This window comes from Balaenoptera musculus, chromosome 11, assembly GCF_009873245.2.
Source record: "Balaenoptera musculus isolate JJ_BM4_2016_0621 chromosome 11, mBalMus1.pri.v3, whole genome shotgun sequence".
Lineage (NCBI taxonomy): Eukaryota > Metazoa > Chordata > Mammalia > Artiodactyla > Balaenopteridae > Balaenoptera > Balaenoptera musculus.
Genome location: NC_045795.1, coordinates 37,954,291 through 38,098,469, shown reverse-complemented (window position 1 = coordinate 38,098,469; position 144,179 = coordinate 37,954,291). Strand labels below are relative to the sequence as shown.

Below are 144,179 nucleotides of genomic sequence, written 5' to 3'. Positions count from 1 at the left end.
TGAATAGACATTTCTCCAAAGAGTTACACAGCTGACAAATAAGCACATGAAAAGATGCACAACATTAACCATCAGGGAAGTGCAAATCAAACCCACAGTGAGATTCTACTTCACACCCACTAGGCTGACTATAATCAAAAAGACAGTTAACAATAAATTTTGACAAGAATGTGGAGAAACAGGAACCCTTGTACCCTGCTGGTGGGCCACAATGTAAATAGTGCAGCCACTTTGGAAAATGGTCTGGAAGTTCCTCAAAAAGTTAAATATAAAATTGTCATATGACTCAGCAATTCCACTCCTAGGTATGTACTCAAAAGAACTGAAAACATGCCTACACAAAAACTTCTACACAAATGTTCATAGCATCATTATTTATAATAGTCAAAAAGTGGAAACAACCCAAACGTTCATCAAGTGATGAATGGATAAACAAAATGTGATATATACATACAAAAGAATATTATTCAGCAATAAAAAGAGATGAAGTACTGATTCATGCTACAACATGGATGAACCTTGAAAAAAATATTGTGTTAAGTGAAAGAAGCCAAACGTAAAGACAACATATTATATTAGTCCCCTTATGTGAAATTCCAGAATAGGCAAATCCAGAGAGACAGAACATAGATTGGTGGGGCTAGGGGGGAAAATGGGAGGAAATGAGAAGGGACTACTATTGGATTTGAGGTGTCTTTCTGGAGTGATGAAAATGTTCTAAAATTGATTGTGATGACTGGCTGTACAACTCTATGAATATACTACAAACCATTTATTATATTGTTGAAATGGGTGAATTGTATGTTATGTGAATTTTATTTCTCAATAAAGTTATTATTTTTTTAAAAAAGAAAGAAAAGTGTCAATTTATTAAGCTGCAGAGGTAAATTTAAAACATAAGTAAATTACAACTTAAAAGGTAAGGGGAAAAAATCATTACCAAAAAAAAAAAAAAAAAAAGGGTAAGGGAGAGAAAGAAAAGAAAAATGGAAGAATGGAAGAGGTGGTTACATGGAGAAGTGACTTCCTGATTGGGTTGAGGTAAACTTAGAAAATAGGTGGTTGTGATTTTTCCTACTCTGTTCTCCTCTTCAGAGAAAAAATTAGAAGGAACCAGGAGTATTCAGAGTGTTAGCTAATAAAGAAGCAGAAAAGTTGAACTAAGGACTTGCCCAGAATTCATAAAGCACGGTCATCAGTGAAAACTATAGAGGAAGCTGGAGCATGGAAGGGAGGTGGAGAGTATCATGAGTGCCCTGTAATAAATGATACACAGCAAAGAAGTGTTCAACTCCAAATAGTGAAAGGGCAAAGGCCAAAAACAAATTAATTTTTTGGCTTCAGTAACATCTATTGATCATTTTCTGTGGGTCAGTCTCTATTCCAAGTGATTTACATAGATTATCTCTCTTAATGTTCACAACAGCCTACTCTCTGCACCACGCAGCCAGGCTTCATTCTAAACGTAAATCAGCACATGGCACTCTCCTGCTCTCCCTCCCCAGAAGCTTCCTTTATACTTGGCGCAAAACCCAACCTTACCCCTGCCTCTAGGACGGAGGCCAACTCCTGGACTTCAGCACCCCCGACTCCAGCCAATCTGGCCTCCTTGTTGTTCCTATCCCAAGGGCTTTGCCCTCCCAGTTTCCTCTGTCTGGAACACTTTCCCCCCAGGTATTCCCATGGCTCACTCCCTCACTTCCAGTCTCTGCTCAAATATCGCCTCCCCAGAGAGGCCTTCCCTGATGGCCCATCCAAAGTCACTCTCCATCACTCAGTATCCCCTAGAGTCTAGTCATCTGCTTTACTGTTTGTCTCTCCTACATTATGAGTCCTATGACAGCAGGCTCATCTTCCATTCCTGCTCTCTGCCTGGAATTGAGTCTGGCACATAGTAGGAACTCAATAAATGTTTGTTGAGTGAAATTGGTCTATCAGTGCCTGGAACTGAGTCTGGCACATAATAGGCACTCAATAAATATTTGTTTGAGTGAAATTGATCTATCAGTATTTTATTTGTGTTTGTTTCCTTCTTACTTTCAGTAACATTATTGTTGGGACCTTCCATTCTTGTTTTGTCTCAGGGAATGTTTTATTTGAGGGCATGGCTGAGTGCTGCCACGTTTGGACCAGAGCATAGAAGAGGGCCTGACACTCCCTGAAGTCAGCATGATGGCGGCAGCAGTGATAAACAAGAAATCACCACAGGCACCTGTCCTGTGATGCGTTTAAGGGGAGGAAGTTGGGCTCTGAGGGGCAGCCAGCCCCCTACCACAGAGCCCCACGTGATCATTCTCTAGCTGCTGCCAACTACAGGTTGTTCTGGAGGAAAACTAAGTGGGCTGTGGATTTCATCACCCCTAAGATTTGAAACAGTAATCATTATTCTTTCCTGTTTCCCTTATATCTCGTACAATAATCAGGAGAAACAAAGAAATCAGGGGGAGTTGGGCTTAGATCATAACCTGGTTTGGTTCAAGGAGGATAACCACCATCTAAGGCAAAGGTTCTCCTCCCTGACGGAGTGTTAGATTCACCTGGACTAATCTCTCAAGGTGGGGCCCAGCATCTGTAATTCTTAAAACTTCACAGGTGAATCTAATCCTAGTTTGAGGGTATGGAGCAAAGTTTCTCACACTCTAATGTGCACTCAAATCCCCTAGGGTGTGTGTAAAACGGTAAATTCTGATTCCAGAGTTGTGGGCTGGGGCCCGAGATTTTGCACAGCTGACCAGCTGCCAAATGATGCTGACGCTGCTGGTCCGTGGACCACACAGTTTGAGTAGCAAGTGTGAGATCTAATACTGGCTTTGACCCAGGTTCACAATTTTCAGATCTAATGCTTGGCAATCCAGTCATCATTAATCTATGTGTTCTGCTAATTCCTGGGCATCCCAGCCACTTGACAGCCATTGTTCTGTTTGTTCTTTCCTCCTCCCTGACAGGCCCTTACTGGGGAAACTGAATTCTCACCTCTTGAACCATTCTATGATCGATGCTGTCCCCGATGTTTCTCAGCTGCCTGGCCAACTTGTGGATTGTTTCCTCCTGGTGATGGTTCTGGCCAATGCTATTCTCCTTGGGCTGAGAAGGTGGGTTGTGATCTGCATAAGAATTCAAAGAGAAAACTCCATTGACTCTGTAAATCACTCACCACTAGTCACTTAAAACTGTCTTAGACAAGGAGAGGGATGAAATCCCAGCATCATAATGACTATTGAAAAGCAAAGCCTTGCCCTGGAATAGATCAACTCTGTCCAGTAGAAATATAATTCAAGCTACATATGAATTTTAAATGTTCTACTGGTAAAATCAGGTAAAAATAATTTTAGTAATATATTTTACTTAGGACAATATATCCAAAGTATTATCACTATAACGCAAAATCAATATAAAATTATTAACGATATGTGTTACACTCTTTTTATTATATTTAAGTTTTCAAAATCCAGTGTTTATTTTATACTTAGAGCACATCTCAATCCAGATATCAACTAATTTCATTGGAAAACCTTGTATTTTATTTCATGAAGTTTACAGTTAAAAAGTAAATTCGTATATCCAAGTTGTTCCAAACATACCTAAAACTTCTCCAACAATTAAGTATCAGTTTTTTAAACTTAAATTAATTAAAATTAAATAAAACTTAAAATTCAGTTCCTCAATTGCACTGGCCACATTTCAAGTGCTCTATTATTTTCCAAGTATTGAATTTTTAATATCCAGAAGGAAAAAGTATCTTACTTTATGCTGAAAAGTTCTGAAAATAAAATTGTAGTCTAAATGACCTAGTGGGGAATTTGGAAAAATCTCATGGTTAATCTTTTTGAAAGAATAATTCCTTCATAAAGCAAATAATAAGCCTCAATGTATTGGAACTCTTAAAAATATTGTTGTATGTTGAGAATCCTTCAGTTGCATTTAGGAAAACTTTTAAGCAAATATGCTTCTAAGGTTTTATAAGTGCTTTTCCACTGCCAGCTATAATGTGAATATTTTATTTTCTCAAATGATGGTCATCCTTTTATAATCTTGATTTTGTTCACTAAAACTAGAGGTCTAGGGCCTTCTGTTTCAAGACTGAGCACAAGCACTGACCTCTCCATTTCTCCTAGTCCTAGTCTTCTCCCAAGACCCCACCAAAATGAAAGTATAAAAAAGAGTAAAACCACAACAGTGAAGAGAATGGGAAGCAGGGTCAAGAGCAGATGAGAGATCTGTGTATGTTTCTAGAAGGCAGAAAGCAGAGAAGACAAGATATGGACAAGTGAGCCAGACAGAGAAAGTGCCAAGAACCCACGACAGGAAACCCATTTACTCCACCAAGACCCTGAAGCTGGGAAAGGGAGACATGCCATTGACTATAATTCTGATGAGGATCAACTGTACCACTTGGTACCCTTGACAGCCCCAGCCCACTAGACCCATCAGATTTCTGGTAAAAAATCCAGATCACTCTTCTCTAAAGAGGAGAACAAATCTTGTGGAGAAAGCTAAAACTTCTTTATGAATGTTGGTGCCTTGGGTTAAAGGTCTCCTTGTTCTGGCATTTGAGGGACCTGGGGCCAGAAAGCCAGCTTCCCTAACTCATTACCCTAAAGCTCCCCCAACTCAGAGCCCCCATTTGAGTCCCCACTTAGTGAGGAGCCCTGGAGAAGCAGTTAGGCACAGTGGTAAGATTCTGAATCCAGATCATTTGGGTTCAAATGTAAATCCACTACAGATAAAACTATGTAACCTGGGAAAGTTATTTAATCTCTCTATGCCTCAGTTTCTTCAACTGTAAAATGGGAATGATAATGTATTATTTTATCAATTCTAAGATTTTATAATGCCTCCAAAACAGAATGTGTTTTATAGTCTATGGCATGTCATAGTCCAACAACATTGTTTACCTTCTTAGCAGGAAACAAAATTATAGTACATTTTACAATTGATGGAATATTAAACTTAATGAGATACCACAGTAACTACCTGTAGAGGTGTTATTGAGATGATTAAATGAATTAATATATTTAACCTGTGCAGGACAGCACCTGGAACATGGTGGCTACTGCTACCACCTGGGGAAACAGTCCCACTCACATAACAGCAGAAAAAACCCAACACCAGCTAACCAGTCAGTATTTCTTTAAAATAACAAAAGATGACCAGGCAACTGAGAAGAACCACAGAATGAAAGAGAAATGCCAGATAAACAACCAAAACAGTAACACTGAAGAAAACAGATATAATTCAAGGAACAGAAGGGAATGTTTGCAAATTCTAATGTATATGTTTAGAGAGAGTTAAGAAAATATTACATTTAGGAAACAAAAGAGAATGCTATGAAAAAAGAATAAACCTACAACAAAATCTTTCAGATTTAATAATATGATTGCTAAAATTAAAAATACAATTGATGGTCTGAAAAAATAAAGTCAAGGACATCACTCAGAAAAAAATCAGAAATTTTAAAATATGAGAGAAAAGATAGGTGATATAGAGAACCAATATGGAAAGACCAGCGTCTGATTAATCAGTCACAGAGGGACTTCCCTGGTGGTCCAGTGGTTAAGAATCCGCCTTCCAATGCAGGGGACACGGGTTCAATCCCTGGTCGGGGAACTAAGATCCCACATGCCACGGGGCAACTAAGCCCACGCGCCACAACTACTGAGCCCGTGCACTCTGGAGCCTGCGCACCACAACTAGAGAGAAGCCCGTATGCCACAAAAGAGCCCGCACGCCACAACTAAAGATCCCGTATGCCGCAATGAAGATCCTGTGTGCCGCAACTAAGACCCGACGCAGCCAAATAACTAAATATTTAAAAAAAAAAAAAATGAGAGTCACAGAAAGAGAGAAATAGAGGGGGGAAATTGTCATAAGACAACTTCCCAGAGCTAAAGGACACCAAACTTCAGATTAGAAAGTCCCACCAAAAAAAAGAAAACCCCACCAAGTTCTCAGGACAACAAACGGGGAAATAAAATCCTCACCTCGGGAGCATATCGATATTTCAAAATACCAAGCATAAGGAGATGCTAAAATTCTCCAAAGAGAAACATGGATTAGTTTGATGACTGATTTCCCATCAATAATGGGTACTAGAATATAGTAGAACAATTAATGCCCTCAAGGATTTTATAAAAAATTACTTTCAACCTAGAAGTCTCTGACTATCTAATTCTCAATAATTTGTGAGAGGTGAAGAAAGACATTTGCAGACATGCAAGGACTCAAGAAGTTGTTCTCCCATGCACAATTTCTTAGGAAGCCTCTTGAGAAAGTTTTCCAGTAAAACAGAGTATGACTAAACCAAGAAAAAGAAGATTTAGCAAAAGGTGGATCCAACAGTGTACCAGACCTAGAGAGTGATGAGATTAGAGCAAGAGAACGGCTCTAAAAGGGAAGTCCCTGAGGAAAGGGAGATTTGGTAGAAGAGATAGCATGGTTGAAAATTTGGGGAAACTTGAAGATATCATAAGTACAGATCATGTGAGGAGGGGCGGAGAGGCAATGAGAAAGTCCAGAAAACAATAAAAGGTCATACAGGAAGTTTATGGTCCAAAGTGAAGCCAATTAAAATGTGGCTTAGTTTAAACTGAAGGAATTGTTTTATAGTTTCTTCCAAAAGGGTATTCCTCTGTGTTAAACTTTACAGTACTTTACCTGCATCACTAGTGATGAAATAAAATTCATATTTTATGGCAGACAAAAAAAATTTAAACATAAAACTTTTCTTTGCCTGTTTCAGCCTCCTCCTTCCCCTTTAGTGTGTATTGTAAATCTGTGGTAACCAGACCTCCCTAGGAGATAACCTTCCTTGTTACTTTTATAAGGGGCCACCATAACCCATGACCCACTACTTGTAGATCTGGATTATGTAAATTGTCAACAATATGTCATTTAATGTACAGCCTCCTGTCTCAAAAACTTATATAACTGTGCTTTGACCATTAACAGGCAGAACAGTTCTCAGAGCTTTCTGAGAGGCTGTTCCCAGGTTATAATCCTCAATTTGGCTCGAATAAAATTTTCCATTTCTTTCTTAGATCGACCAATTAATTTTTTTGTCATCACTAGGCATAATTTTAAGCAATCACAGCTTTAATCCCCTATTTCATTACTGGGAGGTGATTATTCTCAGGGAAAGTCATTTCAGTACATATGGACTTTATTGCTGGTAGTGACCACTCCTGAATCCCAGAGCCTTAAGAGAGTATGAAGAGTATTTGCACAACCTTTTTTTTTTTTTCTTGTTTCTTGAGGTAGGCTTGTATTGCTGTAAACTTCCCTCTTGGAACTGCTTTTGCTGCATCCCATACGTTTTGGATCGTCGTGTTTTCATTGTCATTTGTCTCTAGGTATTTTTTGATTTCCTCTTTGATTTATTCAGTGATCTCTTGGTTATTTAGTAACATATTGTTTAGCCTCCATGTGTTTGTGTTTTTAACATTTTTTTCCCTGTAATTGATTTCTAATCTCATAGCGTTGTGGTCAGAAAAGATGCTTGATATGATTTCAATTTTCTTAAATTTACTGAGGCTTGATTTGTGACCCAAGATGTGATCTATCCTGGAGAATGTTCCGTGTGCATTTGAGAAGAAAGTGTAATCAGCTGTTTTTGGATGGAATGTCCTATAAATATCAATTAAATCTATCTGGTCTGTTGTGTCATTTAAAGCTTGTGTTTCCTTATTAATTTTCTGTCTGGATGATCTGTCCATTGGTGTAAGTGAGGTGTTAAAAGTCCCCCACTATTATTGTGTTACTGTCGATTTCCTCTTTTATGGCTGTTAGCAGTTGCCTTATGTATTGAGGTGCTCCTATGTTGGGTGCATATATAGTTGTAATTGTTATATCTTCTTCTTGGATTGACCCCTTGATCATTATGTAGTATCCTTCCTTGTCTCTTGTAACATTCTTTATTTTAAAGTCTATTTTATCTGATATGAGTATTGCTACTCCAGCTTTCTTTTGATTTCCATTTGCATGGAATATCTTTTTCCATCCCCTCACTTTCAGTCTGTATGTGTCCCTAGGTCTGAAGTGGTCTCTTGTAGACAGCACATATATGGGTCTTGTTTTTGTATCCATTCAGCGAGCCTGTGTCTTTTGGTTGGAGCATTTAATCCATTCACGTTTAAGGTAATTATTGATATGTATGTTCCTATTACCATTTTCTTAATTGTTATGGGTTTGTTTTTGTAGGCCCTTTTCTTCTCTTGTGTTTCCCACTTAGAGAAGTTCCTTTAGCATTTGTTGTAGAGCTGGTTTAGTGGTGAATTCTCTTAGCTTTTGCTTGTCTGTAAAGCCATTGAATCTGAATGAGATCCTCGCCAGGTAGAGTAATCTTGGTTGTAGGTTCTTCCCTTTCATCACTTTAAATATGTCATGCCACTCCCTTCTGGCTTGTAGAGTTTCTGCTGAGAAATCAGCTGTTAACATTATGGAAGTTCCCTTGTATGTTATTTGTCATTTTTCCCTTGTTGCTTTCAATAATTTTTCTTTGTCTTTAATTTTTGCCAATTTGATTACTATGTGTCTCGGTGTGTTTCTCCTTGGGTTTATCCTGCCTGGAACCCTCTGCGCTTCCTGGACTTGGGTGGCTATTTCCTTTCCCATGTTAGGGAAGTTTTTGACTATAATCTCTTCAAATATTTTCTCAGGAACTTTCTCTCTCTCTTCTCCTTCTGGGACCCCTATAATGCGAATGTTTTTGTGTTTTATGTTGTCCCAGAGGTCTCTTAGGCTGTGTTCATTTCTTTTCACTCTTTTTCTTTATTCTGTTCTGCAGCAGTTAATTCCACCATTCTGTCTTCCAGGTCACTTATCCGTTCTTCTGCCTCAGTTATTCTGCTATTGATTCCTTCCAGTGTATTTTTCATTTCAGTTATTGTATTGTTCATCTCTGTTTGTTTGTTCTTTAATTCTTCTAGGTCTTTGTTAAACATTTCTTGCATCTTTTCGATCTTTGCCTCCATTCTTTTTCCGAGGTCCTGGATCATCTTCAGTATCATTATTCTGAATTCTTTTTCTGGAAGGTTGCCTATCTCCACTTCATTTAGTTGTTTTTCTGGGGTTTTATCTTGTTGCTTCATCTGGTACATAGCCCTCTGCCTTTTCATCTTGTCTATCTTTCTGTGAATGTGTTTTTTGTTCCACAGGCTGCAGGATTGTAGTTCTTCTTTGCACAACCTTTTACCTTTGTAAAATAACAAGTGGACAAGAGGGTATTGGAAGTCGTGGCCTCTCCACATGCTGGACCATCTGCTTCCACATTGGAAAACACATGCCTCCCTTTTTCAGAAACATACCACCTCAATGGAACTCAAGGCTTTGTCTCAAACTCAGTGTGACCTCTTCTTCAAGTAAAGGAAAGTGGCTTCTTTTAGGAGAGCGTTAAGCCATTAGCTAGTGCTTAAGAGTCAATCATTTTGAACATTTTAATCTTTCAAGTATAAAATCAACAGTAATTGCCCCATCTCAAAGGACACACCCTCTCAGAATCAATTAAACATACTATAGTTGAATGTCCGATTGTTAACAGTACCTAATCTGAATAATAATTTCCAGAAAATGTGCTTACATTTAGCAGGACTACTAGTCAGTCTCAGAAAGGCTCAAAGTCTCTTACCAAGGACACGCTGCTCCTTTAAAAAAGGATTACCAGTATCACCCAGGATTGAAGTACAGCAAAAGGGAATTAGTCACGCAATGAGAATGAAAGGAAGTTTGCACAACTGAAGCGTGAATTCGAGCTACCAGACTAGACTTGGCATCAGTAAGTGTAGACTACTCTTCCAAGAGGTGCCCTGATGAAGGAATGAGAGAGAATGGACAGTAGCGAGAGGAAGAGGTGTGTTGAAGGAATTCTCTAAGTTGGGAGTCTTGAGCAGGTTTGTAGGTTGAGGAGAGGAATTAGCGCAGGAGTGATGGAAAATGGAAGGTAGAGTAGGGCAAATTGTTGAGGCGGAGTCCCAGAGGTTTAGGAGAAATGAGAATGAAAACGTGAGGAAGGATAAATTTTGAATGGGGGGGGGTCTTCCCTTCCTTTGAGATAGGATAGAAAGAGAGAAGATGTGATGCTCATGTAAGGAAGACTGCAATAAGGGCTAAGGAGATTAAGGTGTTTACCCCCAGTGACATCAGTTTTGTCCATGAAGCAGAGAACTCAACCTTCTGCTGAGAAAGAGAGGAATCCTGAAGTGGCTGAAATTAGTCACCAACAGAAATGGAAAAAAAGAAAACTGACCAGAGCTAAAGACCACCATCACCCCCCAAAAAAAGAGAAAGAAAAAATATGTATATATGACCTTGATGTGCATTCTCTTTCCAGCTGGCAAGAGTCCTAAACTTGGATCTAAAGAAAAGAAAATTTTATCCTATCCTCACATAGGAGAAAGTCTTGACTCAGTTACTTTCTAATTTCCTGTTCTTAGATTCTCTGTGCCTCAGTTTCCTCATTTGTCAAAAGGGACTTCAAGATTATTCTGAATATTAAACAATAATGTTCATGAAGTGCCTGGTATACAATAAGTCCTATGTCATATGTCTTAGCTACTACCACTGGACTTGGTGTTAGACTGTATTTACATAGATACAATAACATAAACCAAGATTGTTGGTTTTTAAATTTTAGAATCAACTGATGGAAAAAGCATGGAAGAGTTGGTTTTGGCTGGAAGACAGAATGTATATGTTAAAACTCCAGCTAAAAAAAAAAAAAAAAAACTCCAGCTAATAAAAATTTAAAAGTACAGTTGTGCCTTGGTATCGAGGGGCATTGTTTCCAGAACACTCTCCCCTACCCTGGCAGATACCAAAATCCGAGGATGCTCAAGTCCTTTATATGAAGTGATGAACCTGGCTGGGTTCAAAAGTAAAGAGCTCTGAAGGCAAGGGCCCCCAGAGCTCCAGGACGGTACACAGAATAGAGTGGGAGGGATGAGATGGGGCCAGGGAGAGCCAGGGTCTCAGTGCATTAATTCACTTCAGCCAAGGGTAAGCTCCTAAGTAGGTGGCTTAAATAGTAGGTGAAATATATGGCCCTTTGATCAAAATTGCAACCATATTTCCTGTCATTTCAGTTTCTACTGTTGTTTCAAGAGTATCTCACCTCAAGCCATTTTGAAATGACACCCTCACAATTAACTGACACCCCAGCAAGGATAATTTGACAATTACCTGAGAAAAGGTGAGGGCACCAGTGAGGGCTGAGAGTTCACGCAAGAGGGAAGGTGCTCAGAGAGAAGAAAGGGCAACCGAGTGGGGACACCCTCCAAATGAATATCATCTACTTCAAAATGGGCTTAGGGCCAGCCCTACCTGTGCCAATCAAAAGCATAATGATTTGCAACTATTATTTTACCTGATTAATTGTCACCTGGGGAATACAAAATCTATTATCTGCAGTAGAAAGATGGAATACAAGTTGGATAAGTTTCAGTAATGGACGTTGGGAGAAATGAAGGAGCCGTAAGGATGCCAACAAGCCTTGGGTATCCCAATTGGGTAGGCAAAGGGGCAGAGAAGGAAGGACCTAGAGATAGGATGCAACAAAAGATTGTGCCCAAAGCAAGAGGTGTGTTTTGCATTCTGGAACTCAACATAATAACTATTTGTATTTTGTGTATGTCTGACCAACTAAGTGGCAAAACCCTTGAGCACATGTATCTATTTCATAACTGGAACCTAGCTCAGTGCCCTACACAGATATTGTTGATTATGATTATAAAGTTGCATAAGGGGGTGGAGAGAATGGGACAGAAAAGGGTTGGAGGGAAAATGTTGGCTACTCTGTAAGTTGATCTAAGGACAGCCCTACCTTTTCCTTTGTCGTGAAGACAGCTCTCCTTTCATTTAAAGTTGCAAAATAGCAATAATAATGCACATTCACATATTTTAAACTCTTGGTATAGAACCTTTTCAAAATCCTGGAGACCCTCTCACAGTTGGTGGTGGAAGTGTAAATTGGTACAACCTCTGTGGGGGGCAATGTATCTATCAAATTTTACAAATGCAAATGTGCTTGAGGTTATCTATTGTAGCACTGGTTTCAATATTAAGTGTTTGGAAACAACCGAAATGTACATCAATAGGAAACTACTTAAATAAATGATGGTGCATCCACACTATGGAATATTATGCCACTATAAATAAGAATTAGGAAGCTCTGTAAGTATTAATGCAGAGAGATCTCCAGATCATAATGTTAAGTGAGAAAACAAGTAAAAACAATGTGTTTAATGTGCTACCTTTGTCTAAAAAGGGAGGGGTATATAAATTTATATTCACAATTGTTCATATTCGCAAAAATAACCTCTGGAAGGATACCCAAGAATCTAAGAACAGTGGCTACCTATGATAGGAATTGAGCAGATGGGGGACAAGAATGCAGGAGAGACTTTTCACTATATGCCTTTTCTTATTCTTTAGTTTCCCAACCTTGAAAGTGTATTTTTTTTTTAAGAAAACACTTTCATAGCACTTACAATGTGTCAGCCACTGTTGCAAGCCATTTAAAATAAGTAATGCATTACTATTATTATTAACATAAATACTTATTCACATTTTAATTTTAAAACTATCCCAGAATTGTCATCATTGTACTGAGATTATGCCGAAAAATATCTTTGTTCTTAGGAGACAATATGCAGAATTACTTGGAGATCAAGTTAGTTATGTCTGCAACTTTATCTCAAATGGTTTAGCGAAGAAAAACATCTGTGTATGCATTCATGAGTATGTGCCTCTGTGTGTGTATGTGTGTGGAGAGAGAGAGAGACAGAAAGCAAATGTGGCCAAAGAAATGGTAAATCCTTGTGAAGAGTATATGTGTAAACCATAGACTTATCTGTGCAACTTCTTTGTAGATTTTAAATTTTCCAAGGTCAACATTGGAGGGGAAAAGTATCTTAGAAAAGTCCTTAAAACTTAAAACATTTCCATTTAGTTTCTACAGAGTCTTTGGACTGGTTTTCAATGCCCTTAGAATAATCTCAACTTATCTGTTTGTCCTCCTCACTCTTCTTCTTGAACCTTATGCTCTAACTAAACTGTATCTCCATTCGACCAAATCTTACCTGTGAAGCATATCTCAAAAATTACTTTCTCTAAGTTACCTTTTTTGAGTCTTCCAAAATAATGTCATCTCTCACCACTTCGAATATCTATAGCACTTTCAGTTCTATTGAGATACATCGTAGTCTAGATTTTGTTATGATCATTGCATGTTTTCATTACGTAAAATGACAGAGATGATTATGCATATTAGATGTGTATATTAGCATACTTACCTATTGGATACACATTGTCTATAGCAATAATTATGGGTTGCCATTACTCCCTAAGAACTTGGAATTGAAAGAAAAAAATGTCTTCTGACAACTAAAAGGCAAGATCAATGTGTGTTTAGTGGAAATAGGTGAGATGGGCCGTCATTGGAAGGGGAGAGGCTACTAGCTCTCCCTCGAACAAGCCCTTCCCTCTGCCTGCAACTTGCACCCTCCTTAACCCCCTCAGGTCTCAGTCTTGGGTTACATCTCAAGGGAAGCCTTCTCTAACCTCCCTAGTTGGTCAAAGCCCCATTACAGCATCTGGCCCTCTTCTTAGCACCTATCACATTATATTTAACATTGGTGTGTGTAATTGACTGCTATCTGCCTCCTTTGCCAGACTGTCTGCTCCAGGAAGGAAAGGGCTGTTACTGTTTTTGTTCACCATTGTCACCCCAGAACCTAGCACAGTGCCTAGAATATAGTAAGCCCTAGTATTTTTTTTTTTTTTTTTGATGAATAAAAAAAGTCAATGTGTCCATCTAGAGGAGGAAAGGGAGAGGTGGTGAGCCTTAGAAGCACCAAAAAAACAAAAAACAAAAAAGGCAAAATGAGCATCCAGGCACTCTCAAAGGGAGAAAGAAGCTGAATAACTGGACCCTCTACTGACTTCTACAATTAATATATCCCATTTACACTAGCTATACATATGTGTATGTATACATATATGTGTGTTTATATATATTTATTTTATTTTATTTTAATTTTTTGGCCATGCCATGCGGCTTGTGGGATCTTAGTTCTCCGACCAGGGATTGAACCCGGGCCCCTTGCAGTGGCAGCACAGAGCCCTAACCACTGGACCACCAGGGAATTGCCCTATGTGTGTATATATTTTTAATTCTGCCCTTTCCTATCAATACTTATTACATTTTTAGAGGTGGGCAGGGCCTCTTTCCACTTTTAATCATTTTTGTTTTCCCAAGAATGTCTAATTTATCTTAAATGACGTATCAGGATGGTTGCTCTGGACTTCCCAAAATCCTACCCACCACCTCGACTTTTCTAAGAAGTGTCTTTAATTCCCCATACAAATACTATGGGTTGTTTTTTTTCCCAAAGAGTTATGTTCATACGTGTAGTGTAGCTGTCCCCAAAGTAACAGAGATAAATTTGGGCTTCAGTGAGGACAAAAGCCACTAAGGGGAGAAAGGGACCTTCTCGATCAGCTTCTTCATTAAGAGTTTTACTTTGGGCAGTATTTGCGGTATCTATCTTAAATATCCTATCTATCTAATCTGTCTCTATCATCTGTCTCATCCATCATCCATCCATCCATCCATCCAATCAGGTTCCCAGCAGGAGAGCTTCGCAGGGTCGTCTGCGCGACCTCCCACACCTGGGCGGGCTCCGCGCCCACTGAGCTGCTCAGACCAGCTCTCCGGCTGGAAAAGCGCTTGGGGCGGGGCTGGCGGTAGAAGTCACGTGGGCGGCTGTGACCAATGGGAAGCGCAGACGGCGCGCGTTGGCCGGAGGCGGTCTCTCGCGTCGGAGGTGGTCTCCCGCGCCGGAAGTGGTGCGTCTTGCTGGTTCCCTGCCTCAGAGTAGAGGGAGGGAGGCGGGGCACCGGGAATATACCGCCTGGCACCTCTGATGACCCTGGCGTTAGCGTTCTCGACGCCGGAATAACAGTTCTATGTCCCCCTCACACCGCACCTCTCAGTCTGCACATCCCCCATTCCTTTAGTGATACCGTAAAATATAAGGGGAGAAAAGCACTGCTTCTTCCTGAGTCTGTCAGGGAAGGAAATTGGGCGAGGGGGAGGTGGATTGTGTCTGCTACCACCTCTAATCGGGGCTTCCCTTGTTCCTGTCTGGCGGTCGTTGAATGCACACTGGTGATGCACCAGTCGAAAATGCCAGGCGCAATTAAGATTTTACATACATAGTAAAACGAGAGCTCTAGGCGAGAAAACGAACAGATCAGGTTGTTGGCTGTTACTCCCTAACTCGAAGGTAGTAGCATTATTAATTCTTCACCCTGCTTCTGCTTTTGAGGTGAAACTGTAATTAGGAAAGCTTTTGGGGTAAATGTGGCAACCGCGCACAGTGCACCGCAGTTTCATGAGGGTTCTGTGAGGCTTAAGTGGTATAGTGGGTGTGAAAACATTGGAAAAGGTTTACAATAAAATACAGGCTCTAGAATACTGCACAACTTTATGAATATACTAAAACCCACTGAATTGTGTGCTTTAAAACTTTGAACTTTATGGTGTATGAATTACATCTCAATTTTAAAAAGCAAAATATACGTTCTAGAGGGTATTCATAGATGATACAGGCTCAGGCTTTGATAAATCATTGTTGACACCTGCCCAGATGAAAATTCGAAATTTTAGTCGATTGAGTTCTTTCTAGAAAATGGATACCATATTTGATATGGTGGCAAGCGTCTATCAGGGTGCTTGAAATTTCCACTTTCTCAGTGGCATGTAATTCTTTTAAATTAGAGAATAGTTTGAGATTAATTTTAGTAATTCCTTTCAGGTGTCTAGCATATTTTTAATCTAAAGTCTTTTTTAAAAGTCTAAAACCTCATACGTATAACCCTAACACTCTTTAATGCTTTTCAAAACATAACACTTTAATTTTCCGACATTTTGGGACATTTAGGAATCACACTTTTTTGAAAAACAAAATTTCACATTTATCTTTCCCTCATGTTCCTTCCTATATTGACAAAATCAAGAAGGAACCTAAACTGAATTTTCCCTACCTTAACAATGCAGACATTTTCAGGTCAAGTTTAAACATAAATTTTTATTAAAAGATAAATTTGATCTATTTCAGTCAATTTGGGATCATCTTAATTAGTTGTCACACCAGTGATTCAGGGCTAATAGAAACTAAGAGATTTATACCATGAAGCAAAGTCAGTTTTAGATTTTTCTATGTAAGAACTTTGATGAATAGATTTATGACTCACTACTTATAGTTAATGTTTAATTTTATATCCTCAATATCAAGAAAAATACAAGCTAAGTAGAATATTTAACTTAGTTTAATACAAATAATATCTTACCTGGGTTCCTTGACATGGCTGAAACTGGCTGGGAGCTGACAAGTCGGGTCATGTAAGCCTTCTGAAAACTGTATTTTAACCACAGTGATTTGCAACAATTTGTTACTTTGGGAGAGAGATTCAGAAGTTGTTTAGGTTCACAAACACTGGCATGTTTTTTCTTCTTCATGTTTTTTCCCTGTTGAAAAAATATATTTTCAGAGGATTTCCCCCATTTCTCAGTATATATTTGGTATGTTAGATGAATACTGATGTTGTAACACAGGCAGCCTTTGTTCCGTATATAAAAAGGTTTTGGATTTGGGTGGAAAATGGAACAGGGTGATCTCTAAGTTCTTTTTCAACTTAAGTAAACATCTTTCCATGTTGTTTGGTCTTTAGATCTGCTACACCACCCTGCATCCTCATCTCCCAGCAGTTTTCATCATCTTTTTAATAGCTACATTCCATCAAGGGAACAGTCTAAATTAGTACACATGGAAGAAAAGAGACAAATTAGAAGCCAAAAGAAAAATAGATTAAAAAAAAAAACAAAACAAAAAACACACCTAGGGAATTCCCTGGTGGCGCAGTGGTTAAGAATCTGCCTGCCAATGCAGGGGACACGGGTTCAAGCCCTGGTCCAGAAAGATCCCACATGCTGCGGAGCAACTGGGCCCGTGCACCACAGCTACTGAGCCTGCTCTCTAGAGCCCGCAAGCCACAACTACTTAGCCTATGCTCCACAACTACTGAAGCTTGTGTGCCCTAGGGCCTGCGAGCCACCACTACTGAGCCCGCATGCCACAACTACTGAAGCCTGCGCACCTAGAGCCTATGCTTTGCAACAAGAGAAGCCACCGCAATAAGAAGCCCGCGCACCACAACGAAGAGCAGCCCCAGCTCACCGCAACTAGAGAAAAGCCTGGGTGCAGCAATGAAGACCCAATGCAGCCAATAAATAAATAAATTTATTAAAAAAACAAAAAAAAAACCTAGACAGGTGGGGAAGGTTGGAGATGGAATACATTCTTCGTCCTATTTTGGTGTGTCTGTGCGTGCGTGAGTTTCCTCCCCAGAATGATTCTTGTATTCCCTATTTAATCCTCCATAAACACACAGTCCATCTCTACAGACACTAATGAAGGCTATTCTCCTGTGCTCACTCCTCCCCCTTTTTTTTCTAATATTGTAGCACCAATCCAATAATTTGAAGAATTGAAAATTTTCATTGTCTATTAGTGCACTTGATTATCTTATTCTAAAGGTTGGCCACAGAGTTTCACTTGCAATTTTACCTTGTAAATCTAAGCAGTTACCAGAAAGTGAAGGAATGGATGAGAGGTCAGACCATAAAAAACAACTAAAGAGGTAGCAGGGGAGGTCTTCAGGAGCCTCAGATCAGTACTATCCAATAAAAATTTGTGAACCACATATGTAACGTTAAGTTTTCTAGTGGCTACGTTAAAAAAGTGAAAAGGAACAGGTAAAATTAATTTTAATAATATATTTTATTTAACCAAATGTATCCCTAAATAAATCCCAATGTTATCATTTCAACAGGTAGTCAATATAATTATTAATGAAATATTTTATATCCTCATTAATGTAAGTCTTCAAAATCTGGTATGTATTTTACACTTGCAGCACATCTCGATTCAGACTAGCCACATTTCCGGTGCTCAGTAGCTACATTTGGCCAGTGGCTATTGTATTGGACAGTAAATGCAATAAAGTGGTATTGCAGCTTTAGAGGAAGAAGCAAGAATTGAAAAGAAATGGCTTTTAGAGAAAGACAATAAGCAGCTATCTCAGCTAGAAAAACCAAGGTAGGGGAAATCATCAAGTAAAATTCGGATTCATCATTTTTCAAATGTACCACATTTTCCAGTGTAGAATGCTATTACAAATTTTGATTATTGTAATTTGGGCCAGATTAGGGGAGAGGGAGTTGTGGGATGAAGGGTAGTGTGTGCCTGGGCATTTTTAGTGCCTTAGGCTGCCTGACATTTTAATTATACTCATCAGGCAATCTTCTAACCTTAATTTGATTTCTCAAGTAAACTTTCCAATGGGAAAAGGATATCCTCTACAGCAAATGCATCAGAGCCAGATCAGCCCTGGATAAAATTATTAAATTACTAAATGGGCAAAGTTGACTATCAAGATGTAGTTTCGGGGCAAGAGTCTTATCTGAAAGAGCTAGCTGACAGCCTTACCCATCAGCACATTGTGAAACTGTCATTTTGTACTGGGTGTTCACATGACATTGCTAGATAACTGAGAATAAAATATCTAACCATGGTCTTTTTTTTATTAATTAATTAATTTATTTTTAAATTTTGGCTGTGTTGGGTCTTTGTTGTGGTGCGCGGGCTTCTCATTGCGGTGGCTTCTCTTGTTGCAGAGCACGGGCTCTCGGTGTGAAGGCTTCAGTAGTTGTGGCACGCAGGCTCAGTAGTTGTGGCTCGAGGGCTGTAGAGTGCAGGCTCAGTTGTTGTGGCGCACGGGCTTAGTTGCTCCACAGCATGTGGGATCTTCCTGGGCCAGGGCTCCAACCAGTGTCCCCTGCATTGGCAGGTGGATTCTTAACCAATGTGCCACCAGGGAAGTCCCTAACTGTGGTCTTCTTTTTCTTTTTAGAAATTGACATTTTAAAAAATAAATTTATATATTTTATTTATTTATTTTTGGCTGCGCTGGGTTTTTGTTGCAGCACTCAAGCTTTTCATTGCGGTGGCTTGTTGCGGAGCACGGGCTCTAGGCGCACGGGGTTCAGTAGTTGTGGCACGTGGGCTCAACAGTTGTGGCTCGTGGGCTCTAGAGTGCAGGCTCAGTAGTTATGGCGCACGGGCTTAGTTGCTCCACAGCATGTGGGATCTTCCCAGACCAGGGCTCAAACCTGTGTCCCCTGAATTGGCAGGTGGACTCCCAGCCACTGTGCCACCAGGGAAGTCCCTAACCATGGTCTTTTAAAATAAACAATCGAGAATGTTGGACTTTATTTTCCCCAAATAGGTTTTTATTTTAATACAATTATTCCCAAACAATTCTACAGGATGTTATGAGATATTTATTGAAAAATAATCAATGCTAATTATACAGCCGTCTTTCAGTATCCATGGAGGATTGATTCCAGGATCCCCCTTGTATATCAAATCCACAGATGCTCAAGTACCTTATATAACATGGCATAGTATTTACATATAACCTATGCACATCCTCCCATATACTTTAAATCATCTCTAGGCTACTTATAATACCTAATACAATGTAAACGCCATGTAAATAGTTATAAATATAATGTAAATGCTATGTAAATAGTTGACAGTCCACAGCAAATTCAAAGTTTTGCTTGTTGAAACTTTCTGGAATTTTTTTTTCCCGAATATTTTCCATCTACAATTGGTTGAATCCAAGGATGCAGAACCAGTGGATACAAAGAGCCAACTATATTTTTCATCTAAAATTTATTTTTAAATATATCTAAGAAAAACACTATGCTCTTTTATATAGTTGTTAGTGTAACTGCCTTTAGAAAATGCTGTGCCTACCTGAAAACTTTAGGAAATCCCAGGATTCTCGAAAGCATAATAATGGGAGGCACATGGAAGCCTAAGCAATCGCTGAGCTGATATATGTTGTCTATTTAATAATCATTGGTTTATGTTGTTAGGTATCTTATTTCAAAATATATTTATGATATTTTTCACTTAATAAAGTTGTTTTATCTACTTTGTTTGGAGGTTGTTCTAATATAAAGTTTTAAATATATGTGAGTGAAGTTTTTATCATTTCTTGCAGCAACTAATTCATCTATGGATTCATATTTTGCTGTCTATGTGTGGTAGGCTGAATAATGGTCCCCCCAAAGATGTCCACCTCCTAATTCCCAGAACCTGCGAATATTTTCCTTTACGTGGCAAAATGGACTTAGCAGATGTGGTTAAATTAAGGCTGTTGAGAAGCAGAGATTATCCTGGGTTATCTGGGCCTGGCCTAGTCATATAGGTCTTTATAAGAGGGAGGCAAGAGAGTCAGAGTCAGAGAAGGAGATGGAAGCAGAGGTCAGAGTGATTTGAGAAAGGGTCTATCATCACTTCTCAGCCTTTTGGCTAAGATCAAGTGTAGAAAGTCTATGAGCCAAGGAATGCAGGCAGCCTCTAGAAGCTAAAAAAGGCATGGACACTTATTCTCTCCTAAAGCCTCCAGAAGGAATGCAGCCCTACCAACCCATTTTAGACTTTCAACCTCCAGAACCATAAGATAATAAATTTGTGTTGTTTTAGGCCACTCAGTCTATGGTAATTTGAAACAGAAGGAATAGAAAACTTATAAAATATGTTGATTTGAGCACATATTATATTATTGCCAGTACATGATAATTTAAAAAGTGTTCATTATAAAATAAATTTGGGAGATGGACAAGAGTCCATATTATAGTGTTTTCATATCAATAACTAGACAATTATAATAACTAGGATTGTTGAACTCTAAATAACTACTTATTGGTGGCGGCAATACATTAATTATTAAATTATTTTTTAAATTTATTTAACATTAATTTATAAATTAAGCTACAAATCTTTATAACGAGCAATATGTGTTATCAACAATGAAAAACATATATGGACCCCCTACTGAATGCCAGGCATTACCCTAGAAACTAGCAGTCAACAAGACAGAAATGGTGCCTTCCCTTGTGGAGGTGACAGTCTAGCAGAGGAGATAGGCATATACACTAATTAGAGTCATGGCAGGTATTATGAGAATCTACCATGGGGAGTGTACCTAACCTAGTCTGGGTGGTCAGGAAGGATTTATCTATGAATGATGTTTAAACGGGGACCTAAAAGAAGACTTGGAATTGGCCAGGAGGGAAGATGAGGGAGGGAAAAAGAATGTCTCAGAAAGCTGGGACACCAAATGTAAAAGCCCAACAGCAGTAAAGAATTCAAGGCATTTGAAGAACTAAAAATAAAAACAGTGAAGGCTTTTCAATTCAAGGTAGTTGAGATCTTCCCCACACCACTTCCCTCAAAAATAAAAAGGAGGGAAAAAACCCCAGAAACACAAATTTCATCTTTATTGAACTGGTAATCACCCCGAACTACAATGCATGAAAATGGAAAATGGATGGAGGGTGATAAAGGACTTAGCAGACCCAAGAAAGGTCACGTCTAAGTGGTGGGGAAGATGAAACCAAGGAGAAGCAAGGCAGGTCACCAGAAGGGACCCTGGAAAGACTCAGGAATTGGAAGCAGGTAAGACACAGGAGGAAATTAGAGGAGCGGAGATGGAAGGAGTGTAGTGCTGAAAAGAGAGATTTGTTTGAAAATCTGTTTAAGAAGTGGTCAGATCCCCAGGTCCCGACTCCACCTGATATAATCAGGCTACTACTTTTACCTTCATGTGAAACAAGAAATGTCACCTCTGGAGAAAGTAAGCCTGAGGAGTTCTAGATGTGGGGACACCGGCATAGATCAGAGAGGGAGTGAGACGTCTTACTGAATAAAGAGGAATTAAGTCTGAATCTGAAAATGAGACACCCAGGCCTCTTCTCTTGCTCACATACAGAACTTCACAGCCAAGTTCTACTCTCAAGCAGAAAATAAAGTGTGCTTCTCAGGAAAAATTAACCATGCCAGAGAAAAGAGCCCTGACATTTAGGGGACCCATAGGAAAAGCCTACAGTGAATCCCTTCAATTGACAAGACTCAAACACACACTCGGGGCACCCAATCAGCTTTTAGGACTTTACTCTTAAAATATAAGTGGACAAAAATCATCAGATACTTCAACATAAAAAAATTAAAGACCTTCAACATGTGAAAATCAGGGGGGAAAGGGATCACAGGAAATAGAGACAATGCAAGGAGCATAAAAATAATTCAAAGAAAGCATAGTATCAGAAAAATATATCCATGAAACAAGAACAGGATGCTAAAAGAAGAAATAATCTAAGAGCAAGAAAGAGCAACTGGAAATTACAAATACCGTAATAATTAAAATTCAGTAAAAAATTATATACTGAAAGATAAAGGCAAAGAAATCCTCAAAGTAGAATGGCCTTGGAAATTGTTACAGGTCTGAAAGAATCATGAGAACATTCTGCAAGCTAACTGATCTCTGTTTTACAATTGGTATTATAGGGAGATAAAATGGTGGGCAGATGGGGAGCACTACCCTAGATTAAAAGAGGCTAAAGAAATAAAACAACCAAATGCAATATGTGAACTTTGGATCCTGGTTTAAAAAAAAAAAAAATGGTTATAAAAAAGTGTTCTAAGGTCCTTGCATTGTCCAAGGAGAGGTAAAAGTATAAATTTAAATTTGTTAGAGAGTTATACTTTTTATATGATATAAAATTAGATATATGTGATTATTGGCCTCATTTCTTTACCCAGCATCCACATCTCTGCCATGGCTTCATGAGACTGGGGCAGGAGTGACAGTGTGCTAGTTCTAAACCTAGGCCCGAAGAAGCCTGATGTGTTTCTGCTTGCCCTTTTGCACCTCTGCCATCTCCAAGGGAAGAGTTTTCCCTGGGTAACTGCTGCCCTTCAGACTGAGCATCAGAAAGAGTGCAGAACAAAAGACAGCAAAACATCAACAGGCTAGAATTAGAGATTCTTTTTTTACCCTGCCTTTCTCCCAGAGAAAGAGAATTAGCGCTTCTTTATTCCACTCCCTATTTTCCAGATTTTCTAAGGAGCATAAGTTAGTTTCATTCTCAGAAAGAAAAAAAAAGTTCCTAAAGAAATGAAATCACAAATTCTTTTTGCAGAGTAATGCATATTTGTTTCTCCCAAGAAATGAATTTATCAGAGTGCCTTGCACACAGTGGATGGGCAATAAATATTTGTAGAATGAAAAAAGGAACTCCCTTAACTCACCTCTCCTGGCTTCTGCTGCGATTCTCTTTGTTCTTAGCCTTTCTCTCCCTTCTAAGACTAGCTTCCTCCCTCTCCCACTTCCAGTTTCTCTCTCCCTTTCTGATTCCTCCTTCTCCTTCCCTACCTCTTTGTCATTCTCTCTTTTCCTTCTGCCTAACTCTAACTTTCTCCTCCTATACTTCTCTCCTTTCCTTTTTCCTTCCCTCTTTTTTCTTTTTAATTTGATATTGCCTCCCCCTTTCTTTTTTCTCTCCTTTCCCCTTCTCCTTAATTGGGATTTCTCCTTCTTAGCTAGACAAAATAAATAGTTATTTATTATGTTTATTGAAAGTGTATTATTTATAGAAATTTATCCTGTTTTTAGCATTTAAATAATTTTAAAATGTAAAAATATATCTGTATGTGTACTTAATTTTTAGGAGCTATTTTGATAACACATTAAAAACTAAATTAAGTTGCTTTTAATTATGGGTGACTCTCCTTTGACTTTTCAGTGGTTCAGTGGTTCTGGGTAGAAGAGTTTCACCACCCTTATTTATTTATTTATTTATTTATTTATTTTTTATTTATTTATTTATTTTTGGCTGTGTTGGGTCTTCGTTTCTGTGTGAGGGCTTTCTCTAGTTGCGGCAAGCGGGGGCCACTCTTCATCGCGGTGCGCGGGCCTCTCACTGTCGCGGCCTCTCTTGTTGCGGAGCACAGGCTCCAGACGCGCAGGCTCAGTAATTGTGGCTCACGGGCCTGATTGCTCCGCGGCATGTGGGATCTTCCCAGACCAGGGCTCGAACCCGTGTGCCCTGCATTGGCAGGCAGATTCTCAACCACTGCGCCACCAGGGAAGCCCACCACCCTTATTTTTTTATTTTTTACTTTTTTATTTATTCTTTTTTTTTTTCCTTTTTTGGCTGCATTGGGTCTTCATTGCTGTGCACCGGCTTTCTCTAGTTGCGGCGAACGGGAGCTACTCTTCATTGCAGTGCGCAGGTTTCTCACTGCGGTGGCTTCCCTTGTTGCGGAGCACAGGCTCTAGGCAGCGGGCTTCAGTAGTTGTGGCTCGTAGGCTCTAGAGCGCAGGCTCAGTAGTTGTGGCGCACGGGCTTAGTTGCTTCGTGGCACGTGGGATCTTCCCGGACCAGGGCTTGAACCCCTGTCCCCTGCATTGGCAGGCGGATTCTTAACTACTGCGCCAGCAGGGAAGCCCCAACCACCCTTATTTTATACCTTTTCAAAAAAAGGAAATGTTTGGGGTTTCCCTGGCAGTCCAGTGGTTAGGACTCTGCACTCTCACTGCCGAGGGTCTCGGAACAAAAATCCCACAAGCCACGCAGAGCGGCCCCCCAAAATAAACCTTAAAAAAAAAAAAGAAGAAATGTCCTCCAGTGACCTTCAAATCTTCAAAAGTCTCCTTACTTGGACAGACAATATTTTCACATGTAAGCGAGGTCATCTTTCGGAACTTTTGGAGCCTAGGCCAAATTCCACTTCCTGACCCACCTTCCCATATATATTTCTCTCCAAATAGAATCAGTTTACAATGAGCATTTTGGGCAAACTTGAAAGAAAATAAATCACAATCATGCATTGGTCACTGATCCTCTTAAGACCTTAGATTCCTTCTCATCAAGTGAAAAACTTGGCACTGATGATTTCTAAGGCCCCTTTCACATTTGGCATTTCATGACTGAATCCTAAAGAATGGAATTTCTAAAAGGGAAACATGAGGCCCAAAGGGTGGATTTTCTAAGGAATCCTAGAATTTCAAAGCTTGAAATTGCTCTCTTCAACCTTGTTCATATATTACTATCATGTGATTAAAAATCAAAGAGCAGCTAAGGAAGGACGCAGTAATTCCTAATAATTCCTTCCAGATCCAGCCTAGGAGGGGCTGTGTGTGTGTGTATGTGTGTGTTTGGCAACCTCTTAAGAATTAGAATCTATGAGGGTACTTACTGTACTGTTAAAAAAGCGCTAAGAAAAGGACATATTTGATAGAGAACCAAATGTCCCCTTAAGAAAAGATGTTAAATTCTCTTTAAAATAATAACTATTGTTGTCAATTATTATGAATAAAAGGAGAAAATATTGAAAATATCTTGTCACTATAAAATATTTTTATTTTCATTCAAACTGCATCATAAATGTTAAGGAAACCTATATATATATATATATATATATATTTTTTTTTTTATTGGAGTATAATTGCTCTACAATGTTGTGTTAGTTTCTGCTGTACAATGAATTGAATCAGCTATATGTATACCTATACCTCCTCCCTCTTGGACCTCCCTCCCACCCCCCACCCCATCCCACCCATCTAGGTCATCACAGAGCACCAAGCTGAGCTTCCTGTGCTTTATAGCATGTTCCTGCTAGCTATCTATTTTACGCATGGTAGTGTATAAACTAGTATATTTTGATATACAAACAATTTACAATTGACATTAAGGAGGTCAATTTTATCTCACAAAAAAGTCTTTCAGTGTTCCTTGTAAAGATAATGTTGGTTTGGATGGAGTGTGTATATAACATTAATACTAATAGAGCCTTAAAATTTTCTAGTGCTTTGAGGTTATAAAATACTTTCGTATACATTTTGATTATGTTTTCTTCCTTCCACATCCTCATGGCAGAGGTAGGTCAGTTATCTTACAGATTGGGAAACCCAAGCTTATGGGTGGCTTGCTCAGTAACTGGTGGAATGGCCTCAAACTGAGGTCATCTGGCTCTTTTTCCAATGTTTTGTTTTTTGTTTTTTCACCACGTCATACTGCCTTATGAATCTGATGCCACTTCATGTTTCTATACTTCCTTTTCATGTACCTTGTACATTCACAAACATTGACTTATTTCCAGGTAGGCGTCACAACTCCAAATAAGCAAGGAGAACAGTTTGTTTGGGCTCCTTGTTGACAAGCAGAAGAAACCTTTCTGAATTTGCCTAGTTCCCATTATTTATCTTATTGTTTATCTGTTTGTTTTTCATTACAAAGTTTCTCAGAGAGCAAAGTTAAGGGGCCAGGACACATGCTTTGGTAAACAGATTTTGTCTTTTTTTCAGTTATTGAAAGTTTGGCGAAAGGAGGAAATGTGATTTGAGCAAAGTAAAAGAACCTGGAGGTTTTATGTGTTGGCTCAGTGGGTGACTGGAATCTGTTTTGTGAGCCTGAATGTCACTGGTTCAAATCCTAGTTTGAAGAATGTATATTTTGGGGCTTGTCTTTTTGTTTGCTTTTTCAAATGCAGTTGTGTTTTTTTTTTTAATATTTATTTATTTATTTATTTATTTGGTTGTGCTGGGTCTTTTAGTTGTGGCAGGTGTGCTCCTTAGTTGTGGAATGCAAAAACTCTTAGTTGCAGCATGCATGTGGGATCTAGTTCCCTGACCAGGGATCTAACCCAGGCCCCCTGCATTAGGATTGCAGAGTCTTAACCACTGTAGCACCAGGAAAGTCCCCTCAAATGCAGTTTATTTAAAACACATGTAAGGGTAAAAAAAAAAAACTTCCCAGCATTCTCAGTATTGGGTTCAAGAATGAGACTTGTGGGGACTTCCCTGGTGGTCCAGTGGTTAAGAATCCACCTTCCAATGAAGGGGACGTGGGTTTGATCCCTGGTAGGGGAACTAAAATCCCACATGCTGCGGGGCAACTAAGCCCGCGGGTCTCAACTACTGAGCCCTCTGAAGCCCACACACTGCAACGAAGAGGCCACGTGCCACAACGAAAGATCCCGCATGCCACAACGAAGATCCCGCATGCCGCAGCTAAGACCTGACACAGCCAAGTAAATAAATTAAAAGAAAAAAGAATGAGACTTGTGTGTTCGTAAACACGGGCACTGTGAGCGGTCAGAGCTGGTGCACCAGATTGGAAGGTCAGAGTCTGTTTGTAAACTGATAACAAGAGTAATGAGAGATGAACATATCGTCAGTTTACACACAGCCTCTGCTGAAGCCCGGGCTAACATGTACATTTTCTGACTCCCCATTCTGAACCCCACAGGACTTCTATTTACAGAGGTTTATTTGATTCTTGAATCTCAAGTTGAGCATTCTCTTCTATGTACTTTGAAAAAGTCATAGAGGGACTTCCCTGGTGGCACAGTGGTTAAGAATCCGCCTGCCAATGCAGGGGACACGGGTTCGAGCCCTGGTCCGGGAAGATCCCACATGCCGTGGAGCAACTAAGCCCGTGAGCCACAACTACTGAGGCTGTGCTCTAGAGCCCGTGTGCCACAACTACTGAAGCCCACGGGCCTAGAGCCCGTGCTCCGCGACAAGAGAAGCCACCGCAATGAGAAGCCCGCGCACTGCAACCAAGAGTAGTCCCCGCTCTCCGCCAACTAGAGAAAGTCGGTGCGCAGCAACGAAGACCCAACGCAGCCAAAAATAAATAAATAATAAAATTTAAAAAAAAAAAGTCATAGAATTCTGAGATGAATTGTCTTGGCATGTGGGTGGGAAAGGGAGGGAGTTCATGCCCCCCAACAAAATCTCAATGGGAAATGTTAATAGATTACTCTCCTGACAGTTATTGGAATTTAACCATTAAGCTTCAAGAAATTGTTTTAGTATCCTTACCTTTCATCATTCCATTTTACCCCTTTTCTCTAACACTCAAAATACACTCTACTACCGACATGTCCATTACCTTCTAAAAAAGGACAATATCTAAATAAAATTCCCCAATTATATTACAATGTGGAATATCTTTCAAAAGTTTTTTAAAGCATTTATTTTTCTTTTTAAAGTAATTTAACCTTAATATTGATATTTTCCCAGGAAACCAAATGGATACATTTGCAAATAGCTCAGTGTGAAGAAAATATATTTCAGCTCTTGGGTAGGACTGGCCTCTAGCTCCAAACTTTTTCTTTAAAAAACTTTTTTAGCACAAAAAAACCCACAGAAACAGAAGACAACACAAAGAAAATGTTTGCCTTAATCACTTATTCTAAAGCAAACACCCTTGTAACTACCACCAGGTCAGAAACAACTTCCCTACCTACCCCTGGAAGCCCCTTCTGTAGTCACTTCCCAGTCACAACTGTTTCACCACCAACAACGGCAGCGAATAAGTAACCATTATCCTAACCTTTACAGTAAACATTTCACTTCCTTTCTCTTACATGGTTTTACCACCCAAATGTTCTCCCATAGACAGAATAGTTTCCTCCCTACACACATATATACACTTTTAAAAAACTTGAGATATCTTTTGTCTTTTTTTTTTCAACTTTATACAATTTTTCTCCTGAAGAAAAGAGGCCTTTTGACCTGTAGAGTCTCCCGCAGTCAGGACTTTGCAGATTGCATGATCACGGTGCAGTTCAACATGTCCCTCTGTTCTCTGTTTCCTACGAATTGGCAGCTGGATCTCAAGTCTAGACCCGATTTAGGTTCGATCCCTGTAGCAGCATTTTAGGTGTGGTCTTCCCTCAGGAGGCACATAATGTCTAGTTCTCTCTCTTTTTATGATCTTAGGAGCTGTTGATGCATAATGCCTATATCTATTAATTCACAGGGGTTTGCAAAAGTGGGACATTCTATCATTTCTTTTTTACTTCATAGTGGAATATTTTGATGTAGATTCACTTCCCCTTATCTCCTGTTTGGTTACCCAAATAACCAAACTTAACTTTTTTAAGTTCCCTTAGAGGAGAGATCCTGCAATCATCATCTATGTAACTCTCTTGGGGTCCTACACCTTTGGACTGTGGCTATATGTTTGTTGAATTTGCAGATGAAACAATCCCTATAAATGAGACTAAAAGGCATAGTGAAGTTTTATGTAAAGCAGATGTACATTAATAAAGATTTAGTAGAAAATTCCAGCCACTAGAGACTTAAAATTCTTGCTTCTCTTGTTGATTATGTACTCAAGGTCCAGTCTGTTTCCTGCTGGTCATAAAGCTTTGTGACTTTCATGAAGAGATTGTTAATGAAGGTGAACTGATGAAAGTGAAGTGAAAAAGATTCTTGTGAATCTACTTTGGGTCAATATACAGGGTTCTGGCCCCCCTCTAAAAAGTCAAAAATTAAATAATTTACATCTGTATTTATATTTCATCTATATTTGAGCACAATTTTGGACTTCCAAACAAAAGTGATTATTCTTTCAAAAAGTCTCATTTGATATGTCTGCAGTGATCTAGAGATTATACAACCTAAAGCATTTAAAAAATTGTTTTTGCAAATGTAATTATTTTGAGAGAGTTCAAAAATCTTGGGATTTGGGGGTTGTTTTTATATTTACTACATATGAAGTAGTATGCAGAAAGGATAATTAGTTTTTTATATGATAATTGATAATAGCTATTACTTTTAAAATATTTTCATTCTAAGACAAGTCAACCTTAAATTAGTTGGTTTGTGTTAACAGCTGATGACATTTAAGGTGCCACCTGGAAGTGCTCAGTTCACTTGGAAGCAGTTAGGTGGAGATGCCGAGCAAGAACTTTGGGGTCAGATGGTCTGAGTTCTCAGCCCACCAGCACCACTTAGTAGTTTAATGACCTTAGTTACTTTACTTGTTTATGTCTTGTTTTCCTCATTTGTGAATCTGAGTAGTAAAATCTATCTCCCAGGTGTCAACCAAAAAATAATGCAGGAGACTGCAGATAAGAAAAGTTTATTTGGGGTCTTAAGAATTACAGCTGGGGAGACACAGATTTGGGTAACCCTAAAGGAGTGTTCCTGGGAAGAAAAAGAATCAGGGGCTTATAAAGACAAAAAGCCACGAGGTTGTTAAAAGTTGCCTTGTGAGAACTATGATTGACTCCGACTCGAGTCATACAATATTTGTCCTTAAGGAATCATGAGTTTTTTTAAGGTAAGGGTCCAATAAGTAGACAGACTGTCAGGAGTTTCTGTCAGATGCTCTGGATTACTTCATCAGGTCAAAAGGTCAGATTCCATCCAGACCAGCCATGCATAAGTCACACTTCCTTAATGGCCTCCTGGCTCCATTTTAGAGAGCTCTCTTAGCAATACCAACTTCATTTTGAGTTTCCTTTCACACAGGGCTGTTGAGAAATTTAAGTCATGTGAAATATTGGGAAAAGTGCTTTGTAATATTTACTGGTAGTAGATGTTATATTTAAGGAACTTGAATAACTCAGTTAATCAAATAAACTGAATTGGCCATTATGACAATTGAAAATTTCAGGGCTCCCAATTTGACATTAGAGAGGTTTCAGCTCCAGGGACTTCCCTGGTGGTCTGGTGGGTAAGACTCCACACTCCCAGTGCAGGGGGCCCGAGTTTGATCCCTGGTTGGGGAATTAGATCCTACATGCATGCTGCAACTAAGAGTTTGCATGCTACAACTAAAAGATCCCACTATGCCACAGCTAAGACCCGGCGCAGACAAAATAAATAAATATTTTTAAAAATAATAATAAAGAAAGGTTTCAGCTCCAGATACATCTGAGAGATTCAGATTTTGGAGATGCATTAAATTAGAAATAAAATGGTAAAAATCAGCATACACCTCTGCTTTCTGTGACTCTACATTTTTCATACTCCATCTCCTTGATGTCTACCCAAAAAAAGTACCAGGACTGATATGCTTTTCATTATATGAGATTAGAGACAAAAATAGAACCATTTAGTCTTAACGACTGATTAAAAGACACAGTAGTTAGCCTAATTCTCCAACGTTGGGGACAGATTTTTATATATTACAAATCTGCAGAGAGAAACCCTTCCAGAAAGGAAGAATTTGTTTCAAGAACTGTCTTGGATGAACATCAGAAAAGTTTTTTCTTCCTTTTGACTCAGAGGATGTAACGTTGTACTTTATAGAAATGGAAATAAAGGCATTAGTTTGAATAATTCCCTATATTACTTTGGTTGTAAAGTTTGGATCCTATAACACATTCAAATTGGTTTATATTTAGTTTTACTATTGAACACTGTGACAGAGACAATGCTGTGTTCATCAAATCCTTTTTCTTGTTCATTTTCCCTCAGCACACAGGAAGTTATACCTCCTAGCCTTCTTAGAGTCAAGTCAGGTTTGGCCGGGTGACTAGTTCAGGCCAATGAAATGTCAGCAGAAGTGAAAGGTCCACATCCGGAGGAGGCAAAGAAAAGCCCTTGCAGGATTCTCCAGTCTAGCTCTTCTGGCATCCCTGATGTGAAACCTTGTGTTGGGTTGGCAGAGCCAGGGATGGAAGCAGCTGGGAACGCTGTGTCACCACGTGAAGGTGAGCTGCCCTGTAGAGTCACCTGACCTACTAGTGACCTACAGGTGACTAGTGCAGCACCTAGCCCATCCTGATTCAAACACAGTACTGGATGTTTTACAGTCATTGTAAGTGAAGTGAAAGAATAGAAATGGGGACTGACCCTCTACACCTCTAAGATAAAATTACAATGAACAAATTTATAGCTTCAGTTTTTTAAAGTTGTTGCCCTTAATGAGGCAATTTTACTATACAAGTATCTGGCAACCATTTGCAACCTACTGGAATGAGATATTTTCTTATATTCCTTCCATTTCAAACCTAATCATAATCATTAGCCCCAAATTAGTTTTTAGACTCTTAAGTAATGAAAAAGAAGTCGACTCAAAATTTAAGAAATCGTGCTATTATTAACTTAATTGGTTTTCAACAATTTTAAAACAAAATAGTTTGCATAATCAGTATAACTTTTTATTTAACTAGTATAACTTTTTATTTAACTAGTATAACTTTTAAAAGTACAAAAACCAGTAGAAATCATGACAGAAAGGACTGATGCTATTTCTTTTACGCTTTATAGGTCATGGACTATACATAGATAATTTTTTGAGTGTTGAAATATTTTACTAGTAACAACCAATTTTCCAATAATTTGCTTCAGGTTGATTAAAAATGTGTAATTCAGCTTTGCTTGCTATACTATGTAGTTTCCTTAAACTCAAGGTTTGAGAAAAACGTGTTTTCCCCCCTCCTCTAGGTCAGAATGTATATCCAGGAGAGGGATTTCCAAGCAAAAGGTGTTTAAGGAACTCCATTATTCTCACTACCTCCTCCCCCCAAATGTATGTAAAGATCCGGGCTCCACAATTTTCTAAAAGCATCGGCTGTCCCGGGGCTGCGCGAGCTTGTTTCACAATTCAGATAACTACTAACTTTTCCGTTTCAGACTTCTAATAATTGAAAGAGGGTATCCGCAGCTCAGAAATCGATCTACCGTGGCCGTGCAGCGGTGAGAGCGTCCTCCGTGGGACGGTGGGGCGTGTCGGGAAGGAAAAGGGACACCCTGCTGCGCGCGGCCCAGGGGGCTGGCCGGAGCCCGGCCTTCCCGGCGTGCCCCGCGCGCCGAGGGGGGACTCTTAACGTGAAGCGCCGGGTGAGTCAGCCGCGTGGCCGCGCGGGCCGGGGCCGGGGCTGGGGCTGGGGGGGGCGCGCGCCGCTGCGGCCCGGGCGGTCCTAGCGGCGGCTGCTCGCGGCGCCGTGTGCGCGCGCCTCCCGGGCGGATTCGGACCCCGAGTGCGAGAGCGTGGCAGGGAGCTTCAGGTAAGTGGCGGCACGAGACCGTTCGCCTCGAAGACCCGGCGGGCCTAGTGCGGCAGCGGGCCTGGCCCCGGAAGGTGCCTTTGTGTCGGGGGTAGGGGGCCGACTCCTCAGGACGCCGACTCCTCAGGACGCCCATCGGGCGGCAGCCCGCCGGGTCGGACCCCCAGTTTGAAAGCCCGCGGGGCTACAGTCATCTCGAGGCACAACGTTGGCTAATGGGTTCCAGGCGCCAGTTTCCGTGCTGAGGGTAAAGCTTGGTAATCCGGGGAAGAAGGGGGGTCGCCTTGGGTGGAAATCGTCAACACAGTCGTGGGGACAGCTAAAGTATAACTTGACTTTCCTGCAGGCCTTTGGTGTTTTTAATCCCAACAGAAGAGAAATGATGAGAGCCCCGGAGTGTTTATTGATAAAACATTTGCAGACGTGTTTTTTCTGGCAGTTAATTGAATTCATTAAAAATTAGGTAGTTGGTCGGACTTCTGGCTCTTTGCACCCCTGCTTCAGTCTTCCTTCTCTGCCACCCACAAATTACTAGCTTTCATCAGTGCCTCTGAGTGCAAAAGAGCTGGGGGAGCCTGAACTGGTAATTTTGTTTTAAATAAAGCCTTACTTTTTATAGCGTTCAGTGTTTTCAGGTTTACAAGCCTAGTTCTGCACTATCAAAAAAAAAAACTCTTCTATTTTGGAGTTTGTGATTCTTTCTGAAAATTCCTGGATTGATCCGATTTATTTTTAAACGAGAAACCAGTGAACAAACTAACAGGATAAACAGACTGTGAGGAACAGTTTAACCAGTTTATGAAAATGCATTTTCCAGGCTCTTTAATTGTGCCCCTGTTAGCTGTTAAACAACTAGCTGCAGCTGTTACCTGAGAAATTAAGGTTCTTTTTTTTAATGGTCCCCCAAACAGTGTTGTAGTTATAGCAGTTGAATTTGAAGAATCCAGTTGAAGAACTACACCCTTAACTCCTCTTCCTCACCCACCGACCCAAATTCTGGGACAGTAGTTCTCAAACATAAGTTTGCTCCTTAAAAGTACCAACACCCCTCCCAGAAATTTTTTTTATAATTTTTAAAATTGTTTATACAATTTTTAAAGGTTACTTTCCATTTACAATTACCAAATATTGGCTCTACTCCCCGTGTTGTACAGTACATCCTTGAGCCTTACACCCAATAGTTTGTACCTCCCACTCCCCCAGCCCTGTATTATTCCACCCCCACCCGGTAACCACTTGTTTTTTCCCTGTATCTGTGAGTCTGCTTCTTTTTTGTTGTATTCACTGGTGTGTTGTATTTTTTTAGATTCCACATGTAAGTGATATCATACAGTATTCATCTTTCTCTGACTTTTCGCTTAGCATAATGCCCTCCAAGTCCATCCATGTTGCTGCAGATGGCAAAATTTCATTCTTTTTTTATGGTTGAGTAGTAGTCCATTGTGTGTGTGTGTGTGTGTGTGTGTGTATTCTACATCTTTATCTATTCATCTGTTGATGGACACTTAGGTTGCTTCCATATCTTGGTAATTGTAAAGAATGCTGCTGTGAACATTAGGGTACATGTATCTTTTCCAATTAGTGATTTTGTTTTTTTCAGATATATAGCCAGGAGTGGAATTGCTGGGTCATATGGTAGTTCTGTTTTAGTTTTTTGAGAAACCGCCATACTGTTTTCCACAGTGGCTGCACCAATTTACATTCCCACCAACAGTGTACGAGGGTTCCTTTTTCTCCACATCCTTGCCAACATGTTTTATTTGTGTTCTTTTTGATGATAGCTGTTCTGACAGGTGTGAGGTGATATCTCATGTGGTTTTGATTTGTACCTCTCCCAGAAATTTGATTCTAGAGATCAGTGATGGGTTTCCGAGTCTGCATTTTAAGCAAGCACCCCCTCCCTTGGTCTGTTATTGGTGATCCAGGGACCACACTTTGAGAAACACCAAAATAGGGCTGGCCTGAGAATTTTTAGAACTGCCCAACTTCCTTATCCCTTTATTGATTTACTCTCCCCTGCCCCCTAACCAATCATAAGCCAAGAAAATCTGACTCTTTGGAAGGAAACTTTAGAAAAGATAGTGCTTTCTTGGACTCTGACACCAGGGTAAGAAATACTTTCATACATATTGTAATATTGCCTTAGAGATGGTCCGTGCCTGTTAATCTGTCCTTTTACCTTCTGGGAGCTGCTTCCAGTAGCATCAGCTCATAAGTTATGCCATTAGGCCAAATCTTTCCCCCTCCCAACTAATTTAGTCTCCTTCCCCCTAGAACCAGGACAGCCAATGCCTTGTATTTCCCATTGCCTTGAGCTCTCAGATTTCCTGACATGTACCAGTACCAGTAGCATTTATGAGGGCTTTCAGGTCATCTGAACATTAATTCAGTCATCAGATATGCCAGTAATGCCTGTTTTGTGCACAGCACTGTAGTAGACCATTTTAGCAACAACATTGCAAAGATGTCACAGAGTTGCCTTGCTCCCTTGAGGTAGATATGAGGGCTGGATAACCTCTGCTCCCAAAGCTTTTTGTTTCTTAGTTCTTCTTCAAATATATGTGTAGGGATGAGATTAGAGTTAGACTGTGTGCTTCTGACTTTTTTTCTGTCTTTGGTTTCTTCTTGGCATCTCATTTTTCTTACTAATCTTTTCTGTTGATTCACAAAATACCACATCTTCCCTTCTATAGCCCTGGGCTTTCCGATTATTGTGTCTTCCTCTGCCCCTGAATCTGAACATGCCTACTCCTCCTTGGCTAACTGGAGTAAAAAGTTTAGGGAAATTGTTGGCATACTGAATGATTTCTAGTTGGAAGACCCAGAGTCATGGAAATATGAGGCTTAGAGCTATAAGGGAACCTATTACAAATGTATCTATTGCAATCCTCTTGCCTTTTAAGATGAGGAATCTGAGAGATGAGAGCAGAGTGAGGACTCCTGGCTCCTAGCCCAGTGTTCTTTCCACTAAATCATCTCAAGAAAAATGCTTCAAAAATGGAAAAGGTTGGGCTTCCCTGGTGGCGCAGTGGTTGAGAATCCTCCTGCCAATGCAGGGGACACGGGTTCGAGCCCTGGTCTGGGAAGATACCACGTGCCGCGGAGCAACTAGGCCCGTGAGCCGCAACTACTGAGCATGCGCGTCTGGAGCCTGTGCTCCGCAACAAGAGAGGCCGCGACAGTGAGAGGCCCGCGCACCGCGATGAAGAGTGGCCCCCACTTGCCACAACTAGAGAAAGCCCTCGCACAGAAACGAAGACCCAACACAGCCATAAATAAATAAATAAATAAATAATTTAAAAAAGGGAAAAGGTTTAGAGAAGTTCAGTTATAAGTAGATAAAGAAAACTGAGAGACTTTCACATGAGTACAGAAGCAGTATTTGGAAAAATGGAGATTGAAGGAGAGTATGTTCTAACCACATAAATCAGGAAGAGTGGGAACACTAAAATAAGGAACTCTGAAGCTTGGAATAAGTAGTAATAGAATAAGAGCAAATAGTTATCTTGTAATCCCAAGAAATGTTATGAACTTGGTATTTTTTTTTTAATTCGGTAAAGGTTAAAGTAAGTACATTGGTGAATTTTTATTAAATGTTAGATGTTTGAGCAATGTCCAGAATCTTTTGAAGTTGTCGCATAACTGTACTGTTGTCCTTACCCAAGTTATTAGGTATCTCTGTGGGAGACAGAATATAAGACTGATCTAACTGCTAATCTGATTCAATATACTTCTTATGAAAAATGAGATTATTGGAATAGTATATGCATTTCTAGAATCATAGGAAGGAAAGAAGTATGGATGAAAGAAGAGAACCCTTTGCTATTTTTGCTTAGAGTCCCCAAAGTAGACATTGTTTTTTGTTTTTTTGAATAAATTTATTTATTTATTTATTTTTGGTGGCATTGGGTCTTTGTTGCTGCGCCCAGGCTTTCTCTAGTTGCGGCGAGCAGGGCCTACTCTTCGTTGCAGTGCGTGGGCTTCTCTTTGTTGTGGAGCACGGGCTCTAGGCGCGCGGGCTTCAGTAGGTGTGGCATGCGGGCTCTAGACCACAGGCTCAGTAGTTGTGGCACATGGGCTTAGTTGCTCCGCGGCATGTGGGATCTTCCCAGACCAGGGCTCGAACCCATGTCCCCTGCATTGGCAGGTGGATTCTTTTTTTTTTTTTTTTTTTTTTTATTTAATTTATTTTTTTGGCTGCGTTGGGTCTTTGTTGCTATGCACAGGCTTTCTCTAGTTGCAGTGAGTGGGGGCTATTCTTCGTTGTGGTGCACGGGCTTCTCATTGCGGTGGCTTCTCTTGTTGTGGAGCACAGGCTCTAGGCACGCGGGCTCAGTAGTTGTGGCTCGTGGGCTCAGTAGTTGTGGCTCATGGGCTCTAGAGCACAGCAGGCTCAGTAGTTGTGGTGCACGGGCTTAGTTGCTCCGCGGCATGTGGGATCTTCCCGGGCCAGGGTTCGAACCTGTGTCCCCTGCATTCGCAGGCAGATTCTTAACCACTGCACCACCAGGGAAGCCCGGCAGGTGGATTCTTAACCACTGCGCCACCAGGGAAGTCCATCCTAAAGTAGACATTGTTGGATTGTTCTTGTATATTCATGAAAGTAGAATTAGAAATAGTAAGGACTTAGTAATTAGTAGACATTGTTATGTTCCAGACACTGTGCTAAATGTTTTTACATCCATTGCCTCATTTAATTATCTCCATTTTATAGCCAAGGAATCTAAGACACAAAGAGCTTAAGTTTGCCCAAAGTCATACAACGTGTAAGTGGCAGAGCCAGCATTCAAATTTAAACTGACTCCAAAGCCATTACAATTTATGCTCAATAGTGCCCTCATTATACTTCATTGGGCAGTGGTTAAGAATGTGGGCTTTGGAGCCAATTTTTCCTGGGTTTAAGTCTTAGTGCCTTCATTTACTAGCTTGGATATTCATCAGTTTCTGTGTCTCCGAAAAAGACGTTGTTATCGTACCTACCTCAGAGGGTTATTAGGATTGGGTTAATTCATGTAAAATGCTTTGATTTGCACCTGACTATTGTGAGTTCTCAGGAGATGCTGGCTGTTAACTGTTTTTTTTTTTTAATATTTTAATTTAAGATATTTTCTTTAGATTCAGATTTCAGATTCAATGTCCTTTCCAGCATTGAAATATTAAGGCTTTTATGATAAGTATAGATATAAATTAAACTTTATCTCTGTTCTTACTATAACATGGGGGCAGGGCTTACTAACATTTTGGAAAGCACTGGGGTGTAGTAGAAAGATCTGTGACATGATTTGGTTAAGAAAGTTCAACTTCCTTAGAATAAAACAACTAATGATCTACACTTCTATATGAAGATCACAGTCCATACCTTAAAACCATGTAAGACGCCTGCATTGTGTTTGCCCTAAATTACTCTTTTTTTGTGGGAGAGGGTAAAATTTAATTTTTGCAGTTGTATCTGTGTATTAGTTTGCTAGGACTGTCCTAACAAAGTACCACAAACTGTGTGGCTTAAACAACAGAAATTTATTTTCCCACAATTCTGGAGGCTGGAAGCCCAAGTTCAAGGTGTTGGCGGGGTTGGTTTCTTCTGAGGCCTCTCTCCTTGGCTTGTAGGTGGCTGCCTTCTCCTCCCTGTGTCTTCACATGGTCAGTCTTCCCTCTGTGCCTGTGTGTCCTCATCTCCTCTACTTAAAAGGACACCAGTTGTATTGGATTAGGGCCCACCCTAATGACTTCATTTAATCTTAATCACCTCTTTAAGGCCCTATTTCCAGTCACATTCTGAGGATTTAGGGTAATGGACTTCAACATATGAATTTTGAGGGAAACACAATTTAATTTATCTCATAACAATCTGTTTAGGGAATTAAATGTCAGGTAATCTGAATGTTCCATTGTCGTTATTGTTGAGCGCCCTCTGACTTGGGATTCGAGCATCATCCTTTATCCTGTGCCTACCCACCTGTCCTACCTTCTACCTGTTCCTTAGAACCATGCTTGCTGTTGAGTACCCTAAGAAGCACACCATGCCTCCACATTAAGCCCTTGTGTTGGATTTAAAGCTACCAAGATTATTCTGTCATCCTATTGAATAATCTGCTTTGAGAAACTATTTCATGTTTTTAACCTGAATTCCTAATTTGTCTTATATTCCTAATATTTCTTCTTTAATCTAGATGGGAAAATTAAAAAAAATTACCAAATCTCTTTAGTAATATATCATTTTCTTCTGAAACTTTAAAAAATGTCTTTTAAACTGTTCTAAGCTTTAAAAATACTCCAGTATTTTCTTGAAGAGTTCCATGTTTTTACAGATACATTTTCCTTTGTCATTTTAAAAGTAATAACACATTCATTTTAGAGACTTTGGCATACTCAATAAAACAATTTTTAAAAATCACATAATGATAAGCCTACAATTAAGGGAGAATAGTTGTTTATATTTTTAATCTTTTTTTCTATGACTATATTTATTGTTTCAACCTGCCCTTTTTAAGACTAGTTTATCTATACTGTTTCATGCTATTTTAGTTATTATTCTAAAACTTTTTTAGCCTTTCAACGTGGCGAATTATATTGATTTTAGAATGTTAAGTCAACCTTTGCCATATGTATTATCCTTTTTGATGTATCTGGGTTTGATTTTTTAATAATTTGTATAGGATTTTGTGCTTATGAGAAAAAGTCATCTGTAATGCTTTTTGGTAATGTTCTTGTCAAGTTTTGGGTCAGTGTTATGCTGGCCTCAGAAAATGGATTGGGATATAGGCCCTCCTTTTCTGTTCTCTGGAAGCATTTGTATAAGATTGATGTAATTTCTTCCTTAAAGGTGTGGAAGAATTTGCTAGTCAAGCCACTTGGTCCTGAAGTTTTCTTTAAAGGACGGTTTTAATTATGTAGTATGGTTCTGCGTAGTATTTATATATCATCAAAATAATCTATGTCATCTATCTATTTGTATATAAATATACACACATATATATTAAGCTGCTTATTGAAGGGAGTTGGTGTATACATTGTGGAGACTGGACTAGGCCATCAGGAACGGCAGGCTGGGACTCTTGGGCAGGAGTTGAAGCTGCATTCCAGTCAAATTTCTTCTTCCTCAGAGAAACCGCAGTTCTGTCCTTAAAGCCTTTCAATTGGTTGGATCAGGCCCACCCACATTATCTAGGATAATCTTCCTTACTTAAACTAAAATGATTAAAGACTTTAACCACATCTACCAAATACCTTCACAGTAACACGTAGATTAGTGTTTGATTGAATAACTAGGACTGTAGCCTCGCGGGTTGCCGTATAAAACTGACCATCACAGCTTCTCTGCAGTCTTGGCTATCTTACTAGTTGTCTAATGCCTTCAGACAGATGGGGTTTTTTTTTGGTTTTTGTTTTCTGTTTTACCCATCCGATTCTGATGGATGCATTATTCCAGGGCATAGGACTTGCCAATGCGTGGAAGTCACGGTGGGTGTGGGGAGAAGGCAGACTTCAGCTTGGCGCAAGGGAAAAAAAGTTTTTTTTCCCTTGAGGATTGCTGGCCACCAATAGGGTGAGCTAAGCAAGAGATTCTTTATTGGGGGATATTTTTAGGTAGACTGGACTGAACTAATAAAAGTGTTTTTGTAGTCCTAGATGGAAGGTGATTGGGACCCAGATTTTTTTTGAGATTTATGATTGGTAAAATTGTGGGGGGAAATTGGGAGCCCATCATCAGGTTGCCAGCCTTTTAGGACATTAAAAAAAAATCTGACTATCATTTTCTGTCACCATTATGTTGTAAAAGAAAAGACATTTAATATCGAAAAAGAAGTAAAGATTTAATTTAGGTACCAAGAAAGCATTACACTAATATGTACCATAATTTTCAATTCACATTTTAATATTTTTGAAATCAGGCTATATCTTAAAATCATGTATGTATTTAATATAATAGTGCTTTCCTGAAACACTGTTATTATATTGATGTCTTAGTCAACGTCAGGTGTCTTAGAACTGGGATAATAATTGTGTGTGTGTGTGCCTGCCCCCATGTGTTACATCATCTCCATTGTCCTCATTTTTGCTAAGAGTCGGTGAAAACTTCTGATGCTAATTGATACTGGTCCTTGAACCATCTTCTGACACAGTGATTTTGGATTGTCTCCAGAATTTTCAATGTGTGTTCTATTGCTACAGTACTGATCCATGGATCTGTCCCCTAAGACCTTCCGATCTTTTCTTACTGTACCAAAACTTAGCTCTTTCTTATAAAATGGCCTACTGTATTGAGTAATACGTTTAAAATTTTTTTAATTGCACTCCCTTGTACTGTTTAAAGACATTATTGCTAATAGTATATCTTTGGATATTTCCTGGAAGTTTGCCATTAAGTAATCTTTAACAGCTTGTGTATCTATAGAGGGTTTTAGATAATAGCAAGCAGAAGAGTGCCCTGGACATTAGGGACCTCATATGTTGACTGGCTGTTTCTTAGGAATCATGAGCTTTGCCTGGTCTGTTATGTACCTTGGATTGTTCCTAGCTTAAAGGTGTCGTTAGAATGACCATAACTAGTTGAATCCATCAAAAGATAGAAGCACCTGTGTGGAAATTACAGAATTTGGTCTACCCTGTTTTTAGGTAATAAAGTTGAAAGTTACAGCAGAATTAGGTAAGGTCTTAATTTGAACTCGGGGAACTCAGATTGTAAAATCAACCCCTATCTGGAGTTAATTGATTTAGAGGTCATCTCAAAGCAACTATTTAAACAGAAAATGTGCTAGGTGTGCCTATTACTGGCACAGAAAGGTCATATGTCCTGGCTCCAGATCTTGGGCTTGAAATCGTATCTCCAAACCTGTGAAACTTATGTAGAATTCATGAAGTAAATCAGACCTATAAGGAGAGGCAACGCAGCTTAAGGGTAACATGCATTTGACTCTGGAGCCAGAAGCCTGGGTTTTGAAGCCTGGCTCTACTATTTATTAGTTATGTGACTGTGGGAACTTAACCTCTTTCTTCCTCAGTTTCCTCATCTGTAAATGGGGGTAATAATAGTACCTACTTCATAAAAGTTTTTTTTTGTGTATTAAGTTAAATAATATTTATAAAGTACTTAGAATAATATGTAGCACATGATATATGTTCTCAGTGAAGTTTAAGTCCATCTGGACTTAAGATGGAATGTTTGTGGTGATTTGGCATATTGAAGAATCTCAACTGATTAATTTGATTCCAGTGTAAAATGTGTTCTTGAGTAACTGGGTTTAGATTTGATTATTAGTTTAAGGATGTAAGAAAACTTTGCATTTTGAAAGGGTGCTGCAATATTTAAGAACTTCTTGAGATATACTAGATTCAAAAGTTTACTTTTTTAGGATTTACTGAATTTTTTTTTTTAAATTTATTTATTTATTTTTGGCTGTGTTGGGTCTTCGTTTCTGTGTGAGGGCTTTCTCTAGTTGCGGCAAGCGGGGGCCACTCTTCATCGCGGTGCGCGGGCCTCTCACTGTCGCGGCCTCTCCCATTGTGGAGCACAGGCTCCAGACGCGCAGGCTCAGTAGTTGTGGCTCATGGGCTTAGTTGCTCCGCGGCATGTGGGATCTTCCCAGACCAGGGCTCGAACCCTTGTCCCCTGCATTGGCAGGCAGATTCTTAACCACTGCGCCACCAGGGAAGCCCCTAAAGGTTTTTTGAGTACTTAAAGATTTGCTTGGGAGACAAAGTGCTAAAACAAGAAAAGAGAACATATTAAGATGATAAGTATAGTTTTAAATGTTTGGCAATGTCAAACTTAGGATCGTGGTTTTAGGGGATTAAACTATATTTGTCTTATTTTATATTTTAAACTGAGTAGTGAGTAAAAATGTTATCGTTATTTAAGTCTTTTTTTTAATAGGTAATTTGATAAAGTTGTAAAGGAAACTGTTTAAAGGCCTTTAGACAGTTATAAATTAATGTAAGGTCTTAAGTCTTAATTTAAATCCAAGTAACTGTAGTATAGTCTCTTCTGGCACAAAAGCTGTTCTTGGGCATAAGTTATATTGACAAAAAGGTACTAAGGGCGGTAAGTTAGGGATGTCAAGTAGAGAAGACAGGAAAATATATCCAAGCAGTTATAATCTTGTCACTACTGTCCTTGTGCTTTTATCTGCCAGCTTGCTAGCCTGGCCTCAGGAATTCATAGAGGAAAATGAAGGAGAAGGGATGTGGAATCAGAGGCGTTCCTGCCTTTCTGTGGAATTGGAATGCCCTCTTCTCTCCTTTATCTCTTCTCTTGTTACGGCTTTCTTCCAAGGTAGAAATAGGAAGAGAAGTGGTTCTGGCAACAGATATCTTCAAATGTTATGCCTTGCCCAACTTGTGTAGTTTTTTTGCCTTAAATTCTATTTCCTAGCCTATTAATGTAGTTTCACCAAGTTCTTGGGTATTTCCCTTTTTTCCCCATCCTTTGCGCATTTTTCTGTTGGGTTAGTTTCATGCATTTTCATAAGCCCTTGAATATTGTGATAATAACTCTTTGTAAAAGTCTGTTGCAAATACAATTTTTCAAGTTTTTTTTTCTTTATAGGATTCCTTGCCATACAAAAGTTTAAAAAATTTTTTGTAGTCAGATTTGTCTTTCTCTTCTTTTTTAGCTTTTGGGTTTTTGGTCTTGATTAAAAAGGCCTCCCTACTCTAAGTTTGTAATCTCCTAGAATATTCTTCAAAAAGAATATTGTTGTGATTCAGTCTCTCATTCATGAGATGAAAGGGTATACCAGATGAGTTGTTCCCAAACATAGCTAGTCCACAGGATCAGCTGAGGAGTTTTGTTAAAAATTCATATTCTTGGGACTTCCCCGGCAGTCCAGTGGTTAAGACTCCGCGCTTCCACTGCAGGGGCATGGGTTCGATCCCTGGTCGGGGAACTAAGATCCCACATGAAAAAAAAAAAAAGCACATTCTCAGATCCACCCTAGACCTACTAAATCAGAATCTCTGGGGAATAGGGCCCAAGAATGTTTTTAACAAGTTCCGCTAGGTTATTCTGATTATCAGCTAGACTTGAGAACCACTGGACAAAATAATCACTAAGGTCTCTTCTGATCCTAAAATATCACTTTTCTGTATTATGTAACTCTTGTGTTTCACATTCTCAACAACTGGGATTGTAAGCTCTTTGAAGGTAGGCAGGACTGTGTCTTAGGTACTACCCTTCTTGCTGTCAACCCACTGAGATCCTTTCATGCCTAGACAATTCCAATAACCTCTTACTCTTCTAGTCCCTCTGTGATTGTATTTATCTTAAAGCAACATGTTGAACATGACACTTCTCTGTGTAAAAACTTTGGCTACAAGACAAAGTCCTAACTGTATTTTACTTTATAGCTCAAGGCCTCCATAAGCTAGCTCCAGCTTGGTTTTCAACCTTATCTTCTAGGGCTGTTGTATACAGCCATCTAAGTTGTGCGTTGTACAGCTCCTTAAATGATGGTGTGCATGGGGTTCCCTGAAGTCGTATGGTATGGTGATTCTGATTTCTCCCACCCTTCACTCTAACCTGGTTGCTCTCCCCACCGCCCGCACTCCTTCATATAGTATAAAGCCTGTTCAAGCTTACTTTCCTGCTTGTTATACACCATTCATCCTGTCTAAAATGCTCTTTCCTTTTTTCTCTATCAAAGTTCTACCTATTAACATCTAAGAGTGGAGTATTAAACAGCCATTAAAAAGAATGAGGAAGACTTCTAATCACTCCTATGGAGTGAATTTGAGATATATTGTTAAGTAAAAATAGCAAAGTACAGGACTGGATATGGTATTCCATCTTTTGTATAAGAAAAAGAAGAATTAAGAATTTATATGTATATACACACATTATGCTTATTTCTATAAATAGAAACATGAAAGATAAACAAATTAATAAAACTAGTTATCTGTAGGGAATAGATAGGAAAATATTGGAGGGAAAGGGGAAGGGAGAGACACTTCTCTGAGCATTCCTTTTTTGTAACAGTTTAACTTTTGAAGAATGTAAATGTTTTACATATTCAAAAATTAAATTTAAAAATAATGAAAAATAAGCTATAATTGAGTGTTAAAAAATGAACCTAAATTACAGGACATACAGAGAAAAAATAAAAATAAAATAACTTGAACATAGCACACTGACTGTACATCCCTAGTGGGATATACTTTAAGGACAAAAAGAATTGACCCCCAAAAGACTTAAACTCAGTAGGTTTATTGTTAGTAATATTAACGTTATAATTTAAAAACTAGTTTATGAACCAAGATTTTCATTGTGAGAGAAAAGATATAGTACTAATATAAAGTAAGTAAAGAAAAACTATAATGTTGAATTTGAGTTGAAAATATCAATATAAACTCTTTTTTTGTTGAAAATATCAATATAAACTCTTTTTTTTTTTTTTTTTTTTTTTTAACCCCCAACTTTGCTTCTAGACCATTTCAGGAGACGATGACATCTCAATAGCTATGAAGACACCTAGTGCTCAGATCCTGATTTATAAATGCTTTTGTCCACTAAAAGGAACAAAGGCTCCAGGGAGGAATAGCTGATTCTAGGTCTGGGTCAGAGATGGTAAAAGGTGAGCTTAGAAAAATCTTGTACAAAATAAAATAGAATAGAATAGAATAAAATAAAATAAAATTCCTCTCACACACACACACACAAAAGAATAAAGCTGCTATGAACTTTCATTAAGAAAAGAAAAATCTTGTACAGGAAGTAGCCTCATCAGCCAATAGAATTAGGGTTAAATGACACAGATGAAGGCTTGAAGGGAACCATATTAGCCATAACTGGGACTATTTATTTATTTAATTTGGTTGTGCTGGGTCTATTTGGTTGTGGCAGGCGGGCTCCTTAGTTGTGGCATGTGGGCTCCTTAGTTTTGGCTCGCAGGCTCCTTAGTTGTGTCATGTGAGTTAGTTGCGGCATGCATGTGGGATCTAGTTCTCTGACCAGGGATCAAACCCGGGCCCCCTGCATTGGGAGCGAGGAGTCTTAACCGCTGTGCCACCAGGGAAGTCCCACCTGGGACAATTTGAACCAAAAATTGGACAACTTGAAAACAAATGATGGTAATGGATTGTTACAATACATTAGATTAAAACAAATCTTTGAGTTCATAATAATACTTAAAAGGAAGATAAAGGGAGAGTGAAGAAATAGTTTACTTAACAGAAGAATGCTAGACAATAAATGTAGGAGGAATGATAAAATTAGAAAGTTATCATTTTGTAGTCCCAAATGTAATAACTGATTCAGGCAAGAATCATCAACAGATGCTAAAACCACTGGGTGAAAAGTTATTGGGAGATTGGGTATTAGATCTCTCTTTACAATGGATAGACCTATGGTCACCACTTTAACCACATGATCAAACTTATCCCCTGTAGTGGGGTAGCCTGGCATTATGTGCCTCTGATGTGATGGCATTTGGAAGGACTTAGCTTTCATCTATACATGTACATACTCTTGTTTAAGAAAATTAAACTTGTATCTAATCACGTGGAAACAATCAGACGGATGTTAGAACTGACCTAGACTTTTTAATTTAAAAAATTTTTTATTTTTATTTTATTTTATTTTTTATTGAAGTATAGTCGATTTACAATATTGTGTTAGTTTCAGGTGTACAGCAAAGTGATTCAGTTATATGTTTTTTCAGATTATTTTCCATTACAGTTATTATAAGATACTGAATATAGTTCTGTGTTATATAGTGAATCCTTGTTGCTTATCTATTTTATGTATAGTAGTTTGTATCTGTTCATCCCATACTCCTAATTTATCCTCCCCCCCTTTCCCCTTTGATAGCCATAAGTTTGTTTTCCATATCTGTGAGTCTGTCTCTGTTTTGTATATAGGTTCATTTGTATTATTTTTCAAATTCCACATATAAGTGGTATCATAATATTTGTCTTTGGCTTACTTAGTATGATATTCTCTAGGTCTAACCATGTTGCTGCAAATGGCAATATTTCATTCTTTTTTATGGCTGAATAATATTCCATTGTGTGTGTGTGTAGATATCTACCAGTCATCTGTTGATGAGCCCTTGGGTTGTTTCCATGTCTTGGCTATTGTAAATAGTGCTGCTGTAAACATTTGGGTGCATGTATCTTTTTGAATTAGAGTTTTTGTCTTTTCTGAATATATGCCCAGGAGTGGATCATATGGTATCTCTATTTTTAGCATGGAACCTCCATACTGTTTTCCATAGTGGCTGCACTAATTTACATTCCTACCAACAGTGTAGGAGGGTTCCATTTTCGGACCTAGGCTTTTTTAAAAAGTCAATTTCATGTAAAACAAAACAATCCCCCCCAAATTGCAGGGGTGGGGGGCAGTGGTATAGAATATGCAAGATTAAAAGACTCAGAACAACCAAATGTAAGGAATGAGCCTTGATTGAATTATGGATCCAAAAAAAAAGGTTCTGAAATTAAATATGAGGCCAATTGAGTAAATTTGATTATGGGTTATATATTAGTATTATGGAATTGCTCATTTTCTTAGATGTGAAAACGGTACTGTTGTGTTTTTTAAGAGAATGTTCTCAGAATATGCTTGCTAAAGTAACTGGGTGAAGTGTTGTGATGTCTGTAACTTTAAAGTGATTCAGAAAAATGTGTGTGGTGGGAGAGCACAGGCTCACACACAAATTAGGCAGATAATCATTGGTCAGTCTGGCAGATATATAAGATTTTACTGATTGTAATGATTTTTTCCATTTTCCTGTAGATTTGAAAAGTTTCAAAATAAAAAATTGAGGAGAAAATCTTATCTTTACTTCAGAGCCCAGCTCAGATTTTGTCTCATATGAAGACTTCCTTTTCCCAACCATACTATCTAGAGGTGATTTTCTCTAACTTTTATGTTTATCTTAAAACCTGAATGCCACATGAGAGCTACCTGAGAAGCTGACTTTTTAAAAAATTATAAATTCCCAGACCCCACTGTAAAGATAGGCCCGAGAATCTGGAACCACTGGTTTGAATCACTTATTCTGTATTTATTACGTAAATTTGCTTATCTTTTTCATATATCCCCACCTAACCAGTCGGAGCTTAGCGCTAACCCTTGAAAATGTTGCTCAATCCTTTGTGTCTCTCAGTGCTGGCACAAAATGCCATGTGCCTTCCACACAGTAGGTGTTTGGAAAATATATGCTGACTGTATATGTTGACTAATTTGTTGATAATCTGAAGAGACTACCAGAAAGTTCTCTATAATTTTGAGAGATTTAAAAAAAAGAAACCTGGCTGATAAAAGTGCTTAGTCAGTACAAAACATCCATTAGAAAACTGTACAGGTTTTAGTTCTAAAACTACAGATTTGGTTTACAGAAATAACATGTTTGTTATCAGCAAATGTTTGGAATTAAGAGTTAACAGTGGTATCATAATTAAGTTTTATTACCTCTGCAAATGGATATATAAGGATTCTAGTACTTGTTCTCTATAAAAATACAGATACCCAGTGATACAGAGAGTTGTTGGTACTGGAACTGAGGTGATGGGTAATGTGGAGGCTAGGTGTTAATGCAAGAAAGAAGAAACAAGTAGAGATTTTAAAAATAAGGACTTTGAATGATTTTTGTAAGCTTGAAGCTAGTTTTAAGTATATAAACAGTAATAACAGCTAACTTTTTTCATTGTTTACCATATGCCAGAGATTGCTTTCTTTGAAGTATTTGTAATCCCTAAAACAGTTCTTCCACGTAGATACTATTATTATTAATTTATAGATGAGAAAATTGAGTCTCAGAGAAGTTTTTCATGGGCCCAGACTCACACAGCTAGTAAACTGTGTGGGCTCCAAAGCACTTGCTGGTAATGTGAGAGGCAGGATAGCTTATGATTAAGTGTAGCTTCCCTTAGTTTGAGACTTCATGAGGGAACCACATGGAAAATGGGAAAACCTTTTATAGCATTAGTTCTTTGAAAAGAAAAAAGCAAAAGAGAAGGGGGTTAGGGGAAGGGGATTGATCTTTACCAGGGATTAATTATACAATTGCTTAGGCCCACAGGGAGAGTATATAAGAAAGGAATGTGTATGAGCCTTGACCGGTATTCAGAAATGCAATATCATGAGAAGTTATTTGCCTGCACAGAAAAAAGTCTTCTAACCTATCTTTAAAGTATATAACATATTTATGTGTATTAAAATAGCTGAAATAAACTTTTTAAATTTATTTATTTATTTATTTATTTTTGGCTGTGTTGGGTCTTTGTTTCTGTGCGAGGGCTTTCTCTAGTTGCAGCGAGCGGAGGCCACTCTTCATCGCGGTGCACGGGCCTCTCACTGTTGCGGCCTCTCGTTGCGGAGCACAGGCTCCAGACGCGCAGGCTCAGTAGTTGTGGCTCACGGGCCCAGTTGCACCACGGCATGTGGGATCTTCCCAGACCAGGGCTCGAACCCGTGTCCCCTGCATTGGCAGGCAGATTCTCAACCACCGCACCACCAGGGAAGCCCTAAACTTTTTTACTTTGAATTAAAATTTTGATTAAATACTGTCTCTTAATAATAAACAGCAAAAATGCTCTAGTATTAATACATCTAATTATCCACACATTTTAAAAAAATATTTCATTGGAATGAATTACAGCAGTGATATTTTTAGGTAAAGCAAATTTTTACTTCCATATAGTAAGAGTTAGAACAAACAAAGCTACATTCTGGGTAATAAACTGGTATGGGGAGTCTGTGCAACTGCCATATCCATTAAATTTACTGTTCTATGAAACTTAACACAGTAATTCTAAATTAGTAAAACTGGTGTTAATCATTGCAGAAAAAAAGGTAAACGAGCAGTTAAGACATAATTTTAAAGATTAGAAGGAAAAATTTACCTGTTGACAACTTAAAAATACCATTTTAGAAGTTCTAGATAAATGACATAGAGAAATGATGTCAAGATTGTTAAATTAAAATTATACATTATATTTGCACAGAAGTAAGATTAATCAGTGGAACAGAGTTTAAAAACCAGACCAAGCATAAATTATATATTAGTATTTGATGAAGGTGACATCTCAAATCAGTGCAGAAAAAATGGACTCTTCAGAATATATTAAGGCAGTTAGTTGGTTAACCATTTGAATTTTGTTAGATCTATATACTGTGCTGTATGCCAAAATGAATTCTATATGGGTTAAAGGTTAAATGTAAAAAAAAGATATATGAAATCAGTTGAGTAAAATTTGGTACAACCATATAATAAAATCTTGTGTACCATTGAAAATGATTTAAGAGGGACTTCCCTGGTGGCACAGTGGTTAAGAATCGCCTGCCAATGCAGGAGACACCGCTTCGATCCCTCATCTGGGGAGATCCCACATGCCGCAGAGCACCTAAGCCCGTGCACCACAACTCCTTAGCCTGCGCTCTACAGCCCGCGTGCCACAACTACTGAAGCCCGCACGCCTAGAGCCCGTGCTCCGCAACAAGAGAAGCTACCACAATGAGAAGCCCGCGCACCGCAATGAAGAGCAGCCCCTGCTCACCACAGCTAGAGAAAAGCCCGCGGGCAGCGACAAAGACCCAATGCAGCCAAAAGTAAATAAATAAATTGGGGAAAAAAAAGAAAAATATTATTTAAGAATATGATTGACATACAGCCAAGTTCATGATATGTTAACACCGTATAGTAGTGTTTACAGCAGAATTTCAAATTGTAAAAATAAAAGGAATATATGTATACTTAGGAAAGTTTGGAAGAGGAGTTACGGGTAATTTTTGTCTTTTCAGTATTTTCTTCCAGGAACAATGAAATGTACAGTACTGCCCAAGTGCAAGATTATTGTTTGTCTGTTTTTTAAAAATTCTACAGGAGTAAAAGAGCTAAAGAAAAGACAGCTTGAGGACTTCCCTGGCAGTCCAGTGGTTAAGACTCTGCGCTTCCACTTCAGGGGGCGCGGGTTTGATCCTGGGGAACTAAGATGCCACATGCTGCATGACGTGGCCAAAAAAAGAAAGAAAGAAAGAAAGAAAAAAGACAGCTTGGCAGAAAGGGAAGATATGGTGTGTTCCTGAGGGAAAAATGGAAAGACACAGAAGATCAAAAGCAAATGGAAAGTTAGGCACCTAAGGCAAAAAATAATTCAGAGAATTCTAAAAGCAGTACAGTATGTCATTTCACTGAATCAAAAAGAGAAATGTAGCTGAAATCAGTAGAACTATACAATAGAACATAAAAAGTATATCCAAAAGTGGAGGATGGGTATGATGAGCTTAAAGAGCCACATAAATGCTAACTCAGCAGTTAGATAAGGGAGATTCCATACTAACTATATGTCTCTTGCCCTTGTATAGCACTTAATGCTTTTTGAGGGCTTTTCCATACATCCTCATTGAGAAAGGATTGCCTAACTTGGTAGTGGCCAATATCATCCCATTTTTATGGATGAAAACACTGAAGCTTAAAGGACCTTTTCTTGGTGACGTGGCTTAGTAACAAAGCCAAAGCCAGAACCTGCTTTGCCTCAGTCTAGTGGGTGGTCTTGTCATCGTATCTTGTTGTCATCTTAGACTTGCAGGGAGATAAGAGCAAGTTATGGGAAACATCCAGTGATTCTAGTCAAGCCTGACAAACTTGATGCAAATAAATCACTGCTATTACCTAATATCTACCCAGCATGGGTTTTTTTCCCCACCCACCCAAATCTTTTAAGGCTCTCAAAGGTGAAATTTTGCAAGTGTTGATAAAAATGAATGACTTTTTAAATGACCACATTAAAATGAGCTATCATATTTCACTTACCAAATTAGCAAAGATGAGGAAGATTGAAACACTGAGTGTTAGCCAGAGTTCTGGAGAATGGATGCTCCGTGCTGCCCAAAGGAGTATAAATTGGTATATTTATAGAGGACAGTCTGGCAGTACATATCAAAACCTAAAAGTTATTTACCTTTCTCCATAGCAATTTTATTTCTAGGAGTTTATTCCGAGGAATAAATGGAGCCCATGGAGTAGATGCCCAAAGATATATCTGTATGTATTTTACCACAGCTTTGATTTTTGAAGTTTTTATTTCTTTCTATATTGACTGATGTTTTTCATTGAGCATATATTGCAATATAAGCAGTAAAACACTAATGCTATTTTTATTCATGGAAAAATATAACCCTTCTATCACAGGATTCTTGCATTCTGACTATAACTCCTGTTTGATAAGAACTGCAGCAACAATGACGCTGGAAACTACTGGTTTTCTCTTTAATTTCTGACAAGCAATAGAAAGAAAAACTTCTAAAATCAATAATGGATGAAGGCAGGATGGTTTGGGGGAAGCAGTGTGATTAGATGAAAAGAATATGGGAAACAAAAGACCTAGATTTGGAATCTATCCTTGCCTCTTAGCCAAAGTTGTGATTTAGGCGAAGCTGCTAACCTTTCTAAAGCTTCTTGTTGTAAGTTTGTTTTTCAGCAGTGAAGTGAGGATAATTACAGTCTTTCTCCTAGGGTTGTTTTAGTTTCAAATGAGATTAGATTTGTAAAAGTTCTTTGCAGATTCTGTGGTTTGGGAATAACAATAATCCACTTTATCAAGTGCTGTGTGCCCTGCATTGTGCTAAGCACTTTAAGTGTGTTGCCTTATTTAATCCTTATATCAGTCCTGGGTGGTTAACGGTTATTATCCTCTCTTACAAGTGAGGGAGTTGAGACACAGACTTAGCCTGCCCAGGGCCACAGTTATAAGAGATATAGCCATAGTTAGAAGTCATATTTGGGGAGCAGTGTAGCAAGAGGTCTCTAAGAAGTATTCATCTCACCAGTCTGCCAGAGTTCTTTGAGGAAGACAGAAAGTATGGGGGAAGGGAGAACCCAGTGGAGATAACTTACTGACAGAGGTCTCTTTTCTTTGCTAAATTATTATGGGTTTGGGGACATACTGTAGGAAAACTATGAGATTTAGAACTATTTAAAACTATGAGATTTAGAAATGTTATGAATAGATTTTATATGGGCTTAATACTGGAGTGGTCTCACTCAGTATTTTTAGAAATAATCTAGAAAAAGGAAAACCAGAAAGCCTTAAACAGTCAGAAAACAGAATTTCTTCTGAGATTAGAACATTAGGGGTACACATGCAAAGGGAGTGAATAGAAAAGCTTCAGTGGAGTTGGTTTAAAAAATACATATACCCAGAGTACATTTTGAAGATGGCAGTCTGTTAGCTATCAATTAATAATATCCTAGGAGATCTCCTAGATATTTTAGATTGTATCTATCACCTCTATTGTCTCTCCCCTCACCTTCACCCCTTTTTAACCTTCTATTCGCAGAGATGCTGGGAATCATCACCAGAGAGCATATGTGAAGCAAAACTGGAAAAACTGTTCACCTTTAATAGAACACACTAGCAGAGTTCTCATTACTTTGAATTAAGAAAACACAGTGGAACTAGACTAAAGTCAAAGTAGTTAAAGAAATGTAGTGGTTTTCACATAAGAACAGACTGAAAGGACTAGGATTTTTCAGTGTGGAATGAAGGTTTGGCAAAGATATAATTACTTTCTAAATTCAAGTGTGTAGTATAGACGAAGGGTAGATTGGTTCATTTACCAAATTCTGTGGCATCCTACCTCATCTTTACCTCCTGGCTTTTACACAGAAAGGAGACATGGCCCTGAAGTATAAAAGGATCCTACCTTTTAGAAGCTCATACCCTTGTGTCATTAACAGTCTGAAAGCATTATGCTTTTGAGATACATCCGAGTTGAGTTTGCCCCCACCCTCGTTCCAACGAGATTTTCAAAATCTGAGTAGTTCAATTGCAAGATACTGAACTTAATTAACTACAGATTACATTTCCATTATCTTGTTTTCTTCATAAATAATTGATTAGAAGAAATTGCAAGTGAAAAGAAGAAAATACATAGACTTATTATCTAGATTATTTTGGATTAATACTTGAGACGATTATGTTCTAGGGAGAAACCAGCATGTCCTTTTTTAGGTGCAAAGAATATGTGGAGAAAATCCCACTATCAAAGATTGTATGCAAATCTTCCAAGGTGGGGAGATTATGGTGCTAAATGGTTTTGCTGTTCCAGGTCAGCAAAAATAAGACTTAACAAAATAGGGGCCTTCACGGGAGGCTTATGAAATGAATAATAAAATGTATATTTGTGTAGCTCTTTAGAGTTTAAAAATGCTTTCACGTACTGTGCGGAAGTGATGCTTCAGCTGGCTTGCTGGATATTAAGCTTGTTTTGCTTCACAGCTATACAGTCTGAGTTCCATTATTAATATATTTCTAACTCCTAGTTCTTTTCTGAAGCAGTCTCTTCAGTGACTGTTAGGTGTACCAGGGGTGTGTCATGATCCTTTGTTTCCTGTAGTTGTACATTGCTGTGACTTTTAGATCTGTGTTGGCCATGAATAGTTTTGTAGCAATAGAGAACTATATTGTTCAAGTGCTTTGCTTATTTCTTTCTTTCTTTTGTTTATTATTTTTTTCCTTAGATCTGTTCTGAGGACCAAGATTCAGTTGGGGGATGGTTACAGAAATGAACCATGGTAGGCAATAAAAATATACATTCAAAGTTGAATAAAACATCCATCCTGTTCTGGTATATGTTGAAGAATTTGGTGTCGGTCAGTTTACTTCTTAGGTTTCATAGATCAAGAGAGTTTTCTTCTGTCATTCTAGGATTGTAGAAACATTAGTTTATAGGGGACTTTGGTAAATGATGGGTTAGGTAATTTCTTAAAGTGTGTGCCATTAAGCATGAATCCTGAGATGGTTTCTTGAAAGAAGGAGTTTTGAAGCCAAATTCTTTTGGGAAAACTGCAAATTGAGTCCTCTCCTGGAATTTCATGGTACACTCTGATCCTATTCATTGAAACATTGTTTGTAATAGTTCAGTTAGAAACAACTTAAAAATTCAAAGACAGAGTAGAATCATAGAATATTATACAGCAGTTAAAAAGGAATGAACTAGATAGATATGTCTTCCAATATGGGTGGATTTTTAGAAGGTTAATTTAGAAAAACATATTGCAGAATGAGAATGATGTATATAGTTTGTATGTTTTTTAAAAACTGTATGCTTGGGGTTTATCCCAGGAATGCAAGGATTCTTCAATATACGCAAATCAATCAATGTGATACACCATATTAACAAATTGAAGGAGAAAAACCATATGATCATCTCAATAGATGCAGAGAAAGCTTTCGACAAAATTCAACACCCATTTATGATAAAAGCCCTGCAGAAAGTAGGCATAGAGGGAACTTTCCTCAACATAATAAAGGCCATATATGACAAACCCACAGCCAACATTGTCCTCAATGGTGAAAAACTGAAACCATTTCCACTAAGATCAGGAACAAGACAAGGTTGCCCACTCTCACCACTATTATTCAACATAGTTTTGGAAGTGTTAGCCACAGCAATCAGAGAAGACAAAGAAATAAAAGGAATCCAAATCGGAAAAGAAGAAGTAAAGCTGTCACTATTTGCAGATGACATGATACTATACATAGAGAATCCTAAAGATGCTACCAGAAAACTCCTAGAGCTAATCAGTGAATTTGGTAAGGTAGCAGGATACAAAATTAATGCACAGAAGTCTCTTGCATTCCTATACACTAATGATGAAAAATCTGAAAGTGAAATTAAGAAAACACTCCCGTTTACCATTGCAACAAAAAGAATAAAATATCTAGGAATAAACCTACCTAAGGAGACAGAAGACCTGTATGCAGAAAATTATAAGACACTGATGAAAGAAATTAAAGATGATACAAATAGATGGAGAGATATACCATGTTCCTGGATTGGAAGAATCAACATTGTGAAAATGACTCTACTACCCAAAGCAATCTACAGATTCAATGCAATCCCTATCAAACTACCACTGGCATTTTTCACAGAACTAGAACAAAAAATTTCACAATTTGTATGGAAACACAAAAGACCCCGAATAGCCAAAGCAATCTTGAGAACGAAAAATGGAGCTGGGGGAATCAGGCTCCCTGACTTCAGACTATACTACAAAACTTCAGTAATCAAGACAGTTTGGTACTGGCACAAAAACAGAAATATAGATCAATGGAACAGGATAGAAAGCCCAGAGATAAACCCACGCACATATGGCCACCTTATCTTTGATAAAGGAGGCAAGCATATACAGTGGAGAAAAGACAGCCTCTTCAATAAGTGGTGCTGGGAAAATTGGACAGGTACATGTAAAAGTATGAAATTAGAACACTCCCTGACACCATGCACAAAAATAAACTCAAAATGGATTAAAGACCTAAGTGTAAGGGCAGACACTATCAAACTCTTAGAGGAAAACATAGGCAGAACACTCTATGACATACATCACAGCAAGATTCTTTTTGACCCAGCTCCCAGAGAAATGGAAATAAGAACACAAATAAACAAATGGGACCTAATGAAACTTAAAAGCTTTTGCACAGCAAAGGAAACCATAAACAAGACCAAAAGACAACCCTCAGAATGGGAGAAAATATTTGCAAATGAAGCAACTGACAAAGGATTAATCTCCAAGATTTACAAGCAGCTCATGCAGCTCAATAAAAAAAAAACGAACAACCCAATCCAAAAATGGGCAGAAGACCTAAATAGACGTTTCTCCAAAGAGGATATACAGATGGCCTACAGACACATGAAGGAATGCTCAACATCATTAATCATTAGAGAAATGCAAATCAAAACTACAATGAGATATCATCTCACACCGGTCAGAATGGCCATCATCAAAAAATCTAGAAACAATAAGTGCTGGAGAGGGTGTGGAGGAAAGGGAACACTCTTGCACTGTTGGTGGGAATGTAAATTGATACAGCCACTATGGAGAACAGTATGGAGGTTCCTTAAAAAACTACAAATAGAACTACCATACGACCCAGCAATCCCACTACTGGGCATATACCCTGAGAAAACCATAGGTCAAAAAGTGTCATGTACCACAATGTTCATTGCAGCTCTATTTACAATAGCCAGGACATGGAAGCAACCTAAATGTCCATCGACAGATGAATGGATAAAGAAGATGTGGCACATATATACAATGGAATATTACTCAGCCATAAAAAGAAATGAAATGGAGGTATTTGTAATGAGGTGGATGGAGTTAGAGTCTGTCATACAGAGTGAAGAAAGTCAGAAAGAGAAAAACAAATACAGTATGCTAACACATATATACGGAATCTAAGGAAAAAAAAAAAAAAGGCCATGAAGAACCTAGTGGCAAGACGGGAATAAAGACACAGACCTACTAGAGAATGGACTTGAGGATATGGGGAGGGGGTGGGGTGAGATGTGACAGGGTAAGAGAGTGTCATGGACATATATACACTACCAAATGTAAAATAGATAGCTAGTGGGAAGCAGCCGCATAGCACAGGAAGATCAGCTCGGTGCTTTGTGACCACCTAGAGGGGTGGGATGGGGAGGGTGGGAGGGAGGGAGATGCAAGAGGGAAGAGAAATGGGAACATATTGTATATGTATAACTGATTCACTTTGTTATAAAGCAGAAGCTAACACACCATTGTAAGGCAATTATACTTTAATAAAGATGTTTAAAAAAAAAACCAAAAAAACAAAAAACTGTATGCTTTTATAGTATACCTGTATAGCATGAAAGCATTTTTTAAAGTCTAGAAGGCTTCATACCAAGCAGGTCATGATATAGTTACTTGGAGAAGTGACTGGGATTGAGTATGATGGATCAGTGTCCTTTCTTGCCTTATCTATCAGGTTTGAATTTTTTTAGAAGGGAAATATTCATGTATTATGTATAATAAAATTAACAAGCATTTTATTTGTATTTAGTTAAGTGCTCAGCAAGTTACTTTCTTTTTCCTCATTGGAGATATCTACCCTGCTAATTTCCAAGTATATCTTTCTATTTACTAATTCATCGTATATAAGTTAAACTGAAGTTTGAGCCCTGGTATTATAGACTAGGAAGAAGATGTTTTCATTATAGTCTATTACAGTGAAACTTTTTCACACATTATAAGGAATAAATGAAGTAACTTATACAATAAATAATCTAGTCTGTGCAAATTCTTAAGAAATCAGCTTATTCAAATTTATTTTGTTTTGGTCCACGAGATCTTTTGGAGAGCAACAAAGAGAAGTTCGAACTTAGTTGTTGAGCGGCTAGTGAAGAGTTGAGAAGTAGCTCAAGTAGATGGAGTGAAACATAGTTCAAAACCAGTTAAGCTTAAAGAAGCAGACCCCCTTTTGGCCTTTCCAGTGTTAGTAATGCTTTTTCCAGTTTCATGGATCTTCTTTATCCTGTTCTCCAGACTTGATTTTGACTTTGACTTTGAAATCTTCTGAATCAAATTTGAAGGCAGTGGTGGTTCTATTTGACTTTACCAGTTGCTGGGGATCAATTTTAAGGGGCTGAATTTTTTGTGTAAATATGTTTTTCTTTAAGAAAGGGTAATCCTGAAAAAGCTGTAGCCACATTATCAGGTTTTCCAACAGAACATTCACTTTATTTCCTCAATTTGCCTTATGTTGTAAGAGCTATTGTCTGAAAATTCAAGATTTCATCAACTGTGAAAGTATCTCTTCTTTAAAATTATGTTTTCAGGCATATGTGTTGGCTCCTTTTTTCAAAGGGGTCACTTTTATACTTCGTGCAAGTTAAAACAGGGACTAAATGATCAATCAATTTTATGCTCAAAAATGTATTAATACAGGTTATGAAGTGATTCAAAATTTAATGCACATTACAAGTGTTTATTGGCACCTCTGCATGCTTGCATCTCAGGAAGTTCAGAGTATTAAAACATGTTGCTGATCTTAGTGACATAACTTCGTCCTAAAACAGTGTTATCATGCAGTCCTTATGCATAAAAATTGCTAGTGATATGATTCTTCCACCAGAACACCAAGTGGAACTCAGTACCGTATAAACTGTGAAAGTGCTTAAGTAGGGTGAATTTCAGGAATTTTGTCAGCAGTTGGGCAGCCCCCACGGATGGAAGGGCTGCTGGGCAGGGTGTCATTACCTAGAAGAAAGGTGTGAGGCCTCCTGCTCAGGGCCCCCCCCCCCCATTCTGCCTAATCAGCAAATGCCTCGCACGTGGCAGTCACTCAGGAGGTGGTGTTCACAGTGGTTGTGCACTGCTGGGGGACAGTTAGCCTTATAGCCAGTGATATCTTGGTATAACTTTGAGGTGGGGGTTGAGGGTGGAGCATAAGGGAGAGAAAGTGAAAGAGAGAACTTATAAAGGAGAACTTGAGCAGTATAAGTAAATTTTTTTTTTTTCTTTTTAAGTGCAGGTGACTTCTGGTTTCTAACTCTCATACGAGCATTATAGTTGTGATTCTCATTTCCTAGTGCTTAATTGTTGCAGGAATGTATGTGTCTCAGTTTTTAAAACCATATGGGCTGGTTTTCTTTAATTGACAAATTGAACTCTTTGCCCCCTATGTGTCTCTGTGGATAAACACCACCAAATTATTTTACCACCATTTAATATGCAGAATTGAACGTGAATGTGGCCAGAGTCAGTGGATTTGATGTCTGTTTATGAATAAAGCTTAAAATTATTCCCTAGTAACAAGTTTATCAGCGTTCTTAGTGATTTGGTAAAGACAATTTAAATCACAATTTAGAGCACAATTCCTCTCAATATAAAATCACAGAAATGTTTTAAGATGTCATTTCTTCTCAGAATAAGAATGAGAGCTGTCTGTCAGTCCTCTAGTTAGGAGAAGGTTCTAAATCATGTACATTCCTGTCTTCCAGGATTTCTCCCTGATCAGGCAGACAGTTCAGGATACACAGTCCAAGGATGAATGTTCACCGTGGCACTGAGAGCGACAGGTTATTGCGGCAGGAGGCCAGCTGCCTGATGGATGAAGCCTCAGCTGCAGCCCAAGAAAAAGAAGCAAATAGCCTGGCTTCTTCTGGTCTTCAAAATCTTACTTATCCTCTAGGTCCCAGGAATGATGGTACGATGATTAGATCTTGACTTAATGTGGAGGGCTTTCTGACACCTCAGCACCTATTCTGCCCAGAAGGCATAAATGTTCTTAATAAATAAAATATCCAGTTAATTAGCTTTGCTTATATACCACAATTATATAAAGCTATCACAAAAAACCTCCACTTATTTAATCAGTTTAGTACATTTAACTTGGTAATGGTATAAGAAAAATAGTCTCAGGTTTGGAGTCAGAAGACAGATTCACATTCTAGCTCTGCTGCTTATCAGCTGTAACCATGGATGAGATCCTTAATCTTTCTGAGCCCTGCTTTCTTAATCTAGAAAACAAGGTTGTTAATAATTCTTCTTACCTCACACGGCTAGAAGACTGTTGAGTTAATGGATGTGAAGGCTCTTGGTAAATTGTCAGGTTCTTTTTAACTTTTAATAAAGACAATAGCAACAATAATAATAGCAATTACCATTTATTGAGCACTCACTGTGCTAGAAACTTTACTTTTTTTAGGTCAAGGGTGGCAGACTATGGTCAAATCTGAACCACTGCCTGTTTTTGTAAATAAAAATTTGAAACACAGCCATCATGCCCATCTGTGCACATACTGTCTGTATGGCTGCTTTCCTGCCACAGTGGCAGAGACTGCGACCCACAAAGCTCAGAGTATTTACGTTTTAGCCCTTCACAGAAAGTTTGCCGATCCCTGCTTAGATTAATCCTCCTGTTACAGATGAGGAAACTGAGGCTTCAGAAGCTTAGGCATAACTTGCTCAGGTTCACACTGCCAGGAGGTAGGGGACTGGGTGGGATTTAAACCTCTGTCTTTCCGGCCAGCGTTCGCTGTTGTTTTATATATATCAACGGACAAAAAAGCAGAGTGTGACTGCCACCCTAGAGTGCCCCATTACGGAGAATTTATGCAATGAGTCTCTTTTCCTACTCACCCATTTAAGCAGGGTGGAACCTGAGGCATCCTTCAGGAATCAACCCAATTTAATTGCGTCATAGCTGGGGGAAAATCAAGTGTCCTAAAGAACTGAATAAGTTAGGTACCTACTTTCATTTTTAAGAATAGCACTTTGAGTGTTGAAAGCCTGTCTTGGTGACTAAAGCGTTTCTTGCTACAGGCTTGCCCATGGATTGTGTGGAAACTTAGCTCTTTGTAAGTTGAAAATTTATCAGAAGCTCTAGGATATGATCCCTAAACAGGTTTTTGGTCTAGATTTTGGTTTCCTTTTCTCTAGAAGCAAATGGGGAAAGAATTGAGTGTACTCTAGCTAACAATGAATTATTGTGTAGAAACTTAAAATACATGAAGGGCGGGAGTGAGACATTAAGTTGTATCTATAACATTTTATTTCTTTCCAATGTAGGAAAATGTTAGCTAGCCAAATCTAGGTGATGTATACATATTGTATTAACTCTGCTTTGGTATATTTGAAATTTTTCATTAAATAAAAAAACATTATTTTAATATATTAGGAGAACTCCCTATTTAAAAGAACCTTCTAAAAAAAATGTACAGCTATATAATAAAAACAGCAAACATCAATTAAAAAAAAAAAAAAAGAATCTTCTGGTAATCCTTTTGAAAATACTTTCCCCTGATTCTCTTCTGTATACATCCAGATTTCATATATTTAGTTTTAAGCCTGTTTACATGATGTGGTATTAATACATTTTTAAGTGCTCTCACATACTTTATTTCAGTTGATAGTTAAACCAGTCCTGTGAGGTAGGTGGAGTGAACATTATTTTCATTTTACAGATGATGAATCAGGTTTAGAAAAATCAAATAAATTACTTAAAGAAAATGGCTCTTTGGTGATACTAGGACAAAAACTCAGATTCCATGAATGAATCCTAATCCAAGACCATCCGCACTGGAACTTTTCTGTTGAGAGCAAGACCTGCCTGTTCAAAAAACGGTGTTGGTAATGTTAGGATTCTCCTATGCATAGTGAAAATGCATTTTTCAGTGAATTTCTAGGAAAAGTGACAATTAGAGACTATCACTATCCTTTCTGGAAAATAACATTTAGAAATGTTTTTTAAGAATGAGGAAAACAAATAGTTTTGGCTAACAGAGTTATCAAGTTCCTTAAATAAAACACAGGAAATATGAGTGTTATTTAGAGATAGAAATGAAAACGGAAATAAAAAAGCGATGCCTCTGTGAAACAAGACTAGGAAAGGTTAAGCAGTATGGCAAAGGATTGCTTGTTTTCCACAGAAATGCTTCTCTAGTGTTTAATTATTTTTAACCATGTGTGTAGTTTACTTTAAAATTGTTTAATTGTTCTATTTTAAAGTGTAGGCATTACTGTCTTCATTCTCCCCTCCCCAGCACACACACACACACACACACACACACACACAGAAGAAAAAGTTCAGGGGGATCCAGTATGAGTCTCTAGTTTGTGTTTTTTCTTTACGTGTTTTAGCTAAGAGTTTTTGCATAAGGATACTTAAAGTTTGGGTTTTTTTTGTTTGTGTAATGGTTTTTGTTCTTGTTTTTTTTTAAAGAGGACAAGGTTTATTTTTCCCCAGGGCTTTTTGCTGTCAAGTTATTTTGGTTTGTTTGTATGATCTTTTAGACCTTCCACTTGACTCTGCCTCTCAGCCAGCAAATCTTCAGTTCCCTCACATGATGCCACTTCCTGAAGACATCAAAGGCTCTTGCTTCCAAAGTGGGAATAAACGGAACCATGAACCCTTCATCGCTCCAGAACGATTTGGAAACAGCACTGTGGGCTTTGGCAGTAACGTTCATTCTCAGGCACCAGAGAAAGTGACACTTCTCGTAGATGGCACACGTTTTGTTGTCAATCCACAAATTTTCACTGCTCATCCAGATACCATGTTGGGAAGGTAACTGATAATAATTTCCTTCCAGATTCACTCTGTTCTCTGTGAATAGAAATACCTGCTGTTTGCCTTGCATTAGATTTGAGAATAAAAACATTTCATTGCTTATTTTTCTACCTTCATACTTTTGCGAGACAGAGGACATAAAAACCTTATATGTGTTGGTGATTTTGGGGGGTGGGTACTTTCATTTACAAAACCAGTATAGTGAAATGAGCCCCCCTACAAAAGGGAGTGCAAAAGGTCCAAATGGTGTCAATTTCTAATGCCTCCACTACTGTTCAAGTTTTCTGAAACTGGATCTTTGTATCTGGCTGTTTTGTTTGACGATTGCTCTCTTTATTCGTCACGTTCCTTCCTATGTGTTGCTTCATTCAGACTATAGTCTTACCCTCCCCTCACCATCTCCTGCCTCCAGCTTTTTAGGGTTAGAGCTTAGGGATGGAAGGAGTCTACTGAGGAGGAGCGCTGTCCAGGAAGTACTTTCAGAGCCTGGGCTGGGAGTTAGGAGATCTCTTTCTGGCCAACTGTAGACCTTAACATGAAGAGCAGATTGGGATAAGAGTAAAATAATTTGAGTGTATACACACACAAGCATTTGGCGTTTGAGGGTTTCATCTAGTACTTGAAAGTGGATCTAACCTCACTCCGACTTTGAACTAATTTGAACTGAATTAGAAATCAGAATCGATCACACTAACTTGCTGAATTTTAGGCTAAGTGGAATCTAGCTGTTCAAATATGTGTGTACTTAAACATATACATACAAATTCATGATGAACCATTTTTAACCAGAGCCAAACCTATATATTTCTTAAACATCTGAATTAAGATTAAGATAGAACATTAAAACATTTTCTAAATTGGCCCTAATCAGACTTGACTTCACGTCTTCAGTCTTGGTATCGCCACCATTTCCCCCCAGGCCCTTCCAAAAGGGCATTCCTCAGGGTAGGCTGTCTGTCTGAAGTAGGTTGCCTCCAAAAGTAGCGCTCAAGAAAAGAAAAGCAAGCATTTTCTGGGTAATAGACCCCTTTATCTACATGGTTCATCAGCTGAGTCAGCCGAGGTCATGAATTCTGAGTTTCTTAGGTTTGTTCTGTCCTGTGGCTACGTATTCATAAGCCTAGCCCGTGAGCTTACAAATGTGGGCCACTGGTCACAAGGGGGACAAACTAAGAAGCTGAGAATGGATTAATGCAGATCCATGCCACTAGTGGATGAATGACTCTGAGGGGGGATTATATTTATGGCATGTTGTTCACTATTTTGATTCATAGCTGTCTCGGCTACACTTCAACCAAAACATTCCAGAAAAATGTCAGCATCCTTTGAAGACTACTTTTATCTAAATGGATTTCTTATGTATGGTGTAGTGATTTGGAAAGCATGTGAGTCTTTTTCAGACCTTGGAAAACAGCCAGTTCAAAGTGGATGATAACAGTTTTGAACAGTTGGACAGCAGGGCTTCCCAACAGGTTAAGGAAGGAAAAGGCAGTGAGTCCCCAGTGGGCCAGCTGAAGATACCAGCACCTGTCCTGTCCTGGCTTCTCCTTCCACAGCTCCTACACAGACGTGCAGCAGGAGTAGTAGAAGTCATGGGGCCAGTTTTACTGGAGGGGATCTGAGAGAGAGAGAGGAAGGATGGGAAAAGATGAATATAAAAGCAAGACTTCCTCCCTGTGCCCTCATGAGCTCTGAATTCATGCCCAGAGCAGGCCTGCCTCTCTGAAATATGTCAAATTGCTGATGATCCTAATACCTACCCTCCTTTTCTACTTGACCTGAAATTCCCATCATTAGTTACTCCTTGGATTGAAGAAGGGCATTTTTTCCGGAGTTACGCCATTAAAATCTACCAGGAAAGGGAAAGCAGTAACATCTGCACCTACTAATACAGATTCATCTATCAGATTAGATATTGAAAAGCAAAACTCAGAGATATCGAGGATGGTGTGCTGGATAGGTACATGTTGATGGGTGAGGAGAAGGAGACACTGTCTTCCTGAGCTGCCGGTGCGTGGGCAGGTTCCTGGGCGCTGGGGAGGGCAGGAGAGGCGACTGTCACACACTCCAGAGACTTTCCAAGGGCCAGCTCTGCAGGTGCTGTTCTACTTTCTTTGCTGTCACAGAAGCTCACTACAGTGAACTGTGAGGGCTTGCTTTGTTCTTCCTTGCACTCAAACACTGAAAGCAATTGCTGCCTTCTTTTCCTATCTGAAGGGAGTTTCCTAAGACTCGAGTGTGTCGTATAGGGGTTGAGTCCTAGTGCCCTGTTTTTAACTTACACTGAAAGAGTGGAACGGAGTCTTCCAGAATGAGGTGAAGTAGGGAGAAGTCTCATCTGTGAAGAATCCTGCTGCAGCGGGTAACATTGTTGCCTGGGTATCTTTCAGGATGTTTGGACCAGGAAGAGAGTACAACTTCACACGGCCCAATGAGAAGGGCGAGTATGAGATTGCCGAAGGAATCAGTGCAACTGTATTTCGAACGGTGCTGGTGTGTAGTGGCCTTCTTGTTACATCATCTTCCCTGGGGGGGTGCATGGTCAGAAGCCTTGAGAGTTCCATCAGACTGTGTTCTGACTTTAGGGTTTCTCATTTCTAGTTATTGCCTTTCCCGCTTTATTTTCTGTTCCTATAATTCTTAAGTCCTTCTTGCTTGTGTGAGCTCAGTCAGGTATCAAGTTGTGATTAAACATGTCAAGATGGCCAGGAGCCACTTTGCTATCTAATGAATCACTAATTTGGTGATAGTTCTAGTAACCCACCACTTTAATAGAACCAGGAATGAGTAGGGGGTTGAAGAGGGAATTTTTCATGTTGTTCTTTACCTACATTTCTTCTTCCCAATTTATTTATAGGATTATTACAAAACTGGTATCATCAATTGTCCTGATGGCATCTCTATCCCAGACCTTAGAGATACGTGCGATTATCTCTGCATTAACTTTGACTTCAACACTATCCGATGTCAAGATCTGAGTAAGTACGGGAGAAGCTGCCAGCTGTGTTTGAGCAGCTGAACTTTGAGTGTGCTTGGAATTGACATTTTTTATTACTAAACAGAAAGCGTTTCAAGTGTGGGTTGAAAATCATCTGTAGAGGCAGAGACATGGTACTAACCATTCCCTCTCTTGTTTCAAAGCTCTGTGAGAAGTGGAGTAAACAAGAGAACATGTAGTGGGTTCTGAGTCTAGCTTGACCCCGTGAGTCACCAAGCTAATTGCTTCCCCTCTTGGGACCTTGGTGTCTCAACTCTTTAACAAATAAGGATACTGATCCTCAGATATGAGGGAAGGTTCACTAATAAAGTCACACAACATAAATTGGCTGGGTTCTTCTTACAGTTTATCATTATTATTAACTTAGTGTTTAAGTGCTTTATATATGTGAACTTGCGTAAGTTTCACAATTAACCGTGAAAGATAGGTGATAATCTCACTTACCAAATGAGAAGATGGAGAAATTAGCTTTTTCAAAGCTCTAAACATTAAAGCTGGGATTAGAACTGATTGTCTGAATATAAACTCCATGCTCTTATCATTACCTAGGCTTCCTGAAATGATTTTAAAATTCTTTGAAGTTCATGGTACATTTCCCTGCATATTCCATGAAGTTCTCTAGATGTGTGGTGTCTCTGCTGAGTCTAGTACACACTTAGAGCAAGTCCCTTGGTGTCGCCAAACTTGAGATCATTCCTCTTCTGTGGTACTCTATGAAGTTGCGGTCCAGAGCATCTTCAGAATAGGTACTATAAAGAGTCATCCCCAAATGATGGTTTTGTCTCTTGTAGAATTAATGTTTATGTTCTGACATTGCATGTCAAGAAAACCTCAGTTGATCGGAATGCTCAGGGTTTATTAAACAGGAGGAGATTGGTAGAATGTGAAAAGTATCTAACATTATAGCCTTGGAGTAGGAGACATACCCTGCCTTTAAATGGGCCACTTCTCTGGACCTTATCAATGATAACAGCTGTTACCTCATAGTCTTTTCACTCCAGTAATACCTGCATTTGAGCAGAGAGGATGTTCACTTGCCTTTTGTCTCCCAGGTGCTTTACTGCATGAACTGTCTAATGACGGCGCTCACAAGCAGTTTGATCACTACCTCGAAGAGCTGATCCTGCCCATCATGGTGGGCTGTGCCAAGAAAGGGGAGCGAGAATGCCACATCGTCGTGCTGACGGATGAGGATTCTGTGGACTGGGACGAAGACCACCCCCCACCCATGGGGGAGGAGTATTCCCAAAGTAGGAGCCCCTTGCATGATGTACCTGTTTCCAGCAAGAAATGTGCTGCCCAGAGTGGCGGCTAAATCCTAGAACCAGTGTGACTGTCGCTGTTGAGCTGGTGATGAGCACACTCACCTGGATGGGGGGTCTTTCCTGCGGGGAGCACAGGGAACATCGTTATACTTCCCATGCCTACCGCTGGTGTCTGGTACCATGTCAGTACTGCGGCAGCACATTAAGCAGTGGTGTCATTCTTCTCTCCATTTGTTTCACTTTAAATCCTTTTGAATTGGTAGTAATTCAAAATTCAGAAAATACAAAAGTATATACATTGAAAAGTCTTATTCCCACCCCGCCTCATCTACCCAGTTTTCCTCCTCAGTTTCTTTTATATTCTTCCAGATTTATTCAGTGCACATACATAAGCAATTACATGTTCTTTTCCCAAATGATACCATATTGTAGAGACTGTTCTATATCATGTCTTATATTAAAAGCTTCCACAGTCTTTTTTATGGCTGAATAGTATTCCATTGCATGATTGTGCTATAATTGATTTAACCAGCCCTTTTGATGACCGTTTAAGCTATAAATTATAAATAATGCTGCGGTGAATATTTTTTTAAACAAAGTCTTTCACACATGTATATCTCTGTAGAATAATATTCCTAGAAATGAAATTTCTGTGTCAAAAGCTTTGTGCTTTTATGATTTAGATAAAATTTGCCAAATTCTCTTTCATAAAGTTTAAGCCAGTTTATACTCACAAGACAATATATGATGGGTTTGTTTCCCATACGCTCACCAAGACAGAGTTTCACTGAACTTTTTACCTTTGCCACTCTAATAGGTGAAAAACAGCATCTCACTTGACTTTTAATTTGCATTTCTCATTTCATGGATGAGATTGAACATCTTTTTAAGAGCCATTTTCATTTCCTTTTCTGTTAACTGTAATCATGCCTTTTGCCCATTACAAAATTGGATTGTTAGTCTTTTCCTTAATGATTTGTAAAATCTCTCTATTTGTGACCACTCTCTTTATAGATATCAAGGAAATTAGCCCTTTGTAATATGAGTTGCAAATATTTTTCCCAGTTGGTTGTCTTGTTAGCTTTGTTTAGTGTTTTTGGATAAGCAGAGATGTTTTTTTATGTAATCAAGTGTATCAGTTTTTCTTTTATGACTTCTAGGTTTTATGTCGTATCCAGAAAGGTCTTTCCTACCCTGGGACTATAAAAATTTCTTGTATGGTTTCTTTCTTATGGTTTATTTATTATTTAACATTTAATCTGTGATCCATATGGATATTTTGGCATCAGGGCTCAGGTCATTAGTCTGAATCTGTTAGCTCATCTCCTTCCTCTTACAGAGGTATTCACTCCGTGACTAACCCCAGATTTTTTTTCCCCCAGTTCTTTATAGCTCTAAGCTCTATAGATTTTTCAAATATATTGAGAATCGGGATGTCGCTAAAACAGTGTTAAAGGAACGGGGCCTGAAAAACATTCGCATTGGAATTGAAGGTAAAGAACATCCCAGTCAATGTTCAGCTTGCATGGCTCATGGAGTAGGTTGGATCTGTGGCCACAGCTTTTGTCCTTAAAACCTGGCTTCCGAGGGCCTAGAGAATAGACACACATGGAAACTACATTCCTACCCAAGTTTGAAGATTCCTATTTTTGTTTTAGTTTGCCCTTACATTTCCTTGTCATTTTATTTCCAGTTGAAAATGCTTTAAAGCAGCTGTAGGAATAAGTTCCAGTTTACTGCCTCAGGATAAAGAGCAGTGAGGACTAGGCACCGGGGGGGTAAATGTAGCAGGGCTCGTGGGCTCACCAAGTGGGAGGGCCAGCCGTTTAGCCAACAATCTTGGTGAGGATCTTTCTGGGATCTGGAAGGGTCCTTCTGAAAACTATAACTTGGAGACTCATTTTATTCCACTACATACCTTTGGGGAGTGTCTGGATATATTGACCAAACTGCTTTAAATGATTAGAGCAATGGCTCCCAACCTGTGGTCTCCGTGGAAGGGTATTGGAGACTGATTCCCGGAGAGTGCTGAAGCCATTCTGGTCTCCCCTCCGTGGGTCTTTGACTCTTGTGTTTTGCTACTCTAGCTGTCTCAATATTGCTCACAGAACCCGTCGTTGTGTCCGACTTAGGTTGGAACTTAACGTTGCAAGAGATTTTTGAGATCATCTATGAAACCTCTTTCTACTGTGTCCTCCTTTGTCTCTTTGGAAACCACAGGGACAGAGTGACAGGGATCACTCCATTTCCCACAGTAGCCCATCAAACTGTCCTACCATGAGAATATTCTTCCACATATATAATAGATAACCTCCTCCCTCTTCTGTCGTCCTTCTAGTTCTAGCCTGTGAAGATACATACTCTGAATAAGATTTCTCCCATATCCCTGTGACAGCCTTTCAGATATTTTAGGCAGCATCCCAGTTTTTTCTTTAGGCTTAAACATTTCGCATGTCCTTAACTACTTCTCATACAGGTTGCCCTCTAAGCGATAGCATTAGAGGACTAGAGTAACCATGCCCCAGTAGGATTTTTGTTCTATAGTATTGAAGCCAGTAAAATAAAGACTTCTGAAATCTGTAAGAGGCTTCTCCCCCTTCCATTAGAAGGGATACAATTTTTGTTACTTCCCTTCTAAGGACAAGACCTACTAACCTGAGCAGGAGAGAAGCAAGCATGTAGGTGGCTGGGCCTCGGGGAACGTGGTCACTTCCCTGTAGTTTTCACATAGTCTTGGGATTTGGGAGGAAATTCATGTGGTTAGGAAGAAGGAAGTATGGAAACCAGAGCAATTTGCTGGGGTCATGATGGCTTTTTTCCCATTTCAGGTTATCCTACCTGTAAAGAAAAAATTAAGAGGAGACCTGGTGGCCGGTCTGAAGTGATCTATAATTACGTGCAGCGCCCCTTTATCCAGATGTCATGGGAAAAAGAAGAAGGAAAGAGTCGCCATGTGGATTTCCAGTGTGTTCGAAGCAAATCCCTCACTAATCTGGTAGCTGCTGGAGAAGATGTCTTGGAGGACCAAGAGATATTAATGCACCACCCGCCCCAAGTGGATGAACTTGACCGGCTAAACGCCCCACTTTCTCAGATGGCTTCTAACGACTTTCAGGATTAGGGGCAGCTGTGGGCCCCTCTGCCGGCCTTTTCTCTGTCTGGGATGCCCATAGCCAATCCTCCCCATGGTTTGTCTCACACTAAGTAGGAGACATGCTTCTCCCCCATCCTTTCCTTTTCGACCATAATTAACGTGTGTCCTTTTCAGTAAGTCTGTGCCTCCGGCAGGAGATGAAAAAGCACTCGCTGGTAATTAAGCTACCAGCTTTGCAGCAGCCCTGGTAACTTGAAAATTTTGGGTCTGGTGCTGTTCACCGAGTCTTTGTGTAACTGCAAAAGCAGGAAAGGAGGTGAAGACTCCTATTGCCTCATATTCAGCAAAGCAGTTCTCATCCTTTACACTCTGTTCTTGGCTTTTGTTTGTTTTATTTGGTTTTATACTAGGCAAATTACTTAGCAGCAAAGGGACCAAACTTAGAAGGAGACAATCTCTGTCTTCTACAAGCAGGCACTAATTGGATGCCCATTAGAGGTTAGTGAAGATACCATCCTGGTGGCCTCTGTGCCCAGGTTGCATCTGGGAAGAAATAGGCTCTCATCCAAAATGTCCAAAAGGAAATTCTTAGGAGCTTCAGTTCGGTTTTTTTTTTTTTTTTTTTTCATTATTGCAATGAACAATCCAAAACCTCACAGATTCTTTGACAGGAAGGATAATGTATAACAATGTTCATGAAACCTTTTTAGCTTCAAGGTTTTTGACCCTAAACAAATTGATTATTCATTTGGAGTGAAATTCACACTTTGATTATCCTGGCTTGGAATCTGGTGTGAAGCCATAGGTCTTCACCCTTGACCAGCATGTTGCTGTGGGTGTGGCTAGGAGACCTTAGATATGGCTTAAAAGGCTTTCAAGATGAGGGCAGTGATTTCTCAGAAGTGCTCAGTTTCTCAGTAGAAAGACTAATAAGAGCTCGGTGGGTAGGACTGGGGGTGAATCTGGGTGGGAAAACGTCACCTGCCTAGACTTTGTCTTAGTGCAGGGTTTTTCGTAGTATATTCTTTTCATACTATGGAATATTTTTAGGTATCAGGATATTTTAGTTTTTGAAATAGCCTATCAGCTGCTCACACTGGGTAAGAAAACCATATTAATGTCATCTCCAAAGGAAGAATGAGTTGAAGGGAAATTAGGCCTAGTCATTTTGATTGATCTGTCAGCTCTGGGTTAACAGTACATGGTGTGTGACGGCCCAGATCACTCCTCTCGGTACTGTACCACCTACCCTGATGTCTCCATGGCTGTTAACAGTAGAGCTAAATTTAGATTCTAGAGTCAGATGTGTCTTGAGATCTCTCCCATTTTATGGTAGAGGTTGGCCTTCCAATCACCTACCCTGAGCATGTACAAAGAGACACATAGTTTCCTTCAAGTTCTCTGAGAACAGGACTGGTTTTCTTAAATTCCGTTTCCACAGGATACTTACTGTAGGGCAAGCTACTTGATGCTATTTTATGACCGCCCTAGTCAGAATTCTCCAAAGGTAAAGTCAGATTGGGTGTTGACAGCTACTCTTTCCAGGCTTGAAGAACAAGAGTGTTCTTAAGGCGTGTATTCTCTGTGCATGTGACCAGGGCCAGTGTCACAGGGGACATCAATGCTCTGTTCCTTATTCAGAAAAATTAGTAGTAAGGGGTTAAACCGAGCCATCCCCCAGCTACAGAGTTATTCTGGTTATCATTGGCATCCATTTGTAAGGCTGATGGCCAGGGTTAATGTTTAGGGTTAACATTATTTTGTAGCCAGGGGTAGTTTTATTCCTGTGAAAAGAATTGGCTGTTTGAGGTCAGGTTTGGCTTTGACCTTACTGGTACTACATTCATACCCACGACCAGCCAGGATAATTGTTTAATGGTGCTTCCTTTACACTTTGTGGTTGACTTCCATGCCATCACAAAGTAAATTTAACTTTTGTGTAGACTATAATAAGTATGTATAATTTCTGTTTTATAGCTTAATATAACATTTAAGGGTAGACATGTCTCAGCTAACACTCTAAAACTTATTAGTCATTGCTTAGGTAAAAAGCTAGGTATGAAAGTGTGGCATGTACTTAACACTTTGTTCTACGTAAATGATGAATTTCCTCCGGCTTTCCAAAACTAGGTCTTTTTCTCCCCCAAAACTGGGTTAACGTGCTTTCGGCCCCAACCCATAGGGTTCGAGTGAGCTGGAAATCTGTGGAGGTAAATCTGCCAGTGTTGCCAGGTGGTGGTGATGGAGGGGAAAACCTGGGCCCACAGGTTCCCTCTGGTGGAGAGGACATTTCTTCTGTACCCCACGCCCTTCCAGCCTGGAGCGCAGCATCACTGTAATGTGGTGGCTCCTTTCAGCCACAGCTGCTCTGTTCCCAGGGCCAGGACATCCCGTGGTGGCAGGACCTCGCAGTTCTCGCAGGAACAAGAGCTGGGTTGCAGTCATTCCCTTCAGAGTCATTTACTGGCCAGCTGGGCAACAGGTATTTCTAATTAAAAAGGTGAAACTCAGGTTTGGTGTTTTTTCCCTAAGTGCCTAAATAAGTAAGCCAGGCTGTTATACAGAAACATTTTCATAAGAAAATGTTTTTACCCAGACTGTCTTATTCAGAGGTATCTATCTTAGCAGGCCAAGATAAACCTGAATTTGAGGTTTAGGATCTGAGTTTGTGTCTGCATCATATCATGTATTGTTGATTAGGAAACATTGGCCATTAAGGAATTGGGAGCAGGCAAGGAGACAGTGTTAAAATGTGTCTGATGAGCTTACTTATTGGTTTCTCCAAAGTGGAGAAAAGGTATTAAAAGAATGACAGTAAAAAAAAGGTAAGGAAGCTAGAAAGTAGCTGGATTTATTGCATGATATGCAATAGCCAGTATTATTTTGAACTAAATTCCGTGTGAACCTAATGTATACAGGTCTATGAAAATACTGTGGCATAAGCCCAGAAAGGATGGATAGTGTTCCAGCAGGTCCTTCTGTTAAGTAAAAACAATCAGAGCACAGGCTTTAAATTGTCAAAGTGTGATGGGGAGCCTTTATCGAGTAATAGTCAATAGAAAGTTAAGAATCAGTTAGTGATTTATTCAATGCCACTTCTTGCCATCATTTTGAAATTGTTAAACTGGGCATAGTTCAGAAAGCAAACCTGATACCTTTATGGGAGATGGAGCCACATCCGTGCTCTGGGTGGGATCACCTCTGCAGGAGAACATTACATTTTCTCTTAAAGGCAAAATGCTTGTAGGTTTTGCCTCTTTACTTTGTATTTACTTTTAAAGTTGCACTTGTTCACCTACCAGTGTTTACGAAATCCTACATTTGGGATGCTTTTTCTATAATAAAATGTTATCATTTGTGTCCATGTTGTTGTTGTTGTTTTTTAGCAGAAAATAATATTGGAACTCAAGATGTTAAAGGGGACTGAGTAGCAGCACCCGGACTGCCCAGGAGAGGCTCTTCCCTACAGCAGCCGGCGGGGGTGCGGCTGGCCGGGAGCCTGTATGTGCTTTTCCCACCCTGCTATTTCTTATAATTCACAGGTTCCAGAGCCATAATGATCTGCTCTCTTTTGAGTTTCCGGTTAACTTGCATTCAAGACCCCTTGAACCCTCAAATCCAACCAAGTAGTACCCCACAAAACCAAATGTAAATTTGAAAGGTAAGATGACTCACAAACTTCTATGTTCTACTTCGTTTGGTTTCAAGCAAGTGAGGAAGCATGGCAGGCATGAAAGGCAGCTAAGAAGGTAGGGCAGGGTCCAGGCAGGTCCCTGGGAAACACTGCTGTGGGGCACCTTGCTCGTCCTCTGCTCTCTGATTCGGCCCTCTTCTAGTCAGGTGCCTCCTGAGCTCCCCTCAGCACACTTGGCCTGAGAGCTTACTGGTGACACTGACAACTTGAAGGGGTGCTAAAGCAAGCCAGGGCCTCCCTGGCAGGCCTGCCTTTGTCAGCACAGAGGTTAAGAACATGCTCTGAAGGCATGGCCCGTTGAGTATGTTCAGTGCCAAGCGCTGCTTGGTCACAGGGACATGCTGACTAGGACACAGTTCCTCCCTTCAGAGGGCTCTTATAATTGCGCAAAGACAGACCCATAAATAGTCCAGGTCACTCAGGAAGCGCGTAAGGATGGAGTAGCCAGTTTTTACTATGAAAACTAGAGGAGAGTTCACAAGAGGGTTCTATACATGACACATGAACCAAACTGTGAAAGACAAATACTAGTTGTTTTGGATTCATGAATCCAAAAGGAAGTATTGCAGGCCAACTCAACTACATAAGCAAAGATGCAAAGGTGAAATAGTTGCTTATTGTCATCAGGGAAGAGGATGGTGGGGGCGGGGGGAGGACAGTAATGCAGAGATAGGCCAGAGTAAGGAAGGGCCCTTGTACCGCAGACAAAGGTGTTTGTTTGGTCTCAGTATATAAACTGTCAGAGGAGCCTGAAGGATTTTATGCAGGAGAATAACAGGATCAGACTTGAAATTTAAAAGAGTTTCTTTGGCAGCAGAGGGGACGACAGACTTGAAAGGGGAAGGACCAGGGACAAAGAGGTCAGCTAAGAGACCACAACAATGGACTCAGCAAGGAATGATGAAGACACTGGTGGGATGGACAATCATGCCCCAGAATTATATGTTTATTGATGGGAATCATGTAAGAAATTTCTGGCTTGGACAGCAGGTAGAATGAGCTAGAAAAAAGGCTGTGGAGGCAAGAGGAGCTCCATAAGGACAGTTTGCACCTGTAAGAGGCCTTCCAGGTGGCAATTTCTAATAGGCACTTGGCTACATGGGATCTAGAGTTCTGGGGAGGGATCCAGGCAGGATGGTCATTTTGAAGATCTCACCACAAAAAACGGCAGCTGAAGCCACAGTATGGGGGAGACCACATGAGTGCAAAAAAGGCAAAGGCATTGCTCTGAGGAGCACCAGCATTTGGGCAGTGGTAGAGGAACTACCAAGAAGGAAGTCAGAGAGGTGGGAGCAGAGTTTTTTGTTTTAACTCAACAGTGTGAGTGCAGCAGGGTGGTCAGGTAGATGAGGGCTGAAGAGAAGCCAGTGGATGTGGCAGTTAGGACGCCAGTGAACAGAGGAATGATTATAAAAATTAGTACTAGCACGTTTTGCACATGGGATAATTAATACTAACGTGTTTCACACAAGGGGAAGAAACCAGACTGAAGTGAGAGGGAAATGAAGTAACGAAAGTGACTGCAGAGTGTTTCTCAGGAAGCAACACTTACTCACAGCTCCACACCTCTGTCACAGCACGGGACCATACCTACCAGCCTCCCAAATCCTGCACTGCTCACCTTCCCCTCTGCCAAATCACTGCGACTTACTAACATCTCTGGGAAGCTTCCTCAACCTTCCCAACAACTCAGGGTTGGCTTAATAGTACTGTTACAGCAACACTAACATACTAATAACTTTATAGTTGATGCTGCAATTCTGTTAAGCCAACTTTGTGGCTGGCAATTCTCTCCTCAAACTGATCTGTGGTTCAGAACCACAGTGGGCTTCCCTATTGCATCCCCAGTGTACCTGGGATTGAACTCTGTATTTTATGAATGCTTAAGTATTATGTGGGCAAGATGTTTTTCTCCTCTGAAAATATGCCTAAAGAGCAGCGTGGAGGCTTGTTTGTTTTTAAGTCAGTGTTGGTTTTGACAGATCATTCCAGGGAAATGGTTGCTAACTAACTAGGAAAGGAAAAGACCATTCATTGACTCCTTTTGCATTCAATTAAAAACACCGTTTGGGTTACACACAGAGGCCCAGGAGAGAGTAACAGGGGAAGGTGATCCAGGAAATATGCTTTCCAAGGAGATGATTCAGAGAAATAGTAGTAGCAATCAATGGCAGAGGATTCCTACACTATACAGATGAGTGTTAAAATTAGTGATCTGCTATTCACAGCCTGACCATTAATCCCAAAGGAATTCCCCTCTTACTTTTGAAATTCTTAAATAGGTACTGAAGAAAATGCTGATGTATTCCTGAATGAAGGAGTCTGAATGACATCAGCATTCAGTTTCATTTTAGTATGCAGTACAGTTCAAGTTCTATTATTTTCTAACTCCTCCTAAGAGACAGGACACAGAATTATCTGTGAATAGGACCAACACTGAGCCAGTGGTTCCCGACATGTTTCTTGAAACTCATCAGCCTTGGAAAGGCTGCATTTAACTAACCTCTGCCTGCAGCTCCCACCCTGGTTGGTCTTTGCCCCTTCCTCTTTGCCTGAGGGTCCTTTTCCTGACCCAGAGAAGAAGCTAAGAAGTGGGACCCATAAGACTCCTTAAATCTACATCCAGAGACAGAGCCCTGCTCTGGTGGACACAGGGAGCTGAGAAGTCCATCCTGGGAGCTTGTGAGATTCCTGGTCAACCCCGGGCTGAGCTACAAACAACAGCTGTATAAAGGGTCCACCGGTTGACAGAACTTTCGTCGGCAGGTCTCCCCTTGGCCTAACTGCACTTACTGCAAGAGTGTCCACTGCCCAGTAACACTGAGCCAGGTGAAAAGAGCACAGGTGCGAGGCCAACAGAAGACAGTCTCTTTACGTGAACTCCAGTTCAGAAGACTTGTTCTCAGGGAACAAAAAAGCAGGTCCCGTCTTCCCCGAGATGGTAAAGCATTTTGCCTAAAGGTGGTCTCCAGTGTTTAACGGTTTGCAGACAAAAGGGTTAGAGGAAGCCATCAGCACTCTGGCTCCTTGAGTTACAAGCCACATTTGCTTTAAAACACATCACAGACTTATACTATTGTTTTCACACAGTTTATTCAGACATTTAAAAGTTAAAATGTGGGCATTCCCCCCCAAAACAAATTATCCCCTGCCACTCCCCAACACACAGACTACCTACCACCCTCCTATTACCTCATTGTCCATGCTTACCACACACTCTTGCAAAACAGAGGGGTCAAGACCCCAACTATTTGGTAATCCAAAGAAGCTACAAAGTTCCACAAAAGAATCTCACTTCCTTCTCACTAGCAAACCATGAATGAAAGAATAAGGGGAAACACATTACCTTCATCCAGAGTTAATATTTCCCTAATATTCTTTTTTCTTCCTCTAAGACATTAAAACCCAAAGCAGTTTCACTTACTACTGTAACTTTGATAGTCCATTTTTCTTTTCTGAATGGCTAAGCTAGGACATACTTTCCTTTCATAGCTGATGTTAACAACCTCAAGACTGGCAGAAGGCAGTCTCCCAGCTGTGGCTTGGCTATGACACTCTGCTGTTACAGGCAAAGTTACCACATAGGTGCAAATGATGCTTTAAGAGTTATCAAAAATTTTAAAAGTAATAATGCATTAATATGGAGCCTCCACATTTTTCTGATGCAGCAAAAGTCCTCTAAAGGCGGTGGCAGCTGTGAAAGAAAAGGCACTTTGTGCTAAAATTCAGAGGGTCTCTCTTGAGAATACCACAGCAGAGAGGCCTGGTCAGCCCAAGCCTGCAGGTGACCCTTTAGGGTGAAGAGGACCATCCCCCAGGAAGGCATCTGCAAAGGAAAAATTTGTAATCATGATTCCAAGGCAAAATGGTTACTTAAAGTTGGGAGAGGAGAAATACTAAGAGAATACAAATACAGTTGCACCAAAGATTGAGGCGTGAACTTTGCACGGATTTGCAGGCTGGCTCTGCACTTTGTATTGGGCTCGTTCCTTCACCACTTGCAGGGAGGTTCTGGACACGGAGCAGGAGCAGCGCCTTAGCCAAGAGGGTTCTAGGCCTCCTGCTTCTGCCTGGGCGCTCCTTGCTGTGTTCCCAGGAATAAACCGAGGTCCTTTTGGCAGCACTTGTGGGTATTGCTAGTCCACGGCAACATCCAAAGGGATTTTCTAACACAGCCGTGAAGAGAAAGTGAGGATTTTCCACGTGATCCAGGACTCCTTGGCAATGCCCAGTGGCTTTTTGGGCCTTCTAAGAGCAACAAAGGATCAAGCTGGTATCTTCCCATCAACACTCAGAAAAGCAGCGTATTTCAGATGGGCGGAAGGAAATAAATCAAAATGGATTGAGGGTCTTTGTCCTAGTACCATAAATAAAGTGCACCATGAATGGAGGCTATAAAAAGCTACTTGCCCGAGGCTGAGGTTTGGGGAGAAACTACCACCACCACCCACTCAGAATGGCGGATCATTTCCTTCAGCCAGAATGCTGGCTACTGAAGCTTTCTTTATTGCTTTATTTCCTTAGTACTATGGAACTTTTAGCTGTAAAGAAAAAAAAATAACTTGGTGGGCTTGGTAGCAAGCATGTCACAAAATCACAGGAATTGGCTGATACTCAGTAAGTATATGTTACAATCTCAATGTTGGATGATGGCTGTTTTTCCCCCTTCATTCTGATGAACTTAGGAAAACTCAAGTTTTTTTAAAACATCAAATTGGCTCATGATGCTTCTAAAGAAGCAGGACAGCCGTTAATGGCTGATGTAGTAGAAATGGTTGTCTTTGTTCTACAGGTCATCAGATGCATTATGGAAGAGAATCCACTTACTATCACATTTCAGGAGTTTACCATGACACGTTGATAGGTTCCATAAACTTCTTGGAAGCTCTTTCAAAACAGTTATGTGAGAAGAAAACCATGATGTTGTACAAAGAACTGCTCGATTTAGGATCCCATTTCAAGGAAACTATTTTGCTGCTTTCATGTAGGAAGGTATTGCCCCCCGCGCAGTCAGACCCTCAAAGCGCTTGTATGTGTAATTGATGAAGACCCAGTCTTTGTTCTTGTAGTCAGTGTCAGGGTGATTACTTGTTGCCACTGGGAAAGAAACAGATGTGAGAGTTGATTCACTGCCTTACCCTGATGGACTACTCAGTACTGAAGACATGACATTCTGAAGAACATACCACAGCTTCTATCTGGGAAAAGTTATTTTTCACTCTGCGAATTTTCTACATTTGCCTGCCTATGTTCTTTGAACCTCATGTTTTTCACAATATTTTAAAAGTTTTATTTTCTCATTTCTGTCATTTCAGATTACCTAACCTTTAATTTAATAAATAACAAGAGAACAAATCTTTGTGGTTCACCCACCCAGCTGAGCAGGCTAAATATGGGCGTTTGTATTCACTACTTTCCATTCAACAAGGTCTCACTGCTGCCCTGCATTAACACTGGAAAAATACTTACAAAGAGCCTGAAGACCTGAAGTTCCTCTCCATGTTCTCTACCCTGATTTGTAAACATCACCCCAAAATTTGGGGGAAATAATGCACTTATAAGGCAGCCTGAGGCGGTGGTAGTATTACCTGTTGGCTTAAGAATATCGGATTCTGGAAACTCATCGAAGTTTGAGGTATCATCAATGCTTTTGATTTCAATAGATATTGCAGCAGGCCTCTCTCTGCCAAGAACATACATGCCAAAAATTACTACGATTAGTAATCATATGGATCACAAGTAATCAAGTCTTTCTCCAAAAAAGACCCCTGGTCTGACAAGGGAAGACTGTCCACTGGCAGGCAGCATTAATTTCCTTTGAAAAGCTTATGACCACTGACCAACCACACCAGCTGACTACAACCAAACAAAACTATGATGAAAAAAATGTAACAATTATTCATAGCTAGGAAGACAAGAAAAATAAGGAGAAATTAAAATCCAAAGTTAGCACACTCTCCCTGACAGCCTGCCCTGTCTGCTGAAAAGGGAAAATGAACCTCTAAATGGTCCCTCGTGTAGGGCTCTGCCCCTCTTCTACCAGAAGTGCCAACGAGTAGAGTGGCTAAAAGGCAAAGGTAGAAATCACAAGCATGCGAATTAGAACACTATTATGAAATGGATGACAACTTCATCTTCTGCTCAACCAATGAATGCTGAGTACGGAGGTCTGTGCAGCGCTGGCAGCTCTCTGCGAGCCCTGTCCGCCAACAGTTTCACGCTTCCCCTCCGCTCCCCCTCTGCGCCCTTCCCCACTCCATCCTTCTTCCACTCCTCTCTTCCTTCTCTGTCTCCCAGTGATAGCCTCCACCCTAGGGGCAGGGACAGTCCTGCTGGTGGCTCCTAACACTAGAGAAGTTGGTGTGTTCTTGGTAAAAGCAAGTGCAACACAATGCTTAGGTAGTCCTTTCACCGTGGAATCCAAAGTTCACTTCACCTTGGAAACGACTGCTGGCTTCAACGTGTCCCGTGGCACACGGGTGACGGGAAGCCCCAACTCCCAATCCTCGCCATGAATGGAAATCAGGAAAAGACCCTGAATTTCTAAGAAGCTCTCTTCCGAACATACTTGGCTTGCCAGTAGTGGTGCTTCTAAATTAGTATTAAGCAAACTACAGACTTTCTGAAATTATCCTGAAACTTTTTATATGGATATACCTGATATGTTCCCAGTCAACACCTTCAAAAAAAGAATTACTTTTGATTTCCTCAACTCCAGGGGCTCCAATTCTATGTTCCCATTCACAGCAGAATCTGGAAAAGACAGAGGCCTTTCAGCATACCTCAAGTAGTCTCTTCAGAAAAAGAAAAGGAGAAATGGGAGGAAGGGGAGACCGACCCAGGAAATGATGAAAATTTTTAAAAAATAGATTCACTCATGTCAAAAAGCCTGGCTGGGGGACAGGGGAAATGTTCTCTGATACCTCAAAATTAGATCCTTGGCTCTCTCAGAAATAGGAACTTCTGGAGGAAAGGTCAAAGTTTCTTTCCAGTTCATCACCTTCTTATATGTCTCTTGAGGGGTCTCAGAACAGAAAGGTGGGTAGCCTGTAATAAAAAGGGAACTTCGGAGCTTTTACATCCCAGAACTCTGAATCTGAGATTATTCCCCTTAATCTGATTCTAATATATCTTTAATGATCCTATATGTCCTTCCCTACATGACATGGACAGGATTTCCACTCACCCCAGAAAACATCTAAAGCAATTGTTCATTTTCCCCCAAACTCCTAAACCCAAAGTGAAGTTGTGCTTCTGGTACCACTAGGGAGCCAGCTACTAGCTGGAGCTGGAAAAAAGAAGGAAGACAGAAGCAGAGTTGCAGAGGCGGGGCTCACTGTGCCCAAAGAGGAAAACGAAAGGATGAAACAACATCATTAAGAAACGACTCCATTCTAGGAATATCCTTATTTGGGAAAAGTGACCACCATGCCTCTCTTTGAGAACTACAGGTGAGAAGGATAGTCACCGTAATACTCCACCTGCCCTCTACACAGACCACATCCGCCTCCACAGGCATGCGTCCAGTGTTCCCAAAGACAACACAGCCAGACGACGCCACACCAGTCATTCACACAGACTCACTCAGGGCCACCACAGACAGATGGGCTCTCCTAGTGCTCAGGCATATAGCCAGCCCCACAGATGTGTCCCCTAAATACACAGATATACCAAGCAACAGGGAGAGAGGTCTGAGGGGTCCATGCTCTGAAGGCCTTGAGAGAGAAGGGGGGACAGCAACTAAGAAGTAAAGAGTGCTCGAGACACGGCCCAGTGAAGGCTCTCTGTATACAATGGGTGTTTAATAAATGCCAGTGAATGAAAGAGTTGCTAGATGGAGAGAATGGAAAAGTCGAAGAAAACCATGATAAATGATCAACAAAGGCACCAGAGGGTGCCAGGGAGCCAGAATATAGTGGGATACATTTGATGGCCCAGCGTTTTCTACCTAGGAAACTTCACTTTGAAAGATGAGGGGGAAAAGTGCTCACTTAGATGACCCCCACCTGAAACAGTCTATTATCAACATAGGACTCTTTCCTGACTGCACAGAAAAAGTCCTCTGAAAGCACGCAACTTACCGATGAGCATTTCATACATGATCACCCCCAGCGACCACCAATCACAGAGCTTGTTGTACCCGGTCTGCATGAACACCTCAGGAGCAATGTAGTCAGGAGTGCCTACTGTGGAGAAGGCCTGAAACACGTACACACATCAGGAAGCCCAGCAGGAAGGTGGGTGCCCAGAGTTCTGTTCTAGAGACCAAAGGCTACAAGTATCACCTAGAGCTACCCACAAACTAAATAAGCAGGATGGCCCAGCAGCTTAATGGCAAGCCTCGCTTGCCAGAGAACTTCCAGAACGAAAATAAAGCTTTGTCAGTGAGGTGAGAGACCATTCACTAGGTCAAAGGTATCTGTCGTAGCAACTAGTACCATAACTGAGCACCCAGTAAGTGCCAGGCCCTGTACTCCTTTTATGCTCATGAGCCTATGACAAAACTCAGCGAAGAGGACCTTATTAGCCCAACTTTGCAGATAAAACTCTGATGCCCAAAACGGCTTTGCCCAAGGCCTCAGAACTAGTTAACTGGCAGAGCCCGGTTTGGAAATTAAATATCTTGCTCAAAACCATCCCTCTTTCCACCTCTTTAATTTGGAAAATCATAAAGGGAAACTTCATTATCAAAAGCTAAAGTTATAACCTAGTGGTCAAAGGTTTATAAATGTCTACTTATCAAACTGAAACATTTATGTAAATAGTTCTTAGAAGAGTATTTTCTAAATTCAAGTAATCTACTCTCATATACCAGGACTGCAATACTAGAGGAAGTACAGTCAAAAAGCCTTCCTGTGCTCAGCATTTGAGGGCTTACCACATGGAAGGCTCTAATCTAAGTGCTTTCCATATTATATAACTTCTAAAGTTAAAAGCTACAGCTGTGTGGACTTTTAAAAATACTTATTATGAAATACTGCAAACATACAGGAAAAAAAGCACAGACAATACAACATCCATGTATACATTACCCATATTAAAGAGAGGCTAATAACCTGTGATATTTGTCTCAGATCATTCCTTTTTAAAAGAAACAAAACTACAGAAATGATTAAAGCCAGAATCCTTCTCTCCCCACTGAAGTCATAACTACCCTGAAATCATAACTACCCCTCTGCTATGCTTGTATGGATATTTGTATAAATGGCATATAACTTCTTGTATATTTCAACTTTTAATAAAGGGTTTCATACTGTACTGCATTATTCTACAGTGCTAAAACTTGCTTTTTTCCTCCATATTATGATTTTGAGATTTATTCATGTAGCTCTAGTTCACTAATTTCACTGCTGTACACTATTCCATTATACAAATGTCACAATGTTTTTTATACATTCTTCTCTAAATAAACACTTACATTGCTTCCAATGTTTCACTATAACAAGTAACACCTGAATAAACATTCTTGTAGCACGTCCTGGGCACTGGGTAGTATTGCTGGGTCTTGCATCATGAGCATCTTCAACTTAATCAGACATCATCCAGTTGTCCTCCAAGGTGGTTACGTCTATTTAAACATGCCCAGTGGGATGAGCTCCCAGTGCTCCACTTTCACCAACACTTGTCTTTGTCAGACTCTTAAATTTTTACCAATCTGATGAACATGAAATAGGATCTTGCTGTTTTAATTTGCATTTCCCTTATTTCTAGTAAGGTTGAGTGCATATTCATATGTTAATTAGCCATTCAGTTCTTTTTTCTGTGAATTACTGTTCAGATCCTTTGACCATTAGTTTTTTTTCAGTTGCATCATCTTTTTTCTTACTGATTCCTTGGAATTCTTTCTTTTTTAGCTTTTCTTTTTGGCCTCACGGCTTGTGGGATCTTAGTTCCCCGACCAGGGATCGAACCCTGGCCCTGGCAGTGAAAGCGTGGAGTCCTAACCACTGGACCACCAGGGAAGTCCCTCGTAGTAATTCTTTATGAATCCAAGGCATTAATCCTGATTCAGAACATTAATCCTTTATAGTTTTATATATTGAAAATATCTTCTCCCAGACTGAGGCTTATCATTTTTATTATGATTTTTTTATTTGTTACATACCAAAAAATGTAAAATTACCAAATTATGAAGCATAATAAAATGAATATCCATGAGTCCAAATGAAGAACCAAAATATGTATCACTGATATTATTCAAGCTAACAGTGTACCCACCAGCCCAATCCTCCTGCTTCTCCTAACCCCCCATGCTCAATTTTATGTTTATCATTCCTCTGTTTTATTTTTTTATTTTTATTTTTTTGGCCACACCACATGGCATGCAGGATCTTAGTTCCCCGACCAGGGAATTGAACCCATGCCCCCTGCAGTGGAAATGTGGAATCCTAACCACTGGACCGACAGGGAATTCCATTCCTCTGCTTTTAAAAAGTAAGTTTGCCACATGTCTCTCTCAAACTGAGATCTTAGTTTTGTTTTTGAGCTTTGTAAAAATATTCTACATGCAGTCTTCTGCTACCTAATTTTTCCTCTCAGTATTTTGTTTCTAAAATTGATCCATGATGTCACATGTAGCTGTAGTTCAATTATTTTCACTGCTAAACAATATTCCATTCCAGAATGTAACCATTTTCCTGTCGATGGACACTGGGTTATTTCCAGTTTTTTGCTATTATGAAAATGCAATAAACATTCTTATACATGCCTCCTGGTACAAGAGTTTCTCCATGGCATCTGACTAGGGGTAGAACTGCTGGGTTGTAGGGTATGCACGTGAACTATAAGATAATTCCAAAGTAGCTGGACCATGTGGCTTGTCTTTTCATTTGCTTACATCTTTCAATATATGAAGGTTTTTTTTTCTTTAAAGTAGTAAAATACACCAAGTATTCCTTTACAATTTGTACTTCTTGTACGTTATTTAAGAAACCCTTCCTTTCTCTGAAGTCATAAATATATTGCCCAGTATTTTCTTCTAAAATTTTTTAAGTTTTATTTTCCATCTACAATCGATTTTTGTGTATACGGTAAGGCAGGAACTCATTTTTTCCATATGGAAAATTGTACACTGTTTTCTTTTAAATACACATATTAAATAACATAAATGCCAACTGTGTTTCTTTTTAAAGCTTTAGAGTCTGAAACATGGATTGGGCCTTCCCCAGGAAGCAGAAATATTTTAATTCTAAAAGTTGAGAAACTACAGAAACCCTTCAATTTAGACTAAATATATTCCAGCACAGCTGAATGTTAAGTAAATCTTATTTGTCCAAAGATTTCTATTATAAAACCAGAGACCTACTGCCACAAAAAAAGAATTTCTTCAAGATACTAAGGTGTAAAAAAAAAAAATCTTGGGAGTTATAGAATGTAGGCAACAGCAGGTTCAAAACTGTGATATAAGGTAATGTTCTCACCTGGGAACTAGAGTCCCACCTTGGGAGCCCACTCTCACTTTAGCACATGGTAAGTACAAGTGATCCAGGTACTGCCCCCTTCCCAAACCTTTGTCTATTTTCCATACTGGGGTGTCCTCCAACTTGAAGCTCTTAATACCTCACATCTATACCCTTCTTTTTCCTTTTGTTGTCTGGGTGTTCACAGTGTCAGCTAGAGCTGTGCTCTAAAAGAGTTTTGTTCATTGTTAATAGTCATTTCAAACATATGATATGTTCCAACTTATGATTTCATTTAAGATTTTAGGGGATATAAAGCAATTTAATTTCCTACTTAATGACTTCTGAAAATTCTACACTCAAAAAAAACGAATTGACAAAGATTGGATGCCTAGATGTACCTCATCTTTTACCTCTGTGGTTTAATACCTTAAAGTTAGCTCATACCTATTGCCTAATCAGTTACTAGGGCCTAAGAGTTACCCAGGACCATGCTGGTACTACAAATATTAGAATAGGATTTAATCAGCCAAAGATGAAGCTAAAGCCTCTGCTTTTTTTCAGTGATTCTCAATGGACTGAAAAGTAGCAGGCAGGGTGAACAATTATATATGTTAGGCTTAACCTAGAGCAATAAATTTATATTAAGCATTAACTAAATATTAACCTTCCACTTGGTACTAGCTGAATGGGATCACTTACAACAGGTCAAAAGCACAGGGCTAACTGACCTTTTGAAGACTGAAAGTTAGCTTTATTTTCTTCAAGTTATCAAAGGAGGTCATATGAGGATGACCACTTCTACTATAGATAGAGTAAAAAGGCAAGAACCTTAACCACAGCATGAGAACCTAAGTTTATTCAGATTAAAAAACATTAACCATTAAAGAACACTTAACTCCAAATATGGAACTTGGGAAATTTCCTTCCTTATAGACCTATAAGGGGTTCCTAGTAAGTCTGACATGACCCTTTGGAATATGTCAAAGGGCATAAAGCTTCTCAGAGTACAAGAATAATTTAAGGTATTTAAGCTTAATTACCCCCAAAATTAAAGTGGCCAAAGGTTAAATCTTAGTTTGCTTTTAAAAAAATTTTTTTTAATCACAGAAGATTCCTTACCTTTTGTTACCCTCCAAAACATAGATAATTTATCAGTCTCCCAATAATGGAGAAGCTACTGTTTAAGAAATAGTCTCTTAGATAGAGGGTCTCAACTTTCACTGCACAGTAGAATCACACAGAGCCCTTTTAAAAATCAGATACCGAGACTATATACCCCAAACCAACTGCATCAGAATCTCTTGGGGTGGGACCCAGCATCAGTAAGTTCTGAAGTTCCCTAGGTGATTCTGGTATGCAGCCAAGGCTAAGATCTACTGCTCTATGAGAGACATAATAGAAGCACCTGACCAAATTTGCTCCTGACATTCCCTAATCCTTAACAAGCTATGGAAAGAAGGCTATGATGTGACTAGCTATACCAAACTTAAGTATCCCCAAGTTAATGTTAGAAAAAGATATCACAGATTAATTTCATTTTCTACATTTCCAAAAGCCCAGGTTTAACATAAAAATCATAATATTCAAAGCATGGTCTTGAGGCCCACTGATGGGCCTTAAATGAATCCAAAAAATGCAAGCCTTTCTTTTGATTCTTTCTTAATCCTAAGGCTTCCACTTTCACATATGACTAACAGGTACTTAGTAGCAACCTACTAAATGAGTTATTAAAGATACTATAGAGAACTCTAATTCACTATTTTACTAAGAAATCTGGCCAAAACACTGTATTTGGCAAACCTGTTAAGTTACAACTGTATACACCAACAAGCAGAAGTGCCACTATTTCTAGCTAATACACATGCATGATCATCATTTCAAGTTAATCATAGTTTTCCATCCCTGCTATTCTTGCTTTCTAATGACCAACTGCTATAGTTTAGCTTTACTATTTTCAATTTGCTATTGGGTTTCTAGCAAAGCCTAAGTATGTAGTGATACACATTTCTATTATATCTGGTCAATAATTCTCCAATAACTAGACACTGGGATATGTGCATTGCATTTTATGAACCAATGAGTCAGAATAAAAGTTTGCCTAGACAGCAATATTTCACTGGTGAATTTGTACTATTTAAATAAATTCCAACATGCTATTGATATCAAGGTAAATGCAATAATGTTACTTATTTTTAAGCTTGTGGGGCATAATTTTATATGTATATACTCAAATACTAGTAAAGTAAGCATTTCCCTTAAATTTCTCTCCAGTTTTTATCACCAAGTTCCTTTTTCCACCATAAAGTAGGAAAGGGTGGGGCAGATGAACTGATTTGACTCGGTGAATCAAACTTTTATAAGTTTGAGAACCACAGCCTTAAAGCTCTGGGTAGGTATTTGTACTTAGTTTCATTTTGTGAGAACTCCATCTTAGATATAACCCCTTTACCACCATAAACATAGGGAAAAGGTACAACAGGAAGGAAAGGGGTTGTCACCAATGTAAAAGGTCAGAATGAGGTCATCCACTGAAAACGTCACAACCAAAACAACCTCATATTATCTGCCCTCCTTCAAAAGATTACTTTTGGCGCTACCAACATAATGACAGTGCTCTATTAAGGTAATTTAAAACAAGGAATAGGTAAGCTGCAAACATTTATGAAATGCAAATTTATGTGCATACTTTTAAACTGATTCATACTTGGTTTGTAGCATTTAAGAAGCCACAAATATTACTTACTAGCTGACGTCTGTTTCTTTTCCAGGTTTCTGCTTTCCTTTTGGAATTCATGTTCTGAAAAGCTAAAAGCAGAGAAAACAAGTTCTAATCAAAGTTCCGGAATAAAGTTTACTACTTTTTTAGGCTCTGGTTCAAGCCACATGAGACCCTCAAGTCTTGCTTTTCTGCCCATACATCAATAACTCTGGATGACACATTTCCCAGCAAATTCATAAGCCCAAATCAGAGGCTCTAAAGCATTAACTCAAAGAATCACACAATAAGAGTTGTAAGCCACACTTCTATGTGGATCAGGTGGCCAGAGAGGACACGGACAGGCCTTAAACAAAATTACAGGGAATTTAATCAGAATCACAGGGAATTCAGTCTCATCAGAAGCAAAGGTCCCAAAGTGGACCTAAAACATTCACAACTTCTCAAAATTACTATCAAATTTCCAACAGTAGTAACTGTTACATAGTCAGAGACTTCTGAATATATAATATACTATGGACATAAGCTTCTCAAGGATGAACTGTAATTTTACTATAGAGTTTCAATGGTTTGATAGAGTGAAAGTAACTCATAAACTTCTTTCTGCCATGACAGGAAGAAGCACCAAGGATAAATCTAATCTGGAGTTGTTCCCAGGACTCTTTCCTCTACTACTTTTGCTTGCCTGCTCCTTATTCATCCCTTGTAACCTTCTCAGTAGAGCTCCAAAGAATGCTCTTTTGGACATCTGCCTTTAACACATTTGGTAGCCTTCATCTTGCCTCACCATATAGTACAAATCACAGGCAAACCTGGGAAGGTATTTTTACTCTCTAAAGACTCAAACTGTGAGAATCTCCTAATCCATCCCGCATATTTTGGTTACCAGGGGAACAGCTCTTCCAGGCCCAGTTAAGGGATAAAAAGGCTAACATCACTGTTAACACTTACTGAAATCACTGGGGAGGCTGTGGTTCAGATTCCTATAAAATTCTGTCCTATGTGCTTTTTTCAGTCCTGTGCAAAGGCCAAAGTCAGAAAGTTTCACGTGGCCCTACGGGGAGGAAACAAGGTAATGAATGGATGAACATTCATGGATGTGAAACAGAACATTATCTTCTCCAGCTCCGTGCAGTATCCATTGCAGCTCCACAGCCAAAGGGTGCTGCTTTTTCTTTTACCACAGGGAGAAATATATAATAGCAAACAAATTCTTTAAAGATCACCCCAAATCCTATTATACAAATAAAAGTATTTTCATTTTTGCACATTACCTTTGTTTTTGTCCAAATATAAACTTTAAAACTAGTTGAACCCTCCGTGGCATCTAACTTTTTTTTCATTTTTTTAAAATACTGAAATATAGTTGGCATACAATATTATATTAGTTTCAGGTGTATCCACAGCATCTAATTTTACTTCTTAAACTAACTCAGTCAAATATTCTTTTGTGTTTCTTCAAAATCATTTTTAATGTCTACATAATATGCAAATGACTTAGTACATCGCTGTCTACCTATCCCCGATACTGGATGCTTAATCCACTCTCAAAGCACCCCTGTGCCAGAGAGGGCCTGTGTTCCCAACCCTAATCACACATGGTACAGAAGATGGTCTTAATAAACGGCTGTTAAATGATGAGTAAATAAACCTTTGTTCATATAGCTTTTTCTCCACTTGAATTATTTCATCAGAATAAATGCCAAGGAGTAAACTATTCCAAAGACAAAGGGAATAAACTTTATTGCACAGTTATTGACAAATATTGCCACACTGTATTCCAATCATAAGTCTCTGACTTTATCATTGTCTTCAAAGAAAACTCACACCTCCTGTGAGGCAGGCACCATGCCTTTAAGTGTGCTGTCTCATTCTTAAGCCACACTTCACAGACTCAAGAGTCATTAAATGACTTTGGGGTGAAATGGCAGAACCAAAGGCAGAAATCAATGCTCTCTCTCTCCAGACCAGGATTACTTAACCTCTCCAACCCTCTGATCTCATCTGGAAAATGGGAATAATGATATCTTCCTGGCAAGAATGATGAGAATTAATGCATGTAAGGCTCCTAACCTGGAACCTGGCACATGCCTAGCCCTAAGGAAGAGGAAGGTGTTCTTGGGGTGGTGAGATTTTCCTTGCAGGACATTTGGTCCACGCCAAAAGGTCCTTGATACTTGGTTCTGTCCAAAACCACTTGGCATGGACACTTTGGATTGGACCAAATTGCAAGGAACTTTTTGCATGGACCAAACGTCTTATGAACATTTTAGACAGGCCCAAATGTCCACTAACCAAAATTTTAAGTAGATAAGGAGGTAAAACCAAAAACAGGGGAGGGACTCCTGATGCTCAGGGATCTATACTGCTCAAGGTCACACAGTTAAAAGTGATGTGGCCAAGGTCTGAGCTCCAATGACTCATCTGTGGTCTTTCCATGATACCACCTTCCTTCAGTCCGTAACATACAAACTTCCCAGCGTACAAGGTTACAGAAGCTTTGCTTAGGGTCAGGTTTTTGGAGGGTTTTTTATCCCATTAGGGGTGTGTGTGTGTGTGTGTGTGTGTGTGTGTCTCCTAGTATCTTCCTTTAAGACTTGCAAATAACCTGTTCTGCAAGCCAAGGAAGTGTTTTATAGTTCTCATAATTACATGATTTACCTGGACACCTCCAAGAAAAAGTGTCTTAAAAAGCAGTGCCGGGGCTTCCCTGGTGGCGCAGTGGTTAAGAATCTGCCTGCCAAGGAGGGGACATGGGTTCGAGCACTGGTCTGGGAAGATCCCACATGCTACGGAGCAACTAAGCCCGTGAGCCACAGCTACTGAGCCTGAGCTCTAGAGCCCGCGAGCCACAACTACTGAGCCCATGCGCCACATCTACTGAAGCCCATGTGCCCTAGAGCCCATGCTCCACAATAAGAGAAGCCACCACAATGAGAAGCCCGTGCACCACAACAAAGAGTAGCCCCCGCTCGCCACAACTAGAGAAAGTCTGCGCACAGCAACGAAGACCCAACGCAGCCAAAAATAAATAAATAAAATAAATAAATTTATTAAAAAAAAAAAAAAAGCAGTGCCTGGAGCAAATGCTATTCAAACCTAAATTTTCAGGGAACTCTGTAGCTCTTCTGAGTATACAGCAGGAACTCAAAATGTCTGCATTTTCACTTCTATAATCTATATGGCTAAACACATATATGAGCTCTCCTCTACAAGTCTGGGCTACCATATTGTAGAGAGCATGTATGCACCAAACAGGGTTCCCAAATCCTCCTCAGCTAGACTGAGTCCCCAAGCTCTTGGCCTTCAGTATGTTTGCTGACCTTGAACACAGACTACGGCCTACAACTAAGCGAGAACTAAGGCACCTGGGGTACAGAACCAAGGCATCTGAACCCAAGACCACACAAAGTAGGGCTACTGCTTTATTAAAAATATATCTGGGACTTCCCTGGTGGCGCATTGGTTAAGAATCCGCCTGCCAATGCAGGGGAAATGGGTTCGATCCGTTCGGTCCGGGAAGATCCCACATGTGGTGGAGCAACTAAGCCCAAGAGCCACAACTACTGAGCCCACACGCTGCAACTACTGAAGCCCGCGCACCTAGAGCCCGTGCTCCGCAACAAGAGAAGCCACCGCGATGGGAAGCCCACGCACCGCAATGAAGAGTAGCCCCCACTCACTGCAACTAGAGAAAGCTCACGTGCAGCAATGAAGACCCAAGGGAGCCAAAAATAAATAAATTAATTAAAAAAAAAAAAGAAAACCCTTCTATCAGGCGCAGTTTAAAAAATATATATATATATCTGAACTTAAGGACAGAAAAATAATTTCATATACATTAACATTTTAAAAGCAGAATACCAAGCTATTTACTTTTACGATGCTAACTGTACATAAATTGACACAAACAGAAAAGGTACTGAAGCTATTTTACTAAAATAGTGGTTATCTTTGAATGATAACATTATAGGTACTTTTCTTTATAGCTCTCTGTATTGTCCAAATTTTCCACTACGTATATACATTATTCTTAAAATAAAGAAAAAAACTATTAACCAGAAGAAATTATCTGACAAACCTCCTACCCTCCTGAAACAGAAAGATTAAGGTTTCCAAAGAAAGTAGACCAAAACTTCAGATTTTTCAAAGACTGTTATCAAAAGACAGTAAGAAAGAAAAATACCCTAAGAATTAAATTTACTTTCCTACTTAAAAGAAAAATTCAGTCTAGACAACAATTCTATGTACCAGAACACAACAACCTAGAATTTTAGAGCTGGAAGGGACTTCGGAGCTTCTCTGGATCAATATATTCACTTTATAGATAAGTGAGGTCCAGACAGTGGAGGAACTTGCCAAGGAGCATCCAACAATTTAGCAGCACAGGGATTCTCTTCTGATTTGCTGTGAGTTTAAGAATCAGGGAACTAACCTCATTTGCATGTCTAAAGATGACTACAAAGATGACTACAGAGACTGAGCAGGACTCTGTCTTAAGCAAGAGGGCACAGGATTTGGAACCTGAACTTTGTGGCAGATTATTGTTGCTGTTGCCTTACTTCCTGGTTCTTGGCTGGGATCCTCAACAGATGAGGTTGACCCAACAAAAGGGTTCTTGATAGGTGATGCATTAGTATAGTCAATTATATGCTAAGAGAAGATGACTATCTTTGGCTTTATTACAAAATAACTTAAATCAATTTTATTCTTCATCATTTTCCAAAATGTTCTTTATCTTTACGAGGAACGTTCAGTCAAATTATGGAATTCATAAGCCTTTCAGAGAAAGTAAGTAACAGCAAACTTACCTGTAAGAAAAAGAAAAAAATGTACCGGGTAGCTCACAGCTCCCCTCCTGTGATTACCGCAAGCCACGCAGGTGTTAAAGCAGAGGCTGCTCAGACAGGTAAAGACACGCTGGTCAGGCTGCTACTCCCCACAGTACCTTGCTGTCCAGGAGAAGGTTGTCTGGCTTGATGTCTCTGTGGATGAATCCGAGTTGGTGGATGGAGTCTATGGCTAATACTGTCTCTGCTGCATAAAACTGTGTCTCCTCTTCTGTCAGTGTGTCCTTCTTCATCAGCAGGGTCATCATGTCCCCTGGAAACAAGAAGATACAAAGTACACACACACACACAAAACAACACATGAATAAATGCCAGTTTTCAATATGTCTCCCTCATCTGCCAACGTAAGGCGGTGCTAAACAGGCCTCTGCTCTGTCCCAGAGATTACCACTACGGGCGGAAATGCCCAATATGAGCAGAAATGGTAGCCGTTTCTAACACTTAAAAGGTAAAATTCACAGCCAGGGATTGCAAAACACTTTCACCTAAGCTAACCGATGCTGACCACTGAGCTGTGATTTCCCTTTTACTTTGGAGAGAGAAAGGAAATTTCTCTCACACTAAAATAAATAAATAAGTAGACAGATAAATAAATTTGCTTAAGATAATTTTTTGGACTGGGGGAAAAGCTACTTTACTTTTCACTTTGCACAAATATCTGCAAACTTCTCTCTACCTAGAACCAAATGGCATTTCCACATAGGCTGTACTGCCATTATCAGAGAGGCTGAAATGCCAAACAACAGAAACGTAAAAATTCTGGGAGGCTGAGAACAAGCTCTCCAATGTTTACTCACAACACACTAGAACATAAATAAAAAGGTGGGATTTAGGTAGCAAAGTGTTAGTCAACAAAAGCTAAATATGAACTGAAAATGCTACAGACTAGGATGTGTAATAGCTGCCTCCCAAAAGTACACGGTGAACACCTCCCTAGATCAGCTGGGTTTTTTCTCCAGTGTTTTATTGTAGGTAGTTAAATATACACCAAAATGCTTTATGCAACTTTTACAACACAACATCAGTATTTTAGCAGTTAAAAGGAAACCTTAGTTTTCTGCAAAGTCAAAATTTAATTATTTCTGCTTAATACCATCAACATAAAATGGTGAAAAAAAGATTCCGATCCTAACTCAACAGTCAGACAAAAGTAAAGGAAATATGAATAAGCAGTTTAAAGCTAAAAGAAACAGGAAAGATTCAGTTTAGATCGCATAGGAAGACATTTATATTAGAAAACAGGGAAAAGAGATAGAAACCTTTGATTTTAATAGAGCACCATCCTGCTTTTTAAATTTAATTTATAACTTTGAGGGAATTTTTGTATTCTTGGAGAAAAGTGGATATTTTACCCTTGGGCAAAAATTAAGCCATTTATTAAAATGCTCCTTTTTGCCCCAAAACTTGAAAAACATGATTGCCTTATCACTCCTGGCAGCCACGCATTCAATCTGGAGGCACATCAGAGACTCAGGCTGGCTCTAAGTTATCTGTGAGGCCTCAGCGCTGTGGCCCCACCTGTGCGGGCTTGCTCAGATGATCAGAGCGCTCAGGCCAGGCGGTCTATGGCTCTGCAGGCCAGCTCCACCAGGTGCAAAGGGCAGGGTCCAGGAGACAAGAGAGGCTATGGAAGATGGTGCAGGTAAGGTTTGAGGAGACACATGTCAAGGGGCTGGCTGGTTACTGAACTGGTTCTTACTCCGATTTAACGACTGGCATCTAAATGTTAAAAAGTTTCTCCTCATTCTATCAGATAGATTCTTTGCTAGCCTTCATCAGTTGTTAATAAAAAATTATTGATGACCCTAAAACTAAACTAAAGGTTGTTACAAGATCAAATATTACACCACAATTATATTAGTTTTGCTATAGAAGCAAAAAAGAAAAAGTTTTCTTTCTTTCCTACCAGTGTGCTCACAGTTTGTCTGCTCCCTGGGAAACAGACTGTGTTCCCCAGAACAGATGCATGCTCTGTTCTGGGTGTACTTTGGAGCTGTCTCAGAAGATGCACATGCCGAGTTACATAAAACTTGAAATCTCAGAAATGAGAAACTGATTGTGGCTACTAATATAGGTAATGAGAAATTCACTTCTTATAAGTTATAGAAAAAAGGTTGAAGCAAAGAATGTAATAGCTTCAATTCTGTCACTTGGGTAACTAATTATACATGATTCCACTGACAGGAGGGTAGGCAAAGCCCCTAGTTTATTCCTATATATTTAGAAAGAAAAAGAAAAGAAAGAAATATCCATCTGAAATCATGAGAATGAAGGAGAAGGTTACTTTTATGGCCCTAAAGCTGTAGAAAGGCACCCCAGCACAGACAGGTTACTGACCTCCTTATAGACCTAAAAAGATACAGAAAGCAACTTTGTGAGCACGATTAAAAGTAGAAAGGAGGGTTAATTGATGTGATAGAGAAACCATAAAACAAAAAGGAAAAATGACCTTTCATCGTCAAGTAATTACCTCCGGGCAGGAACTCCATGATTAGGTAGAGGTTTAGCTTATCCTGAAAACTATAGAACATTTTCACAACCCACAAACTGTCTGCCTCCACTAGAATGTCACGCTCCGCACGAATGTGGCCAACCTGGAGGTACACGCATTTGATTAATGACAAGCCTTGCTCTGCTTTATTAGACTGTATATTTGTTTAAACAATTTAAATACTGTTTTGAGTATTAAACTGTGATGATACAAAAGATCTAATTTATGCTTAGGCAAACCTACTAACTCAAAATTGACAACATTTGACTTGAAGGTATTCGGTGATGAAAACTTGAGTGATGAAAGGCTTAAAAAATGGCAAAATCAATGGCTTGAATGCAAAGGAAAACTTTAACAGTGCTATAAATGGAACCTCTGATTAGTTAAAATTACCATCCTTTTGCATATCTTTTTGTTCTAATAATCCTTTTTGATAGAAAGAAGTCCCCAAGATGAGACTCTCTAAACATATCCTCCCTCAGGTCTTCAATGACATCTGCAAAGACAATGCCCTGGTTGACAATACCAGAATGCTCTGATGCCACAGCATTCAGTTCACTGCTGTGCACACAGGATGTGCTCGATCAGTTCTTACTGAACTTAAATATAAGAACACCTAAGAAAAGTTGTAGATTCAAATTTATGACCTTGCCGTTTTCTATTTTTACTGAAATATCTAGCTAGGAAGACCAAGTTGCCAAAGGTTTGGGAAAATTACTTCCTTAATTTATTATTATCAAGTTTAGTTTATCTACTTTAAGTGTATAATAGTAATCAAAACACTGCTGCACATTATCAAGTCCCACCCCCTCTCCTCTTATATAAGCGTCACAAGATGCAAAACTGGGTTGAATCAGGTCTAAATTTATTAAGACTCCGTCCAATCCTTGAATAGAGGTTTTGATCTTAACATATGTTCCAGGGCTGGACCTCCTAGAATATGTTCAGAGGTAAAGATATACCAAGTTCACAAACCAGCACTTCTATTGGCAAACTCGGCCCATGGTTTTTGTTTTGAGACAATGTGCTGTATGCTTGTTTGTTTTACTGGTATGTCTTTACCAAAGACACAGATCCCAGCCCTCTCTCCTGTCTTACACCTAACCTGCCTCATTCTTCCATGCTAACTCCCACAGGCCTAAAAGCATTTGAGTTTTCAGTTTCTACTAAAATTGTTCTTTAGGAAATGTTTAAATAAATTCAATGTCTTAAAACAGGGGTCCCCAGTACCAGTCTGCAGCCTGTTAGGAACCGGGCTGCACAGCAGTAGGCGAGCAAGCGAAGCTTCATCTGCTGCTCCCCACCACTCCCCGTGGCCTGCGTTACCACCTGAAACATCCCACCTCCCCCCGCCAGTCCGTGGAAACACTGTCTGCCATGAAACCGGTCCCTCGTGCCAAAAAGGTTGGGGACCGCTGTCTTAGAAAATTTACATTTTTACATCTCTACTTATAGTATGAGGGTGGGAAAAATGGAAGAAGATAAGGGTGATAAGGAACAGTGTTATAAAATCATGAAGAAGCCAAGTAATGCTTTGAGGAAATGCTCATGCCGCTTGCTAAAATGCAGCCCTGGCTATGACCCAGTCAATTACTACACGAAGACCATACATGGCAGCATTCACCCACCTCTGCTTCCCTTGTCTCCTGTTAAGGCCTCTACCTACTGCAGGGATGTACGGAAAAGAAGAGACACTACCACTGCCACTTGTCACTCGCCTTAGAGGGCAGGATAGTGACTGCAACATTCTCAGTTTGTCACAGGGAAGGCTACAGGTACTGTGACCACACCTTGCCCTTCTCTCCTGGGGCTGAGACAGCAGCTAAGAACCTCAAGATACAGGGGTGGAGTCACGTGATTTTAGGGTAGGGGAGGGAAGAGCCAGAGGTGCAACTCACACCAGAGGTTCCCTTTCCCCTGTTCCATAAATACTGAATGGGGTGGGGGAATCACATGCTAGCTGCTACCCTGGGCACTAGGAAAGCAGAGATGAAAGTCAGTCTTTGGTTCCATCCTAACACTATACTGGCATCACAACTGAGGTTTTCCTTTTGCACTGGAAGAGAAACATGAAGAGACTAGCTACATGCTGGTCTCTTATCCTTTAAAATTTATTTTCCAGGTAGCAGAAATTTCCATCTTGTGGGACAGAATAACAACCTGAACTCTTAGTGGGTAGCTGTAATTCCTGCTCAGTTTTGTAATAGCAAGCAAAAAGTTTTCCTCTGGATAAGCCACCTACACCTACAAAGTTAGGCTCTGAATCTATACTTTGTCAGTCCCACCCAGAAGTGATGGATTTGCCCCACAAAGCTGCTGCATGCTTCCTCAAGACGGCTGACCCAGGTAGAGCCTGTGGCCAGAAACTTTAATTGGACCACACTGAGATCAAACTTTAAGAGCTGAGTCCATCAGCAAGGTGAGCTACTAATTTAAGTTAATGCATCATTTAAAATCTTAATTTGAACAGACATTTCCTTTATTTTCATGTAGAAAATTTTTAGAAACTGATTTTGAAGAAGGTACAGTACTTGAGCAAATGTTTTTACACAATATGTTTGGATCATCCTGTTACCACTTCTGTTACCTCTGGCACATGCTATGAAGGATTAATAAGTCAAACTCATGATGTGTACTTCTCTTTACGATTTTATTCTGAATGCTAATCATCTGATAAAGAAAGATTTTGAGTCTTGCTTAAAACTATAGGAAATTTATCTTGTAAAAATAGAATTTACTTGTGAAATACAAAATATACTGACTAATCAATACAGCCTTACATTTTGCTTTTCAAGATTAACTGAAACTCCTTCAGTGCCTACACCCATATCACACACTAATTTTTAGATATAAATTAATAGGGCTAGTGTGCATTATGAATAAGGTTGGTGTTAGCATAAACTATATTGTCTGAAGATATACTGCCAGGGTATTTGATACTCTCGACCAAAATTCCTGGGAGTCTAAAGCTTCTGGGTAATATTGGAAAATTAAAGAGAAAATTAAAATCCCAAATTTTGAGCTGGTGCTTAAATGAAGGGCAGAGAAGCCTTGGTGATTATACCTCCTCTCGAGCAGTAGGAAGGACTGGGTGTGGGGCTGGCCTCCATCCCGGCTCTTAGGCTCTGTATCCAGAGCTCTCCTTTCCATGGGGTCTCTCTGCCCTCCTGTAGCAACTGGTATTCTACAGGATATTTGCAGGTGTCACCCATTACAATCTGTTCTTAAGCAACCTGCTAAATTAAACTAGATTTATAGAAAGTCTGCATTCTCATTTTTAATATATTGTCCAATATTTAAAATCTTAGTTATTCTACATGAAGTACTTAATGCATCTTATAAATCTATTTGCAAAGTAGGTTTGAGGTTTTAGAAAGTATTCGTAATCATTAAAGGAGAATCTGCATTGCTCTGCCGTTTGCATTATATTTTTTCAAATGAATTCCAAAAGAAGACTGGTCTTAGGTAGTGATGAGCCACTGAGAAGACCCAACTTTGGTTTGCATGTACAGAATGAAGCGTGGTAAGACACATTCTAGATTGCAAATTCTAAATTCTAATTCCTAAGCCTCAGTTCCAAGGTGTATATACAACTTCTATCTCTCAGCATTCAGTAAGGAACATGCTACCACAGTAAGAAAGACCTCAAAAAAAGGCTCCTGATGACAAGGACAGCTTGTGATCAACTGGGAGACACAAATATCAGATATTTCTCTAGTAGGTTTTCAACTTTAAGAAGTCTGCACATAATGTATAGGCATTATTTGTACTTTTAAAATATATGTAACTCCTTTTGGGGAGAAAGAAAAGTAATATTACATGTATATTCATACATGACAGGGCTAAAGAAAACTAAAATAGGAATATACACTTCAATTAAGCAAAATGAACAGTTCTAGGAGACAAAAATTCATAAGCTGACTAAAATCGCTGCTACAATTGTGCTTTTACCTGTTCTTTTTCAAGCATATCTGCTTTACGGAGTATTTTCATTGCATACACATGCCCTGTATCTTTCTTCTGAACAAGCCGCACCTAAAAGTTATAAAGAAATGCCAAAAGTTCACAATGCCAAGCTAATGCTTTCATGTGTTATAGGAAGTAATATTTAAACTGGAAAAGTACTGCAATTTTTATATAAGCAACTAGCAATAACAAAGCAGAAGGAAATGCTTTTCAATGTTCCAAAATGGATATATTACACACAGTGAAGTCAGTGCCGGAAACATCCTCAAATATCTCCACATCTGAACAGCTCTGGCTCCCTAGTTGAACAAATCAATCTAATTTTAAACCCTCACTGTGGGAATTCCCTGGCGATCCAGTGGTTAAGACTCGGCACTTTCACTGCCAAGGGCCCGGGTTCAAACCCTGGTCGGGGAACTAAGATCCCGAAAGCCACGTGGCGTGGCCAAAAAGAAAAACACAAACCCTCACTCTGGAACTTAAGGACTCATTAAACCCATGGCACATGTCAAGCAGTCAGCTCAGAAAACCTAAGGAAATGATTACAACAATGTTTAAAACAATAGCAAAAGCTCAGGTATAGAAAAAAAAAAATGCCTGGAAGCATTAATAGGATAATAGCATAATTAGGGAAATAATACCATTAATAGCATAATCAGGGAAGTAGGGTTTTCTGCAGTTCTCCTTTCTCTTTCCTGTTTTCCATTTTTTTTTTTAGAGAGAACAGAAAATTTATGATGAAAAGAAAATAAATGGTCTGCAAACCCAAACAAAACTTCTTGGAAATTTCCTGCACATCCTGCCCCTCTTCCCCCAAGATACATATGTTTTCTTCTCCCTGCACCATTCTTTATGTTCTCCTCGAGTCCCACGTCCCCTCCTCACTGAACAGAGAGCTCTTTTAGAGGTAGTCCTGTACCTTTCCCTCTCTCAAGGGGCCAACAGGGATTCTGAACAATGAGGGATCAATTTAATCTTTCACCTGTGCCTTTGATATGTACTCACATTTCCCCTAGGTACTGGTTTTTAATACTATGCTGCTCCTTTTATACAATGATAATGAAACTAATACATCAGTAGGTCATCCACTTTAGGCATTTTCCATGAATGGAGATGATCCTGCATGGGCTCATTCAAACCCTCCCCAACAGACTGCTCTTGTGACCAAGCAGGATGCACATGCAAGACCAGCTGGGACAAAGCTGCAAATGCTTTCACTCTATACCACCACTTACATAACTTATTTCGATAAATTCTGTCACCTAGGGCCATCTTTTTAGAGCTGTACCAATCTGGCCGGAAGAAATAAAGGGTGGAGATATGCTGTGAGTTTGCTCCTGGAGAAGCAGTGTAATGCGAAAAGCAAGACCTTTAAGATCAGGAAGACCTAGGCCCTGCTTCTGGTACCACTGCTCAATGGTTATGTGATGCTGGAACATTACACATCCCCTCGGAGTCTTCATCTCATCGTGTATAAAATGAGTTACTGTCATGATTATAGGAGAGAAGCACTCAGTAAATAATAAATATTGATTTCTTTCTACCTTTCAACTCTCCCTCTAGATCAATACTTAAAGCATCAACATCATCTCTGGAAAAGCAGAGAACAACCAGATCCCTGGGACAGTGGAAAGGGGAAGAAAAAGCAGACAGACAGAACACTTAAGATGTGGGGCTGGCATGCTTGACCCACGCACTCCACACTTCAGTTATATCAAGAATCATGAGCTCATGGTATGTTAGAAGCTTTGAAGTTCTGTGGTATTTCTGTATTTGACAAGTCGCTGTGGTTTTTTTACCTCACCAAATGCTCCTCTGCCTATTACTTTTAAGGACTCAAAATCTTCCAATCCAAGTCTTGTTCTCTTCAAACGAAGAAACTCTGTTTCCTTCCGAGCATGTGCTGATCTCCTGAGTCGTTTCTAATGTTTAAATAAAGAGGGAGAGAGGTGGGAAGGGGAGGAGTTGGAACTCTGAAACTCTGCAACAAAGTTGTATTTGTGGTTTAACCCACCTGCAAAGCAGGGCCATACCAGACTAAGCATCATCTGTTCACACATGAAAGCACCACAGAATGACCCTTACAAGATCACTCCTCCCTTCCCAGGCCTTCAGATACAATAACCAAGCCATACTGAACAGACGGTGCCTCCTCTGAGGGCTCTGACTAACCTACGTCAACAATCGACTTTTCTAAGGCTTCTAATGAAGGATAAACAACCAACATTTTCCTTTAACCTTCCTTATATAAAAGTGTGGTTTTTAAATTTCCCTCTGGATTTTCTTTACACATTGTGGTTCATTTTATGCATTAACTTTCTACTGTTCCTACAAGTCTTGGGTATTTTTCACCATTTTCCTGGGTTCGATGATTCATTCCTCTTTTTGAAAGCATTTCCACTGCCATTTCAGTTCCTTACATGGTTTCGAGTTAACTATATTTTCTGCCACATCTGTGGGCATTGGAGGGAAGGGCTGATTTGAGAGAGATTTTGCCTTGACAAAGATTTTAGAAATTTGCCCCACTTCTGTGGAGCCTTTTCAGTGAATTAAAAATGCTATAATTTGCTTTTTTAAATTTTAATTTTATTTCATCTCTTCCTTTTCTTGGAGTTCTAAAGCTAATTAATTTATTACAACAGAGCCTAGAGAAGTCATCCTCTCCTGGTACTTAATAATTAACTTCTCCCTCTGCATGAGTACCTAAATCCAGAAGTACACCAGCCCTCATAATTTCCTGTTATTGCGTCAAAACCATTCCCCTGTGCACCAAGGCTAACAACTTGCTGGATAAGATATGATCTGCCACGCTGGGTTTCAAAGAAAATCTTTTCAATATTAATTACCTCTTCATCTTTTAGGCCTTCTTCTTCCATCACTTTTTCTAACTTCTTTTGTCTAAAAATAAATAAAGACATATGAAATAACATTTGAATGATAACTTTCCATTATCTATATGCAAACAATTTTTTTTTACTGATAAAAGCAGGTAAATCTCAAAATGCTTCATTAAAACAACAAATTACAGTTATTAAGACAAATGAAAAGATTCTCACCCTTTGTCAGTTCTACATTTTGACAAAAATTGTATGTTAATGCAACAAAGAATCTTATTTCAAAATGAAAAGTTCTCTTTTTTTTTTTTTGGTAACATTTCCTCCTTAACAAACCACAAACAGCTGGTGTTTGATAACCTCTTCTATCAGGGTGTTTCTCTCCTTGTCCCTGACTGAAATCTACTTCCTTTACTTTCACATCTTCCTCCTCCTCCCTGCCCCAAGCAAAGAGTAATAACAACAAAGGTAAACACAGAATTTGGAGATTCAAGGGGGGGAAATGTTCAAAAAAGGTGACTGGCACTGCTGTTAAATCTTAAGACTCAAAGCCGCATGGCACGGCCAAAACAAAAAAACAAAACACTTAAGACTCTAAATCCTTGGAGTACTAAACTTTAGAAACTGCATCCAAGAATGTTTTTGATCTATAGTCTCATACTCATTTGATAAAACTAAAAGAAACAAGTAAAACTTCCTTACAACCAATTCCACACAACTTTTACTTATTCAGCATAATAAATGAAAGCACATGGGCTGGAATCTCCTTTATCACTTATCAGCATTCCAGACAACAGGCAAGCTGAGCAGAGCAGGGAAGAACAGAAGTACAAGGTACATGAAGCAACAGCTTGTGGTCTAGCGCAGCTGAGGCACACACAACTTGGAATGCCACACTGAGAAGGCTGGCTCTTAGTCTGTAGACCTCAGAGCTATCAGAGGCTTGTGCACAACGGAGTGATGTGATGAGGTTTCTATTTCAGAATGGCAGCCCGAAGTAATGAGCTGATGGACTGGCAGGGAAAGCAACTGACAAAGACGGAGGCAAACTGGAAGCTATGGTGAGTCAGACGGACAGTAAAGACCTGGAACTAGGGCTGGAAACCTCGAATGAAGTGAACAGAGCTATTGCAAAGATGACCAACTGGCAGAAGGAGTCAAGGAAACAGTCTTAGAATTTCTTGTGTGGGAGGATAATGATGCCACTAACCAAGACAGGAAACACAGAGAGAGGAACATGGGAAGATAATGAGTTTTATTTTAGTCAATGAATATTTATTGCTATAATAGTATTTAGTTAAAATGAATATTTTTATTTAATTATATTTAATTACTGTTAGAAATCATATTACAGTACAAATCCACAGGCTGAGATGATAAACAAGAATTTGTGTCCAAACTCCCAGGAAGTGAAAAGATCTACTCTGACCGTGACGGGAAGAAGAAAGCATCTGCATGGCTCCCAGTCTGCCCACTTTTCTTCTCCTAGTTCCCAGAATATTTTGGGATATGCATCTATGTGTGCATATGTATTGGAGGGAGAAGGCTGTACTATTGGCAATTTCAGGAGTGAAAATTAATTCCATTTCCGTGGTTAAATAGCTGAAGTAGGGAAGAATAAGAAGAGTCAATGCATGGCAAGAACTATAAGAACTCAACCATGGTCAGCTCCTTTTGTGCCTTGAGTATCAAACACCGTCATACTTTCTGACTATATATTCTTTGAATGACCACACCAGACTGTGACAGCAGTCCAATGTGCTATCACACAATGTGTGCCACAGAGACAGCCCAAATTTTAAAACTAAACTGGACAGTATTCTACAGCTCTGTTGCAAGTGTAATTAAACTGGTCTCAGTAGATAACCTGCCTGAGAGTAAAGTTAACAGAATCAACACCTTGAACACGATCAGATTCTTTTCTTCTTTTTTTTTAGGCCGTACCACGCGACTTATGAGATGTGAGATCTTAGTCCCCTGACCAGGGATTGAACCCAGGGCCTCAGGCAGTGAGAGCTCAGAGTCCTAACCACTGGACTGCCAGGGAATTCCCCTCAGATTCTTTCATTAGAGAAAGTATCCAGAAAAAGCCTCTATCATGCAAAATTATCCATGGTAATGATTTATTGGGACCAAGCAACAAAGATCTTGAAGACACAAAAATGGCAAACACAGTGACGTCTTACAAAAAAGGCTTACAAGTGACATCCTCTGTAAGACAATACCAAGGAATTATTAACTTTGTTAGACTCACGTTGGCATTGTGATGACAAGAAAATGGCCATATTTTTGGAGATGCATACTGAAGTACGTAGGATTGAAATGACAGATATTTGAAATTTGCTTTAAAACACAATAGCAAGAAAGAATAAAATGGAATAAATGAAACAAATTTAGCAAAGTCTTGATAATTACTGAATCTGAGTGATGACTATATGGGGGCGCATTGTATTAGTCTTTCTACATGTGTGTTTAAAAATGCCCACAATGATTAAGAAAGGCAGGCCCCTCCACCACATGCTCTGGTCGCAGGGCCCAGCTAGCTAACACTCCAGCCTTTGATGAGGCCTCTTCAGCTCAACTCCAGTGTTCCAAACCAGAACCCTGGGAGGGAGAGGCACTTTCACACACAGAGGCCACACCCAACCCCACCCAGCTAGGCTTCCGTGAGCTCCATTTATTATCGTGTGAGACCATCTCCCACACGAGATGGTAAGTTCATTTGAAGGCAGGGACCACATCTGAATCCTCCTTCTCCACTAAGAATAATGCTTTGTACACAGCAACTTTTTAAGATGTATGTTGCTAAATTAAAAAAAAAAAAGAAAGAAAAAAGGTCAGAACATGTCACAATGTACACACACATTCATGACTACTTCTTTTAATTAGCCCCCTTTACTACACCTAATTTAGACTCGCCTCCAAGCACAGCTTGATTCAGAGGCAGCAGGGATGGGAGGAAAAGGCTAGTCCACTCTACAAGCAAGTTGAGTAGAAAATATTTCTAATTTCTGCTGATGACACACTTAAAATAACCAGGAAAAATGGTATAGAAATAAACAGTGGGTATCTCCATGATCAAAATTGAATTCTCAAGAAATACCCTAAAAATGAATATTACACAAAATTTTAAAAATCTCAAATTACTTTGGTTTGACTGATATCTAGTCAGTGAATATCATTAGATAAGTCTAGACTTAACCATTTCTGGGGCCCAAATAAAACTGACACTTGCTCACTAGTAATAATCACACATTGCAACTCAGTATCAGATCAGACTAAAAGCAAACAGTTAGGAAAACCTGGGTAAGAATATGGAAGAGAAGTAGCAGAAAATGCTGGTTCTCAGAGGGTAAAATGCAGGGTAGTTCTTATTTGATTTAGGGGGAGAGAAAGGGGGAAAGCATACAATTATTGCCTATTAAATTAGGCTTTTATGGCTTTAATTAATCCACCAAAATAGTATTCATAAAGAACAGAAACAACACAGAATATTTTGTAAAAAGAAATGCCAGCTGCCTCAGTTTTGATTTCAAACTGCTCAAATTATCCAAACCATTAATTTTCTATGAACAACTAGGCAATTATCAACACCTATCTCTCTTATGTGTACCTAGGATCACATAAGAGAACAGGAGAATTGCTGTTCCTGGAGAAGCTTACCACAGAGGCCACTATCGAAGGCAAAACACAGATTAAAAAAAGAATATGAACTTGCACTACTGAAGGGATTCAGTTTATCATCTATAAGTAGCTTTAATAAGCATTCTGCAACATTGTACAATGGGCACTAGACTCAGGGAATTTAACTGTGTTGAAACCAGTATGTAGAACTTACTGTAGTGTTTCTATGAAATAGCCCAATGTTCTCATATTCTACATTTATACAGAAAACAATTCGCAAATGATTTTTTTTAAACAATCATTTTTTTTTAAGTTTTTATTTATTTATTTATTTATTTTATTTATGGTTGTGTTGGGTCTTTGTTTCTGTGCGAGGGCTTTCTCTAGTTGCGGCAAGTGGGGGCCACTCTTCATCGCGGTGCGCGGGCCTCTCATTATCACGGCCTCTCTTCTTGTGGAGCACAGGCTCCAGACGCGCAGGCTCAGTAATTGTGGCTCACGGGCCCAGTTGCTCCGCGGCATGTGGGATCTTCCCAGACCAGGGCTCGAACCCGTGTCCCCTGCATTGGCAGGCAGATTCTCGACCACTGCGCCACCAGGGAAGCCCTCGCAGATGATTTTTTTCTTCTGCCTTTAGGCTTTGGTCTCATTTCCCCTGCAGTAAATCCTTTGTTCAAATATAACCCAGTGCTCTACTATAAATGGAACAGCACAAAAGTTGCATATAAGTGGGAGAAATACTAGCGATTTTAAAGGCAACAAGACAAGGCATATATGAACAAAATAAAATTTTGTATTACAACATGATCTCTTTTATTAGCCCTCAAATTTACTAGCCCAATACCTATTATTTCAAACTGCTCATCATATATTAGCCATATACCCATAATAAAATGTTTCTTTACCATCAATTGTCTCATATCATTAAAACTCTGCTTATTTATCAAGGTTCTGTGATTTTCCCCCATAACATCAAAACACTTGAAAATCCATTTCTGACAGTTATAATTTTAGTTTACTTACTACTGTGGTAGCACCTGCCAATCACTGTTTCTCTTTCTTTTTTTTTTTAATTTTTAATTTTTGATACAATTTTGAAAGCTAACAATCCATTTACAGTTATTACAAAATATTGGCTATATTCCCCATGTTGTACGATATATCCTTGTAGCCTATCTTACACCCAATAGTTCATACCTCCCACTCCCCTCTCCACACTGCCCCCCCTTACTGGTAACCACTAGTTTGTTCTCTATATCTGTGAGTCTGCATCTTTTTTTTTGTAATTTTATTTATTTTTGGCTGCATTGGGTCTTCGTTGCTGTGCGCATGCTTTCTCTAGTTGTGGCGAGTGGGGGCTACTCTTCGTTGCGTTGCGTGGGCTTCTCATTGCGGTGGCTTCTCCTTGTTGCGGAGCACGGGCTCTAGGCGCATGGGCTTCAGTAGTTGTGGCACGTGGGCTCAGTAGTTGTGGTGCACAGGCTTGGGTGCTCTGTGGCAGTGGGATCTTCTCGGACCAAGGATCGAACCCGGGTCCCCTGCATTGGCAGGTGGATTCTTAACCACTGCACCAGGGAAGTCCTCTTTTTTTGTTATATTCACTGGTTTGTGGTATTTTTTAGATTCCACATATAAATGATATCATACAGTATTTTTCTTTCTCTGACTTATTGTGCTAAATGAGCATAATGCCTTCCAAGTCCATCCATGTTGCTGCAAATAGCAAAATTTCATACTTTTTTATGCCTGAGTAGTATTCCATTCTGTGTGTATGTATATATGTACATAAACCACATCTTCTTCATCCATTCATCTGTTGATGGACATTTAGGTTGCTTCCATATCTTGACAATTGTAAATAATGCAGCCATGAACACTGGGGTGCATGTATCTTCTCAAATTAGTGATTTGGGGTTTTTTTTCAGATATATACCCAGGAGTAGAATTGCTGGGTCATATGGTAGTTCTATTTTTAGCTTTTTGAGAAACCTCCATACTGTTTTCCACAGTGGCTACATCAACTTACATTCCCACAGACAGCGTATGAGAGGGTTCCCTTTGCTCCACATCTTCACCAACATTTGTTATTTGTATTCTTTTTGATGATAGCCATTCTGACAGGTGTGAGGTGATATCTCATTGTGGTTTTGATTTGCATTTCTCTGATGAGTAGCTATGTTGAGCATCTTTTCATGTGCCTGTTGGCCATCTGCATTTCATCTTTCAGGTGTTTGCTCTGTTCAGTTCTTCTGGCCATTTTTTAATTGGGTTGTTCGATTTTTTGATGTTGAATTATATAAGTTGTTTATATACTGTTTTTCTTTTTTAATTTTTTAATTTTCTAGGGGTGATAAAACCTGAAGTAAAATAGTCTTATCAAATTGTATCAACAAACTCAAGACCAAGTATCAACTCATGTCCAAAAAAGAGGGCACTAGAGAAATGCAAAAAATACAATGAGATACCACCTCACAACGGTCAGAATGGCCATAGCACAGGGAGATCAGCTCGGTGCTTTGTGACCACCTAGAGGGGTGGGATAGGGAGGGTGGGAGGGAGGGAGACGCAAGAGGGAAGAGATATGGGAACATATGTATATGTATAACTGATTCACTTTGTTATAAAGCAGAAACTAACACACCATTGTAAAGCAATTATACTCCAATAAAGATGTTAAAAAAAAAATCTACAAACAATAAATGCTGGAGAGGTTGTGGAGAAAAGAGAACCCTCCTACACCGCTGGTGGGAATGTAAATTGGTACAACCATTATGGAGAATGGTATGGAGGTTCCTTAAAAAACTAAATATAGAACTACCATATGATCCAGCAATCCCACTCCTAGGCATATATCCGGAGAAAACCATAATTCGAAAACATACATGCACCCCAATGTTCACTGCAGCACTATTTACAATAGCCAAGACATGGAAGCAACCTAAATGTCCATCGATAGAGCAATGGATAAAGAAGATGTGGTATATAAATATACAGTGGAATATTACTCAGCCATAAAAAAAAATAATGCCATTTGCAGCAACAAGGATGGACCTGGAGATTATCATGCTAAGTGAAGTCAGTCAGAGAAAGACAAACATCATATGGTATCACTTACATGTGGCATCTAATTTAAAAAATGATACAAATGAACTTATTTACAAAAACAGAAATGGACTCACAGATCTTGAAATCAAACTTATGGTTACCAAAGGGGATATGTGGGGGGCAGTGAAAAATCAGGAGATTGGGATTAACATATACACACTACTATATATAAAATAGATAACTAACAAGCACCTACTGTATAGCACAGGGAACTCTACTCAATATTCTGTAATAACTTATATGGGAAAAGAATCAGAAAAAGAATGGATATATATATGTATAACTAACTCACTCTGCTGTACACCTGAAACTAACATTGTCAATCAACTATACTCCAATAAAAATTTTTAAAAATAAAAAACAAAACAGCAACAAAAAAAGAGGGCACTAAAAAGATTAACAAGGGAATACTATTTCTGAAAAGCTCAAAGTATCTACTGTTTTTTTTAAATGAAAAATAATGGTGATTTGATAACAAAAATTACAAAAACATTCTAATCCTCTTAAATGTCTAACATTCTCTTTTTACTGTCTTTTGACTAATTTGGTCTTCAAGAAAAGAAAAACCATGAAAGCTTTTGGAAGGTCTTTCCATCTTGAGAATCCAAAACAAAAAAAGCACTGATTTCAACCCATTTTTGGGGTGCAATCTTAGTGTAAATCGAAATATAACACTTACTAACAAAGTAAATAAAACCATTTATCATCTTGTTCCTGGAGAATGTGATACCGATCAATGATGCACCATAGGGCAGAGCCAGTAGGATTAAAAACCAACTGACTGGGCTTCCCTGGTGGCACAGTCGTTAGAATCCGCCTGCCAATGCAGGGGACGTGGGTTCGAGCCCTGGTACGGGAAGATCCCACATGCCGCAGAGCAACGAAGCCCATGCGCCACAACTACTGAGCCTGCGCTCTAGAGCCCGTGAGCCACAACTACTGAGCCTGTGAGCCACAACTACTGAAGCCCGCATGCCTAGAGCCCGTGCTCTGCAACAAGAGAAGCCACTGCAGTAAGAAGCCCGCGCACCACAACGAAGAGTAGCCCCCGCTCGCCGCAACTAGAGAAAGCCTGCGCGCAGCAACAAAGACCCAACGCACCCAAAAATAAATTAATTAATTAACTAATTTTTTAAAAAAATCCAAACCAACTGACTATTATCAAGTAAGACAAGTAACTTAATCAGAACTCATAAGTATTTGCTTTGTAACTACAATACCAGAAGCTCTGATTTCAAGAGAGTGGTTGTATTTGAAAATAACCATCTCCAACAGGTTTCACATGCCTAGAGATAGAGTGTGCAAATTTATTTTTGAATTCCCCATGATCCTAACAAAGAGCACTGTACAGGCTCTTGTTTGTCCCAGTGAACAACAGCTAGCCACCACCAGGTATAAAGTATCTTGCTATTCCACATACAGAGCTGCATATTTAAGGTCAAGTCATATATCCCATTTAAATTATGATCGACACCCTCCTGCAGAAAGCTGTTGCAAAAAATCCTTATCCAAACGTTAGCACACTGAATCCAGCGACACAGAAAGAGAATAATGCATTATGACCAAGAGGGTTTACCCTGGGAATGGAAAGTTAGTTTAACATTCAAAAATCAGTCCATGTAATTCACCACAGTGAGAGAATAAAGGAGAAAAAACAGTATGATCATTTCAAAGATGCAGAAAAAGCATTTGACAAAATTCAACATCCACTCATGATAAAAACTCTCAGTCTCATAGGAACATAAGGAAACTTCCCAACCTATGAAGAGCATCTTTGAAAAAAGCTACATTAACATCACAACTAACAGTGAAATAGTGCTTTCCCCCTTAAATCAGGAACAAAAGATGTCTACTCCCACCACTTACATTCAACATTGTACCTGAAATCCTAGCCAATGTAAAAAGGCAAGAAAAAGAAAGAAAAGGTGTACAGATTGGAAAGGAAGGCATAAAACTCTCTATTTGGCTATGACATGCTTGTTTACATAGAAAATCCTAAGGAATCTACAAAAAAGCTACTAGAATAAGTAAATTAGCAAGTCACAGAATATAAGGTCAACATACAAAATTCAGTTATAGTTCTATATGCTACCCGCAAACAAGTGGAACATGAAATTTTAAATATCCACTTACAATAGCATCAAAAAAATACTAGGAATAGACAAACAAAAGACATGAAAGACCTCCACCCTAAAACTACAAAATACTGCTGAGAAAAATTAAAGACCTAACAAAATGGAGAGATAAGCCTCAGAAGATTGAATATTAAGATGTCAACTCTAGGGGCTTCCTTGGTGGCGCAGTGGTTGAGAATCTGCCTGCCAATGCAGGGGACACGGGTTCGAGCCCTGGTCTGGGAAGATCCCACATGCCACGGAGCAGCTGGGCCCGGGGGCCACAATTGCTGAGCCTGCGCGTCTGGAGCCTGTGCTCCGCAACAAGAGAGGCCGTGATAGTGAGAGGCCCGCGCACCGCGATGAAGAGTGGCCCCCACTTGCCGCAACCAAAGAAAAGCCCTCGCACAGAAACGAAGACCCAACACAGCCATAAATTAATTAATTAATTAATTAAAAAAAAAAAAAGATGTCAACTCTTCCTCAAACTGATCTACAGATTCAATACAATTACAACCATAATTCCATCAGGCTTTTCTGCAGAAACTGACAAGCTGATTCTAAAATTTATATGGAAATTCAAAGAACCTAGAATATCCAAAGCAATCTTGAAAAAAAACAAGAACAACAAAGTTGAGGACTTACAGTTTCTGACTTCAAAACTTACCACAAAGCTACCATAATAAGACAATCTGATACTGGCATAGGGACAGACAAATAAATCAACGAAACAGAATAGACAGCCCAGACACAGGTACACAATTACACAGTACTTGATTTTCAAAAGTGCCAAAGCACTCTAATGGGGAAAAGAAAATCTTTGCAACAAATAGTGCTTAAATAACTGGATATCCATAAGGAAAATAAATAAATAAATCTCAAACCCCACCTCATACCATACACACTTATTAACTCAAGATGGATCATATAAATGTAAAAACTAAATCTATAAAACTTCCAGAAGAAAACATAAGAGAATATCTTCATGACTTAGGGGTAGGCAAAGGTTTCTTAGAGGTCACAGAATGCAATAACTACAAAAGAAAAAAATGCCAAATTAGATGAACAGGAAAGCCACAGACTGGAAAAACTTTGCAAAACACACCTACGACAAAGGACCAGTATCTAAGATATATAAGGAACTCCTAAAACTCAATGGTCAAAAAATTTGAACAAACACTTCACAAAGGAAAATACACAAATGGCCAAAAAAGCACATAAAGAAAAATGTTCAACACCATTAACTGTCAGAGAAATGCAAATTAAAACAACGAGGGACTGCCCTGGTGACGCAGTGGTTAAGAATCCGTGGTTAAGAATCCGCCTGCCAATGCAGGGGACCCAGGTCCCACATGCCGCGGAGCAACTAAGCCCGTGCACCACAGCTGCTGAGCCTGCGCTCTGGAGCCCGCGCGCCTCAACAAGAGAAGCCACCGCACTGAGAGGCCCATGCACTGCAACGAAGAGTGGCCCCCGCTCGCCGCAACTGGAGAAAGCCAGCGCCCAGCAATGAAGACCCAACACAGCCAAAAACAAATAAATTTATTAAAAAAAAGAAAAAGAGGAAAAGTTTAAAAATAAAATAAAACAATGAAATGCCACTAAGCATCCACAAGAATAGCTAGTTAAAAGACTGACAACACAAATGTTAAAAAAAATATATAAAGCAACTAGAACTCTCATACACTGTTGGTAATATTTTAGAAAAAGGTCTAGTAGTTTCTTATAAAACTAAACATATACCTATGTATGTTTACAAACCAGCCATTCCACTCCTAAATATTTACCTAAGAACTGAAAACAAACGTTCACAAAAAGATCTGTACACAAATGTTCAGAGAAACTTATTCAAAACAGCCCCAAACTTTTAAATGCCCAGATTTTTATCAACAAAAGAATATGTAAACAAACAATGGTAGTCATAAAAGAGAATGGTACTCAGCAATATAAAGGAACAAACTATGCACACAAAAACAACATGGTTGAACCTTGAAAACATTAGGCTGAGTGCAAGATGCCTTATTCAAAAGAATCCATTATACATGTCCCATTTGTATGGAATAGACAATATTAATCTATGGTAGAAACAAAATCACAAAGTGGCCTGGGGTTGAAGGAGAATCTCCAGGGATGAACTTTCTGGGATGATGGTAATATTCTATGTCTTGATAGGGGTTTAAGTTATACAGGTGTATGTACTTGTCAAAACTCCGAAACGTACCCTTAAGGTGGTGCATTTCACTGTATGCAGATTTTCCACTCTCTTAAAATATATACAGAAAACTCCATTTGTTATACAAGCAGAAATATTCAGAAGTAAAACATATAGACATCTGCAGCATACTTTGAAGTACAAACAAAAAGTTAAGATGAATTAATGAATGGATAAAGGAATGGATAGATCGATATGTGATAAAACAATAGATGCTAATAGTAGAATCTATATGATGTCTGTATGGGTATTCACTGTATAATTCTTTCAACTTTTCTGTACTTTTGAATATTTTCATAATAAAATATTGGGAAAAAAATTTTAATTATGAGTTACTACATGGATAGTGCACACTAGATCAGTAACAATAGTTGCTACTGTAATAGGGAAGAACTTTTTGTATTCTATTACAAGTTAATCACTAAAGGGATGTTGCCTATAAGCTTAAATTATACATAACTGCCCATCTCTGGGAACCCAGGTAATGAGCATTAAGCTAAAATACCTTTGTTTAGTCCACAGGAAACATCCTGACCAGGCCCACCTGTGAATGACTGCAGGGAGGAAGAAATTAACACAACGCCTCTGGAGGTTGATTGGAACCAGGAAATGTTTGACTTACTCCCTTTCCTTTTAGTACAAAGGAGCCTCAGGCAAGATGGTTCTTTAGGGCACAACACCTTCTTGGTTTGCTGGCTTTCTGAATAAAGTCGCTATTTTCTTGCCTCACCAACCCGCCTCGATTTACTGGCCTGTCGTGCAAGTGAGGCAGTACGAGATTGGACTCGGGTAACACTACAACCCCATTAACTATGTGATTACTGTGTGAAGCACTTTGGTGGGTACTCATATATGTTATATCTAATCCCCACAGCAATCCTGCAAGGCAAGTAGTAGTATCCCCATTTTCCAGATGGGACAGCTGATAACGCAGGAAGACTAAGAACTTGTTCCAACCTCATACAGCTACTAAATGGTAAAGGCAGGATTCTAAACCCAGATCTGGCTCCATAAGGTTTGCTCTTTCCATTACATCACGTTGCCTTAACAATGAACTCTAAGGTTTTGGCCCAATTAATTTTTTTATACTACCATGAAATTTTATGTTATTGACTAGTAGTAGAAATAAGTGGGTTAATAGCAAGGGCTTTGGAAATCAGTGACACTGTCACTCCACTGTACTCGAATACGCTATAACACGGCTGCTGCTATTCTTGTCTCCTTTCAACCATATTATGAATGTGATTTATGATACTAGACATGGATGCCAAAACCCATGACACCAATTTTCTCAAAATTCTTAACCTCATTTCTCGTTCTTCATGTGAGCGATAAGGTTGCTATAAAAATTCTCCAGTGTCACTTTGGTCATTGTCAACCCTTTCCTTTGTGTGATTACTCATGGGCCGAGCAAGGTGTTGAGCCTGTCATTGCCATGGCTGCTAGAACCAACCACAAAAAGAGGTATTAGTTTTGGAGTTAGAATCCACCAATTATGCACTCTCTTACCCTTTTGGTAGGAATGTAAATTGACCCAAGTTTTCTGGAGGACAAACAATATATAACAAAAAACAAACAGAATACTTGGTGAAAATAAGTATACATTAATGTTTTTTGACCCGGAAATATCATCCCTAGGTATAAGGCCTAGAGAAACTGTCACACAGGCTCTTAAGGGAACATGCACAAAGATGTGCATTACAGAGGACGTTCACTATGCCATCATCTGTGTTATGGGAAGTTGGAGGCAATTCAGTAAGCAAATCATAAATAAAATGTTGTGGATGCATACAAAGAAATACCATACAACAGTCAGAAGCCAATCTACCTGTATCTAAAAGCAACATGAATATATCTTTAAAGCATACTGTTGCATTTTTTAAAAAGAAGAGAACAAGATTACAATACCAGATACATATATTAAGAATATATAACATAGACAGTACAATTCTTTGCCATCCAGGAATCTACCTTGAAGAAATCAAAGACCCATAAGGATTCATACACAAGGGGATTCAATGCAGCATTGTAATGACAAAGAAAAACTAGAAGTAACTTGAATAACCAACAGAACTGATTAAATTATGGAAAAGTCCTACAATGAAATTAATATGCAGACAATTAAAATATGCTCAAATGTTTAATGTCAGGGAAAATATTTCCAGTCTAAGTGAAAAAGAATAGGTTAAAAAACAGAATGTAGGGCTCCCTGGTGGCGCAGTGGTTGAGAATCTGCCTGCCAATGCAGGGGACACGGGTTCGAGCCCTGGTCTGGGAAAGATACCACATGCCGCGGAGCAACTGGGCCCGTGAGCCCACAATTTACTGAGCCTGCGTGTCTGGAGCCTGTGCTCCGCAACAAGAGAGACCGCGATAGTGAGAGGCCGGCGCACCGCGATGAAGAGTGGCCCCCGCTTGCCACAACTAGAGAAAGCCCTCGCACAGAAACGAAGACCCAACACAGCCATAAATAAATAAATTAATTAAAAAAAAAAAAAACAGAATGTATACCATTTTATGTGTTTACTGTATATGCACAGAATTATTAGAAATATATATCAAAATGTTATTAGTGGCCTAACTCTAGGCAGTGAGAATACAGTAGATCATTTTATTCTTGTTTGTGTTTTCCACATTTTCTATATTTTCTTCAATGAGTGTGTACTATTACCATTAAGTTACCAAGAACTTTTAAATTTACAATTTCTATAGTTTAAAAAAATCTATGACTAAAATCTTCATCTATAGGTATATATGTACTGTGACATGGCTTATGGTTATTTTATAGACGTTTACCGTCTAGTTGAATTGACAAGTTAAAACAAAGACCTATGATGGAAACAATATTACAAAAGAAAAAACCTGAATCATAATTTTAGTGATGGAAGATATCTTAAAAACAAGAGACCCTAACCTCCTAGTTTTACATATTTGAAAACCGATACCAACAAGGTTTAAATAGCTTACAAAACTTTTTTCCTGCCTAAATTTAAATCTCATTTAAATATTTTTTGCCAACCTACATTGTCACACCTCGCCAAATTGTTCACCAACCTTGACTTGCTCCAGCATTGGCAATAATGCTCAATATTTTATCCTTATCATGCCTTCCTCCTACAGGACCTGCCTCTAAGTCTATATTTTCATCCCAATATGAAGCTGAGTAAAAATCAGGAGGGGCCAAGGGCCATTTTCAAGGACTTTCAAATTGTTTTGTAGATTAAACTTAGGCTTTTAAGGAATGTGCAAACACTTATTATTACTAAGAAAACAGGCTTAACATTAAGCAATTTTATAAAAAGATACTCAGGGAAAATCACAAAGAATACTGTCATCAGAGAAAAAAGATTCAAAATCAAGGCTCTACTTCAAAGTCAAACATTTTGATTCATGATGCGCCAAAATGATCAGTAATCACAAATTCATGATATTGAACTCATCTCTACCTTACTATAAAATGTTATTTTTTATGGGAAAGTTTCTGCTAACACCAAAGCAAACGCAAATGTTTTTAGGCTATCAGTAGAATTTTTTTTAAAACCTCTGTTTGGTTTATGAAGCTCGGGTGTGGTTCCTTACTTGTCAGCCTGTACCCCCTCCACCCACAATGAAAACCACATGTACTTTAAGTTTGGTGAAGAAATTTTAAAACCAGATTTAAAAACAAGTCTGAAGCAAGAGAGCCCTTAGTACTCCTCCCTTGTCTGAAAATTTCTGGAGAATCTCTCTCTTTCTCTCTTTCTCTCTCTCTCTCTCTCTCTCTCTCTATATATATATTCACATTTTAACAAATGAAATTATTTCCACATAAAAATACAACTAGAGAGTGTTTAAGTCTAAGACAAACAGCGCCTTCCATATAATAGGCAGTTAGTAAACGTAAGTTGAGCAAGTTAATGATTTTCAGGTGTCAACAAAGGTAAAGAACAAAATTACATGTACATTGACAGGTATATAAAAACTGGGGCACAAACGTTTTGACCCATTTAAGTCACTACCATGACTTCCTACCTTTGTAAAAGATCAACAGGAGATTAAGTGCACTCAAAGAAACTCATATAGCAGGCCAACAATGTTCTAGCTGAATTGTTTCCAACCTTCATACAGTCTCTGATGTAATGGCAAAGGTTGCACTGTCCTTCCCTTTGATGATTCTTCAAACCTCCTCCCCATCCTGTTCCTCCGCTCATAAAAGGGTTAGCCTAATTCTAATAACCTTTCATCAAAAATTACAATTACTAGTGCCCTACAGCAATTTATAGGTTTACTGGGCCAACCAAGTACTTTACAGGGCTTTCCCTAAAGCTTTTGACAATTCAAGCCTTCTTGCCCTGACCTATAGGCCACTGGAGGCCTTTGCCCTATTTGTTTCATTCTCCAACTCAGAATTAAGAAATAAGAGGTACGTAAGAAATTCTTAAAAGTTAAAAAAAAAATTAACAAAAGAATGTGATCCTCATAAGTCAGGGCAAACGTTAAAAGGATATCAAATGAAAACTACTGTTATATTCAATCTAGATAGTTACGCATGGTTAACTGATTGACTTTACAATGGTACCCTGTTAACTCCATAAATACCCCCTTTTCTCACCAAAATTCTTTATTTCTTTGTGACTGACAACCCAATATTTGGACAATTCAACACTGGGGCTGAGACTATTCCTTAAGAGTTACATATCTAATTTCTCCTACTGAACTAACTGTAAGCCACTGGACAGCAAGCACCCTATCTTTTACTACTTTTAATATCCTTCCCCATATCATGCACAGTGCTATGCATAGTTAAGTACCTTATAAAAGATCTGCTAGGAAAACACTGGTCTCTTATGTCCATTACCAGGAGCTGAAAATATGTATGTATGACTGGGGTAGGGTTAGGACATGGAATGGTTTTCTATACAGAGTTGGATAGAGCTGTTCTCCTCGTCTTATGAGGAAGCTGCCATCTAACGCTTGGGTGGACAGTGGAGCCTGTTATTGTGGCGGTGGTTATTTTGTGCTTAGGGAAACCACATCCACTGCCTGGCTAATTCTAAGTCAGAGCCAAAGGGAGCTGAAAGGGAGAGGAAGCACGGGGCTTCTTCACTCCAGCCTTCCTCTGTACCCTTCAAAAAGAACACGTTTCTCTTTGTGTTGTTTTGTCAACTGGGAGATCTGGTCTCTCTACTTGCCGTTCTGCTTGCTTTCCCTAAGTCTTTCTGCACAGACTTTGCTCTAAGTTCTTACTGGCATTCCTTCTCCACTCATCTTAAGAGTCTTCACTAAATTTCCCTGAGGTTTTCAGTCAACTTCTCTGAAGGCCAGTACCCTAAGACTGACCATCAGGAAGGGGGCAGACGCAAAGGTACCAACATCTCTGCCTCACACAACACCTCTCAGGGTCTTCGAAAAAAGACAAGGAGGTGAACATTCGTAACGACCGACATCCCGGAGGACACTGAGCGGTGGCAGGGAGCAGACAAAGCAGGCAACACGGAAAGAAAGCCTGGCTCCCAGCCCCAACTGCACACGAAGACAGAGAGGACGGGGTGGGGAGCCTGGGACTGGGAAAACGTGCAGAGGACCGACAAGGAGCCTCTGGAAGCCAGGAGGAGGGGGACTGTCAGGAGGGGCCGAAAGGGCAGTGCTGGAAACAGGACGCCGGCGGGAAGGGGAAAACCTCAAAAAGAGTCGGGGGAAGAGGAGAGAAGGGAAAAGCCAGGGATGGACCGAAGACAACAGCAGCTAGACACTCACCAGAGCCCCAGGGGAGGCAGGGCTGGGGGCGGCGGACAGCCGCAAACGCCGGCCGGGCCAGCAGTCTCGACGTGCGGAGAAACGAAACCCCAGCACCAGCAGCCAGCCGACCAGAGGAGGGGGGGGGGACGCGTGAGGGGCTCTGAGGTAGGGGCCGAGGGGCGGTTGCGGGTGCGAACAACAGGAAGCGCCCCAACTGCCGGAAAAGACGGCAAGCGGAGGGGCCAAGGCAGCCCGGTCCCTCACGGCGGAGACGGCTGCCGCGGCGGCCAGGGGCCCAGACTGCGCAAGCGTTACTTCCCCACGAAGCGGTGGGGATTTCAGGTCTGCGCGTGCGCGACCCCACCCCTCCTCGCCTTCTTCCAGCAGGAGAGGCTGGGTTGAGCGCGTAAGTGTGAGGTGTGGAGCCTTCTCGGAGTGGGCGGGGCTGGGCTCGGGGGAGGATCTTTTTATTTTTTTTTACTTTTTATTTTGAAATAATTATAAGCTCACAAAAAGTTGCAAAATTAGTACAAAGAGGTCCCTTTTACCCATCACCCACCCAGCTTCCCTCAACATCTTACATAACTATACTACATTATCAAAACCAGGAAATTAACATTGGCGGGATACAATTGACTAGACCAATGCAATTAACTAGATTACAAGTCTGACTCAGATTTAACCAGTTTGGCATGCACTCATTTGTGCGTGTGCGTGTGGGTGCGTGCTTGCGTTCATGTGTGGCTCCATGAAGTTTTGTCACCTGTGTAATCTTGGTCCCCCACCTTCTCTTGATTTTCATCATAAGTATATCCGCTGGAGGCCTTGGCCCCGCCTACTCTTCCTTAAAGTGAGGATTAACACGCCTTGCCTTGGATGGGATTTGGAATCGGATACTGGGAGGGCATCCCAGTGTGTACAGAAGAACCTGCTTTTCAAGGCTACCTAGCCGCTTAGTCCATCCCACCCCTTGAGTTAAAGAGGTCCCAAGCCTTTGGGCACTCACTGGTTCCTTGAGAGTGGAGTGCAGTGCTCTTAACCGGAAAGTGTCAGGCTCCTGGAAACAAAGATGAGTAAGACATGGTCCCTGCCTGCCTTCAATAGAGGCCGTGTAGGCAGAGAAAGAAGCGTGTGTGCAAGTCATTCATTAGTGTGTTTTGTGATATTAGGGTACCCCCACGCTCTTGTGTAACTGTGTAAGACCATAGGGCTTGGTTTTATCCTTCAAGCTTGGAGTCCCAGGCTTTGTTTCCTTAATGGTCTTAAAAACATAGACTTTCCTTGAGTACTTTCATCTTCCTAGACTTCAAAGCCTAGTTTCCTTTTGTCTTAGCACACAAAAAACCACTTCGCTGGGGCTTCCCTGGTGGCTCAGTGGTTAAGAATCCGCTTGCCAATGTAGAGGACTCGGGTTCGAGCCCTGGTCTCGGAAGATCCCACATGCCGCGGAGCAACTAAGCCCGAGCGCCACAACTACTGAGCCTGTGCTCTAGACCCCGTGAACCACAACTACTGAGCCCACGTGCTGCAACTACTGAAGCCCGCGTGCCTAGAGCCTGTGCTCCACAACAAGAGAAGCCACCACAATGAGACACCTGCACACCACAAGGAAGAGTAGCTCCCGCTCGACGCAACTAAAGAAAGCCCGCGTGCAACGAAGACCTAATGCAGCCACAAATAAATAAATAAATAAATAAATTTATTTTAAGAAAAAAACCACTTCACCTTTCATTCTCCTTGCCCAGAGGCCCTTCTCCCTCAGTGCCTTTTGTCAAAGTCCTCCCCATCCTTAAAGACTTAGGCACAGTGCCATATGTTTGTATCGCGCTTTTCAGTCTACAAACCACGTGCAAACACTTAATCTCAGGTGATCCTCACAACTCTTCTTCCATTTTTATCGAGGCATAATTGACATACAGCACTGTATAAATTTGTGTACAACATAATGCTTTGACTTACATACCTCATGAAATGATTATCACAATAAGTTTAGTAAACACCCATCATCTCATATAAATACAAAATTAAAAAAACAAAACTTTCATATATAACATACAGCAGTGTTAATTATATTTATCATGGTGTGTATTACATCCCTAGTACTTGTGTTATCTTATAACTGGAAGTTTGTACCTTTTGACCACCTTCATCCAACTCCCCCTCCCCACCTCTGGTAACCACAAATCTGATCCTTTTTTCTATGAGTTTGTTCATTTATTTGTTTTTGAAGTATAATTGATCTACATTATATTAGTTCCTGTTATACAACATACTGTTTCAATATTTCTGTACATTTCAAAATGATATGTCTAATTACAAGTGTCACCATATAAAGATATTACATAGTTATTGACTATATTCTCCACACTGTACATTTCAGACCCATGACTCATTTATTTTGCAACTAGAAGTTTGTACCTCTTAATCTCCCTCACCTTTTTCCCCCACCCACCTCCCCTCTAGCAACCACCTATTTGTTCTCTCTATCTATAACTGTTTCTGTTTTATGTTTGTTCATTTATATTTATTTTAGATTCCACATATAAGTGAAATCATACAGTATTTGTCTTTGTCGGACTTATTTCACTTAGCATAATACCCTCTAGGTCCATCCATGTTGTTGCAAATGGCAAAATTTTATTCTCTTTCATGGCTGAGTAATATTCATATGTATATGAATATTATACACACACACACACATACCATCTTCTTTATCCATTCATCTATTGATGGGCACTTAGGTTGCTTCCAAATCTTGGCTATTGTAAATAATGCTGCAATGAACATAGGAATGCATATATCTTTTCTAATTAGTGTTCTTGTTTTCTTTGGATAAATACCCAGGAGTGGAAGCTGCATCAAATGCTAGTTCTATTTTTTTAATTTTTTGAGAAATCTCCATACTGTTTTCCATAGTGGCTACACCAATTTACATTCCCACCAATGCATAAGGATTCCCTTCTCTCCACATCCTGTTGTCTTTTTTTTTTTTTTGGCTGCATTGAGTCTTTGTTGCGGTGCGTGTGCTTCTCACTGCAGTGGCTTCTCTTGTTGCAGAGCATGGGCTATAGGCGCAGGGGTTTCAGTAGTTGCAGCAAGCCGGTTCAGCAGTTGTGGCATGCAGGCCCTAGAGCGTGTGGGCTTCAGTAGTTGTGGCTCCCGGGCTCTAGAGCGCTGGCTCAGTAGTTGTGGTGCACGGGCTTAGTTGCTCCGCGGCATATGGGATCTTCCCAGACCAGGGCTCCAACCTGTGTCCCCTGCATTGGCAGGTGGATGCTTAACCATTGCGCCACCAGGGAAGTCCCCTGTTGTCTTTTTGATAGCAGCCATTCGATCTTCACAGCTCTTCGGCAGGTCCCAAAGGATAAGTTTTTTGTTGTTTTCTTTTTTAATGTTTCAAGATCAAGGTCTTGCCCTTTACTTTTTTTTTAAGATTTATTTATTTATTTATTTATTTTTGGCTGCGTTGGGTCTTCGTTGCTGCACTCGGGCTTTTCTCTAGTTGCAGAGAGCAGGGGCTACTCTTTGTTGTGGTGCACAGACTTCTCATTGAGGTGGCTTCTCTTGCCGTGGAGCACAGGCTCTAGGCGCATGGGCTCAGTAGTTGTGGTTCACGGGCTTAGTTGCTCTGCGGCATGTGGGATCTTCCCAGACCAGGGCTCGAACCCATGTCCCCTGCACTGGTAGGCAGATTCTTAACCACTGCGCCACCAGGGAAGTCCTTGCCCTTTACTTTTATTTTTACTTTTTTTTCTAACTTATTTATTTTTTTAAATTTTACTTTATATTGGACTATATCTGGTTTACAATGTTGTGTTAGTTTCAGGTGTACAGCAAAGTGATTCAGTTATACATATATATATATCTATTCTTTTTCAAATTCTTTTCTCACTTTGGTTATTATAGAATATTGAGCAAAGTTCCCTGTGTTATACAGTAGGTCCTTGTTGGTTACAAAGGATACGTTTTTAGTGTTAAAGAGAAAACCACAGGCCCAAAATGGCATCACTTGTGCTAAAGCCCATGATAATAAACTTAGATTTAATACCTGATCTAATTGCAGTTTCCACCTTCCCTCAGTAATGTAATCTCAATCATCCAGTCTGGAATTTTCTGGTGAGCACCAGTGAGGTAATCTGTCATGTGGACCCTCTCCATCTCCCCCACAACTCCCACAAAGGAAGAAGATGGAATCTACATGATCAAACCTCACCCTTTCCCCAAAATATGGTGATCTGGCCTAAAGCAATTCTTTCTTTTCTTTTGCTAATAGCTTCCTTGCCCCACCCTCCTCCTGACCACAAAAACCTTCCATTTGTACAACCCATTAGAGCACCTTTCTGTTTACTAGCTGGAATGCTGCCTGATTCATGAAGATTGAACAAAGCCAACAGATCTTCAGATTTACTTGGTGGAATTTTTGTTTTTTTAACAACAGATGAAGTAACTAACACTTGGGGAAGCAAAGTGACTTGCCTGAATTCTCACAGCTGGGAAGCCAAGTAGTGAAGCAGGGAACCCCATTTTCTAACTGAAAATTCACTGTTCTTTCTGCTTTCCCCTTTCCTTCCTCTAAAACCCAGCTCAAACCTTATCTTCTCCTTGGAGCCTTCCCAGTTTCAGGAGAGGAATTTTGTTCTCCACTCTCTATAGTCCTATATTAATTTATCTGTATCCCAACTCTAATAAATACTAAAGGTTTCCTCAAAATAGTCTAGCCAAAATATGCTGATCTAGCCCTTCATGGACCCAAATGGTGACATTTTACCATGACTCCATTAAGTGTAGTGGACATTTGTCATTCTTTTTGACGACCTAGCTCCTGAATCCCTTTCAAGTATTTCCCACTTCTCACTATCAAAACTGAAAATTACAGGTAGTCTCTTTCCTAGACTCCCTTGCAGCTAGAGAGTGGGCATAAAAACCTAAGTGCCATGAATCACTTATTCCACCCTGACCCCCCCACCTGTGGGTTGGAAATTAGGGTGATCTGATCCTACTCTTGCAGGACTCAGCCTCATTTGCCTCACTCTAAAACTCTGGTGTTGTCAGACCCAGCCCTTATTTTATTTTATTTTATTTATTTATTTTTGGGCCTTGTGGCATGTGGGATCTTAGTTCCCCGACCAGGGATCGAACCCGTGCCCCCTGTAGTGGAAGCAAGGAGTCTTAACCACTGGACCAACAGGGACGACCCTGGCCTTTATTATAAATGTTGATATTTCATTCATCATAGATTTTTTTGCATTAATTTTTATTTTTTTAATATTGCATTAAAATATTACCTTAATTACTGATTTTTTGCCACCTTCATAAATCTTATACCAAGGTGAGTATCTGGCTCACCTCTCCCTACTCCAGGCCCTGGAAAGATCACTCTGAATCCATTCTGGTGAGAGTGGTGGTGGCTCCATATAACGTCTAGAGACCTCCACAGGGGTCTCATTGGCCAGAATTGCATCACATGGCCACCCTTCCTGGGAGAGCATACTCAGCTTTTTATGATCTGTTAGGGAGGCAGGCAAGGAAAAAAGAGGTTAAGAATGTATATTGGCTGATACAGTCAATAATGTTTGCCATGGCAGTATATAATACTTTGCTGTTCTCTTTTAATCTAATTTACTAATCTAAATGGAGAGCAGACATATAGCAGGACCCTTATTAATTGACTTCTGGTTAATGGGAACACTGAAACAGAGTCATTCCCTTTGTATTTCCTATTCTATATTAACTCTGCCTTCTTATAAATTTTTTTAATAAATTTATTTATTTATTTTGGGCTGTGTTGGGTCTTAGTTGCTGCACGCGGGCTTTCTCTAGTTGCGGCGAGCAGGGGCTACTCTTTGCAGCGCACGGGCTTTTCCTTGCAGTGGTCTCTCTTGTTGCAGAGCATGGGCTCTAGGCACGCGGGCTCAGTAGTTGTGGCGCACGGGCTTAGTTGCTCTGCAGCAGGTGGGATCTTCCCAGATCAGAGCTCGAACCTGTGTCCCCTGCATTGGCAGGCAGATTCTTAACCACTGAGCCACCAGGGAAGTCTCTGCCTTCTTATAATTACAATATAATTCAGCTAATCCAAGCTTCTCCGTTTTATAACAGATTTCTCTAAAAACTCTTGGAATGAACAGCCTTACAGGATACTAAGTTATTCTTCATTCCCATGGGACTTGACTTGGTCTGAATATTAGCACTTCTTTTGTCTTGCTCCTTTCCCCAGTTTCAGACCCATTAGCCTTTCCCTTCTCTTTAAACTTTGCTCTAAATTGTTCTTTGTCCCAAAGGAATCACCTGCTTCTCCTCCATCAAGCTAACCTGTGATTGCTTCACCAGCTGAAGCTCAGGCTCTTGGCAAAGACCACAGTCCTCTAGAGAACAGGCGTCTTACCCCCTGGCAGTGTATGTCCAACCCAGTGGGGGCCATGACAGCAATTGCCTCTGAATATTCCCTCCAGTTGAGGGAAGGAACTGTGCTTGGTGCCTGCTAGCCCTGGGCTTCTCAAACTTCAACGTGCAAACAAATCCCCTGGGATTCAGCTAAAATGCAGATTCTGATTCAGAAGGTCGGGGGCTGAGCTGAGATTCTGCATTTCAAAGAAGCTCCCAGGTTATTCTAATGCTGCTGGTCCACATACCTTGGAGTTACAAGCAATTTAAATGTATATCTAAGTGAAAAATATGAAGGGGAAAGTGCCCACAATCCAGCAGCTCTACGTCTCCACCAGGGCAGAGACTGAGGCAAGTGAGGCACCTAGGGCACAGCATTCAAGGAGGCACTCAAGTTCAGGTGCGGCCCCTGCGCTTGCATGATCCTGAGAGTGTGTTTCCTTACATTGTGAGTCCTAACACCTCACTTGCCCACCCTAGTCCCAGCCCCAGCCCTGGTCACTACCAAGTAACATTTTGGTGGGTATCCCTTCAGAGTACTTTCTTACTTTTTTAAAAAACATTATTTTATGTTTTGTTTATTTTAGTGAACTCCATTTAGGAACTACATGGCCTCATCTGACTGAAAGTATCATCGTGGATAATAATGTTTATTTGGGAGTATGCTGAGTAGTACATTGAGATTCACAAATTTTGGTAGAATAAATTAACTGCCAAGAGGTTAGTAATTTTCCTTTTTCTTTATATCAGCTTCAGGTGTACAGATTACTTTCTAATACACACATAAACATATATGGGATCATACTGTATATGATTATACTGTATGTAATTATACCTACAATATTTCACATGCAGTATTGTACTCTTATTATCTGTCCATTTGTATCTGTTATGATATTTTAAAATCCTCAAGCTCTGACAGCTTAATCCCAATAAATTCATTTAATAATCCTTTTCCTCAGAAACGTGCATAGTTGGGACTTCCCTGGTGGTCCAGTGGTTAAGAATCCGCCTTCCAATGCAGGGGACACGGGTTCAATCCCTGGTCGGGGAACTAAGATTCCACATGCCGCGGGGCAACTAAGCCCATGTGCCGCAACTACTGAGCCTTTGTGCCACAACTAGAGAGCACACCTGGCACAACTACAGAGCCCATGTGCTCTGGAGCCTGCGCACTGCAACGAAGAGCCCAAGTGCCGCAACTAAGACCCGACACAGCCAAAAATAAATAAATAATAAATAAATATTAAAAAAAGAAATGTGCATAGTTGCACAACATTGTAAATTAACTATATTTCAATTTTAAAAAATGTGCATAGCTACCTTCTCTGAGTGGAAGAATTATGAGTGGTTATTATTTCTTTCTTATACTTTTCTGTACTTTCCAAATTTTCCATGTTGGACCCACATAACTTTTAATTTAGTTTTTATTTTTATCAAAGTAATACACATATGGACTTGAAAAAGACCAAATGATCTACAAGATTTATAATGATAAACAGCAGTTCCTTGCCCACCCACTCCCACTGGAGTCAATCAGCAAGCAGCTGCTTTCAGTGCTTTTATTTGTTTCTTCTCCTATTTATCTCCTTGTTTCTAAATAATATTGCTTTTTCTCAAATTTTCAATTTTAGATATTTTTTAACTTCCTCAGTGAAGATGAGGATTTGACTTACTTACACCACAACTTCCATATAACTTCTTCCACCACCGTCATTTTCCTTAAACCGATATTCAGCATTTATTCTCCAAAGAAGATATACAGAGGGCCAACAGGCACATGAAAAGATGCTCAACATTGCTAATTATTAGAGGAATGCAAATCAAAACTACAATGAGGTATCACCTCACACCAGGCAGAATGGCCATCATCAAAAAGTCTACAAAATAATAAATGCTGGAGAGGATGTGGAGAAAAGGGAACCCTCCTACACTGTCGGTGGGAATGTAAATTGGTGCAGCCATTATGGAGAACAGTATGGAGTTTCCTTAAAAAACTAAAAACAGAGTTACCACATGATCCTGCAATGCCACTCCTGGGCGTATATCTGGAAAAGACAAAAACTATAATTCGAAAAGATGCCTGCACCCCAGTTGATAGCAGCACTGCTTACAATAGCCAAGACATGAAAGCAACCTAAGTGTCCATTGACAGATGAATAAATAAAGAAGATGTGGTAAATATATACAATGGAATATTACTCAGCCATAGAAAGGAAATAGTGCCATTTGAAGCAACATGGTTGGACCTAGAGATTATCATACCAAGTGAAGTAAGTCAGACAGAGAAAGACAAATATATGATATCACTTACTTATACGTGGAATCTTAAAAAATGATACAAATGAACTTATTTACAAAACAGAAACAGACTCACAGACATAGAAAACAAATTTATGGTTACCAAAGAGGAAAGAGGAGGAATAAATTAGGAGCTTGGGATTAACAGATACACACTACTATATATAAAATAGATAAACAGCAAGGATCTACTGTGTAGCACAGGGAACTATATTCAATATCTTGTAATAACCTATAATGGAAAAGAATCTGAAAAAGAATATATATGTATTTCTTACATATATATGTAAAACTTTGCTGTATACCTGAAACTAACACATTGTTAATCAGCTACACTTCGATAAAAAAAATTTTTTTAATTCAGTGTTTATAACTGAACCAAATGAGGCCGAATAATTACTGTCTTCTTTGCCACTTTTTGTTTTCTCTGGAGTTAACAATTGCTTCAAGTTTTTCCCTTGCATAGTTTTATTTTAAAGTATCTATCACTGACTTATCTGCAAGCTCTCTGCCAAACTGGAAAGCTTGTATCAGATTATGGTCAAACAGCTCCATTTTTTTCTCTAGGGTCATCCTTCCTAGAGCCCTCTGTATTAATCAGGCTTCTCCAGAGAAAGAGAAGCAATAGGGTAAAGAGAGAAAGAGACAGGTTTGTTTTAAGGATTGTGGGGGCTGGCAAATTCTAAATCTGTAGGGCAGGCTGGAAACTCAGGCAAGAGGTGATGTTGTAGTCTTAAGTCTGAAATCCACAGGGTAGCCCAGTAGGCTGGAAACTCAGGCAGGATTTCTATGTCGTCATCTTGATGCAAAATTCCTTCTTCCTTTGGAAACCTCAGCCTTTGCCCATAAGGCTTTCAACTGACTGAATGAGACCCACCCACATTATGGAGGGTAATCTGCTTAACTTAACAGTCAAGTGATTATAAATGTTACTAATATTTAAAATATACGTTCACGGCAACATCTAGACTAGTGTTTGACCAAACTGGGCATCATAGCCTAGCCAAATTGACACATAAAATTAACCATCACACCCTCCATTATCCTAAGTAATCTCTCTCCCATCACGTTTATTTTTTTTCTCTTTGGTGTTTCCTTCCCACTTAATTTCATGGCCTTCTCTTTAAATTTCAACCATAGCAACAGTTAATACTCCCAGGCAAATTAAGACAACCCATCAAAGAACTGGTGCTAAGGTAGACGGAGTGGGCGGGAGAGTCAGTGGGTACCTCCTCCACCCCCATCCAGCTGCCTTCTCATCTCCATGTCTTTCTCACTGACCCAGGAGAGCACGAGGGGACAGCATATACTATTGGGTAACTGCCAATAACGAAGGCTGGTCAGGAGAAAAAGAATTTATTTGCAGCTGCAATTCTTCAGGGAAGCATTAGTATAATCAGCTGGCCCTGCAATAGTCACCTGACTGGTCATTTTTTTTTTTTTTTTTAACTTATTTATTATTTATTTATTATTTATTTTTGGGTGTGTTGGGTCTTCGTTTCTGTGCGAGGGCTTTCTCTAGTTGCGGCAAGCGGGGGTCACTCTTCATCGCGGTGCGCGGGCCTCTCACTATCGCGGCCTCTCCTGTTGTGGAGCACAGGCTCCAGACGCGCAGGCTCAGTAGTTGTGGCTCACGGGCCTAGTTGCTCCGCGGCATGTGGGATCTTCCCAGACCAGGGCTCGAACCCGTGTCCCCTGCATTGGCAGGCAGATTCTCAACCACTGCGCCACCAGGGAAGCCCCTGACTGGTCATTTTTATCTTAATGCTTAGGCCACAAACCTGAGTACTCAAAGAAAGCGCTAAATGTAAAAGTAGCTTTTCATATTGTTTCTTGATTTCAGACTTACAGACATGCCAACACATAGTACAATGATAGTTTTGATCATATGATTTTGCCTGCTTAGAGTCTTTCTTTAAACTAAATGCTTAATGATGAGGCCAAAATAATTGAGAAGTCTTAAGAAATACAGATTTTAAATTAATTTTTTCCAAGTGACTCTGTGTGTGTGTGTGTGTGTGTGTGTGTGTGTCATGATGAGTCAATGTTTCTTTGGGAATTGAGGGTGGAAAATCTCAAAAACAAATGCAGGATGTGAAGTGGGGCAGGTCTAGCACCCAAATAATGCATAAACTTTTCCTACCTGCCTGTTTGGGAGTGAAAACATTAGGAGGGAGGGAATTAAACAAACCTTTTGCAGCAAGGAGAGAAGAGAACTATAATTTCTGAACAAAAAGAGTGACAGAAATAAATTTCCCAAAGCAAAAATAAATCTGACCTCATTGTGCTTAGACAGGAAATTTCCCGTAAAACAAGGGAGTTTCTGAGGCTCCCACTGTTGAAAGGTTTTTTTTCAATTGGTGGGGTGGAGAGCTGCATGAATCACAAGACTCTCAGGCTCCCTTAGGAATGTGTTCAATCTTCCCATGTTTGCAGAAGCCCCAGAACTGTCCTAACTGCCAAATGATAGCTGATCTCATGTATTCCCTAAAAATAGAGGTATGCGAATCCCACTTGTTCTAAGTAAAGGTAATAGGACACACTAAAGTGTTCCATATGCATAAGTTTGGAAAATGCTAGGTTAAGTAAAATTAAGTGTTTCTTTTTTTCACTTTTTTTTTTTTTGGCTGCGCCACCAGCTTGCAGGATCTCAGTTCCCCAACCAGGGAGTGAACCCGGCCACGGCAGTGAAAATGCCAAGTCCTAACACGTGGACCGCCAGGGAATTCCCTATTTGAGTTTCTTTATTGCAGGATTTCTTAGGTCCTTTAATACCATTGTGATTCTCCATTGGGAACGTTTATTGTACAGGATACCCGAAATTCATTCGAGATGTTTCATGGAGCACTAATTAACATTTCCCTAAACTAGTGCTCTGAAGAACACAGATCTAAATAGTCATCATCAGGGTGCGTGTGTGTGTGTGTGTGTGTGTGTGTGTGTGTGTGTGTGGTCGTAGGAGACAAGGGCCAAGAAGATCACTTGCTAGTTCTTGTAACTTCAGGTCAAAGGAGCAAAAGGTGACCCAACAGTCCATAGCCATTTCCTGGCCTTGAAAAATGATCTCATAAATTCCCCTTTAGTTCTAAATTGCTAACAACTGTTTCAGACTCCAGTCATATCAGAGAACCTAGAGATCACTTCATCTAATCCTTCCATTTTACAGATGTGAAAACCGGCCTAAGGAGAGGAATTAAGTTGCCCGGAGTCACAGGTGAATTAAATTGCAAAGTTCGGTTAGAACCAGCTTAGCTGTCTTCCTGTCCATTGATCTTTGTCCTGCTCTGTGGTGCCTCTTCATATGACTGAATCCACAAACTAGCAAGGGGCTGTTACTGCATGATTTTGACAAATCTGTCTATAATCAAAAACAAGATCTAAGGCCAGCTAATGGCCCATGTTATCTCAAACAAATCTCAATATGACAAAATAACTCCGACTGTCATGGGCATTTGAAGCAGCAGGATTTGACCTGTGGTTTCAACACCAGATTCTTAATTTATTTCTGAGCCCATAGCCTCATAGTGTCTTCCTTGAAAACTGAATTGTAAGTCATGTAGATGTCAATGGTCCATCTCTCTTTTAAATAGGTTTGTATTGTTCAAAAAAATAGTTCAAGGATTATAAAAGGTTCAAAGTGAAAAATCTCATACCTATCCCTGTCTCCCACCCTCCCATTTCTCACCTTCCCTCTCCATGTATTAGCCATTGGTATTAGTGTTTTGTGTATCCTTTCTTCATATCTTCATGCAGATATGGATAGAGAGACTTTTTTTTTCTCCCTTATTTACACAAAATGGCATTATCTCTTTGTTAGGCACAACTCTTCCCCTTTAGCCTTAGTCTCCTCATTTAGAAAAAAGAGGATTGGGGCTTCTCTGGTGGCGCAGTGGTTAAGAATTCTCCTGCCACTGCAGGGGACATGGGTCGGAACCCTGGTCCAGGAAGATCCTACAGGCCTCGGAGCAACTAAGCCCGTGCGCCACAACTACTGAGCCTGCGCTCTAGAGCCCGTGAGCCACAACTACTGAGCCCATGTGCCACAATTACTGAAGCCCATGCACCTAGAGCCCGTGATCTACAACAAGAAAAGCCACCGCAATGAGAAGCCACACACTGCAACTAGAGAAAGCCCGTGCACAGCAACAAAGACCCAATGCAGCCAAAAATAAATAAGTAAATGTATTAAAAAAAAAAATCCCACTTGGTCATGGTATATAATCCTTTAAAAAAAAAAAAGAAAGAAAAAAAGAAAGAAGAAGATTGTACCAACTCTCTCCAGGGTCCCTTCTCTCTGACATTTTCAGACGCTGGGAATGCTTCTGAGCATTGACACTTGACAATGTTTGGCCTTTTGGAAAGTCACACTTGTACGGCTGGTTTTGTTGGTGACCTCAAATTTAGAGCACTCAGGGTGTGGCTTGCAGACTCTGGTATTTCATGCTTTAAGAAAATCCAGTACAAATGTCAACATTTCCAAAGCAAATTAGGGAATGACTGTTTGTATTACAAACGAAACTTGCATAATGATTCACCAAAGGCATCTTTTATGTATTTACATTTATTTATTTATTAGATAAATAATACTTGGTACAATATTCGAAAGAGTGTACAATGTGAACTCTCTGCCTTGATCCCAGGTCACTGAGCTCTCCTCCCCATGGGCCACCTTTGTCACCAGTTTCTTGTTTTCTTCCGTATTCTTTGTATATGCAGACATATCCGTATAGATCCTTTTCTGAGAAGAGCACTCTAAACGCATGGCTTTGCACTTTGTACTTTTCACTGAAAAAGATATCTCGGAAATCCTTGCACATCGGGACAAGTAGAACTGCCTCATTCTTTTTTTAAGGGTTGTATAATTTTCAGTGATGGATATACCAAAATAAATTACTCTAAAAGGGGTCGTTAGGGAATTTCCTGGCGGTCCAATGGTTAGGACTTGGCACTTTCATTGCCGGGGCCTGGGTTCAACCCCTGGTGGAGGAACTAAGATCCTATAATAATAATATAATAATAATAATGATGATGATGATGAAAGGGGTCATTCTTTTTTAACAGTGAACTCCATTTGTCCATGGATAATCTGATTTAATCCCTAAAGTCCTGTTTTCAGTTGCACTCTGTTACAGGAACGAGATTCTCTCAGGGTGCTTCCATTTCTGTGCAAACAGAGCAGGCATCAGTGCCTACGGACGAACTTGTGCCAAACAGAAGCTCACAGTTTTCACCTCCTAAATCTTTTTTTTTTTTCCAACCAAAGCTCTCACATATTTATTTCTGAGCCAACCTACTAGTGCAGAAACATAGAAACAAAGAGAAAAATCATTTTCCCAATAAAACACATCCAGCTATCCAGATAGTGATGTTTTCAGAGTGATATGGTAAGAAGCAAGTGACTTGATACAGAATACATATGTGTGCCATCTCATGTGCGATTCCTTATAGAGCCAGCTTGATTCTTCTCCAACGTCTCCTCTTGGAGTTATATCTGATTTTATTACCAGTTTTCATCCGAATCCACTGGGGAATGGGACGATTCTACTTTTGTTTCTTAGCCAGGAATTGCTTGATCCTGAAAGTCTTGTGAGAAGACATGGTGAAGAACAGCGTCCTTACCTCCTAAATCTTAAAGTTGAATTTCAGACTGCTTCAAGATCCTCAAAGCTTTATCTCTCTCTCTCTTTTTTTTTTTTTTGGCTGTGCCACTTGGCTTGCAGGATCTTAGTTCCCTGACCAGGAATTGAACCCAGGCCCCACTGCAGTGGAAGCGCAGAGTCCTAACCACTGGACTGCCAGGGAACTCCCCTCAAAGCTTAATCTTCCTAATTTTTAGAATAAGTTTTTCCCTCTCCTAATTTTTACAATAAGCTCCTTTTTCTCTCTCTCTCCACCTGCTCCTCATTACTGAAGCTGAACAAACTAATGTAGCATTTTTATTTAAGCACCGAGCTTTTGACACCTGCCTCATTCTCTGAGGCTCTGGTGACCACTAGCAGCTCTTAGCCCGGGCAGTCCCCAGCTCTGCCCTCATAACAAGAAAACTTCTCTACAGTCATACTCACTCAGTTAATATATGATTGATTGGTTGGTTGAATGACATAATCCGGCACTATATACTCAATAAATAGTAGGTATTATGATTATATCCTCTATCTATTTTTTTTTTGTGCCCCAACTCAAAGAAAGAAGACATGACATCCATGAATATTTTATAATCCTAATCCTAGTTGACCTCTTATTTCACTTCAAATACTCACTTCTCTTAGTTCTGTGACATGACATTCTCCTGCTTTTCTTCCTACCTTCTGAGTTTCCTTTGCTGATTCTTCTTCCTCTACTGGGCCTTTCCCCCAAGTTTGGCAGTTTGTCCTCTTCTTTCTCGCTGAGGCATGTCAATGACTCCTGGGACTCCAGAGACAAACACTGTGTTCTGATGAACCCCAGATGGATGTTTTCAGCCCATATCCCTCTCTGAGCTCCAGACCCATGAATCCAACTGCCTCCCTGTCATCTCTTCCTGAACTGACTGAGATGAAGCCTCTGCCACCTAGAGGAATGAGAGCTCAAAACAGAAATAAAGGTACTGGGATGTAAGGTTTTGCTGGCACGTCTGGAATTTGTACCAACTCTACTAGCTATTTCAGATCTCTTCTATCTTTTTCAATTCTTTGATTTTACTAACCCTTCCCATCCACTGACCCACCCCAATTAGCAGATCCTATCTCCTCCCGCTTCACAGAGGCCATTAGACAGCTCCCTCACCTCAGCCACCAAATCTACGATTTCTCCAGCCTTTTCTCCTCCTATTTAGGCCAATTTCCTACCTGAGCTTTGGCTCGTGTCACTTCCTAGTTCCCCAGGGGTCTTTTGCCAATGAGAGTCCCCCCTCTCCATCCTCTCTTCTTTACCTGCTCTCTACTTGCTGCTTCCTATCAATGTTTACACGTGTTCAAAGGTTCCCCAACCTAAAAGCCTCTTCCTTTGACTCCCTATCCAGCTTCTACTACTGCCCTTTACCATTCCCTTCACAGCCAAATTTCATGAAAATTTGTCTGTTTATTTCTACCATCTTTATTTCTACACCTCCCACATCTCAGCCTCCTGCAATTTTTTTTTCTTCCCACAATCTGCTGAAACTATTCTTGACAAAGTCAACACAATGTCTTCCGTATTCTTTAATCCAACGGTCCTCATGTTGCTTTGACTTTTCTGCAGCATCTGCTGCTATTGAGCAATCCCTTCTTCTCCTTTCCTTGCTCTTTTCCTCACGACACTATTTCATAAGTGGTTCTGGGTGGCTCACTGGGTAATTGCCAGCTCAGGGACTGTATTTTCTTTCTACCTTCACAAACACCTCGTTATCTCTATCTCACCCTTCGGGTCTCAGCTCAGGGTGCCCTTCCCTCTCTGCAAAGACCAGTCCACATGGCTTCCTGTGCTTTGCCTGACTAGCAATTATCACAGATTACAATTAGATGTGTAGGGTCACTCTACACCCCCAGATTTTCCTCTGAGTCATATCTAATTTCCAGGGACACTGGTGGTGACAGGACACGGGGGAGAGTGGCTTTCTGCTCCTGAATATCACCTGTTATGCTGGCCAAGCTGAAATGTACCGAGAGGTCACAGTCCTCATGAATGCTAGTTTAAAGGGATCAGAATGCTTCCCTTCATCCTCCTCACATATTTACATTTTTTTCCCTATGTTTTTCCAGACTTTGTCCAAAGTGATCATTAGGAATGATTAAAGCAGCAGTCTCTGAGGGTGGCCTGATAGTGGCCACACAGCCTCTTTGTATGAAATTTTGCCTAGCAACCACTGAAGACACAAAAACAGTTATCAGGGCACTCCTCTCATCCTGGTTCCTAACTCCACCCCAGAAGGCCTGGTCCAGTTATGGGGGCACAGCACCGGGCCTTGTGTGGAATGCACAAGCTCCCCAGCCACACTCTCCTCTAGTCTGGGAACATTGATCTCATCTAGAGGTCCAGTAGACCCTTGCAAACCTTCAGTGTTGTCTCTGTACATGAGTCCTTTCTGCTTCCCAAAGCCAGAAAAAGACTCCTCTTTCAGCTGGGTCCACCCTTCCCTGAGTTGATACAACAAAAATTTAGTTCACCGAATGGGGGTAAAGGCCATGGAGAAAAGAAAATCCTGTGGACAAAAGCCACCAGTTAATATTCCAAAGTAGCCTCCTGACATAGTACTGCGGATCAGAATAGAGGGAAATAGGGGTTTGGAGGCAATAGATGAATCCAGAAGTGCCTGATGCCCTTAGTAGATAAATAGATATGGCAGAAGGAAAGAAATCGTTTTGCCAGTGAGTAGAAAAAGAAGGGCTGTTTCATCTTCAGCTTTACACAGAGGAATTTCTGGGGAAAAATGGGAAGAGTTTGTGATTGCTGAATTGCAAAGGGTATGAGTCATTTGTAAATATTAAGAAAAATAAAACATGTGCTTATGCCTAAATGTAGCTAGCAAGAAACAATAATCACCCACGTATCTCCCCTTAATTATCGAATTAATCTAATTACTTCCTACCATCTTTTGACCCTTCTCTTCCCACACATCCCCACTTATTATTTTTTACCTAAATGACACAACAGTCACCCGAAACAAAAAACCCACAGATAACCAAGAGAAGCCACACGTTTGAGAAAGACTCCCGTTATATTTTCATGTCACTCTATATTAACATACCTCCTTCTTTTAGAATCTCAAACTCTGAGAGGAGAATATAAGATGTAAGTGGAAGGCAAAGTGACCTCATGCGTTTCTGCAAATACTGTTTGTTCTCCAAGGGGCAGGAAGCTGACTCCAGAGACCTCTTGCTTTTTGATAATCCCTCAGGACACAGCAGAACAACAAGCATAAAATGTCTGAATACAGGTGACTAAAACTTGACTCTACCAGGATGGAGTTTGTCCAGCTGCCTCCTCTCTCAATGCCAAAATGCACCTTGAAATCTGCCCCTTTTTGGTTTATTGAGAAAGATCTTAAACAGTTATATATTTTTTCTTCTTATTGACAACCACACAGTGGAAATCTGGCCTTTGGGGGCCCCTGCAGCTGACTTTCTCCCATGACACTCTCTCTATATCTGCCTTTGTTTTTGAATGCTCTGCTTTCTTATTCTCACTTATACTTCTCTTTGGAGAGAGAGCTTTGGAGAAACCAAAATAATTGGACTCCAGGGAGAGCTGAGTTGCAGAGCTGAGGTGTAAATGAACTGACAAAATACTTTTTCTCCATATCGTGTTTTTATTTCAAAACCTTGCTTAAAAACTGGTTTATAATTGAAGTATTCTATTTTTTAATTATTATTATTGCTATTAACAATTACTTATTGAGTACCTAATTAGTGAACATTGTACTAGGCTCTTCAGCTAGGTTCTTTCAGCTGATTGTCTGGCATCCATGAGAAATAGGAATTGCTACACCTATTTCAGAGATTAGAAAACGGAGTGTCAGAAAGAAAGGACTAGGGACTTCCCTGGTGGCACAGTGATTAAGAATCTGCCTGCCAGTGCAGGGGACACAGGTTCGAGCCCTGGTCCGGGAAGATCCCACGTGCCACAGAGCAACTAAGCCCGTGCGTCACAACTACTGAGCCTGTGCTCTAGAGCCCACGAGCCACAACTACTGAGCCTGTGTGCCACAACTACTGAAGCCCGCACGCCTAGAGCCCATGCTCCGCAACAAGAGAAGCCACCACACCACAATGAAGAGTAGCCCCCGCTTACCGCAACTAGAGAAAGCCCACGCACAGCAACGAAGACCCAATGCAGCCAAAAAATAAATAAATTTTTTTTTGTTTTGTTTATTTATTTTAAATGGCTGTGTTGGGTCTTCATTTCTGTGCGAGAGCTGTCTCTAGTTGTGGCAAGCGGGGGCCACTCTTCATCGCGGTGCGCGGGCCTCTCACTATCGCGGCCTCTCTTGTTGTGGAGCACAGGCTCCAGACGCGCAGGCTCAGTAATTGTGGCTCACGGGCCCAGTTGCTCCGCGGCACGTGGGATCCTCCCGGACCAGGGTTCGAACCCGTGTCCCCCGCATTGGCAGGCCGACTCTCAACCACTGCGCCACCAGGGAAGCCCCAATAAATTTTAAAAAAATTTTTTAAAAAGAAAAGAAATAAAGAGCTAATAAAGGGCAGACAGAGGCAAATAAGCAGAAAGCTAAGGAAGCTTAAGCCACAGGGCCCTCTCTTACATGGGCCCCTTTCAAGGCCCGGCACTTAATTCTGAATACATGAGTTCTTCTATTCTTCTCCTTAGGAAGAGCTTTCAAAATTGCATAAAGCTTCAGTTCCCACAAAGTCTGGATCTGTCCCTGGTGTGGAGCCAGTATGTGAACCCAGAATTACCTGACTTGGAAGTCTATGCTCTTCACACAGAACTATTGTTCATTGTAAAATATGAGTCAGAAAATATAACTTCTGCTCCCTAAATCTGCTGTAACCTTGAACACTCCAATAATCTTAATAGAGCACTCTGTTCAAATACCACTTGAATCACTCCTTTGGAGAATCAGAGACATCTATCAGCAGATACTCACTTACCACCATGTGGCAGGTGGGATGAGAGAGGCCCTGTAAGAGAGTTCAAAGGACTGTCTTTGAAGCTGGTTCCCTGGGTTAGAATCCTGGTTCTCCCACTTTATCCCTACCTGTGTGTGCTTAGGCAAGTTATTTAACCTCTCTGTGCCAGAATTTCCTCTTCTGAAAAATGGGTACAATAACAGTTTCTACCTCATAGGAGTTTGTGTGTGTCTGTTTGTACATATATTAAACGAATTAAAAGGGTTTTTCAAACTGTAGGTCAAGACTCATCAGTGGGTCAGGAAATCAACTTAATGGGTTAACTGCATTTTTTAAAAAAATGAAATAGAATCAGAATACAATCTAACAGAAGATATCAGAATGCATTACACACAGTCAGGGTAGGTAATTATTTTCTGAAATCTTTGGTTTCCATTGTGTATGTATGAGTGTGCTGCATTGCTTTGTAAAATGTATTTCTTATGGTGAGTCACCACCCAAAAGCTTTGAAAACCTGAGTGAATACAGGCAAAGCAATTAGAAGTATACGAGGCAGGCTTCCCTGGTGGCGCAGTGGTTGAGAATCCGCCTGCCAGTGCAGGGGACATGGGTTCAAGCCCTGGTCCGGGAAGATCCCACATGCCGCGGAGCAACTAAGCCCATGCGCCACAACTACTGAGCCTGTGCTCTAGAGCCCACGAGCCACAACCACTGAGCCCGCATGCTGCAACTACTGAAGCCCGCGTACCTAGAGCCTGTGCTGTGCAACAAGAGAAGCCACCACAATGAGAAGCCCGCGCACCACAATGAAGAGTAGCCCCTGCTCGCTGCAATTAGAGAAAGCCCGTGCGCAGCAACGAAGACCCAACACAGCCAAAAAAATAAATAAATAAAATAAATAAATTAAAAAAAAAAAAAAGAAGTATACAAGGCTTCAAGGCCTGGGAATAATTCTCTATGCCTCTCAGTTCTGTCATCTGGATTTGAAGCTCCATCCTCTGAGCCATCCTTCCTTTTTCATGAAAGGTACACATGTTTACAGCTAAGTAGTTTTATCAGCCTGCTTCCTGTCTGTAGAAGTTTGGGGGTACAGCTTCTTTCATTTTATCTTCTTTCTGTCACTTTCAGTTCAAGCTGTCAATGTTTCTGCTGGTATAAAATTCTCAAGAGTCTTGTAGGCCTCCTGCGCATGTCATGGGAATTCACTCCAGTAGACACGAGGCTCTTCCTCTTACCTTTCCTGGATAATTTCATCTCTATTTTTTTCTTTTGTTGAGATGGCTGATGGGATCTGTGAGTCACACCCTTAATCTCTTCAAAGAGCCTTTTTGGTCTACTACAAAGAAAGCTGCTGTGAACATTCATGTATAAGTCTTTGTATGGACGTATGCTTTCACTTCTCTTAGGTAACTATCCTGGAGTGAAACGGCTGAGTCATATGGTGGGTATATGTTTAATATTTTTTTCTTTAAATTAATTAATTTATTTTTTGGCTGCGTTGGGTCTTCCTTGCTGTGTGCGGGCTTTCTCTAGGTGCAGCAAGCAGGGGCCACTCTTCGTTGTGGTGTGCAGGCCTCTTGTTGCGGTGGCTTCTCTTGTTGCGGAGCATGGGTTATCGAGAGCACGGGCTTCAGTAGTTGCGGTGCGTGGGCTCAGTAGTTGTGGCTTGCAGGCTCGGTAGTTGTGGTGCACGGGCTTAGTTGCTCTGCGGCATGTGGGATCTTCCTGGACCAGGGCTCGAACCCTTGTCCCCCTGCATTGCCAGGCCAATTCTTAACCACTGCACCACCAGGGAAGTCCCTGTTTAACTTTTAAAGAAATCGCTAAACTGTTTTCCAAAGTGGTTGTACATTTTACATTCCCACCAGCATTGTATGAGAGTTCCAACTACTTCATATCCTCACCAACATTTAGTGTGGACAGGCTTTTTAAATTTAACCATTCTAACGGGGGGATTACCTAATGATTTTAACAGCAGTTGACAATATTTGCTTGAATCAAATTCATTAGAGCTTGCAAAATGCTGATTTATTATTTCTGCATTGATTAGCTGGCATTCTTCAGTAAAATAGACCTTTCTCTCATAAACTGAGATTACGTAGTTACCCTAAATATAGTGTCCATTAGAAAGGAGGTTAAATGTTTAATTCCTTCCCTTTAATTGCCAGTTTTCAAAACAAAGAGTTATTTTAATCCTTACATACCTTTTTGATTCAAGTAGGTCATTCTTGTTTTCCCGTTTTGCAATATGAAAGATATGACTATGAGACTCAAAAGGGCTTAAGGAAATTGTTTAAGGTCTCAATCTCAGCCAACAATCAAAAATCCTGATAAGAGTTTGTTTCTAAAATAAAAGTCTTGGTTGCCAAGGTACTCTGAAGTCTCATCACAGTATGCCTGTACTGGGCGCCTGCTTCCTAGTAACGTGCTCAGATTTACTGAGAAACATCTCATCTCCCCGCCATTAACTCCTTCCCTGACAGCAGGGTCATTACCCTGAGTGTCTCACAGGCTGTTGTGCTACCCTTCCCAGCACCTGCTGGCGTGAGGCGGAAGTTGAACACTGTGGCGCAACAGGCCTGGAGTACTTTCCTTTGCCAGGAAAGACCCTTCACTGACTTCTGTCTGAGCAGGCTGCTTTTCTTTCAGAAATTAGAATTAATTAGGGCTGACCTCCTGGGCTCTTTTCCGAGCAAGGATGGGGCAGAAAGTAGCAAGTGGCAGAAAAGCCAGGAATCTGAAAGTGGGTTTAGATGGTGGAGTCAGTAAGGGACACAGAAGCTAAGGGGTAGATGGAGTGATTGACGTTCAGCTGGAAGGCTCTGGAACAGAGGTAGCAGTTGCTAAAATGTTCAAATACATCTGTGTTCTTCCGTAAATAGCTGCTGCTCTGAGAACTCCCCACCCATACCCCAGTGCCTGTCTTCCTCCCACCCTGGCACCCAGTCTCTCCTCTCATCACCCTCCCATGACTGTTTTGATTAGCTAGGGTCCAGGCTGAACTATGGTTAAATATTTTGAATAACTGCCCTGGGTGTGGACACAAAATGGATTGGAATTCTCACTGGTGTGACCTGGCACCTATACTCTAACTTGAACATGAACATGGTGTTGTCAACCACTGTTGAGACAGCCTAGATGCTGCCTACCCTTGGGGTCACGCACTCATGGGTACTGGGTTGTGAGGTCACATGTATTTCTTACTCTTGGGATCAAAAGTTTGAAAAACCCAAACTAGGGCATACCAGGCAAAGGAGGCTGAATGCAGAGGTACACAGCTTGTTTCTGGAAAGGAAAGACAAGCTGACTAGGCGGTAGGCCAGGCCGTAATGAAGGCTGTGCGACTCACGGTCAATCAACAGTGGCCGGGAAGCAGTGAGAGTCAGATGTGGGTCACAGGATGGAAAGATAGTGAATTGGAGGTCTGAAGTACATTGGGGATAAAAGAAAGAAGCATGTGTATTGGATGTATGGTTCAGGCATGAAGGAATAATCACCCCACCAAAGATAAAGCAAAAAACTTAAGTCCTGAAAGTAGAGGAGGTTCCTCATGGACAGACACATACAGGGAGCCAGGAAGAGACCAGGAAGGAATTCTAAGGGCTCCCTGCATTAGTAGGCAGTGGAGAAAGAAGCACTCTGAAGGGCACTGAGAAGGAGGAACCAGAGAGCTGGGAACTTGCAAAACTGGGAGGAGACAGAAATGCAAGAGTAAGGGCTTAACAGGCTGAAATGTAATAGGTCAAGTAAGATAAAGGCCTCCAGATCCCTGGGGTGCCTCAGAAGTAGAACGGGCCTATGATTAGTATCCTGACTGCAGGGGCAAGTCTGGCTTGGTAATTCTGAACTCTGGGACCTTGGGCAAGTGACTTAAATTCTTGTGACTCAGTTTTTTCACCTATAAAATGGAGATAATAATTCCCTGGCAGTCCAGTGGTTAGGACTCAATGCTTTCACTGCCTTGGCCCGGATTCATTCCCTGGTCAGGGAACTAAGATCCCTCAAGCCATGCGGTGCAGCCAAGAAAAAAAAAGAAAACATAAAATGGATATAATAAGAACATCTACCTCAGAGAGTTTCAAAAATTAGATGAGAGAGAGAGAGAGAGAGATACTCTCTGAACCGGGTTTAAAATGTTATTCATGCAACGTATAAGCATATGCTAAATTATGATAACTATGGTACCAGCTACCTAAAATTTTTTATACTTTCTGGGCTTGAGTTTCCTTGCATTGGTGTATAAACTCTAGAAACTCAGGAAAGAGGAAAGAAAGAAAGACAGCCATGAAGGAGCTGAATAAAGACAAATCTCTTTCTAATCACAGAATTAAGCACACATTAAATGGGGAATTTCCTGGCGGTTCAGTGGTTAGGACTCGGCACTTCCACTGCTGTGGCCCAAGTTCAATCCCTGGTCAGGGAACTAAGATCCCACAAGCTGTGCAGTGTGGCCAAAAAAATAATAATAATAATCACACATTAGAAATTATGACATTGGCACCTCCACTCTGCCCTCTTCAGTTGCTTTTTGTAGTTGTTTTTGAGACTAAACTTGCTTCCCTGTATTTGTGACTTTCAGAGCACAAGCCAGGGTCACTAAAATAAAGATTTCTCACCCCTTAGCTGCACAAGCAATACTTTTATTCTGGCCTGGATCCTTTTCCAGACTTCTTTGTGGGCCCGAGAACCAAATAAGGTAATACACTGAGGCAGGCATGGAAGTTCAGGCGCCACCGAGGGGGGAAGAGGGCGGAGCTGAAATCAGAAAAGGAGCCTCAGGAACTGAGCTGACTCAGGGGGCCGGGCACAGCGAGGAAGGACCACTGTTCACGTGACACTTTGTTCCTTAGGGTTCTCGGAGGAACGTGGGGAGCTGAAAAAACACACACACCCAGAGACGGCAAAGGCAGTCTTTCCAAATGGCTAAAATTTCTGAGCATTGCTGCTTTCCACTCAAGTTATCACCAGGCTTCAGAGCCAGACTTGAGGTTTGAATCCCATCTCCATCCCTTACAAGCTGTGTGACCTCGGGCAACTTACTTAACCTCTCTGTACCCCAGTTTCCACTTACTTTAAATGCTACAATAGGGCTTCCCTGGTGGCACAGTGGTTAAGCATCCGCCTGCCAATGCAGGGGACACAGGTTCGATCCCTGGGCTGGGAAGATCCCACATGCCACGGAGCAACTAAGCCCGTGCGCCACAACTACTGAGCCTGCGCTGTAGAGCCTGTGAGCCACAACTACTGAGCCCGTGTGCCACAACTACTGAAGCCTGCGTGCCTAGAGCCCGTGCTCCGCAACAGGAGAAGCCACTGCAGTGATAAAGTCCACCTGCCGCGAGGAAGAGTAGCCCCTGTTCGCTGCAACAGAGAAAGCCCGCGCGCAGCAATGAAGACCCAACGCAGGCAAAAATAAATAAATAAATAAAATAAATTTATAATTAATAAATAAATAAATGGTACAATAGGGAAATTCCCTGGCGGTCCAGTGGTTAAGACTCACGATTCCACTGCAGAGGGTGCGGGTTTGATCCCTGGTCAGGGCACAACCCTCATGCCACACAGTGCGGCCAAAAAAAAAAAAAATCTAAATGCTACAATTACATTTTATAAATCCGGTAAATTCCAGAGAAAACCACAGGGTGAAAATTATTGTGTGTGCTGCCGGGGGAGCTGCTGCTGCACTGGAGAAAGGTATTCGGTGGGGGAGCGGGCGGTGCCAAGGGAAACAGAATTACACGCTCTCAGCTAACTCACAAACTTCAGTTGTCATGTGACATATCCCCAGACTAGGAGAAATTAGATAATCAACTGATGAGTATTGGAAAGTAATTATGGACCAATTTAAAATGAAAGTTTTAAACCCAAGTTATTTTGGCTCTTCAGTAAAAAGAATTTTCATTAATTTTTATTAAATGTAATTATAAAAAATTAGACCATACAGAGAAATAAATAGCCAAAAAAAGAGAAATCTTCATCTTAACCACCTAGAGGTAAATGCTATTATTCTGGTATATAAGCTTTCCTACTATTTCTCTGAGTCTGTATGTGTGTGTGTGTGTGTGTGTGTGTGTGTGTGTGTATAGGGCATATGCACATACATGTAATACTTATATATTTGAAAAATAAATCATACCTGCATTGTTCTGTAACCTGCGTGGGTTTCTGTGGGGGTTATTTGCTGGTGGTTGTGCGGGGAGAGTGTTAAGAATAGTTGTGAATCCTCTTAAAGTCCACTAAGTGGCCATCAGCCTTCCCAGTTTCCTTACACACATAATTCCTCTTTGCTGATTCAGTGTTTCCCAACCTTTTTGATTCTGTAACACACTT

The 144,179-nt window shown here is 40.0% G+C and overlaps 3 protein-coding genes and 1 pseudogene across 9 annotated transcripts in view; 1 reads left to right on the top strand and 3 right to left on the bottom strand.

Annotated features, from left to right (window-relative positions):
• The window catches only part of PXT1 (peroxisomal testis enriched protein 1), a 20,450-nt gene extending 3,937 nt beyond the window's left edge, over positions 1-16,513 (bottom strand). The window contains exons 1-2 of the mRNA XM_036869234.1: positions 16,345-16,513; positions 2,974-3,104 (exon numbers count right to left, since the gene is read on the bottom strand). Of these exons, the coding sequence (XP_036725129.1) occupies positions 2,974-3,104; positions 16,345-16,513 (300 nt within the window). The remainder of the gene's footprint in view (positions 1-2,973; positions 3,105-16,344) is intronic.
• A 16,069-nt stretch (positions 16,514-32,582) lies between these two features.
• KCTD20 (potassium channel tetramerization domain containing 20) lies at positions 32,583-73,259 on the top strand. 7 transcript variants are annotated; one of them, XM_036868520.1, is made up of 10 exons: positions 32,589-32,726; positions 47,458-47,571; positions 54,188-54,241; positions 59,470-59,675; positions 62,264-62,537; positions 64,931-65,033; positions 65,398-65,518; positions 66,591-66,788; positions 68,186-68,296; positions 69,632-73,259. In XM_036868520.1, the coding sequence occupies exons 4-10, from the start codon at positions 59,516-59,518 to the stop codon at positions 69,922-69,924; spliced, it is 1,260 nt and encodes a 419-aa protein (XP_036724415.1). In that variant the 5' UTR covers positions 32,589-32,726; positions 47,458-47,571; positions 54,188-54,241; positions 59,470-59,515; the 3' UTR covers positions 69,925-73,259. The 7 variants fall into 7 exon arrangements, with proteins under 7 accessions (XP_036724414.1, XP_036724419.1, XP_036724415.1 ...); XM_036868519.1 differs by lacking the exon at positions 47,458-47,571 and having other exon boundaries at positions 32,583-32,726; XM_036868522.1 differs by lacking the exons at positions 32,589-32,726; positions 47,458-47,571 and adding an exon at positions 32,793-32,973.
• Positions 73,260-76,675: 3,416 nt separating this feature from the next.
• STK38 (serine/threonine kinase 38) lies at positions 76,676-114,342 on the bottom strand. The gene is given in 16 exon segments (XM_036868798.1): positions 76,676-78,688; positions 79,180-79,274; positions 80,249-80,344; positions 80,515-80,638; positions 81,673-81,790; positions 87,737-87,798; positions 88,661-88,763; positions 92,658-92,812; positions 95,030-95,153; positions 99,002-99,085; positions 100,816-100,938; positions 101,863-101,914; positions 114,211-114,232; positions 114,235-114,280; positions 114,282-114,308; positions 114,310-114,342. Coding segments are annotated over 16 exon segments (1,395 nt in total). The 3' UTR covers positions 76,676-78,557.
• An 18,386-nt stretch (positions 114,343-132,728) lies between these two features.
• Positions 132,729-132,903, bottom strand: LOC118904504 (annotated as a pseudogene).
• Between the last annotated feature and the right edge of the window lie 11,276 nt (positions 132,904-144,179).

Coding starts and splice junctions, on each gene's coding strand:
- KCTD20 (XM_036868519.1), top strand. CDS start 59,516: ATGAATGTTCACCGTGGCACTGAGAGCGACAGGTTATTGCGGCAGGAG. Junction 65,034..65,397: donor CTGTATTTCGAACGGTGCTG/GTGTGTAGTGGC, acceptor ATTTATTTATAG/GATTATTACAAAACTGGTAT. Junction 66,789..68,185: donor GGGGGAGGAGTATTCCCAAA/GTAGGAGCCCCT, acceptor TTTTTCCCCCAG/TTCTTTATAGCTCTAAGCTC.